The 144,179-nt window shown below is 38.3% G+C and overlaps 6 protein-coding genes across 6 annotated transcripts; 3 read left to right on the top strand and 3 right to left on the bottom strand.

Annotated features, from left to right (window-relative positions):
- Positions 1-11,382: 11,382 nt before the first annotated feature.
- On the bottom strand, positions 11,383-13,597 carry mis12 (MIS12 kinetochore complex component). Its single transcript, XM_084413179.1, has 2 exons — positions 13,487-13,597; positions 11,383-12,658 (listed from the first exon to the last, which is right to left on the bottom strand). The coding sequence occupies exons 1-2, from the start codon at positions 13,500-13,502 to the stop codon at positions 12,027-12,029; spliced, it is 648 nt and encodes a 215-aa protein (XP_084269305.1). The 5' UTR covers positions 13,503-13,597; the 3' UTR covers positions 11,383-12,026.
- A 12,820-nt stretch (positions 13,598-26,417) lies between these two features.
- On the top strand, positions 26,418-31,733 carry derl2 (derlin 2). The gene is made up of 7 exons (XM_084413756.1): positions 26,418-26,569; positions 26,993-27,058; positions 27,854-27,927; positions 28,026-28,119; positions 29,566-29,761; positions 29,934-30,024; positions 31,276-31,733. The coding sequence occupies exons 1-7, from the start codon at positions 26,477-26,479 to the stop codon at positions 31,379-31,381; spliced, it is 720 nt and encodes a 239-aa protein (XP_084269882.1). The 5' UTR covers positions 26,418-26,476; the 3' UTR covers positions 31,382-31,733.
- A 94-nt stretch (positions 31,734-31,827) lies between these two features.
- On the bottom strand, positions 31,828-39,417 carry scimp (SLP adaptor and CSK interacting membrane protein). Its single transcript, XM_084413757.1, has 5 exons — positions 39,124-39,417; positions 37,768-37,879; positions 35,881-35,941; positions 35,711-35,793; positions 31,828-32,371 (listed from the first exon to the last, which is right to left on the bottom strand). The coding sequence occupies exons 2-5, from the start codon at positions 37,877-37,879 to the stop codon at positions 32,163-32,165; spliced, it is 465 nt and encodes a 154-aa protein (XP_084269883.1). The 5' UTR covers positions 39,124-39,417; the 3' UTR covers positions 31,828-32,162.
- An 11,943-nt stretch (positions 39,418-51,360) lies between these two features.
- rabep1 (rabaptin, RAB GTPase binding effector protein 1) lies at positions 51,361-81,198 on the top strand. The gene is made up of 18 exons (XM_084413753.1): positions 51,361-51,528; positions 52,695-52,823; positions 56,243-56,446; positions 59,753-59,913; positions 60,042-60,161; positions 60,599-60,734; positions 63,630-63,808; positions 64,351-64,461; positions 65,971-66,429; positions 68,536-68,640; positions 68,747-68,863; positions 69,450-69,548; positions 70,063-70,203; positions 72,226-72,415; positions 77,271-77,326; positions 78,233-78,331; positions 78,613-78,729; positions 80,449-81,198. The coding sequence occupies exons 1-18, from the start codon at positions 51,483-51,485 to the stop codon at positions 80,548-80,550; spliced, it is 2,571 nt and encodes an 856-aa protein (XP_084269879.1). The 5' UTR covers positions 51,361-51,482; the 3' UTR covers positions 80,551-81,198.
- A 2,891-nt stretch (positions 81,199-84,089) lies between these two features.
- Positions 84,090-99,884, bottom strand: nup88 (nucleoporin 88). Its single transcript, XM_084413754.1, has 17 exons — positions 99,606-99,884; positions 99,359-99,528; positions 99,150-99,275; positions 98,625-98,711; positions 97,387-97,560; positions 95,512-95,698; positions 95,272-95,422; positions 94,211-94,309; positions 94,032-94,122; positions 93,743-93,847; positions 92,759-92,911; positions 91,672-91,797; positions 90,933-90,998; positions 90,632-90,712; positions 90,345-90,471; positions 90,068-90,186; positions 84,090-84,362 (listed from the first exon to the last, which is right to left on the bottom strand). Exons 1-17 carry the CDS (start codon positions 99,840-99,842, stop codon positions 84,299-84,301), a joined length of 2,163 nt encoding a protein of 720 aa, XP_084269880.1. The 5' UTR covers positions 99,843-99,884; the 3' UTR covers positions 84,090-84,298.
- Positions 99,885-101,037: 1,153 nt separating this feature from the next.
- vps37d (VPS37D subunit of ESCRT-I) lies at positions 101,038-142,407 on the top strand. Its single transcript, XM_084413755.1, has 4 exons — positions 101,038-101,365; positions 118,038-118,209; positions 132,359-132,441; positions 140,987-142,407. The coding sequence occupies exons 1-4, from the start codon at positions 101,198-101,200 to the stop codon at positions 141,467-141,469; spliced, it is 906 nt and encodes a 301-aa protein (XP_084269881.1). The 5' UTR covers positions 101,038-101,197; the 3' UTR covers positions 141,470-142,407.
- Positions 142,408-144,179: the final 1,772 nt, after the last annotated feature.

Genomic DNA, 144,179 nt, shown 5'->3' with positions numbered 1-144,179 from the left:
TATGGATGAAGCCCAGATTTTGACAAATGTTCAGACAGACATTTGTGAAAGCCCCCGTCGTCTGCCTCGTCCTGCTTTGTACACTCATAGCTGGAGCGGTGCCAGCGGAGTTGTCATTAAGGGTCCTTTGTTAACTCTGAGGGGGGATAATTGTGCAGCAGGATATTGCTCTACACCCCCTCAATGAGGGACAGAATACAGAAAGAGCCCCACACCTCCTCTGCTCATTACAGCCCGGGCCGGCCCGTCTATTGTGCTGATGGGTTGAGGTGTTCGTATTCTCATCCACACCCACCTTCCTCAAAAGAAGGGTTTTTTTATACAAATTGATAAAGTTACAACAGATTTCTATTTCAAATAAATGCTGCTCTTTTGAACTTTCTATTCACCAAAGAATCTTGAAAAAATGTATTGTGGTTTGCACAAAAGAAATATTAAGCAGCTGTTTTCAACACTGATAATATTAAGAAATGTTTCTGAAGACTGGAGTAACTACACTGAAAATTCAGCTTAGGAATAAATTGCATTTCTCAAAACTTTTTTCTGTATTTTTGATCAAATAAATGCAGTCTTGGTGACAAAATTCAATATCCTGTTATTAAAATCAGTGGACCAACTTTATTTTGAGTGTCTTTAACTACTATGTAAAATTAATTAAATTAATAATTTGATACAATACTTGCATGTACTTACAGCTGTAATTGATTTCTGTAATTACATCTATAATTATACTATTGACCCAACTCCTACACCTTAACCCACCCTTAAACCTACCCAGCCTAGGTACATACAGGGGTTGGACAATGAAACTTAAACACTGTCCAATATAGTGGCCAGGTTTCACGCTATGGTATCAGTGTAATGTCGGCATACCACCACGAAAGAAGAACCACATCCAACAGGAGTAACTGTCCGGGTACTAACCAGAATTGTATCCAAAAAAACATAAAACCAGAGCTGCCCAGCCGCACATTAACTCTCCTGTTTCCATCATTACTGATTCAACTATACTTATCCTATAATGAGGGCACCAGCACACCTGCATCTAATGCTATAGGGACCAAGGGCTTTTCGGCAGATCTTATGCCAAAACAATGGGGAGATAAAAATTTAATTTAATCATCATGTCTGTTCACTCAGACAAAATATTTTTGTATATCTTCCATTTTAATCCGCTTATATTGCTGGATAAGATATCAGTTCATCCAGTGTTTGTGCAAACAGCTAAAGATCAAGGCGTCTCTGCACGTATTTCGTAACTGGTGCCAGTGTGTTATATTTAGTGGCAAAGAAACATGGAGGACGGTAGATAGAAAAGCGAATCTGAGTTTCAGGCTTCTCAGAGCTTGGTAAGGCGTGGAGAAGGTGACCTCTCCCTGACTGCGCCGGGCTGTCGTCCTAAAGAAGAACAAACAGTCTGTCACCAGCTGTCCCCCAGAATATGCCAAGACTCCTCTCCCACCCACAATGCACTCCTGTTGCTAGTGGCCAGAAGGCCAAGGGATGGGCACACTGTGAAAATGCTCCTCACCCAGATTTTTTGGGGATTAATAAAGCTGCTTGGGAGACCTAAAATATTTCTCAGCTTTATCTACCAGCACTGCGTGTGGTAAGGTGCTGATGCAAGAGAAAACACTGCAATGGAAGAAGGATTTCCACTCAATAAAAAGAGAGAGGAGATTTTACCTTGACAGAATGATTTGTGAATACGTGAGAATGCTTGCCAAATATCTGTTGCTGTAAAGCGCTTAGAAAAAAATGGTACAGCTGTCACTGGGACGGTACCGTTTAAAAAGGTTCTAATATGTGCCATTTAGGTACTTATTTGTACACTTTTGGTACCATTTCATGTACTAATATGCACTCTTTAGGTAAAAAGGTGTACCTTTTGAAAGGGTAGCACCCCGGGGACAGCTTTTGTACCTTTTTTCCTGAGAGTGAACCAAACTGTTTAACATGAGATTGTTTTTGGGTGAACCATCACTTCACTGTAAGAAACAATGTGCAAAAAATGTACCTTTAGGGCTATAACCTCTTGTCACTAGGGCAATACCCTTAAATAGACAAATTTGAGTACCTTGGAGTAGTAATATGTACTCTTAAGGTGCTACTATGACATTTTACGGGTAAATAAGGTACAAAGTTGTCCTTTTAAGGCATACTGCCCCAGTGAAAGCTGTTATAGCCCTACAATTTTTGCAAAAAAAATTCTGAGAGTGTTTAAGACTCCATTAATCCGAATACGAGTTTCTCATCCACACTGAAACATCTGAAAACGCCAAATTCACCTTACTGTGCAAGCGTAAACCCTCACAAAAGCTCACTGAGATGATACAGATGAAAAAATAAATAATAAAGTTATTGTGCAATTCTTCTGGGAGAATCATTTTATTTAGCAAAATATCCACTCAGTCACCATATGTTTGGTCCAGAACGCAACTGCTCTCATATATTGCCGCAGGACAGCAAATTCGAGTACGTTTTCTGTCACCTTTGCACGACTGGGATGAGTGTGCAACATAACATATTTTAGCAACTGTGTGAAAGTAAATAGCACATAACAGACACAATACCAGTATAAGCATGAATGTCTATGGGTTCAATATGTGTCACATGACTAAACTTACGTCATCATTTCTAAATACCTCTGGTTTGACAGAAAATGGCATTTTCAAATTTATCCACTTTGGAGAGCGTTTTCAAAAAGCTTCGTTTTCATTAATAAATAAAAAAATGTCTCAGTGTGGATGGAAGGGCAAAACGGAGAGAAAAAGATGCGTTTTCAAACGAAAACGCCTTAGTGTGGACAAGGCCTTAAGGCAGGGGTGTCCAGTCCTGTTCCTGGACATCTACCTACCTGCAGAGTTCAGATCCAACCCTGATCCAACACACCTGTTGGTAATTATCAAGTGTCTTAATTAGCTGGTTCAATTGTGCTTGATCAGGGTGGGAGTTAAACTCTGCAGGGAGGTAGATCTCTAGGAACAGGATTGGGCACCCAAGGTTTAAAGGGTATTGACAACTCAGAAATCGCATACTCTCTTGAGTAGGTACTTATCTTGAATAATTACTTCAAGAGCGCTAAAAAAAGTATGTTCTATATATTATGAATGTGTGTAGCATGAATTTAATCTGGACGTACTACATTCGGCATGTTGTCATTATCATGTGACCTACCAGCGTCAGTTGCGTCGCTTCACTGTCATTCATAAATCCACTCCCGTGGCCTCATGGATAGTAAAGTGTTCATCGTATGCATTGAACACTTCAGAATCTCGCTGGAAAAAGTAGGTCATCCAGGTACTTTTTTCCTACACTTTTATGAGTACTGTGAATTAGGACATTCTTCTTTTGTCACATACTGTTTTTGCCTACTATATGGTAGGGAAGAATGCAATTTCGGATGCAGCCTATCTCTCAATAGGATTTGTTTAAAGGGATTTTTTCCCCTTTGAAATCTGATGGACTGTTCAAATGGCAAATAGGTTCACAATGCATGAGACTTTAGCAACGGATGTTTTGCCATTGATTCTGTTTGTCATGAGGGCAGTATCCAAATCGAATCATATTTGGGCGAACAACAGCATAAAAACTCATGTCATAGGTGAGGGATGTGGACCTGGGAAAAGAACTGTGACTGATGGGAACTTAGGATAACAAGACACTGTGCTACAAATGAAACAAACACTTGAAATCAGATCTGATCGTTCAGATGCATTAACAAAAATCTGATTTTAATAGGATTTTAAACCACCCATGAAAGTGGTTTGGACTGGGCTTGTGAAAATCATGTTTTGTTCCAGTTCAACAATAAATGTATTTGAGTCAGATAGGCAAAAAATCCAAATCATGCCAAATCCTCTGTAAAAAAATAAATAAATAAAAATGCTTGATATATTTCCACTATTCCAGATTTGTACAGTTATTGAAAAAATATATATGAGTGGTGCTTACCAATGAAAAATTAGCTGCCACAACGGCAGGGTATTGCAATGCTGTTGCTAAGATGTTCGGAGTAGATTTTAGCAGTTTTTAGGGTGTGCTAGCTAGTTGTTAGCCCAAGTCAAAAGAACCTTTTATCTATTGCTGCATCCTAATTTGCATACTATCCGTCCTAAATTAGAAATTAGTGTGTTCCAAAACATATATGTTGAAAGGAGTATTCCAAAGATACCCGGGTGGTCTACTTTTTCCGCTTAGAATCCGAAGTGCAGATCCGTGCACACTCAACGGCTAATATTGCCCACAACCCATTTAGCATTGGACGAGGATTTGATTAGAACTACAAACGAATAAAGTGTTAAAAAATGACAAACATGGTGGATGTGCAAGTACGACAGTTAAGTAGAGAGGTTTATGCTGCATTCCAGATGAGGTTAAACGTGGGAATATCCCAAATTAAATGTCCAACTTCAGACTTCAGTGAGTTCCAGACAATCAGACTTCACATTCAATTGTTGACCACATGACGTCGCCATGACAAAATAAGAGCATATTGTGTTTTTGTGTCAATTAGGACGAAAACTGAATAAAAACAACATAAAATCATATTATACGTTATACGTTTTTATGGCACCACTATCAACGTCTGAATGAATCTGCAGCAATCAGGTGGTACAGCAGTCACGCGGTACAATATAGGAGCTCTCAGACAATTAATTACGAGCTTTACGAGGACGTGAATGCTTTTTACAAATTGAAATCACGTAATTGCGGTAATTCAACATGGCCTGAACGCACCATTATTTCCAAGAACAAAGTGAGAAAAATCCAAATTCCGAGCTGTCTGGAACACAGCATTAGATAAAGGGGTTTGAGTGATTAGTAATCAGTATATAACCTGATGATATATTTATTCAGTGTTATCCATATTGCATTTATTCTGTAACAGTTTGTCAGGCAAGGAGGTAGGGCCTACAGTAGCAGCACATGGTCATGGTCCAGGTCCCTCCTCTCATCTGAAGTGGAGCTGAACAGGAGTGTCAATCTTGAACGCCAGTTGAAGTTCCCTCAAAGAATCACCACAACCTCGCAACATCCAGACATCGTGCTCTGGTCCATTTCTGCTGGCCATCCTGGCAGAGCTGACCGTGTCATGGGCAGAAGGAATGGAGGCTGCCTACGAGTGTAAAAGGGAAAGTTATGCAGATCTGTTAGCTGGGTGGAGGGCACTAACATTCCGGTAGAAGTTGGGTGCAGGGGCTTCGCTGGAACGTCTCTTGAAATCCGAGGTTTGAGTCAGAGGCTCTAAACTGAAAAAGACCCTCAAAGACCTGCAGAGGAGGCAAAACAGGGGAGCTTTTGGCTCTTGCCAAGACAAGAAATGCCTTGAAGGTGTACCCACCTGTGCTTCCAACCTGCTACACACTCTAAAGTATAGAGTTCTTCACAAAAACAGTACATACTTTGAGGGCATAGTATAAGAAGGTGAATTGGGACGCAGCATATTCTTTTTTTGTTCTCTTGTTCTCTTCGGTTCACTTAGTTTTGTCGTGGCCTCAATATAAACTCGTGGGAACGTGATATTAAGTCGTGGGAACGTCATAATATCTCGTGGGCACGACATCCGTATGTTGAGGGAACGACATCCGTTTCTCGTGGCCACAACTTAATATGTTGAGGGTACGACATCCGTTTCTCGTGGCTACGCGTTTTATAAAACGTGGGAACCGAATCTTCACACGCGACACGGGCTCCTTCTTTTACCCCGGTCATAATTTACTTTGTTATTTGTTCATTTAAGTTTCTCATAATTAGTTTTTTTTAATTGCCTTAACCGAACTTTTAGTGACCCGAGTATTTCATTCAAGCCAGCAAATTTCCGACGAAAAAGCCCTTTCAACTTAAGAATGCGCTTCAGGTGTCTTTCACTTATAACGTAAACATGTCTTAATGCCAGAGAACGTACTATATCTTTATATGACATTCCTAATTTAAATTAAAATGTTATTTCATCAGTCATCTCCATCTCCGACCGCTGTATACAGTATTGACAGTATTACATGGTTATTAGCCTATACATGGTTACAGTACTGACCGGTGTGGTACCTTCAACATAACTCGTGGCCACGAGAAATAGATGTCGTTCTCTCAAAATATGAAGTCGTGGCCACGAGAAAAATATATCGTTCCCTCAACATATGATCTACGATTTATTATCACGTTCCCACTACTTAATATGACGTTCCCACGAATTAATATCTCGTGGCAACAACATATTGTCACGTTCCCACAAGTTTATATGTTGTGGCCACGACAAAACTAAGAGAACCGAACATGTCCCCTGTCGGTCACCGTACAATTCATTGCAGTTTCGGCTGAAATGAACACTAGTGGCAGTAAAACACCAAACTATTAATCCTTTTCACACAAATTATGGGGCATATATTATTGGTATTTAAATCTTTTTTCGCACAGTTCCTTGCACAATATGTTTTCACCTCAAAACATTTTTACCAAAATGCATTCGTAAACTAATATATGTTGACGTTTTCATCACATAATTATTTCCATATGGCTTTTCTGACGTGGTAAACCTGCTCGGTGGCTCACCTGGCACAGATTGCACTTGCGATGTGAAGTGATTCAAGTGATAGGCCTATAAGAAATCCCGTTCAACATAAGGGACCATCAAAGACTTGTAGAGCTAAGGTGGCATAGTTGCTTCAGGAAATGTTTTTTTGTCTTTGTTAACACTATTGGGTTTTAGCTGAAAGAATTTGTATTTTTTGGGTAAACTATCCCTACAAGTATGAGCAAAAGTCATGATTGCCTTAGCAAACACCGCCAACCTAAAGCTTGGTTCATCATTCTGAACCTGGTTTATGAACATTTAAAAAAACACACCTTCAGTAAGCAACCTTGATGTTTGGCCAGAGAGAGGGACTATTTTTAGCTCAGATATGATACTTTACCTTCTTTGAGGAAATCGATAGTGTCATAAGGTTTCGTTTCACGTAACTTTGAGGCCCTGCCTCAGATGATTCAAACATCCCCAAAGCAAAGAAAAACCTTGCACCGATGGTGTGATGTAATGCAATAGGGACAGAAGTGGGCTGTGCTCTGTTTGTATCAAAGATTTGAACAAAAACACTTGAGGTGAATGCAAAAAGAGCACTTCTACATCAATAACATCATGTAGTCGCGTTTTATATCTTTGTTTAGCTGCATAGGAAGCCCTTTACTGAATGAATTAAATGATATAAAATAAATAAATACATCTTTGTGCAGATGATTGCATCAGTACGTATAGATTTATTTAATAGCCTTTTTTTAAAGAAAACCCTGAGCTGGCTTTAAAATGGATCATCTGTATGCAGAATTGATTCATCCTGACTGTGCAAGGAGTAGATTAGCTGTTGCAAGCAGGGCTTTCATCGATTGCCCGCTTGAGTCACTTGGCCGTATTGACGTCTCTCACAGTCTAATTTTACCTAAAAAAAAAATAATGGGGAATAATTTTAAGATAGATTATATCTCACACATCCTTGCACAAATGATCTGGTAGTTCTATGCATAAACCAGGAGGGAAGAATTGGTGTTCACCAAGTTGAGTGAAATGAAATAGTCTTTTTTTCGCTTTCCCCATTTGTACCACAAGAGGATAAAAAGAAGAGCTTTGAACTTCATACGCTCAAGCATGTTTGCCTCTGGTGGAGAGTCTTTCAGAGAGTAATGGGGGATTCTCAAGGCAGTAGTGCATATTTTATTTATTGTTCACTGCAATGCTTTCTGATGTTGTTAGGAGTTAAGTTTAAAAAATGAAATGACCTCTAAAGTTAGATTATTATTACTTTTTTCAGAGGCTAACTTTTATTTTATGCTAATCGCTGAATGTTAAATTATAGAACACAGAAGATAGGCACATTATGTAAATTAAAGTTATTGGTTTCAGATGGCAACAGTTAAATGAACGTCATTTGGTAACATTAAGCGCATGTGTTGACCATAGACTGTAAAAAAATGGTGTTGACCTGCAGACATATTAAAGGGAAGTTTTGATGCATGTACTAGATAAATGTAGCAATGCTGTTACTTTATATTTTTCAGTAGCATGACAGTAGTTCAGCTGTTTTTAAAGCAGTGTAGCCTATCTTAACCCTTACATTGTGTTCGGGTTATTTTGTCCTGGAGAGGATTTTATTTTTCCTGAAAACATTAGTTAAAGGTAGGGTAGACAGTTTCCGGAGAGGCAATAGCGAGCTAGCTTTGAAAGCATAAAATCCCATCCTCCCTTCAGAGCGTCTCCAAAGCCACGCCTTCTTCAAAACACATGAACGTGAAGTGAGTGAGTACACCCCTCACATTTTAGCAAATCTACTCACGGGACAATATATAGATATAGGATATGGATATAGATTAGAGTAGTCAATGTGCTGCTTGTATAGCAGTATATATTTACTGTCCTCTGAAAATAACTCATCATACAGCCATTATTGTCAAAATAGCTGGCAACAAAAGTGAGTACACCTTAAGTGATAATAGCAGTAACCTACGTCATTTAACCATGCAAAGCCACATGTCCTATTCATCATTTTCATGTTTTTGTCTGCTTGACAGGACCATACAAATTATTGTATCTTGTATGAGAGCAGTTAAAATTTGTGCCTTGAGTACAATTCTCTCACTGACCACTGGATGTTCAACATGGCACCTCATGGCAAAGAACTCTCTAAGGATTTGAGAATTTGAATTGTTGCTCTCCACAAAGATGGCCTAGGCTATAAGAAGATTGGTAACACCCTGAAACTGAGTTACAGTACAGGCCAGGGTCATACAGAGGTTTTCCAAGACGGGTTCCACTCGTAACAGGCCTCGCAAGGGTCAATCAAAGAAGTTGAGACCTCATGCTGTGCGTCAGGTGCAGAAGCTGGCTTCAAAAAACAGACGCATGAGTCCTGCCAGCATTGCTTTAGAGGTGCAGAAGCGGAAGGTCAGCTTGTCAGTGCTCAGACCATACACCGCACACTGCAACATGTCGGTTTGCATGGCCGTCATCCCAGAAGTAAGCCTCTTCTGAAGCTCTTCCCCAAACACACTGCCAAGATGACAACTGTCTTGCTGAGGAAGCTGAAGGTGATGGAGTGGCCAAGTATTTCTCCAGACCTGAACCCTATTGAACACCCGTGGGGAGTCCTCAAGCGGAAGGTGGAGAAGCGCCATGTGTCTAACATCTAGCAGCTCCGTGATGTCATTATGGAGGAGTGGAAGAGGATCCCAGCAACAACCTGTGCAGCTCTGGTGAACTCCATGGCCAGGAGAATTAAGGCAATGCAAGATAACAATGGTGCTCACACAAAATGTTGACACTTTGGACACGGTTTTGACATGGTCACTTAGGGTGTCCTCACCTTTGTTGCCAGCTATTTTGACAATAATGGCTGTATGTTGAGTTATTTTCAGAGGACAGTAAATATACTGCTATACAAGCAGCAGAATGACTACTCTAAAATATATCCAAGTTTCATTTCTATGGTATTGTCCCTTGACAAGATATACTAAAATGTTTGCTGAAATGTGAGGGGTGTACTCACTTTTGTGAGATAATATATATATATATATATATATAGCTGGATAGAAACGGCAAAATTAGTCGGATACATTTTTTTATCCAATAAGAAAACATGCACATAAACAATGATGACAACGCATTTACCGAATACATTTCTTGATTTGGAAAAAAATCTGAATTTCACTTATGCGCAAAATATCGCATCAAAAAATCTTGATTTTCTTGAAATTCTTTGGATGGAAGCATACAGCTAGTGACAGGTTGTCCCACACTAGCACTGAACACGTCATCAGAGAAGAGATGTCGCTGCAAGAGGGAGGGGAAATTTTGATGAAAGATTATGAATCAGTTCATTCTAAATGGTTCTCTTCCATATATGGAGGCCTAGCATTGGTGGGTCAGATTCATTCAAGTATGTAGCTCACATTGGTAAGAATAATTCCAAATGCTCTCTGTCAGTCTTACATGTAGCACTGAAACGTCTGATTCATTCATAATAAATCGGCTCTGATAATATATATATACACACACACAAATACAAAATGTGGTAGCTTGTAGCCTAGCTACGTTTTCAAAACTTTAGAACTTAAGCATGTTGAAATACTTTAAAATATGCTTGTAGCCTTGAAACCAACATTAGCTTCTCTAATAATACTGGTCAAGGTGAACATAAATACAATCTTTCAGTGTTCCGTGACATTAGATACCATTCGTTGGTTTCGTTGCGTGCGAATGTAGTCAATGTGTCTCTTAATCAGGAGATCTCTGCTGTAACCTTATTAAATTTAGCTGGGTTCCACTCTGCTGTTCTCTCATAACTCATCACCTCAGTATCTTCAGGCTCAAGCAGGGCTTTCTGACTCCAGCTTTTCAGCGCGTGGTTGTGTGGAGATAAGGGGTCTTTATTGGTAGACCCTGCTAATCTGACTTGGCAGGGGGGATTGAGGGCAGGCTGTCCGGATTGTGACGCCTCCATCAAGCATGACTTTTCTGCGGATGGCCCCAGCTGGTCTGGATACGTCTTTAATGAGTGATGAAAGAGGCAGACGTAGTCGGGCAGGTTGTGGGGGTCTCCCTCCTCTAATCCACTGTGTCTGTCTCTCAGCCCTTGTTTAGGTGCATGCCCTCCAGCAAATCCAGATATGATTCATTTTTTACATGAGAATAGCATTGTCATTGGGTTTTCATCTTGCATTGGGTGTAATGATGTTGAAGTGGTTTACATCATATGGTGAACAGTCCCAACAAATCTTAATCTTAAGCATCTTTATCTTGATTTAACCATTCTTAAAACATGAAAAATGGCCTTACCTGAGAAGATATTAAGAGATGTGTACTTAAATGTGTCATCCACTGATTTGTTTCACTTTCTAAATGTAGTAGAAAAAAAGAGGAAAACAAAACCAAATGTACTTGGATTTAATACACATTCTGAGAAAACAACTATGAAGCAGGGTTGTTCTAGTTAAACTAAAACCTTTAAAAAAATGGTTACTTGAAATAAAATAAACGCTAACTGAAATAAAATATTCAAAAGATCCTTAAATGTTATAACTTGATACACTAAAATAACAACAAAAAAACAAAAATGATATATATAATGTAGATGTATGTATAGTATTTCAATAATACTAAAAATAACATTGGTATGAAGAGAATTATACTGACACTAAAATATTAAATTCTGACATTTTGGCACAACATGAGGATATGTAAATAACGCAATTGTAATTTTTGAGATAACTATTTCTTCGAGAGAATATATTTAAAAGTTTTCTTGCTTTAAGGATGTTTAAATATATATACATACACACACATACATACACACATAGCCTACTGTATATATTCCATTACAATAAACATAAACAAATGGTGTTTCAGTATCCTTTTTTTATTTGTGTAAAAAAATGCATCACAATACAAACACAATAATCATTTTATTGTTATTTACAGTCATGGCCAAAACAAGTATATTAGCCTATTACATTTATTTCTAATGTCTGCTGTCCAAATTTACACTCGCAACTCAATCCAAGTACCGTATTTAAGATTGAGACTGTGAACAAACTTTAGGTCATCCTGTGGCGCCGATGAGGTCCTGTACAAGCCAATATGAACTTAAAATCTCTCTCCTCTGAACATCAAGGGAAAGACCTTAAATATATCCTCAAAGAAGAGCATAACATGCAACTTGCTGTAAAGTGTAAAGCCAGCCAGGCTGCTGGACACATCAGTTTGGGCCTGTGGGACATTTGGGTTAATCTAATGCAGATCTAACTGTACTGAACATCAAAGGCACTGAATCGTAAATGAGAAAACCCAGCGACTTTGAGGAAGGAGAGATGGACTGCATTTCAAAAGTCTGAGGAAAATCACCTGATTACAAATGCATTGCTTTGAAGCTGGACTGATCATGGCACATGTATGTTAATGTTGTTGTCCCGAATAGATTGTGCGCCGCCTCCCCCTGGTGGATGGATCATGTTACTCTTGTTCAAACGTTACATATAAAGCATCAAACCTCATCCAGTCCTTTATTTTGCTTTCTAACGTTTCCTACGACGTCCTGCAGTTGGCCCACAGTCTCCATCATGTGTCGGATGCTGTCTTGGACACTTCCCATTCCCTCTCGCCTCCACGAGAGACGCAGTTCCTCGATCCATCTCAGCACTTCATCTATCCGTTTCTGCGTTTCTTTCTGCTCCTCGAGCTCAGCGAGAAGCGCTTGCTTGGCGCACACCTCGGCTTCATAATCCTGCAGCAGTTTCGCGACGGAGTCCTGCAGTTTAGTGAGCTCTTCTTTGCCTTCTGGGTGCTTCTGGTGCAGCTGGTCATCGGGCAGAAGGACGTTTCGAGGAACGGAGAGGACGCGGTCCATCAGCATCCCCTTCATGCGCTGAAACATGACTTCGAAGCGCTCCTGTAAAAACTGTCGCAGTTTTTGGGTGCTCTCTCGAGCTGTCAGTCGGAGCTCTGCCGGCGGGTCATGGCCTGGACACAATCTTTTCACAAACACAGACTCAACTGCGACCAACATGTGATTAAGAGAGTCTCGAAAGGCATCACGAACTCGTAGTGTGCAGGTCTCCGGGGTGAAGCCGAAGAACTGTGCTTCATACAGCTGGAGGGATTCTGATCCCACTGAAACTACAGTGATAAGAGAGACCAGTTACTGAAGAAGGCCACAAATATATACATTTATGTATATATATATATAGTACCGGTCAAAAGTTTAGAAGCATTAATGTTTTGAATGTTTTTGAAAGAAGTCTCTTATGCTCATCAAGGCTGCACAACTGTGATTGTGAAATATTATTACAATTTAATATAATGGTTCTCTATTTTAATATACTTTATAATTTATTTCTGTGATGCAAAGCTGAATTTTCATCAGCATCCATTAGTCCAGTCTTAGTGTCACATGATCCTTCAGAAATCATTCTAATATGCTGATTCAATACTCTGGAAATAGTTGTGCTGCTCAATATTTGTTATAACCTATGATACTTTTTTCAGGATTCTTTGATGAATAATTCCTTTAAATAAACCTTTTGTAACAAATAATATACACTACCGTTCAAAAGTTTGGCGTCTGTCATTTTTTTGTTATGTCAATAGTAATGTTTCCAAACTTTTGACCGGTACTGTACACACACACAGACACACAGACACACATACATACATACATACATACATACATACATACATACATACATACATACATACATACATACATACATACAGACATACAGACACACATACATATACAGACGTTACATATACTTGAAAGATTGCTTGTTAGCATTGTCGTAGTCTCAAAGGGCTAACTTAAATTACTGCTGTTTCTCAAAATATTAAAGAACTAGCCGTATGAAACTATGACAATAACATGTATCTACATGTAAAATGTACTAAATATTTTCTAACATCCTAGAGTTAGAGATAAAATAACATAAATAAGCTTTTCCGTTTTACCTCCGCTCTCTGCCATCTCTACAGCCCGCGCTCAGTTCAACCTTCTTCATGCGGCAGCGTCACTCAGTGAAAGTGCAGTATCGCCCCCTGCTGATTGGGAGCACGATGGTTGTGAACATGGACACGTAGAAGATTTTTCGAATTAACTGTGCATAGTTAATCGACTTCGATAAACAACCAAAGCAGGTGAATCACATTCACAACATTACAAACTTTGATTTTAAGCAAAAAGTATTTGAAAATCGGACAAAAAGATAAATATACAAGACTGTGTAGTTAATGGCTTTAATGAGGGAAAGAACCGCAATCCAATCAATCATTGTGAATTATATAATGAATTAAAAACGAAGGATAAATAAACACCTGTTGATTTGAAGATAGGCTATTTATTTGTAGAAACAGTATAGGCTATATTTTAGGTTTACTGCAAAATATGCATATACAAATTGATGCATCCAGTCAGACGAAGACAAAAGACATTTATCTAAATATTTATAATAAATAATAATAAAAACAATAAATATTTAGATAAATGTGTAGCCTAATAATAATTAGCTTTTATTATAACAAAGTAACAATAAGAAAGTCTTTAACTAAATATCTAAAATAATGTTGCAAGGAGAGTAAAGGAAGAGAGAAATGAGCTATAAGAGCAGAGCAATTAATGAGCTTTGCCGTTGCCAATATTTATATATCCTATCAGGAACAGTATGTTAATCATGCCAAAAAATATATATTTTCTAAGAATCAGCTCTGGCCTATATTATCTGTAAGCAAAACTAAACATTGCAAGCAGAACAAGCCAAATAAGCCTTTTCAACATGTCTTGACTTTATGCTATACTCTCTTTACCTTACTTAAAACCACAAACTCGTGTGAATTTTGATATTAGACCAGATAACAGACTTTTAGAGAAGTGACACCATGTACTTTACTGAGTGGAAGTGAACCAAATATCTGGTTTGAATTGGCCTATATGAAAATGAGTAGGCTACATGATATCAAAAGATATAATAGACAAAAAAAAAAAAAAAAAAAACATTCATAAATGAATTAATTAAAAATATATATGTTTGAAAAGATTAATTATAGAAATAACCATTAAAAAATCATTATAATAATAAGCATGACACTTTATTTTTCTTATACCTTTTTCAGCAGCAGAGATGTCTTAACAGCGATGGTTCTTTGTCAATATTTTGAAGTATCAAAACAGTAGAAAACAGTCTACCGTTTGGTACAACTGACATGAATTTTGCTGTGTGTATATGATATTTCCCAAATAAAATAAGAAATTTAATTATATTGTCCATCTCCAATATCAGTATCACATTTCACAAACAAGAGCATTGTATCAGTTATTGTAACAAACTTGTAAAAAAACCTCAAAAAGAAATAATGAAACTTGGGACCAACATAAATTTGTATAGGCCTAAGTGCACAATATCTGACAATAAATGTAAGATATTTCCTGACTCATCTGTACAGAAATAACATGGCCGAAAACCTTTCTTTAAATTCACTAATAAAGTAATTACAGGATAATATAAAGTGAGTTTCTTTGACTTTATTTGAAACTATATAGTCTATATTAATATCTGATACTAAAATACTTTTTTCTTTTATTAAGAGCTTTCTAATATATAAGTTTGTCACGGTTCATGAATTCACTGTTTTCTTCGTGTCTCGTGTATTTGTTGTTCTGTGTGTGTGGGTGTGTGTGAGTGGGCGTTACCGCTTGTTCCAGCTGATCAGCGAGCCAGCTGATCTCATTCCCCGCACCAGCTGCTGCCAATTCACTCACCTATAAAGACTCATCGCACTCTCCTCTCTTTGTCAGATTGTTGTTTGGTGTGCCCATCGTGTGCCCATCGTGTGCCCATCGTGTGCCCATCGTGTGCCCATCGTGTGCCCATCGTGTGCCCATCGTGTGCCCATCGTGTGCCCATCGTGTGCCCATCGTGTGCCCATCGTGTGCCCATCGTGTGCCCATCGTGTGCCCATCGTGTGCCCATCGTGTGCCAATCGTGTGCCCTGTTCCTGGTTCGAGTTCCTGTTCGGTGTCTTCGTGGATTTCGTCTCGTCTGGATGTTCACCTGCACTGGATTCACCGTCACCACTCTTCACCAGCACGCTGACCATTTTGTCCCTGCGCCACCAGCCCACCCGAGATTTGAACTGTGTTTGTGTCTTTTGACCAACCAAATAAAGAGTTCAAGTCAAGTCAAGTATATTTGTATAGCGCTTTTCACAATACAGAATGTATCAAAGCAGCTTCACAGTATTAAATTAAAATAATACAACAAGGTTTGTTTCTAGTGGAATTTATTGATTGATAAAATTAAATATCCCCAAAATATCCCCAACTGAGCAAGCCAAAGGCAACAGTGGCAAGGAACCAAAAAACTCCATCAAGTGACCCAAAGGTGACCGAAAAACTGCATCAGGTGACCTAATGGAGAAAAAAAACCTTGGGAGAACCCAGGCTCAGTCGGGGGCCAGTTCTCCTCTGGCATTTATGAAATAGAGACAGGATTTAACTGTAAGATTAAAAATATTATATGAATGCCTGGCTGAAAAGATGCGTCTTTGATCTAGTTTTAAACTGGGAGAGCGAGTCTGAGCAACGAACAGTATCAGGAATGCTATTCCAGAGTTTTGGAGCTAAATGTGAAAATGCTCTCCCTCCTTTGGTGGATCTGGATATCCTAGGTATGACCAAAAGGATTGTTCTGCCTGGTCGATAACGCGGCGCAGCATGACATATTACAGCAGTACGTAATATGCAAGTTACCATGTAATGGTCAGTAACATCATCACTTTGTGGAATGATATCTATATCGGTTGGATCGGTTCCATATGATATAATTAAATCGAGTGTGTGATTAAGACGATGAGTGGGACCAGTGACGTTTTGCTTGACCCCAAAGGAATTTAATAAATCTGTAAACGCAGCCCCTAACCTAACGCATCATTTTAATTATCTACGTGTATGTTAAAATCTCCAACAATTAATGCTTTATCGACGTTGACCAATAGATCTGAGAGAAAATCTGCAAAATCTTTTAGGAAATCAGCGTAAGGCCCTGGCGGTCTATATGCGGTAGCCAAGGCTAGAGATAATAGGGATTTTTTTCTTACATCTGAGAGCATAACATTTAGTACAAGTACTTCAAACGAATTAAACTTGTCACCTGTTTTCTGGGTAACATTAAGAATATCTCTATAGATTGTTGCAACACCGCCGCCACGACCAATCAGACGGGGCTCATGCTTATAACAGTATCCTGGTGGAGTAGACTCATAAAGACCGAAATAATCATTTGGTTTAAGCCAGGTTTCAGTAAGACAAAGTACATCGATGCTATTATCTGTGACCATTTCATTTACAATAACTGCCTCAGGTGTGAGTGATCTAATGTTTAGAAGCTTTAGAAATTGTTTTTGTTCACTAATAGCGAGATTTTCTGTTTTAATAACAATTTGATTTTTCCTAGATCCTGCAGTAGATTTATTATTTGATCTCACTAAACGAGGAATAGACACAGTTTCTATGCAATGTTCTACACTAGTATTTATATCAATTAAGTTGGTGCAGCAGAGACTGTAATTTGGACTTTTGGTTACTAGTCAAACGGTATTTAACATCTTGGAGATGTTATCAGACAGAAGATCCGCTCCGATTCTACTTGGGTGTAAGCCATCAGCGCGGAAGAGCCTAGGACGCTCCCAAAACAGGTTCCAATTATTTACAAAGAGCAGTTTCTGCTCATTGCACCATGACATTAACCATTCAATTAGCGCAAATAATCTTTTCATGCCCTTGTCGGTACGTGGGAAGCGGTCCAGACACAATGATCGACGTTGTTTCAGGCGATGTGCTGCGTACCGTCTCGATCAGGCTCCTGAAGTCTTTCTTCAGAACCTCCGTCTGCCGCAGCCTGATATCGTTTACTCCCGCGTGCAACACGACGGCTCTGACATGCTCGTCACCATTCAAGATCTCGGGTACCCGCGCAGCGATATCGAAAACACGAGCACCAGGAAAGCAGTGAGTGCGCACCTTACTTTTACCTAACGTAGCGTGGACGTGTCCACCAATGATCGCCAATGATCACAGCATCGCGTTCCGTTTCGCGAAGAGGGGAGAAGCGGTTCTGGGTGGAGATCTCGAAAACCGGGAAGGGCGGAGAGATTCTTGCTCTGGTCCTGGCCCGCGTCTTCTGCTGCGGAACCACCGAGGCTTCGTGGTGGCGTGTCGGAGCCGGAGTGAACGAAACAATGGCTGATCGTGACCTGGGCGCTCGGGACCAATGCTGAGAAACGCACGAAGTAGACGAGGTCGGGGTCAGCGGATTACTAATGTTAGTCACTGATTTGTGTGCATCGGCGCGTGATGTTTCAAGAGCTAAACGCCGGTCTCTCATTGACGCATCGGCGCGTGATGTTTCAAGAGCTAAACGCTGATCTCTCAGCTCGGCTTGTTTCTCTAAAAGATCACGGATCTGCTTCTCTACAGCTTCCAGCTCAGACTGCACCGCGTGCAGCTCGAATGTGTCCTCACCTGCACCAAAAGGTAGACAACATACATAAGTTAGCAACGACGCTACCAGTGATGCTATCAAATATTAATACAAATTTATGACGGAAGTCTTGGATATAATCCGTCTTTTAGTGGTACGGGTGTATTGTAGACGCACGATAGGTGAGAAAATGTTAATTTGTAAGTGAGTGTAAAAAAGACGCGCTCAGCCGTGACCCACAGGTGAAAACCGGTGTTGGGTCACAAATCGACTTGAGACGCGTCTGCTCAACAGTCCGCATTGTAACTACTATGAGGTTTGAGCAGCAGTGCTTCTCAGTGAGGAAAAGTAGAAAATGTTCGTTGTAAGTGAGTTTAAAGAGAAAAATCACGGATTATGAATCAAATCGATGGAGCGCCAAACACAACAACGCGTTCAGACGTGACGCATGTGCAACAAATGCAAATGGGCAGATGACAAATAAGGGTGAAACAGCATTTTTGAAAACAAAGTTCTAAATTGCTTGAGAATTGTATGAATTTGTAAAGTTCAAATACTGTTGTTTTTGAAATTGTTAGAGGTTAGCAGATTTTTTTTTTCATTATGTAATTTATTAAGCTTTTCTCACAGCTCCAGGCAAAATATGTCCTGCGGTGTGACATGACATTACTATAAAATTCAAATATTGAAATATTATTAATTTCAAATACAAATCAGGTATGTTTCAAGTTTAACAAGCATTCTTAAAGCATGATCATTAAAATTCTGCATAGATTTTTTTTCACAGCTGTTTTTTGATTATATTCTTTGCTTGTGCCATCTTTTACCACTCTCTCCAGTGGAAATATTGTGTAAAATGAGAAAAAATATTTGAAAATGTTTATTATTTTTTATATAGTTATATTATGAAATGTTTTCAAATGCATATAATCATTTAAGCTAGTTAACATAGTAAAAGTCGTTTAATTGTGTTTGAAGTGATGTCACACCACAGGACATCCCGTCACACCACAGGACGAAATGAAACACTGTATGAACATTTATGGTGAAATGTATTGAATATTTTTGTAACAAACAAATTAATTTGCATCTCTATTTGAACATTAATGAAAATGCAACATATCAGTACAATCTTATTACTTAGTGTATGAATTTGAACTAAAAACATAGTGAACAAGACATACTGAATAATTAACATTTTGGAGGCGTCAAATCAGACCCAGTCATAAAGACCATTCATTCCTATTTTAAACTTAAAAGACTAAACAAATATCTTGTTTTTCAGGAGAAAGTCATTAAAATCATGCTAAAATAATTAAAAGCGTGTTAAAATCATCAATTCAGCTCTTTGAACAAAGATTCCAGTGAACAAGAGAAATTTGACTTCATCCTGTGCTAACCCTTCCCTGTACCTCCTTGTCCTTTCTTTGCTCATGCCTAAAACTGACTTTAAAAACAATGATCAGTGACTGTTAACATACACATACAACAAACAAATAAAGACAGATATATATTTAAGTTTAATATATGTATAATATAGGTATATTATGTATAATGAAGACAGATATATATTTATGTTTAATATTATATATAATATACCTATATTATACATATATTTGCAGTATTTGTTTACTATATATATAGAGAGACAGAGATATATTTATATTTATGTTTAATATTGCAAAGATAACAGTCTAGAATCTAGCTAGACATCTGACTTAATTATGTCACACTACAGGACAGGCTGTCACACCACAGGACTTTTTCACTTTTGCAGCCATTTTGAGTAATTGCTATACAAGATTGACCTTGGGCATTACAGGAACTGAATAAGTCCATTGTTTTAAACCTGAATATGATTCTTTTTTAAAGATATTTTTATTTGTTCTCGAACTAGATCAGTCTAGATCAGTCACACCACAGGACTATCAAAAATGGACACGTTCATGGTCTGACAGAAATGATGAAATATATCAAATTAATAAGAGATTAACACTCATCTTTTAACCTCCTTAGCACATCCAAACATCTGGGGGACTTCCTGGTAGGGGTCTTGACTAAAGGACCCCTATGGCTGTCCATGTAACTGCCAGTACAAAAATCTAATATCCTATGTCACACTGCAGGACAGCATTTGTGTTACAAAACTAAATGTACTGTAAATATTATTTTAGTACTTTTAGCATTTTGAAAACTTAAGTTAATTAAGTAAATACATACAAAATAATGCCAAGGCATTTATTAGCTGCTCCAAACATATCTGCTTTATTTTACTGATATTTACATTTGATGAGTCATCAATGTTACAGTCACACCGCAGGACATTTTGCTATTCACCTTGAAATATGAACAACACCAAATAAATTTTACGTCCCAAAATCATAATATTAAAATAAAATTATGTTCTATGCCCCACTGGCATGTGTTGTTTTAGTTGAAAAATGCAGTTCAGTAAACATTTACACTTAGTTACAGTAAAAACACGCGTCACGTCATCTGCCCAAATGCACATGTGCAAGTTTACTTGCATCCTTGCTTCCACTTTGTGTATTATGTGTATTGTGTATTAATTTGTGTATTATGACAGAACGATCTGACCAAGCGATGGAAGCAGCAAGCGGACCCTCTTCTCCTCTGGAGGAATTCATCAAGTCCAGCATTTCACGGATGGATACCCAGGAGAGGAACATGAATGAGTCGGGTCGGGCTATTCAAGCTCTTGTGGCGCAAGTGTCCGAGCTCACCCAGCAATTACAACATCTGCGAGTTCCCACTGCGCCACCCACACCGCCCGCTCCCCCCGTACCACCAGAGAGCGTCTCCCAGTCAGAGCCCCGCCTACCTGTTCCCGAGCCATACAACGGTGAGCCAAACTATTGCAGAGCATTCCTAACACGTTGTTCGATGCATTTTTCTCTGCAGCCCAGGACCTTTGCCAGTGAACGAAGCAAGGTGGCGTTTGTGCTCACGCTACTGAATGGGAGGGCAGCGCTATGGGGGAAGGCGGTGTGGGAGAACCAAGATCCATGCTGTGCCTCGTTCCAGACACTCTCCGCCAAAATGAAGAAAGTATTTGACCCCGCGGTCGCGGGAAGAGAAGCGGCACGGATTCTCGCGGACCTCAAGCAAGGCGAAAGATCTGTATCTGATTACTCTATCGAGTTCCGGACTTTGGCGGCAGAGTGTCAGTGGAACGAGGAGGCGCAGTGGGATATGTTCCTGCATGGGCTGGCTGACCGCGTCCATAGAGAGATTTATGCTCTGGACTTACCCACTACACTCAATGAGTTGATCGAACTGGCGCTTCGTGTGGATTCCCGACTCTCCCGAGTCGAACGTCGGATGTTACCAGCTTGTGTTTCTGGAGCGGCTGAGACTTTGCGAGGCAGCGGCGGGGACGCGGTCAGCCCCGTCTACGATCACGAGCCCATGCAGGTCGGGCGAGCTCGGCTTTCCTGGGAGGAGAAGGAAAGGCGGAGATCCCAGGGCCTTTGCCTTTACTGTGGCGCAGCAGGACATTTTGTTTATAACTGCCCGGTAAAAGGGAAAGCCCGGCTGTAAATCTGAGGCTACTGTCGGGTGGGATCTCCGCTGAGAAGACCTCATCAACATCTACGGTCCTCCCGGTAAGACTAAGATGGTCAGCCCACACTCACGACTGTCGAGCACTACTGGACTCCGGGGCAGAAGGTAACTTCATGGACTACACATTTGCACTCAAGATTCAGGCTCCCCTTCTACCCCTCACCCGTACCATCGCAGTTCACGCTCTCAACGGCCAAGCTCTTCCCACCATTTCATTCACCACTGGACCACATCACACTCATCGTATCTGGCAACCACACTGAAACCATTTCCTTCTACATTCTGGACTCCCCCCTCACACCCATTGTTTTAGGACACCCCTGGCTCATTGAACACAATCCCAAGATAGACTGGCAGCAGAGATCAGTGTTGGAGTGGAGCAGTAAATGTCGTGAGTCCTGTCTTGTGTCTGCTTGTCCGTCTGTTTCTGTTTCTGCGTTTCAGGAGGAAGCAGTGGATTTGTCAAACGTGCCGACGGAGTATCAAGACCTGAAGGAGGTGTTCAGTAAGTCTCGTGCTGCTTCTCTCCCTCCGCATCGTCCCTATGACTGTGCTATAGAGTTACTGCCAGGTACGTCTCCGCCTAAGGGCAAGTTATATTCACTTTCTGTTCCAGAAAGAGAGGCTATGGAGAAATATATTTCTGATTCTCTAGCAGCGTGGTTCATCCGTCCCTCCTCTTCTCCAGCGGGGGCGGGGTTCTTTTTTGTGGGGAAGAAGGACGGATCCCTGCGACCTTGTATTGACTACCGGGGGCTGAACAGCATCACGGTAAAGAATACTTATCCTTTGCCGCTGATGTCTTCAGCCTTCGAGAGGTTGCAGGGAGCGTCGATCTTCACTAAATTGGACTTACGTAATGCTTATCATTTGGTCCGCATCAGGAAGGGGGATGAATGGAAGACTGCTTTTAACACCCCCAGGGGGCACTTTGAATACTTGGTCATGCCCTTCGGCTTGTCCAACTCCCCAAGGCTGCGTTTGCCAAACTGAAAGGCCACTTTGTTTCAGCCCCCATCTTAGTTACCCCTGATCCATCATGTCAGTTCGTGGTGCTAATTATCTCCACACTCACATTGGAGGGCGAATCGAAGGTCAAGACGGCCTTACAAGGGGTAACGCCTCCGGTCGGTTGTCCACCGAACCGTTTATTTGTGCCAGAGGGATTATGGTCCGACATAATTCAGTGGGGGCATTGTGGGGGCTTGTCATCCAGGAGTCAGTCGCACTACATCTTTAGTCAAGCAACGATTTTGGTGGCCACGTATGGCTAGCGTTAACAGTCGTTAACCACGTCTTTCGGTTACATGGCCTCCCGACGGACGTGGTTTCCGACAGAGGACCCCAATTCGTGTCCAAATTTTGGGAAGAGTTTTGTAGATTACTGGGTACGACTGTTAGTCTGTCCTCAGGGTTTCATCCCCAGAGCAATGGCCAAACTGAGAGAGCCAACCAGGATTTTGAGAGAACGTTGCGATGTCTGGTCTCCAAGAATCCTTCCTCATGGAGCCAACAACTGTCAATGGTGGAGTACGCCCACAATTCGTTACCAGTATCATCTACGGGCCTATCTCCGTTTGAGTGTAGTCTAGGTTACCAGCCACCAATTTTTCCTAGTCTGGAATCCGAAGTCGCGGTCTCCTCTGCTCACGCTTTCGTCCAGAGGTGTCATCGCACTTGGACTAGAGCCCACGAGACTCTACTCCAAGTGGGAGCGCGCACCAAGGCCAAGGCCGATCGCCACTGGTCTAGACCTCCCGTATACGTCGTCGGTTCCAAAGTGTGGCTTTCTACAAAGAACATTCCTCTCCGCTCCGTTTCTAATAAGCTTGCTCCCAAATTCATTGGCCCGTTCACTGTCACCAAGATCATTAGTCCAGTGGCAGTCCGCCTCAATCTTCCTCCAGTGTACAGGAGAATTCATCCTGTTTTTCATGTATCCAAAATCAAACCCGTGTTTTATTCCCGCATTAATCCGCCAGCCCCGGTTCCCCCACCGCCGCGACTCGTAGAAAGGGAACCCACTTATTCGGTTGATCGTATTCTGGACTCAAGGCGGAGGGAACGCGGAGTCCAGTACTTGGTGGACTGGGAAGGTTACGGTCCGGAGGAGATAAGTTGGGTGCCTGCTAGAGACATCCTGGATCACTCCCTTATTGATGATTACAATCGACAGGTAAGGGAGTCTGGGCACGCCAGGAGGCGTTCCTAGGAGGGGGGGTACTGTCACAGTTCATGAATTCACTGTCTTCTTCATGTCTTGTGTATTTGTTGTTCTGTGTGTGTGGGTGTGTGTGAGTGGGCGTTAGCGCTCGTTCCAGCTGATCAGCACGCCAGCTGATCTCATTCCCCGCACCAGCTGCTGCCAATTCACTCACCTATAAAGACTCATCGCACTCTCCTCTCTTTGTCAGATCGTTGTTTGGTGATCTCAGTGTGTGTCCATCATGTGCCCGTCTACAGTCCTGTTCCTGGTTCGAGTTCCTGTTTGGTGTCTTCGTGGTTTTCGTCTCGTCTGGATTCACCGTCACCACTCTTCACCAGCACGCTGACCATCTTGTCCCTGCACCACCAGCCCACCTGAGATTTGAACTGTGTTTGTGTCTTTTGACCAACCAAATAAAGAGTTTACTTGCATCCTTGCTTCCGCTTTGTGTATTATGACAAAGTTATTATATATGTTACATATATATATGCCACCAAAAGTGCCACCAATTACAGGTTTATACATATTTTTATTTCACAACGAACGGATTTTAAATATTCTTTTTGAGATTCGCTACATTTATCATTCGTCTCTAAACAACCAGCTGGATGTCAACCAATCTGGCTTCAAGAAAGGGCATTCAACTGAGACTGCATTACTGTCGGTCACAGAAGCCCTACGGATTGCAAAAGCTGCTTCCAAATCTTCACTCCTCATTCTCCTGGATCTGTCTGCTGCCTTCGACACTGTGAACCATCAGATCCTTATGTCCAGCCTCTCATCACTGGGCATCACAGGAACTTCACTCGACTGGTTTGAATCCTATCTCACAGGTAGGTCCTTCAAAGTCGCATGGAGAGGCGAGGTATCCAGAGCACATCAACTGACCACAGGGGTTCCCCAGGGTTCAGTTCTTGGTCCCCTCCTCTTCTCCATCTACACTACATCACTGGGACACATCATACAGGCACACAGTTTTTTCTACCACTCCTATGCTGATGACACACAACTCTTCCTCTCATTTCAACCAGATGATCCCACAGTAGCTGCACGGGTCTCGAGCTGTCTGGCAGACATCTCCACATGGATGAAGGAACATAACCTGCAGCTCAACCTGGCAAAGACTGAGCTGCTCGTCCTCCCTGCCAATCCATCTCTACAGCACGACTTCACCATCCAGCTAGAGTCATCATCAATCCCCCCATCAAGGTCGGTCAGAAATCTGGGAGTAACGTTTGATGACCAGCTGACCTTCACAGATCACATTTCAAAGACAGCTCGATCATGCAGGTTTGCGCTGCACAACATCAGGAAGATCAGTGGGGTGGGGTGGGGTGGGGTGGGGTGGCGCAATGGATAAGACACATGCCTTTGGTGTGAGAGACCCGGGTTCGAAACCACTGTGAGACACCAATGTGTCCCTGAGCAAGACACTTAACCCCTAGTTGCTCCAGAGGCGTGCGACCTCTGACATATATAGCAATTGTAAGTCGCTTTGGATAAAAGCGTCAGCTAAATGAATAAATGTAAATGTAAATGTAAATGTAAATCAGGCCTTTCCTAACTGAGTACGCAACACAACTCCTCGTCCAGGCCCTGGTCATTTCTAGGCTTGACTACTGCAATGCTCTTCTGGCCGGACTTCCAGCATGTGCAACCAAACCTCTTCAGATGATCCAGAATGCTGCAGCTCGTCTTGTCTTCAACAAGCCCAAGAGGGCCCACGTCACTCCTCTGTTAATCTCTCTGCACTGGCTACCTCTCGCTGCTCGCATCAAGTTCAAGGCATTGACGCTTGCTTACAGATCTATCACAGGCTCAGCTCCCTCCTACTTTCACTCACTCCTACGAGCCTACATCCCTACCAGACGCCTACGATCAATCAACGAGCGACGTCTCGTGGCCACAAAATCACTTTCCAGAACATTCTCATCCACAGTTCCATGCTTGTGGAACACTCTCCCCACCCTCATCCGGAATGCAGAATCCCTGACAACATTCAAAAAACAGCTGAAAACCCATCTCTTCCGTGAGCACCTAACTTCATAAAAAAAATAAAAAAAAACCTTTCCCTTTAAAACCTCACTTATAATGCTTATGCTACTCTGAATAATGCTTGAACTTCGTATTTTGAGCACTTCTTGCGTTGTTGTTGTTTTTTGCCTCTTCATGATGACTCGCTTAATTTCGTCCTGATTTGTAAGTCGCTTTGGATAAAAGCGTCTGCTAAATGACTAAATGTAAATGTAAATGTTATCCCAATAATTTCATCAAATTCACTGTAGTTATATAGATCCTGTGATTGATTTAATGTCTGTAACAAACTTAAAACCTTTGTTAAACAAGTCGATCCTAAAAATACAGTCTTGTTTATGAATAATATTTGTAGAGTTTCCATATAACGCATGAATAGGGAGTCCAAAGATGAAACTGTCAACATATGCTACAGTATTTGCATACGTATATTGACAATCTTCACCAACAAATCAAAAAGTGCCATTCTTCAAATGACCGGGATAACGCAATGATCGACACTTTAGACGACCAATCAGAGCAGTGAATTCACAAAGCGCTGACCAATTGGAAACATCACAAACTAAAGTCGCCTCCCTCATTTGCTTGCCCAGGTGATGACGTGGCAAGAAGGTGCCGGAAGCCGCGTTGTCCCTCCAAAAAATGGCATACCAGACAATCCGACAGGAATATTTACAGATTCCTGTGGTTACTAGAGCTTATACCACCGCCTGCGTACTCACTACAGCAGCCGTGGTAAGTAAATTGGATGAATATTAGGGTCTTAAGCGCTATTGTCATCCGTGGCCTCGTCCCTGTACAGTTGAAACAAACCTGGTATCCTGTGGCAGACTGGCTGTGGTGTTATTAGGACACGTTTACGTAAAACCCGCCTGTAAAATGTGTATTTATGTTTAGTCCTGTTAAGTGTAATGGTGGGTCTAGGTTTACATATCACTTAGTTTGACTTCCAGTTGCGCTTTCTGCATTTTCATGTCTTAATTCCTGTGTTTAACTTACATTCATTTAGCTGACTTACCTCAAACGAGCTGCTAAAAGTAACTTTACTTTTGATTTCGGTTGTTATTTGAGGGCAGTATTAATGTAACATTGAGCACTGTTTGTTTACCTACAACATGTCATTCGCATCTGACTGTGATGTTTACTTTGTGTCCACAGCAATTAGAACTCATCACACCTTTCCAGCTTTACTTCAACCCAGATTTAATATTGAGGAATTATCAGGCAAGTGTCATCTGTGTTTCTTTCAAGAGTTTTGTGCCTCGTTTTAGTTGTGCCCATGAAAAGCCTGACGTATACAATAATAGTCCGAAAAAATGGAAGTTTATTGAACCTTTAGAATAAATAAAAAAAGTTTCCATGTCTCTTTTTTTGATACATCAGGCTTTTATGGCCCATATAGTATGATATACTATTCAGAGGCCCACACTGAACAAAAATATGTAATTTCTCTAGTTGTAATGTAAATAAATCATTGAGATCTTTTTAACAGACTCCTTACATAAGCTGCATATTAATATGATACATTTTCAGTAGCCTATGTCATGTCTCTATGTCTTAGTGGCATGATATTTAAGGTATCAAAGGTCTGTAGATTGTATTGTGGATATGAGGATGGCAAAACATAATGCAATACAATGATGATTGAGAGATGGATAATTGCAAATTCCCCCAAAAGCCTGTTGCATCAAATTTGATACTCATATTTTTAACATGTGATTTTTCTACAAAATTAAACAGTCCAGTAAAAGTTCATCTTGATAGTTACTCTTATAAAAATCATTAAAGATTTCACATGCATCACGTTAATATTGCAGCATGTGATAACATTTCCATACGTTTTTTTTGGGAAATGGTGATATTTTTGTTGATAATGTTGATTATTATCAACTTATGTTGATAATTTAGAGGCCTTGGAAATTCATGTATCAAATATGCTATAGTTGGGTTAATAATTATAGGGTTAATATTGCAGCATGTGATTCTAATTTATTTGTGTGTGTGTGTGTGTGTCCATAGGTATGGCGGCTAATAACCAACTTTTTGTTTTTTGGTCCGGTTGGGTTCAACTTCTTATTCAACATGATATTTTTGTATCCTTATTAAAACATAATATATTGATAGTAAATCAGTAGATTGTGAAGGTGGCAGTGTGTGTAGAGTCTGAAGTTCCTTAACCTGAGTCTCACAGGTACCGGTACTGTCGGATGCTGGAGGAGGGATCCTTCAGAGGGAGAACCGCTGACTTTGTCTTTATGTTCCTCTTCGGTGGCCTTCTCATGACTGTATCCTTCACGTTTTCTCAAAAGAGAAACATTTATCTGTATTGAACAGCAATTGATGTCGAAAATGGCAGACTAAAATGTAGATGTAGGCAAGTTTATGTATTTAATTAGCACATTTTATTCACAATGATCATTCGAAATGCTCTACACAGGCGTGCATAATTTTACGTGGTAAGCTCTTGTTTGATAAGAACTTACCAGAAAAAGCTTAAGAATTTTTATTGTACATACATTTAAAATATTTGGAATAATTTTATTTATACAATTTGTAGCAAATGTAATTTGTGGTAAAGTAACTCACCATTGCCGTCAAGGCCTGTTCACACTAAGGACAAATATAAATATGAAGAATAGCAGAGTCCAAAACCCCCCCAAAAAAAAAAATTGGAATCACTTTCAGAGCAAATTTTTTTTCAGCGGATGAACGATAACTTTGACAGCCAATCAGAACACGTCCTGCTTTAAACAGCTCGCTTTAAAAACTACTGCGTGCACTTAGAATAAACAGAACAATATCAGCCGCTGGTGTGGAAGCTATTATAGTTATAGTTATCGTTATCATCATCTTCATAGTTATCGGTCTTGGTGTGAACAGGCCTTAAGAATAGCCTTAGCTGCTGCCATGCCATTCAAATCGAAGACTATTGGAGTGCATTTTACAATACATTTTTACAAGAATTTTGACTTGAAAATACTATTTCAAGTCAAGTCACTTTTATTTATATAGCGCTTTTTACAATACAGTTTGTTTTTAAAGCAGCTTTACAAAGATAAATACTGCAACAAAGTTTGTTTCCAGAAGAAAATACTGTCACAGTCCAACTTAAGTTCAGTCTTTCTACTTCAATGTGTTACTTTCCCATTTCTTTGTAATAAATTGTACAATTTACTAGCATGAATATTTTTGTTCTATACCAAATCCTTTAAGTGTACATAGGCACATTTAAAATCATTTAAGATCGTAAGATAAAATGGACTAAAAAAAATTTGAAAAAGATTGGATTTCATTGGATTACAATAAAAAAGGAAAGGAGAAAGTGTACATAAAAGGACATGAATTGAAATAAAATAAGTGGGAAAAAAATGGTAGTAGTTGAGCATACATATTGCATTGAAGGCAATGTTCCAATCTAGGTGTTTTTTATTAACATATAATAGCCTAATATGCTTTGATTATGTAAAAAGGTTGCAAGTCTGCTGAATGCAAAAAGCAAAACGAGTTTTCTCTTATTCTAACCTTGACACTTAAACAAATATAGAAACGACCATGAAAGATGATCCTGTTTGACCTCATTTTGCCTTTTATTAAATCATGTGAAGAAACAACAGCTAAAACTTGTCGAATATACATACAATATTCCCTTATTTCAAGACTTCTGAACATAAACATTGCCTTTGTGTTACATTTTGCTCAAATACATAGTGATTTTCTTAATAGTTGTGCAGATATTTGGCACGTTTGTGAATCTTGTGTTCTTAGGTCAGGCTTTTACCATCATGTTGGTGTATATCTGGAGCAGGAGGAACCCAAACGTGCGCATGAATTTCTTTGGCCTTTTGAATTTCCAGGCGCCCTTCCTCCCATGGGTGCTCATGGGATTCTCTCTGCTGCTGGGAAACTCCATCATTGTGGACCTTTTAGGTAGAAACTTCTAGTGATTTGTTGACTTTTCTTGTGCTGACACTCTTTGACAACAAAGAGGTCAAATTTTATTCATGATCAGTTCGGATTTGAATATGATGTAATGTTTTTTTTTTGTTTTTTTTTATACATCACTAAGTTTAATTTGTATGTTCTGTCCTTTTAATATAAGGCATTGCAGTGGGACACGTGTACTACTTTCTAGAGGATGTGTTTCCCAACCAACCAGGTGGCGGCAGATGGCTGAGGACACCGTCTATCCTGTGAGTAATAATGTCTTCACAATGTCTTTCTATATATCCTGTCAAAAGTTTTGGAACATTTGAAAGAAGTGTCTCATACTCACCAAGGCTGCATTTATTTAATCAGTATTTCACAATATTACTGTTTTTCTAAGTTCTAGGAACTGTCCACTTCTAAACAGTTCTAAGAACTACTCTCCCAAACTCGGTTTTGCTGTTTGCGTTCGCACTGGCCAAGTGGCCATAGGAACTGACAGGAGGGGTAAGGGAGTGACGCAAGCACGGTGACTTTTATTTTGACGGCGCGACGGACCTTTATTTTGGCGGCGCTGAGAACGCCAGAGCAAACAATGCTCACATTCTCTGTGTTTATTAGTTATCGATCTGTCTAACAGTACTGTTTTAATATGTTATTAGATAGAACTGTAATAGAAAGTAGACAGTATATGAAAAAAAGGTTATTAGCCTATGATAATCTGGGTCTAGCCCAGACCCTACTCTGAAGTAGGACCTAAATTAGTTCCTCCAAATGGAGTTCCTAGAACTAAAATCCTAGTTCCTGCGGTGCGAACACGCCGACATCCGGGTACTTTAGCCAATAGTTCTAGGAACTGTGAAAAGGTTCCTCTGGTCGGAAAGCGGAATGTTGAGAACAGTTTTGCGGCTTAACATTATTGTGGAAATGGTGATGCTTTTTTTCAGGATTCTTTGACAGTTCAATGAACAGCTCTTATTTGCATTTATTAAATGTATTAATGCATTTATTAAATATAAATTTTTTGTAACATTATAAAATGTCTTCTTTGTGACTTGTGATAAATTTAATGATGAATAAATGTATTAATTTCTCTCTCTCTCTTTTTAATCTTACCTTAAATGTTTGAATGGTATCATTGTTCCCACAAAAATGTTGATAAATATCATTGATAATAAGAAGAAGAAAAAGAAATGTTTCTTGAGCAGAAAATCATCATTTTAGAATGATTTCTGAAGGATCACGTGACACTGAAGACTGGTCGTAATGATGCTGAAAATTCAGCTTTAGCACCACAGAAATGTAAATGTATTAAAATAGAAAAACGTTATTTTAAAGTGTCATTTCAAAATATTACATTTTATTGTATCTTTTATATCAAATAAATGCTGCTTTGGTGAGCATAAGAGACTCTTTTCAAAAACATAATATTGTGCTGATCAATGTGCCATTTTTATCCTTTCTCCAGTTAATATTTTACTTTGAAGTAAAACCCCCTTTTTTTTCAACCTTTCCAGTAAGATGCTCTTTGATACACCAGAGGAAGATGCCAACTACAACCCTCTCCCTGAGGAGCGTCCAGGAGGCTTTGCCTGGGGTGAGGGTCAGCGACTAGGAGGCTAGTCTCAGCACCCGTGTGCCTGCCGATTAATGGACATCTCTGAGAGCAAGAGAAAGAAAATATCTTTTCTACTTGTTTCTCGTGTACAAAAGAACATGAACTCTACTCACCGAGCCAAAGGGAGACTTGCAGTTTGTGTGCACAGATATCATCTGCCTCGAAATGTCTGCAAGGCCCATAATGCTACTCTGACTGTGGGCATGGGTTAAAAAAAAAAAAAGAACTGACTTTTGCCCTGCACAACAGCTATCACAAATCGAGCAGCTGTGAAAGAGAAATATCTATTGATCGTCACCATTTTACTTGTTTTCTTTTCTTTCTTTTTTTAAGAATAAATGTATGTAAAAAGTTTGAGTACTGCTTGATTGTGTGTTGTTGTTGTTGTTTTACAAAAAGCATTTAGTCCAAGTTCACAGATTTACAGAAAAAAAAAAAAAAATGCATACTGTAGAATCAGACAAGAAACTTGTCAGTGCAAATATAATTTATAGGCATTAAGATAGTTCTCATTATTTTAAGAAGTTTCATCAACGTCTTTGCACGACCACTTCCAAACAATATGGTACTTCAACAGAAAATGCAGTTTTTGGAAGACGTATTGCATTTCTAATGGGAAGTGAAAGATCACTTTACATAAATGAAAGTAAACGCTGGTTACATGCTATTAGTACTTGCTTCTGTTTAAATAATGTCGAATAGGACTTGGTAGGAAATATGGTAGCTGGTTTCTAGGCCTTCTCATGTGTCTCCGCTGTAGGTAGAGCCACTGTTGATTTGCGTCTTTTACCCTATGTCATCATAATCTTCACTGTCGAGGTTAGTAAGGCTTTCAACGTCATCATAATCCTCGCTGACTTGGTCTTGGTCTTGGCTTTTTCTCTCGACTGTGGTGTACTGTGGCGTGAAGATGGGTTGTTGGGGTGCAGGAGAGGTTGATTCCTCAACCACAACATAGTCCGGCACGGGCTCCACATCCTCATAACTCTGATCCACTGGAAATTTTAACATATCAAACTGGTTACATTTCTTTTGCAGAGGGTTTTTGCTTACTGTAATATGCTGAGAGAAAGAAGTATGAAGAGCAATACTTTTTTTAAAAAGTTAAAGTAGTAGTTGTTAAAGTAGGAAAAAATATGATGTATTGAAGAGTTTATTTATTTTTTGTCATGAAAAGCAAAAAAGGTTTGCACTCTAAAATAGTTTACTGTAAACAGAGGTCAAGTTAACAAATGTTTCGGCTCTTTGCCGTCATCAGCCGAAAAGTTTGTTAACTTTATCTCCTGTTTACGATAAAAGGTTTTTAGAGTGCAGCTTTTTTGCATTTTTGGATTGATATATAAGTCTCAGCACCTAATTATCTGGGTGAGTGTGTTGATTCTTTTTGTCATGACCATGAACTGGCCACAATATACAATTGTTAGTCAGAGGAGGGTGGTATTGAAGGAAGGCCATTCTCATTCTAGAAAGCATTTGATTGGACAAACAATTGGATACATAACAAGTGAAACATACACTGAACTAAATTATAAACTCAACTCTTGTTTCTGCCCCCATTTTTCATGAGCTGAATTCTATGTACACAAAAGGCCTATTTCTCTCAAATATTGTTCACAAATCTAAAATCTGTGTTAGTGAGCACTTTTCCTTTGCCGAAATAATCCATCCACCTAACTGTGTGGCATATCAAGTTGCTGATTAGACAGTATGATTATTGCACAGGTGTGCCTTAGGCTGGCCACAATAAAAGGCCACTCTAAAATGTGCAGTTTTATCACACAGCACAATGCCACAGATGTTGCACGTTTTGAGGGAGCGTGCAATTGGCATGCTGACTGCAGGAATGTCCACCAGAGCTGTTGCCCGTGAATTGAATGTTCATTTCTCTACCATAAGCCGTCTACATAGGCGTTTCTGAGAATTTGGCAGTACATCCAACCGGCCTCACAACCGCAGACCCCGTGTAACCACACCAGCCCAGGACCCGCTTCCTTCTTCCCATAACAACGAACTGTGTTACAACGACCAAGTGGGTCCAGTGCCACCACTCGACATTGCTGATGCGGGCCATCAAGCAGGTTGAGGACCATGTGGCATTGTATCCAAGGGTCCAGTGCCACCACCTGATGTTGCTGACACAGGCCATCAAACAGGATGAGGACCATGTAGCTGCGTATTATTCTTTGCCAAAATAATAAGACAGCAGAGATTGCAGTCGACCTGAAACCTAAGACCAAAAAAGATGTGAGGATGAGAGTTACATTTTAGGACTAGATGGTAATATTCCTTGCTTTTATTGCAGCTTCCTGAGATGAGTGGGGAACAGATGTGGAGGTGAAAGGGATAGAGGGAGGGAAATACATGACTTCATTGGGTTCATCAGGTGGGCAATTATAAATGCCCATGACACCTCCAGAGGGCTGATCAGCGACATCTGCCATTCCAGTTGGGAAGCTTCCAGAGCTAAAAGCTCTGCTTTTACTCCACTCTGTGCCTCTGTTGTCACAGGGCCCAACCGATGTCCATCCTCTTAATCCAGAGCCATTGACTCGCTTGTTCAGCGGCACTGGAGTGGGCCTTAACAGCTTGCTGACGTGCTTGTCCTTAAGAATTTTGATGACAGATCTACCAACAAAGTCTCGACAGGGCAAACCTTTGCTTTCCAGCCACGTTGTTCAACATCGACTGCTATTTCATCATACTTAAGGGTCTTGCGTTCGTAAGCCTCCTCCACAGCATCCTCCCAGGGCACAGTAAGCTCTATGATATACACAGTGCGAAGTGTGGAGGACCAAAGCACAAGGTCTGGTTTGAGATTGGTAACTACAACTTTGGGTGGGAAACAAAATCTCTGATTTAGGTCAACTAAAACCTTCCAATCACAAGCTCCACCCAACTGGTCAGTATCTAGGGTCTTCACTTTGACCTCCCTTGCCCTTTCCCCCATAAACCCCTTTACTGGAGCACAAAATCATAACGGGAGAGGTAAGGCATTGTTGGAGGTCTGTCTGGAGTCCAATGACGCTGCAACCTGGTGTGCCTCCACGTACAGTATAGCGCCTTTGCATATACGTGCCTCTTGCTTTGCTTGGGAGATAGCCTTTTCATATCATGTTGCTTGCTCTTACTGACACACCTCCTCAACCACAAGTTTTCGACGCTGAGAAAGAGTTGCCTTGTGCCAGGATGGTCTACTATCTCCAAGGCCGAAGCCTCCTCTCCCTTTCTGCACATGGCCAACGATGGCTCAGTGGTTAAGGGTTGACTTAGCCTACTGTACAGCTGTGGATGGAGTTCACTTCATCACAGTTTTGAGGGAAGTAACTCTTTGGGCTGTGCATGGATCACAGGAGACAGTTCCTAAGGTTGTCTGGTTATTATAGGTTTATGCTTAATTATTCAGACATCACCTGACTGATCTCATTAAAAAGGAAGACCCAGATCCGGTCCAGTGGACGGAGCCATGCCAGCAGGCATTCGCCCAGGCTGCTCTGTGTGACGGGCTGCTATTTCACTCTCCTGACTTTAATCTCCATTTTATGTTGCAGACAGACACACTGGACGTGGTGCTGGGAGCCATATTCTCGCAGGTGGTCGAGGGAGAGGAGCGCCTGGTGCAGTACCTCACCCGTCAGCTCTCAAAGAGTGAAGCAAGATAGAGCACCATCTAGAAAGTATGCTTAGCGATCTGGTAGGTCAGGGGTGTCCAAACCTGCTCCTGAAGGGCCACTGTCCTGCAACTTGCCTCAACACACTGTGCAGTGTGAAAGATCTAATCTGTTAACATGGGTACGAAAAAAACGCACTGCAAACCTAGTATGTGTGAAACAGGCAAAATGTGAAGTCATCATCCGACTGATTGCATTCTACAGGAACAGTTCATCTGGAAACAAAGCCATCGTGACACCAATCCCCCTCATGGAAGAAGGAAGTCGTTGTGTTTACAACTGTGACAATGAATGCTTATCAGGATCAACAATTGTTTATTTTTTTTAAATTGCTGCAGTAAATTTGCATTTGCAAATAGTTGCATTTACATATTAATCAGAGGGCCTCTGGGTGGTCCTATAGCCAATGAAATCTATTATGAAATCCAGACCTTCTGCCGTCAATCTGAAGGTCTGGCTACATGAGACTACCAAATCGCGGATCACCTGTGTGGATCTGAAAAGCTGCTTTTTCTGTTCATTTTTAAATAAAAAAAAGTTTTTGAAAGTCATCTCACCCACCTCTGACTTCTCATTCTCTTGAGTTCAGACATGTTACAAAAGCTGTGTGTCATTGCAGGGCTATAGAGTGAAGTAAATTAAGACATCAATAAAAACAAAACTGACCAGATTCCATGGACATGAACTGATCTCTGGGAGGTAAGGGTGGTTTCTCATTCTCAAGGTTTATGTGATAAACTTGTTTGTCCCTGTAATGGAAAAGTCATTTATTTTAGTGTGAACACATTTTTGAGTAATAATAAAGATCTGGACTTAAATGACCTTGACAGACTTACTGTTGTTTCAAATTTGTGCCATCGTAATGATTTGGCTTTGCTTGTGTACTGTACCAAGTAGCTAGAAAAAGAGCAAACAAAATTGAAGTAATGACATGAAAATTGTTAAATAAAATTAATCAAACAGTGGTACATAACAGTCAAATTGTTATAATAAGGAAGTGGTCGCACGACCTATTTTTCAGTAACTATGAGGTTAAGTCATGTGAAATGGTTGTTTCCTGTAGCTGTATGTCGGTTTCAAACATCTACTTCAAAACCACTTTTAAATTAGAATAATTTCCTTAACTAATATTGCATTATTAAATTAACTAACGTTTTCCTTTTCAATAATATTATATAATGGAGTAAAAAGTGTAAAAACTAAAGCTATGGAGTTCTTATGTCTTTTTGTCTATATATATATATATATATATAGTTATATATATATATATAGTTATAGTATATGTATATTAAAATTTACTTAAAGGGATAGTTCACCCAAAAATGAAAATTCTGTCATCGTTTACTCACCCTCAAGTTGTTCCAAACCTGTATGAGTTTCTTTGTTCTGCTGAACACAAAGGAAGATATTTGGAAGAATGTTTGTAATCAAACAGATCTCAGTCCCCATTGACTTCCATAGTAGGAAAAAAATATACTATGGTAGTCAATGGGGACCGAGATCTGTTTGGTTACAAACATTCTTCCAAATATCTTCCTTTGTGTTCAGCAGAACAAAGAAACTTATAGAACAGAATTTTCATTTTTGGGTGAACTATCCCTTTAATTTTTCTTTTGCATGCAGATAAAATTTCACATATGGAATTAAGTAAAATCTACTTAACTTGGCCAGTTAAAGTTTGCGTAGTAATTTTTACTTAGTTACTACTTACTAGTAGGCCTACATTTTTCTCAAACAATATAACACTGAATTAAGCCATGCTATTAAATGTTCATTTTTACTTAGAAAATCTAAGTAAATAATACGTTAGATAATGTGTAGACAACACATACAGAACACAGAGATCTCAATACTTGGTACACAATACACAAAACTGGTAACATTCGATGAATAATATTTCAGTATGAATGTGTCATTTTGAGTAGAAAATGAACTTCAGATGTCACAGAACAGCAAGTTACTAAACCTAACAACAAAAGCAATTATGAAACAGTGTAAATACAGCAACAATGAAAAATGCAACCTTATTAATTACACCAGTATCTTAAATTGAGTACAAAAAAATATTTTATATTGTTTTTTTTAATTCTTGCCTTAACAAACTTATTCAGGTAGAAATTGAAACATTATATTCATCAAAGAATCCTAATATATTATGATTTCCTCAAAATATTAAGCAGCACAATAATTTTCAACATTGATAATAATAAGAAATATTTCTTGAGCACCAAATCAGCATATTGGATTTGTTTCTGAAGGATCATGTGACACTGAAGACAAGAGTAATGGCTGCTAAAAATCAGCTTTACAATCACATGAATAATTTACATTTTAAAGTGCATTAAAATAGAAAACAATTATTTTAAATTGTTGTAATATTTCACAATAATTCAGTTTTACTGTTTTATATTATCTGTTCTTCATTCACTCTCAGAAAAAAAGTTACATTGGGACGGTACCCTTTCAAAAGGTACCTTTGTACCTAAAGAGTGCATTATAGTACCTCAAAGGTATTGGTCCCAAATGTGCATTAATATCTAAATGTTACATATTGGAAACTTTTTAAAGGGTACCGTCCCAGTGACAGCTTTTGTACCTTTTTTTCTGAGAGTGTGCTGCACAGTTTTCACATTTGTGGCTAACCATTCTCATTAAATGCTCTACATATTTACATTGTTGTGTGGCTGAACAGAACCTCTGTAGAGTTGTCATATGTGATTTACCTCTTTTATTGATGCAAACATTGATGAAAATGAAAATTATTACTATCACCAAAGACACCAGAAAGATGGCCAGCATTAATATGGTCCAGAAGTGTTGACGAAAGAACTCCATCTGTGAAATGAAACAAAGAAAAATGTTCAGATTCAAATATATCACTAACAGATAAAGGGCATTTAGTTTCATATTAACATCAATAACATAGTTTAAACTCCAGCTACTTCTGCTTTTCAGCAGAGTTCAGGCACATGCTTGAAGTTTCTTGTTTTCCAGTCAGCTGTGTTTCCTGGGTAGAGAGTGTTTTAATATGCTTCTAATTGCTTTTACAATCTATTTTTAATGGCAGAAGACTAATCAAAATGTGGGAATGAATACAGTAATTGTCATTTGTAATATTTCAGATTTATCTCGATCTATGACATGAATATAACATTTTCCTCTAGCTCTATCATGCTCACAGCACTCATCCTGCAAAGGCACAAGTTTTACATATGATTAACCGACTTCCTGCGTCATTCTTTTCTTAGCACTGGCTTAGTGAGTTTCGCTTCACAGACCTCCTCTTAATTTTGAGATTAATTTACTGTAATAGTTGTGTCTCTTCACAAACACAAACTAACAGATAGACAGGTATACATACATTTAATTATATTCATTTGGTGAAGTACAGATTCACACAAGGGATCTTTAAGGTTTACATCAAACTAAGCCAAAATGTTATATCTGTGAGGAAATAGAATGTAACACATATTTCATTTCATTTTTCGTTTATTTGGTTTATCACTAACAAATATACAATAACAAATATACAACTCATCATATACATATTGACTTAATAGATCTCACAATGAACTCATGGCCTTAACCACAAACTTAACAATGGGCATAATATATTTCTGTATTCTAAATCACACTGATGATGCTATTAACTTGTATTTTACACTTTATTTGAATTTATGTTTTCATAATAAAACCGCAATAATGTACACGGGTTACACTTTATTTTGATGGTCCACTTTAGACATTCTATAACCATAAGTAACTTTGCAACTACATGACAACTAACTTTCATTAGATTAATAGTAGACTGTTAGGTTAGGGTTAGGTGTTAGGGTTCGGGTTGGTAGAATAAGTTGACATATAGTTGCAAAGTTACTTATAGTCAGTAGAATGTCTGTTGGTGGACCATCACAATAAAGTATTAGCAGATATTAAATAGACAGTCAACAACTCTAAGTTACTTATAATTAGTAGAATGTCTACTAATTAGAATAGTACAGTGTGTTACATGCACAGCTATTCTATAATGTCTATTCACATTTTGTGAAGATTACAATAATAAGATAAAACATAATTACCTTTGTCTGTAGTATAGATCACATCAGTCTTGCACATATTCTTTAAAGTGGGGATTACAGATGTGTCGCAGACATCTGGAAATTTTAAATAGGTTAAGTTCTTCAGAACTTCTAGCCTCTCTGACCAGTGCCCACCCACCAACCCTTCTTCCACAGAAGCAGTAAGTCTGCTGTGTGACTCAGAAGTGTGTTAGTCAGTTGTACATCGACTATGGTTTGGGGAGTTGAACTTGAGAGAGAGACTGAGCTATGGTGTAAAACAGGAATAGTACTTCTGCTATTCTTCAGAGAACTGAATCCAGTCATATAATTCGCTGTCATCTTAAAAGGTGGGTTTCTATATGTCGATTAGAATGATGTAGCTAGTAGGTGTGGCCTCTGTATCCAGGAATTTATTTATTTTTATTTATTGTGGAATAGACCTCTAGTTTACTTGCGAAACGTTTACTCGTATTGCGTCTGCTAGAAGATATGGGGAAACTCCTTTTTTCTCAGATTATTGAAGCCTTTTATAAAATAACGCAGTGCTACTGCACTGAGGGAAACCTGCAGCACATCGCCGCGATAAAGTTAAGGCAGCTAAACAACCAAGGGAAATATATGTCTATATATTGTAACATTTGATCTGTAGGCTACATCAGCATCGGGGGAATAACAGTATAATCTCGTTCACGGTAGAGAAAGATGCATGTAGGCTACACAGGGACCGTGAAGACACTGAATTAAACATAAAACAGCCCTCATAATAATCACAAATACACTTACATTTCTATAAATCAGTTTTTATGAATGAATGGCTTGCTCTGTTGCTTTGGTCTTCGTCAACAACACGCGTTTGCTGCACCACCTGCTGGTGAAGTCGACTACAGCAGATGGAGATTATGCTCGGTAATCCACTGCTTTTCCTGCAATTCCTGGATGTCGATGTTGATTTTAGTGTCGAATTTGAACCACTGAATTTACTTTCGAATTTGAACCACTGAATTTGTGGAAGCGAATTTGTAAAACAAAATAAAATGGACCGAAAATTGTCTGTTGAATATTATTTTTAAACAGTTTGACTATTTTGGAAGCGAAATATGAAAGGTGAATATGGATTATTGAATTTCTATTAATGAAAATGTGTTTGAAATGTTTTTAATTAAAATATTCACTGTTTTTCAACCATGTTGAATTTCAGCCCATAAAAATGCAAGCCCTAAAAATATAATGCATTAAAATGCAAGCATGGTTAATGCAATGCATATTTTTTTCAAGTAGTGCAATTCAACAGGCTTTTTTGTTTCAAAAACATTTGGCATTATTTTACTTCCATACACAGCCATAACTGTGCAGTGATCTGTGTGCACTTATTGGCTGAGCAGTGGGAACTGCACAAGCCTATGGCAAAGCCTTCTCGCAGTTGACCAGCCCAGCAGCGGAACAAGCTGAATCTTCGCCTCTGCAATCAAGCAAATACAGCAGCAGACAGCCTGACACTCCAGCGCACTCGCGGGCAAGCTGACTTGGCGCTGCTCGCAGCTCATTCAGCATTCCCCTGTGGCCATCTCACGACAATTAAAAGAGCAAATTTCTGCAAAATTCCGACGTTGATACAAATGTCGAGCCGCAATTGTGGCCCCTCGAGCTCTCCCGTTTCTCGCCTCCCAGGAACCTCGGAGCAAGAAACAGCAGGGCCAGAGGACTGAGCGATTGGATATGAGTGAGCTCATTCCGGCGCAAATCCCACGTGCCTCACTCTCTCCTCAAAGAGAGATTTCTCCCATGCTCCTCACCCGCACAGACTAGCACCCCTTGTGTGATGCGAGCGGCCTCGTCTCGTTTGGATGTTCTGAAGAGGACCTTGATGATGACACCATGTCTTTGGCTGCTTCTGATGCTTCTGGAGGGCCTCTTGTGGCTGAATCTGACTGAGATCAAGGGCGCAGACAGAACTGCCTTCCTCGACTCACCAGTCTCCACCACCGGTGTTGATGGCTTCGCCGAGCACTTCATGGCGACACAGAAGTCTTCGCAGGCAATGCGCCACTTCCTGCCCAAGCACTCCAGCTTTGCAGCATCTCCAAAAAGCAGTGCCGACTCAGCAGCCAGTCAATCCAGTGCCTGTGACGGCTCAGCCACAGCTAGCTCCTGAGCATTGACAGTGCCCTCGCGGCGGCCTCACCAGCCTAAACTCTTCCCTCCTAAGCGCCAGGAAGAGGGGAGGGTTATCTCAAGCTGCGGCTGGACCACCCACCAAAAAGCCTTGAGTGCTCCTCCCAACACCCTGTTCAGTTCTGGTTGTTGGAGTAAATGTCACAATTGCAGACAATGGGCCCATTCAAATTCACGGGGCCATTCAAGTTCACGCACCCATGCAATTGAACGCTGTTATAGTGGACAAAATACAAAACAAAAATACTCAACAAAAACTGTGGGCCCTCCATGTGTGGCCCCTCAACGGGAACTTACGGACCTCCTAGCAAGAGTCCTGAATACTATCGCTGAGGTTATGAGAATCCTTGTCCATGAGACGCCTTTACACCCTTAAATGGTCTGTTTTTTCCGACTGGTTTCTATTTCATTTGAAGTACCGCTAGTACTTTCCTTCCTACAGGAGCTAATGGAGCATAACTTTGGTCAACTTCGGTTGTTTTTAAATTGTGCTTTATTAATAAACATTATATTGTATATATTGTATTGAGTCTGACTGCTTATATAGGCAGATGCCCCGCACCCTTTTGGCGGACTCTCTCTGCGCTCGGCTTGGCGGCAGGTGCCCCGACTGGTTCGCGCATGCCACTCAGCCAATAAGCGCGCGCAGATCCCTGCACTGTTATGGCTATACATCACCACTGCGTTATTTTATAAAAAGGCTTCAATAATCGGAGAAAAATTTGTTTCCCCATAGCATCTAGCAGACGCAATACTCGTAACCGGGAACCGAGGTTAAATTAGTAACCGAGACGTTTTCGTATATACTGCGATTTTGAGGTGCCAAAAATAATTAGATGGAGCCTATTGCGGCATTCACTGCCGTATAAGGCCTTAAAATTAATTGTGATCAATCTGTATTGTTTCCCATTAAAGATTGCTCCTCTACAGAAATAGAGGACATCCCAATTAAATAAATTAACATATCTAGATGAAGTAATTTGTAAAAAAAAAGTAAAATAAAAAAAAGTTACATTTTGAACCAATTATTGAGAAAACAAAAACAAAATTTAATTTGTGGTTAATGAGGGTTATATATTAATATTTGGGAGGGTATTATTATCAAGGGCAGAAGGTTTATCTTGATCTGTATTTACATATTTATCATTAGATGTGCCTCCTAAGGTGATTAAGGGTTTAGATATTTGATGACTTTACATGAAGAAAAAAAGCCATATTATTTAAAAAAGGAGGTAATATGTAACACCAAAGAGCAAGGGGTAGTTGAGGTTTTAGATTATAGTACACTTAATGACACCTTCAAAAGTAAATGGTTGGTAGAGTTTTTGAAGAATAAAGTCTTTGAAACTTATTTCCTAATTATTTATTTAATACTCTTGGAGGCATTGGAGGCAACTTTTGGTTGAAATGCAGTTTTTCTGTTGATAAAATTCCTGTTAAATTGGCGAAGTTTTCACAGACAAGCCCTGCTAGCATGGAAATTGGTATAAGCACAATTTTTCACCGCACAATTATTTCTTATGGAATAACAAAGACATACTATATAAAAACAAATCACTATTCTATCATACTTGGTTCAATGAAGGGATTATATTAGTAAGACAATTGGTTAATTCCAATGGATATTTGTTATCATATACTGAGTTTCTACAAAACTGTAATTACCAGTTAAACCAAGAGAGTTTGCTAATGTTCTTGACGCGATTCCAAAGAGTGTGATGTTCTTAAAGAACTCTTATTCAGTGGAGATCAATATGGACTATCTTTGTGGGAACATTTTCATTGATATTGATAATGTTAATGTTTTAAAACAAAAATGTACCGATAAGGATATAAGAAATGCTCTTTGTCTTGCAGCAAGATTATTTTGGTCTTCTTTATTTGGTAATATCTCTTGGGGCAAAGCATGGAAATTGGCAAATAAAGTTTTGTGTCAATAACAAAATTAAGGAAGTGTCTTACAAAATATTTCATCGTGCTAAACATGTTTTGGAAAGATTTTAGCTTATTTCATCTACCTGTGAATTTTGTGCACCAGAAAAAAAGAAACTATTTTGCATCTGTTTTTTCACTGTTGAAACCTTTATTAGTAACAAAACTGAAGTGTATGTGTCAAAGAGACAAACTCCGTGATTCCCTTCTTTGACCATCAGAGGGCTTTATTTCTGTATTGCCTACCTGTTGTGACCCAGTCTGTTCCCTATTCATGATTCTCTGCCGCCTGCCTTTTGGACTATCTGCTTTGTTACTTATCTGTGATTGTTCTCCGCCTGCCCTGATCTCCTGCCTGCTTTTCGACCACGACTGTGTCTGTCCTACGTTGCTGTGTTTGCTGGTATCTGACCATTGCCTGTTTGACCACGATTTTAACAAAAGCTTGCTGATGGATTCCAATTCGAGTGACACTTCGTTACAGAAGACTTCGCCAAACTACGATCCAGCGGCTTTAACCCACCTGTCTGCAACCATGTCTGCCCAGGTTAGTCAGCTTGCGGCACACCAATACCAGCTCAATCGCCTCAAATCTCTCACGGAGGAATTGGTGAAAGCACTTCAAAATCTCCACGTCTCTCCACCAGAGATGACAGCAACACCAACTAACGGGGCCACTGCACCCGCGTCAGTGACACCATCTCAAGTGAGTCCTCGGGCCCTATCTTGCACCCAGCACAATTGACTTTGTACACCGACGCATGTATCATTCCTATTTTGCACCCGCGCAAAGCGGACTTTTCCCTCCACAGATGCACGTCGGTTAACTAAGAAATACACTTGCGCTCCCCGAGGCGGTTCAGCGCAAAGAGGAGGCGTGTTCCGGCGCAAACGTTCCCTCATGCTATTTTACAGGTTTAGAAAACAATTGCGCCACTGACCGAAAAAAAACAGTTTAAAGTCAGTGGCGCGTTGCGCATGTTATTCATATGCTATTTTAAGGGCGCATGCTTGGCCTTAATCAATGTAGCGTGTGCACAACGCGCATACACTTTGATTCTCTCATCTACACACAGACGCAGCAGTTATTTTTGCAAATCATACATTATTACGATAGATAGATAGATAGATAGATAGATAGATAGATAGATAGATAGATAGATAGATAGATAGACATTTTATTATAAAAGCATACATCTAGCTTACACATTTACCCAAATTATCATACGCCTGTTTAACTGAAGTTAATTTGGGTGTGTTTCTCCATCCCCAACGTCCCTGACGAGAACGTCGGTCTCCTCGGCCTTGAACCGCTCCTGCCGTGCGCCTGGCAAATCCGCCGTTATAATAGGAATCCGCTTTAGAACAAGCGCGCCTGCTCTTAAAGGGAATGTGAGATGTCGCTCTGATTGGTTTATTTGACGTTACGCCCAAACCACACCTATGAATAATGAAGCTACTTCAGACCAACCCATTTTAGATAGGGCCCATAATCTAGCATTTCCCAAGAAGTTCGACGGAGACCAAGCGAAATGTAAAGGCTTTATACTTCAGTGCTCAATGTTTGTTGATCAACAACCGACGCTGTATTCTACTGAGGCTGGTAAAATAGCATTAGTTTGTTCATTACTTACTGGCAGGGTGTTGGAGTGGATTACGGCGGTGTGGAGAGAGGGAGGCACAACTTTCCCGACTTTTGAGGTATTCTTGCAACAATTTTTTGATCATCCCAAAGAGAGCAAGAGTGCAGGCGATCGTTTACTGGAGCTTTCTCAGGGGAGAAGGACTGCAGCTGAATATGCTCTCAACTTTCGTACCCTCGCTGCTCAGACGTCATGGATGAATGATACACTGAAAGTACTATTTAGAAGGGGATTAAATCATGAACTGCAATCAGAATTGGCCTGCCGTGATGAGGGGAGAGACTTAAATCAGTTTATAGAACTCACCATTCAAATTGATAACCTCATCAGATTGCGAAGACCAAACACTCGCAACGCACTCCGAGTCCCTGAAACTGATGTCGCAGACGAAGTTGAACCCATGCAAGTTAACATACCATCTATCAGCTGAAGAAAGAGATCGTCGCTTTGCTCAACGCCTATGTTTGTACTGTGGTCAACCTGGTCACTTAAGAAACTCCTGTCCTTCACGACCACACATGGAGTCCCAGAAATCTGTGAGTTTCTCTTTTGATGCTCTGAATCCAGAAATGTGTGTCACTGTACCTATCACAATCACTGCCAATGGCCAGAAGATCTTCACCAGGGCTTTGTTGGATTCTGGAGCCACAGGAAACTTTATGTCTAGAGACTTTGCGCATTAAATCAACATTGCTCTGATCCATTTTTCCTCTCCTCTTACAGCGGAGGCGATAGATGGACGACCACTGGGCTCTGGAGAAGTTTTATTCATCACTCAAGAGCTCTTGATGCAGACTGGAATAGTTCACTCGGAGAAGATTCAATTCTACATCCTTCCCACACCTCATACACCTGTCATCCTTGTTTTACCCTTGCTTCGCAGACATAATCCTCATGTCTCCTGGAGCGAGGGTCAGATCTCCCAGTGGAATAAGTCTTGTTACCCTGTCTCGCCCACGTCTCACCTCTGCCGTTCCAGTCCATTAATGTTTCAGAAGAGAAATCCCTTGATTTTAACCTCCCAGAGGTATACTCCGATTTATCAGAGGCCTTCAGTAAAACTAAAGGTTCCAGACTGCCTCCACATCGTGCATATGACTGTGCCATTGACCTTATTCCTGGTTCAACACCCATATTTTTCCCCTCTCTCAGTCCGAATCCATGAAGTACTACATTGAGGAGGAATTAGCAAAAGGCTTTATACGACCTTCTACGTCCCTCGCTTCTGCAGGAATCTTCTTCGTTCACAAGAAAGACGGAGGCCTTCGACCATGCATTGATTATCGTGCTTTGAATGAATTGACTGTTAAGTTCCGATATCCCCTACCTCTGGTTCCTGCAGCACTGGAACAACTTCGTACTGCCAGATACTACACCAAGCTGGCCCTACGCAGTGCGTGCAATCTGATTCGGATACGAAAGGGGGATGAATGGAAGACTACTTTTTCTACAAGTACTGGGCACTATGAATACTTAGTTATGCCATTTGGCCTGGTCAACATTCCTTCCGTCTTCCAGTCTTTCATCAACAACGTGTTCAGGGACATGCTCCACAAGACTGTAATTGTATACATTAATGATATCTTGATCTATTCAGACACTCTAGAAGAACACATCCAACACGTCAGAGCTGTACTCAGACGACTCATTCAGCATAAACTATATGCCAAGGCTGAGACTGCATTCTTGGGTTACATAATCAGTCCGGAAGGAGTCGCCATGGATGAGAGCAAGGTCAGGGCAGTTCTTGATTGGCCACAGCCTGCAACTTTGAAAGAACTCCAACGCTTTTTGGGGTTCGCCAACTTCTATCGGCGTTTTATTAGAAACTTTAGCTCTGTTGCCGACCCCCTAATGTCTATGATAAAGAGAGGAGCCAACCGTCTCAACTGGTCAGATGCAGCCACCCAGTCTTTCGAACAACTCAAACAACGTTTTGTCTCTGCTCCCATTCTGCATCACCCCAATCTCGAACTCCCCTTCATTGTTGAAGTGGATGCTTCAAACTCTGGCCTGTGGGCTATCTTGTCTCAAAGACAAGATACCCTTGTGCATTCTACTCCAGAAAACTGAACGCAGCAGAACGGAACTATGATGTTAGGGAATGGGAGCTTTTGGCCATAAAGGCAGCTTTTGAGGAGTGGCGTCACTGGTTAGAGGGTTCTACTCATCCATTTACAGTCCTAACCAATCATAAGAATCTGGAATACTTACGAACTGCCAAAAGACTCAACCCCAGGCAAGCTTGCTGGTCTCTGTTCTTCACCCGCTTCAATTTTGTGGTCACGTATCGTCCTGGGTCCAAGAACACAAAGGCGGATGCTCTCTCCAGACAGTATGAGCTCAATCAATTTCCCCAACATCCTGAAACAATTCTGCCTCCTGACCTCGCTGTTGCTACCGTCCAGTGGGATATTATGACTGAAATTGAACAGGCCAACGCTCGGGTCCAAATTCCAGCTGAATGTCCACCTCATAAAGTCTTCGTACCTGAAACCCTCAGAATTTGAGTCCTAGAACAGGTACATTCTCTGCCCAGCTCTGGTCACACTGGTATTACTGCCACTATCCATCTCCTTCAAAAACGATTCTGGTGGCCATCCCTGTGCAAAGATACCACCATGTTTGTCCACCAATGTCAAACCTGCAATACACAGAAACCATCAAGACAACTTCCGGCCGGCCTGCTGCAACCTCTTCCCCTTCCACAACGCCCCTGGTCCCACATTGCCATCGACTTTGTTACAGATCTACCAGTCTCTAATGGTCACACCACAATTCTCACTGTCATAGACAGATTCTCCAAGGCCTACCGCCTCATACCTCTACCCAAGCTACCTACTTCCCGGCAGACAGCTGAACATCTATGTCACTTGGTGTTCCGATTCTATGGATTACCAGATATTGTTTCCGATTGAGGCCCTCAATTTACGTTGAGACTCTGTCGCATTCTTTAAGTCACTTGAAATCAATGTCAGTCTTACGTCTGGAGACCATCCTCAATCTAACGGTCAAGCTGAAAGACTAAACCAATAGCTCATCCGTTTCCTTCGATCATACTGTAATCAGCATCAGGATGATTCGAGTCGCTTCCTAATATGGGCTGAGTATGCCCAGAATTCCATCCAAAAGGCATCTACAGGATTGACCCCCTTTCAATGCATTTTGGGATTTCAACCGCCTCAATTCCTTTGGTCTGGAGAACCCACTAATGTCCCGACAGTGAATGACTGGTTACGTAGAAGTGAGGAGACATGGAATCAGGCTTACATTCACCTCCAACACGCCATTCGCCGAAAAATTGTACAGGCTGATCATCATCGTCGTCCCGATCCTGAGTACCGTTCTGGTCAATGGGTGTGGCTGTCCACAAGAGACTTATGTCTTCGGCTTCCTTGCAAGAAACTCAGTCCCAGGTACGTGGGTCCATTCCAAATTACCAGTCAAATCACACCTGTTTCATTCCTCCCTGCCTAATCATTATCGTATTTTCCCCACCTTCCATTTATCTCTGCTCAAGCCCGCTGTTGGTCCAAATGAGGAGGGGGAGGAGGTGTCCGGTGGTCAGGGTCCCCTTCCCATCATGGTGGAGGGCGAGGAGGCTTACTAGGTCAGAGAACTGCTGGACTCCAGACGCCGGGGAAGAATTCTCCAGTATCTGATCGATTGGGAGGGTTATGGTCCAGAGGACCGTTCTTGGGTCAACGCTACTCGAGCCCAATCTCGTGGAGGAATTCCACCGAACCCATCCGGAGAGGCCGGCCCCTCGACCACGTGGGAGACCCCGCCGTCGCTTGCCTCCTCGCGCCAGGAGTTGCTCGCAGGGAGGGGGCTCTGTCGCTGGGAGGGGGCTCTGTCACAGAGACGAACTCCGTGATTCCCTCCTTTGACCATCAGAGGGCTCCCTCACCCGAATATTGACTTTTCACTCACACTACATTTCCCATCAGCCCCGTACCTGGCACTGATTACGTTGCTCAGCTGTAGCTCATTCTTGGACCTATATAAACTGTCTCTCCACCACTCTTCCTTGCGAAGTCTTGTATTACCACGGTTTGCATTTCTGAGCGTTAATTTCTGTATTCTGTTCCTACCTGTTGTGACCCAGTCTGTTTCCTATTCATGATTCTCTGCTGCCTGCTATCTGACTATCATGACTATCTGCTTTGTTACTTATCTGTAATCGTTCTCCGCCTGCCCTGATCTCCTGCCTGCTTTTCGACCACGACTGTGTCTGTCCTACGTTGCTGTGTTTGCTAGTATCTGACCATTGCCTGTTTGACCACGATTTTAATAAAAGCTTGCTGATGGATTCCAATTTGAGTGACGCCTCGTCACAGTATGGTAAATGTGTGTTTTTGATGTGCTTTTTTATACTCAGAATGACAATTTGGAATGTAAAGAAGAACATGTTATACTGTTATTTTATTAGGAAAATACCATATGCCTAAAAAGTGGGCTCAATGCAAACCAAATTTTTCACATTTTAAAAATGACTTCAAATTATATGTTGAAACAAATTATATCTTTTGAAACAAACAAACAAAAAAAGTGCTGAAAACATGATTTTGATTGTATGTAATCTTCATTTTGTATGGCAGCTAATGGCAGTTATTGTGAATATGTGATATATCTTGTTCTTTAGGTCTGTGAGACTGTGTATTGTATAGTTTATAGTGTTTTTTAGGAGAGGGATAGAGAGAGAGAGAGAAAGGAAGGAAGCATATTAAATGCTTGATTCAGAACTATGCAGAATAACGGAAGTAGGCTATGATGTTTTGTATTACACCCTAGAGGTTTTAAGTGGTTTATGGGTGTGGTATTTATTTATTTATGTATTTATTTGTGTGTGTGTGTGTGTGTACAAAAAAAGGGCCACTAGACCTTTAGTGAATAGTTCATGAGATTATTATTATTGTGCTGTCAAATCGATTGATCGCGATTAATCACATCTAACAAAAGTTTGTGTTTATATAATGTGTGTGTGTGTGTGTATATATATATGTGTGTGTGTGTGTATTTATACTTATACAAGTATTATCTATATAATGTGTGTGTGTGTGTGTATATACAGTACCAGTCAAAAGTTTGGAAACACTACTATTTTTAATGCTTTTGAAAGAAGTCTCTTATGCTCATCAAGCCTGCAGTTAAAAAAAAAAAAAAAAAAAAAAAAACAGTAATATTATGAAATATTATTACAATTTAAAATAATGGTTCTCTTTTTTAATATACTTTAAAATGTAATTTATTTTTGTGATGCAAAGCTGAATTTTCATCAGCAAGTACTCCAGTCTTTGGTGTCTTATGATCCTTCAGAAATCATTCTAATATGCTGATTTATGATCAATGTTGGAAACAGTTGTGCTGCTTAATATTTTTTTATAACCTGAGATACTTTTTTCAGGATTATTTGATGAATAAAAAGTTAAAAAGAACTGTATTTATTTAGAATAGAAATATTTTTTAACAATATACACTACCGTTCAAAAGTTTGGGAACAATAATTTTTTTTTTTTAAAGAAATTTGTACTTTAATTCAACAAGAATGTGTTAAATTGATAAAAGGTGATGGTAACGATTTATATTATTAGAAATGTTTTTATTTTGAATAAATGCTGTTTTTATGAATAAATGCTGTTAACGTTTTACTCATCAATGAATCCTGAAAAAAGTATTCCAAAAAAATATATTAAACAGCACAACTGTTTCCATCATTGATAATAACTGAGTATCACATTATCATATTAGAATGATTTCTGAAGGATCATAAGACACCAAAGACTGGAGTAGCCTACTTGCTGATGAAAATTCAGCTTTGCATCACAAAAATAAATTACATTTTAAAGTATATTAAAAAAGAGAACCATTATTTTAAATTGTAATAATATTTCATAATATTACTGTTTTTTTTTTTTTTTTTTTTTTTTTTTTTTTTTTTTAACTGCAGGCTTGATGAGGATAAGAGACTTATTGCAAAAGCATTAAAAATAGTAGTGTTTCCAAACTTTTGACTGGTACTGTATATATGTGTGTGTGTGTGTATTTATACTTATACAAGTATTATCTATCTATCTATCTATCTATCTATCTATCTATCTATCTATCTATCTATCTATCTATCTATCTATCTATCTATCTATCTATCTATCTATCGTGGTATACTGGCAATTCCAGCTGTACATTCAGTATTTTTTCAGTTTGTTTGGTTGGTTGTTTTTATTGGGGCTGTGCTGTGTAAAATTTCCTGAATGATTTGTGAGTTGTTTATTAATTAATAAAAAAATGTAAGTGCATTTTTGTGTTTAAATTGCGTGTTGCATCTAAATATTCAATGACCTATTTATTAATGTATTTATTACAAATGCTATGAATATATAAATATATATGTATCAATGATAAATTAGACACATATACAGTACAAATAGTATAATTAAAATTGGCTTATAAAATAAATGAATCGCAATAACGCAGATGTAATGTCAAGACAGCTCCGCCCATTTGGTGTGCGCATGCGCAGTGCGTGTTATTTCTACAATGACGTTGCTCTGTCTCTATTAGCCTGTTCTGCTGGGCGCTTCTCACTTTCCGTTCAGAGAGCTGCTTTTTTTAACTCAGCCCCGGGAAGCCATGGCCGAGCAGGCCTCGGGATCCACCCGGCCGCCTCAACATGACGGTAAGCGCCTTTCTCCACAAAGAGAGGTTTATTGTGCTGATTTAGCTGTGCTCGTTGTAGGCCTGCGGCCTGTTCGTCCACGGATTAGCCAGCAACAGTCAACCGGCTGACAGATAGCCTAACGTTACACCTCTATTTGCATATTTATTAAAACGTTCTCAAATTTTGCTTTAATGCTTGATATGTGTCGATGCTTCTGACAGAACTCTTCTTGCACAAAACATTTGCTATGCTGATCTTTCGGTACACAGAAAAGTGTTTATAATGGTCAACATGATGATGTTGCATCCAGTGATAAGCAGATGACAGCTGGACTGACAGTGCTTTTAGACTATCAGGACAGAATGTGTTGTTTTTATTTTTAATATATTTAAAGTGATTTCATATCATGTCTACAGGTTCTTGTTTGTGATGTTGCTGCTGATGACATTGTTTGTGTGCATTTACTTTCATATAGTGTTTTGATGCACATATTGATTTTAATCATGGATTGATGTATTTGCCACACAAGCATTAAAAAAAGTATTAAATGTTTTTTTAGAACATGCCATTATTGGGACATACTTCAAAGTATATGAAGTAGAATATGTTGCATAAGTCTACTTTAGCACTTTAGCCAAAATATTACACAAAAGTTTGTGATTAGATGGACTTATTTGTGCTCCATAACGTGCAGTTTCTTTTTCCAAAATATGATGATTAGGTATAGCTCAAGTGAGATTTTATGGAAGCTAATTATTATGCAAATCTATGCATGCACTTGCTGCTTTGATCCAGTTGAGTTACATTTTTTTTTTTTGGTGTAACCAAATAACAATCATCTGTCATCCCTAAAGGCTTGATGTTGCTTTGGGGTGTAGTCGTCTTTTACAAATCCAACAAAAACTTTTGCTGCAAATATGTTTTTGTAAAATCTTGTATTTAGGCCTAATAAGAGTAAAACCCAATGATAGAGATGTGTAAACTGTCAGGACAGACTTGCGGTTGACTGACCTATGTGGCTGTACTGGCTTGGACTTGGCACTAGAGTCTGTGCTTGTTTACCTGGATAATATACTGCTTGTCTACAATGCATTAGGTGTACGTAGCCAAAGTGCCATTCAGAGGTTGGGGGTGTAGATGTTTGTGAATGTGTGGCACCGATGGACGATGTGTTGTTTTGGCAGGAGTTCTGGAGCAGCGCGCGGCCGAGCAAGAGCAGGATCGAACCGACTTCCTGAAGCTCAAACAACAGCTGGAGATGGAGTTCAACCAGAAGCGGGCCAAGTTTAAGGAACTTTATCTGTCTAAAGAAGGTAATATATTGTTTACAATAACTGCTGATGAACCAGTAATTGAGTTTTTTAAACTAACTTCATTTTATATATATATATATATATATATATATACAGTACTGTGCAAAAGTCTTAGGCATGTTAATATCCCCCCCAAAAAATTGTTTTAAGTCAGTTATTTATATATTTTGCTGTAGTGTGTCAGTAGGAAATATCACTTTACATTTCCAAACATTGTTTTTGCCATTAATTGTAATAATCCAGTGAGATCTGTGTATGCACAAGGAGTCTTTATCTCACCATTATCGAGTCCCGTCTGTGATTACATGAAGAAACAGAAAAAACTGAGACAGACTAAATCCAGAAGAACTGCGGGAACGTCTCCAAGATGCTTGAAGAAACCTTCCTGCAAAGCTACAGTACTGTGAACAGTACTGGCACTTGTGTTAAAATGCTGTAAAGTGAGAATGCTTTCAAAAATAAAATCACAAATTGAATTTATTTATGATTTAACTTCTATTAACTAATTCAAATCAATATATGGTGTAACGACCCGTTGCGTTTAAAACGGCTTTTGTCCAGGTACACGCATAGTTTTTCAGGTAGCTTTGCAGGAAGGTTTCTTTAAGCATCTTGGAGACGTTCCCGCAGTTCTTCTGGATTTAGTCTGTCTCAGTTTTTTCTGTTTCTTCATGTAATCACATACGGACTCAATGATGGTAAGATCAGATCATACCGGCTGTTGTCAGACTCCTTGTGCATAAATGTATATAATATTTATTTATTTATTTTTGTGTTATGTATTTATTGTTTTATTTATTTTTATTGTTTTGGTTGTTTATTTTTGTTTTATTTTTATTAGGCCTAAATATATTTTTTATTTTACTTTTATTTGTTTTATTTTTAGTATTTTTTTTATTTTATTTTTTTTTTTATTTTTCATTTTGTTTTTGGCTGTATGAAGTTTACATGGGGTGTCCTTGCAGAGTAACCAGGGGTGTAGTTCATCACATTAGCTATGAACATGTTCCACTATCATTTGTAATTCCACAGCCACTGTAATTCCAAGAAATTTGAACACTATTTCTAGGAAATAATTTTTGCCTTATGTGTGGGTTTTTAAAGGTGCAGTAAGCGATTTCTTAGGTATCGTTTACACTGCAGGTCTTGATGCCCAATTCTGATTTGTTGCCTTTATCCAATTTGTTTGACCGTCAGTTTACACGTTCTTTCAATTGTGACCCATATACGAATGATGTGTTTACACTTGACATACTATCTGGAACATCGCGCATGCTTAAAGGGGGTTCTTGCGCAGATGGACGAACGTGAAATATGCTTGGTGCTAGCTTTGCAATATATGTGAAGTTCGCCAAACATCACCATGATTTTGAGGCGGAGGAAAAGAGCCATCATTGCAGCCTGCGCATATGCTTCAGTTATTGTGTGCGAGAGAGATCTCAGGACTGCTGGAAACATACAACGCCATCTCATGAAAGTGCGTATCTATACCACTAATTTTATTTATTGTGCCATTTATCTGCCAAAAATAGTTTTTGCGTGCATGATACGCACTGTAAACCCCTTGGGTAGGATTAGGGGTTTGGAGTGCGTGCGTATTACACACCATGAAGTGAATATCATATGCACGCGAAAGCTATTTTTGGCAGACTTTAACGAGGAGAAATGGGTCCGAAATTTTAGGATGAGCAAGCCAACCTTTGATATGTTGTGTCAACGTGTGTCCACATTCCTCTCCTACGACAACACGTTTCGTCGGGCCAGCCGTCCCTTTGCAGACGCACGTCGGGGTTTCTCTCGTCATTAAACCATGGAGACGTATCCTAATGCCTCAGAAAATTCGATCTCCCTTTTTGCATGACAGTCGTATTGGCACATATCTGATTTATTTCCATATATGAACGAGGCCTGAAACCGATTTCGAAATATCCGAATGCATGTGTTTTTTTCCTGTTTACACGGTCATAGAACACATCGGATCTGTGTCACATATGAGCAAAAATTAGGTCGGCACCGATGGCCTCGTGGTCAGTGTGCCGACATGTAGCGCCGTTGCGCTCAGGCGGCCCGAGTTTGAGTCCCGGCTCGTGGACCTTTCCCGATCCCATCCCCTGTCTCTCTCCCACCTCGCTTCCTGTCAACTCTCTACTGTCCTGTCCCAATAAAAGGCAAAAATCACCCCCCAAAAAAACAATATAAAAAATCGGAATTAGGTCACATTTCACTGACAGTGTAAATGAGGCCTTATGGCGTGTTCACACCAAACGCGAAGTGTATGTTCGCATCGTATTACCCGCGGGATGTTTTTCTTGTTTTTCGCGTCATTCGCGAATAAAAACATCCCGCGAAAAGGAGTGTGTCGTCATCATCAACAACAACAACACAATTTCTTTCTGCCATAATTTTTCCGTCATGTCTGAAATAAATGATATTGCTGCTCTGTACTTGTTGAAGTCCCAAATACGGAGGAAAGCCAAACGCCGACGTGTCTGGGTTCACAGCACCATCCAGCTCTTCGTTGATTGGCTTGCGCACCTAAGCGTCATGCGAATTTTCCGCTCGAGTTGAAATTTTTCAACTTGCGCGGAAGACGTGATTGAGGCGATTATCGAGCGTTCGCGGCAAACGCGTCGCCCAATTCGCGTCTTTGCATTGACTTTGTATGTAATCTACTCGCGCAAATAATTAAATTCGCGTTAGGTGTGAACACGCCATTAGAATCATTGTTGAACACTGTTGATATTTGAAATCAACCCAAACAAACACACCCCTCCCTTCATTGCTCCACCCCCAAAATGCATGAACATGCAGTGCAAGAGTAGATGTTTCTTTATCATAGCAGAAGCGAATAAAAATAAAGCTTTGCGAAAAATAAAGCGCAGATGATGAGCGAACGACAAGGAACACTTTCAACAATGTTTCTCAGAAATAGCTTACTGCACCTTTTTAAAGGAAAAAAAAACATGTAGGTTTTACACTCGCTGACTTTTTCTCAAACCAGTTCTTACCTTTTCTATAGACATTACACATTGCGCCTGGATGCACACAGACTGAACAACTAGCAAAAACAGTTCAGCTGTCATAGATCAGTGTTTCATTTCATAGATCATTTCATTGTTAATCTGTTCTGGGGCAGGACGAAAGTACTAAACCAGATAAGTTTCAAACATTTCAAACAATGTTACCAGGGATCTGAACACAAGGCTCCTTTTACACCTGGTATAAATGTGTCAGGTCAGGTGATCAAATCACAAGAGGAACAGCAATAAATATAGGTCCAAACAGGGTCCAGTTAAGTTAGATAAAGATCATATATTTAGGACACAGTGCAGGAGTGAAACAAATGCAGGAGGCCTTACAGAACTGAACCTGTCCGTTCCTCTACATGAACCATTGTGCTTGTCCTGTAAATCTCTCAGAGGAGCTGAAGAAGCAGACTGCTATACTGGAGAAGGCCCAGGCAGAGGTGAGCCAGATGCAGGACCAGCTGGCCGAGGCTAGAGCAGAGATGGAGACCATTAAAGCGGTGGCCACCGTCTCTGAGAGCACGAAGCAGGAAGCCATCGACCAGGTCAAGCAGCAGTGGCAGGAGGAGGTGGCCTCACTGCAGGCTATTATGAAAGGTAATAGGATTCTGATTATTTTTATGCTAAAGTGTCTGATGACCGATACTCAGAACCAAGTTTTATTTATTGTGCTATTTCTGCTATTTGAAACGATAACTGTATCATTCATCACTATCCTGAAGTTGACTAAACTGCTTTATGAAACTAATATGGCTTTGAGGAATAATAAAAAGTGAAATAAGCAAGCACAATGCAAAATGTTAAATAGCACAATTGTATGCCTCTCGATTAAACACTTAATAGATGGAACCATTTATTGGTGTTTTTCTGTCTTAGTTTTACCAATGTGTTTTTTTTTTATTAAATGCTTTTATTCAGCAGACACATTATATTGATCAAGAGACAATAGACATATAATGTTACAATAGATTTATTTATGAAACATATGCTGCTCTTTTAAAGGTCCCATTGCATGAAAATGTCACTTTATGAGGTTTTTTAAACCTTAATATGAGTTTCCCTAGCATGCCTATGGTCCCCCAGTGGCTAGACGTTTTGATGGGTGTAAACCAAGCCCTGGGCATTTTTGAGAAAATGAAAGCTCAGACGGGCGAATCTAGAATTCTTCCCCTTATGTCGTCATAAGGGTAAAGGTCACCTCCCCTTTCTCTTCTTTGCCCGCAAAGAGAATTTGGCCCGCCCATGAGAAAATGAGCTGCGCGAGCGCGATATTGGTTTTTCCTCGAGAGACATCATGGCTTGCAAACGAGCGAAGCATGGCAGTTGCTCAGTGTTTGCATGCACAAATGAACACAAAGTATTTTTTTAGTTCCTTCATCCGAGCCTCTGAAGAACCAGTGGGTTATGTGAATTTCTGATGTGTAATTGTTCAAGTTCAGACAGATAATCTTTCTCTCAAAGTCGTTCAATACTGTTTATGCATCAGTAAATCAAGCCAGTGCCTAAACGATCAACTTCACGTCGTTTCTCTTAGTAGGATGAAAATAATCTTACTTAAACTGTGATTAATATATATACAGAAAGCGATCAAAGAACAATCCCTTTCCATTCGCCCAAGCTGTCAATCACACAGCGCGAGTTTATTCGAGAGAGTTCCACATGTAATGATAGCTATTTCATATGTAAGCATGTCAGCCAATCACAGCAGTGGGAGTTTACACTGAAGTCTCACAGCAGACACGCCCCTTCAAACAGAGCGTTCAAATCAGAGGCTAAAATCAGGCTAAATTATAACAACTTTTGATCTAAAAAAACATACTAACATTATAAGGGCACCCCAGGAAACATTCTAAAATAATAAAATAATCTATGCAATGGGACCTTTAAACAGTTATTTTTGCATTATTTGTATACTATTGTATTTTTTATTATTATTTTGAATTGGGTTTTATTTTTATATTTTCAGTTTTTATCTTAATTTTAATTTATTTAGTAATTTTATCATGTGAATTTTTTTTTTTTTTTTTTTTTTTATTCATTTAGCTGACGCTTTTATCCAAAGCGACTTACAATTGCTATATATGTCAGAGGTCGCACGCCTCTGGAGCAACTAGGGGTTAAGTGTCTTGCTCAGGGACACATTGGTGTCTCACAGTGGATTCGAACCCGGGTCTCTCACACCAAAGGCATGTGTCTTATCCATTGCGCCACACCACCAATTTATTATTTTTAATAAAATTATTTTTAATATTACTGTTTTGGTTTAATTTATTTTCCTTTTCTTTTGGTTTTATTTTAGTTTTAGTTGTTTAGTTCCAGTTAGTAATTTTAGTGTTTATTTCAATTAGTTGCCAAGACATTTATATTTCGTTTTTCATTTTATTTTATTTTGTTTTTCATTTTTGTTTTTGGTGTTTCATCTAATATTTATATTTTATTCCAGCTTTACTTCAGTTAAATTAAATAGTTTTAGTTGAAGATAATAACCCTGCTTTTAAACATTCTAATCAAAGAACCTTGAAAATAATGCACCACAGGTTCCACACAGAAAAAAGCAGCACAGTAATAAGGATTGTTTCTCGAGCAGCAAATCAGCATATGAGAATGATTTCTAAAGAATCATGTGACTGAAGACTGGAGTAATGATTCTGAAAATTCAGCTTTGTTCACAATATCACATTTTTTACTGTGTTTTTGTTCAAATAAATGCAGCCTTGGTTTAGACTTCTTTCAAAAAACATTTTAAAAAATCTTACTGACCCAAACTTTTGTCCAGCAGTGTGTGTATTTGTTAAAGGTATGTTTTTTTTTTAGTTATGTGCTTGTATAACCTGCTATTTAAGAACTGCAAAACATACCTTTCTATCTCCAGTAAAATGTTTAATGCGATTAAGCACTTCACTCATGTTGGTTGGTAGCTGACAGTATTGTCATATTAGCCAATATACTTAAAGGGGTCATGATGATATAAGTTCTTTTTTGTTTTATTTATTGGGTGTAATGGATCATGCTTTAATGCTCACACATGACACATGAAGTGTGTCTCTGAAATGTAACTCCCCTTGCCATAATAGGCTTCTAAAGCAAACATAACCACACAGTTAATAATGTTGTCGGTTTTACCGCATCAGTTCGAGCCTATGTCAGATTCTAAAAATAAGGATGATCAGGCATGACTAAAGAATGACATAGTGCAGAACAATTCACAGTGGAATTTTTTATTTTTTTTACTCTCTTACCTTTCAGATATGATGTTAATGGGTTAATTTGTCATCTTCTCTGTAACAAATTGTGGTGCCAAAAAATAAGTGTAAAGCTGGCGTTGTACTCTCCCAGGTTCAGCTGTTTTCAGTGAAATGTGCTTTACACAAGTTAACTTTTGTGTTGAACTGCTCAGGAACAGCGTTATAAATAAATCTTAACCACTGATTCCTATTTTCTTCCATTTTTGGATGGTCAAAGAAAGCGGTTTTGCTTTTGCAATTACACAGCGTCTCCGCAATTCACTGAAGCCTAATCCTCTTTCTTTGCGTTTGCCTTTGGATGGGCATAGCGGGAGTAATATCTGGACTTCGATCAAGGCATTTTAGGCAGGTCTGGATGAGTGTTCTCTGATTGAATAAATCCCTTTGTGGGAGACTGAGCTTTGTAACTTCGCAGATCGTGTACATGCACAAACAGATCCATTACACACTAAAGGAAAATATTAAAAAACCTTCAATAAATGAACATTCAAGAGACGCATGATTTGTAGAGAGAGAAGTGCAGACAGAAAGCTGCAGTACCTCTGTGGGTTCAGATTCTTGTTAAATCGTAAACGTCATAAGTAAACTATATTTGGACAAGGAAGGATTAGGAACATGGTTTTGATGCATACATCCTTATCTTGGCGTGCGTGTTCAGATGCAGAGCGGGAATTTAAGTTGCAGTTCCAGCAGAAGATGGAGCAGGACCGTGCTCAGTGGACACAGTACCGAGATGGGATGGAGCGAGAGGTGGCTGATCTACGCCGCCGTCTTACTGAGGGACAGGAAGAGGAGAATTTAGAGAACGAGATGAAGAAGGTTTGCATCTACTTTCTGATTTTAATTCCCTGTTGTTGTTTTTTTTTTTTTTTAGTCTCGGGAATCGTGACTCAAAGCCAGTGTTTGCATTATGTTGGTCTGTTAATCAAGGCTTTGTATCAATCTAGGCTCAGGAGGATGCAGAGAAGTTACGTTCAGTGGTGATGCCAATGGAGAGTGAGATCGCAGCTCTGAAGGCCAAACTGTCAAGCTCAGAAGATCGAGTTAAGGAACTTGAGGCTGCCAAGGTTAGACGTGCATAGAAAAGTGGAACTGAGAGCCAGACTGTTTTGTTCACATTTATTATTAGATGTGACACATTACTTTAATGTGGTTATGCCATGACCTCATGAATAGGCAAATTCACACCTGGCCAAATAAGTCAAGGTTGCATCTCTATTACAGCCTTTAGTTATGATTATGACTATGTGATGTTGTTTTGGCCTCAGGAATGATTAATAAATCAGTTGAGTCTTGTAAAAGTTGGCGGAAGTCAATGAGCCAGTGTCCGTAAAGTCGAAAGGTTGTAGATCTGAAGTCTGCCAGTTTATTTCCAAACATAAAATGTTTATTTTAAGCCAGTTTTTTTACTCTGAAATGTAAAGATTATGCTTCTGTTAATGGGTGCTTTTACTTTTCATCATGAAAAATACAGTTTGAAACATGTGCTTGGTTATTTTCCCAGGTGAAGGAGCTCAATCACGTCCTGGAGGCTGAGAAATCATGCCGTACAGACTTAGAGATGTATGTTGCTGTCCTCAACACCCAGAAATCAGTCCTTCAAGAGGATGCAGAGAAACTTCGGAAAGAACTCCATGAAGGTATGCGAATGAAATAATTTTACACTTTCTTCTTATTTTGCTTGATTGGTTGGCCATTTCATGTAGGTTGCATCGTGCTTTGTACAGTCTCTGTTTATATTTTGATTTAGGTGCCATTGTAACCCCAAAGTGCACCGGCAAATATTTAGGGGCCCAATCGATTGATTGATTTACTGGTAGCACTTTATTTCACAGTCCTGTTTCGCATGAACATACTATGTCCTTATTGTAGTAATGACACTAGGTTCTAACCCTGAATCTACCCCTAAAACTTAACTTAACCCATGTAGTTACCTTACACTACTCTGTGTCATTAAAAGTGCACCTACTGTAAAATAAAGTGCAACCGATTTACTTACTTGTACACAGGTATAAATTATACTTGAGATATAACAGTGGTTCTCAACTGGTTTAGCCATGGCGCCCACATTTTCCCATGGTCATTTAAGCCGTGACCCAAATTTTTAGGAATTTGAACCAAGCTAATTTATTTCTCAAAAGTGGTTGACGCACACACAAGCACTTCACATACACACACAAATTGTCAGAATATCACTAACACTTATGAATAAACAGGATAAGGTAAGGCTATTAAATAGCAGTCCTTAACTAGTTTAAATAAAGTTATTAAGTTGGTATAAGCCACCACAGTCATCAAAAATATTGAAAATAAGATACATTTTGGGTTAAATTTACAGGAACTACAGTTACCATGGTAAATACACAATATGAATGGACTGTTAATAAAACATGGACACTTATCCTGATGAATAGAATGAAGATCATACTAGTGTTGTCACAATACCAAAATTATGACTTCAATATGATACCAGACAGAAATACCTTGATACCGATAATGAATCGATACCACGGGAAAAAACGAAAACAGTAAAAGTAATTGAAAAATATGGCAGAACTTACAATTCATTGTTTTATAAAAAAACAAACAAAAAAAAACTTAAAACTCACTTGACCAGCATGATGTTCCTGTCCTGCTTTTTGACCATCCCCTCCCCTTTATTAAATAAAATAATAATAATTACATGCCAGTGTGTGCGTCCTTAAAGAGATGTTTGCAACATTGACATTATTATCAATCATGCTAACATTCACTAACCTTTCACAATTCTGAACAGGTTGGGATGACCAAAATTTTATTTCAAGATATGAGTCATGTAATATTTTTTTAATGTCATTTTATAATTACAATATTGATAATTAATTAGATTTTATCTTTGTTATTAAAAATAAGCAAAAAAGAAAGTTACAAACAATATGTTTGAATGCTAGACCTACTGTAGTCTTCACTCTATAAATTAACTATAGACTGATTCTTAATAAATATATTAACATTAATTCAGTCAAGCATTGGGTTATTGTCTATTTTCTTTTTCCAATTTGTTGGATTAACATTAATCAGACAGAATATTATGCTGCTGGTCCGGCCCTTTAAGACCTGCACGCAGCCAATACATTGGAACCCATAGGATTTCTTTTTACAAACGGTTTACGTTCAATAAAGACATACCCGTCTGTGTTTACGTGAATATTCACCAGGACGTGAATTTTTTTTCATGCATGTCTTTCAAAATAAAAGTTTTGCATCAGAAAAACATTTAGAATTAAGTAATTTTTTCGTTGCACACTCCGCGACCCACTTTTAGGTCATGACCCAGCGGTTGAGAAACTGATATATGTTATAGGACAAACTTATTAAAAATTATTATTATTCTCTTCTTGTTTTATTCCTCTTATTGTTTATTATTATTATTATTATTTTCTATTATTTTAGTTAACCTGAAAGGTGACTAAACACTATATTTCAAAAATTGAGTAAGATTTATTTTTTTACATAAATTTAAAAAAAGAAATTAACTATTTTATTCAGCAAGCACACATTAACCTAATAAATTGATCAGTAGTGACAGTAAAGTCATGTATAATGCTACAAAAGATTTCTATTTCAAATAAATGCTGTTCTTTTGAACTTCCTTTTCATCAGATATTCATGGGGGAAAATGTTATAATGGTGTCCACAAAAATATTATGCATCACAACAGTTTTCAACATTGATAATAATAAGAAATGTTTCTTAAGCAACAAATCAGCATATTAGAATGATTTCTGAAGAATGTGACTGGTGGCAAAGCTGACTTTTCAGAAGTCTTCAGTCAAAGGAATAATTTACTTTTTTTTTTTTTTTTTACAATAGAAAGCAGTTATTATAAATTGTAATGATATTTCACGCAATTACTGTTTTTGTCATAACATCAATTCTTACTGTCCCCAAATTTGTAATTGGTACTATCTATACAGTCATAACAGTTAATAGCTTTGATTTAGTTATTAGCAAGCACTATCTTGTATGCGCCTCCTAATATGACGTACAGTGTTTTATATAGCCTAATACACTAAGAGGTGCATGCAGAAGTTGCATTGTTCAAAAGCAATGAACATGAACATTGACAATGAACAATTGTCATTGTTCAAGTTGTTCCAAAACAATGCAAATTCATTCGTCTTTAAAATTCAGTAAAATAAAATGCATCATTCATGGTGTTATTTGCTCTGAAAACAGGGATCAGGAGAGCGAATGCATCCTGTGTGAAAGCTCTTCTACATGCCAGTAAACGTTTGCACACTTTCTTTGTTGACTTATATGGTATTCATCTTCTGTTTATCACAGTGTGAAATGTAATTCATACACTGTAAGGATAGATGCATGAGTTTGTGCAGATGGTGTTTTATTTTGATCAGATGTCACTCGCACAGGCGTGTAACAGGCACAGCAGTAATTTTCACTCACAAATGCAAGTCAAATCTGACAGGTCAGAGGGCTTTATGTATTTAGTAGCAAGTCAGTTGATTTCAGCTGATTGAATTGGTTTCTCTCAGTGGTTCACCTGCTGGAGTTGGAGCGGCAGCAGCACAATCAGCTGAAACACACTTGGCAGCGCGCCAACGATCAGTTCCTGGAGTCACAGCGGCTTCTGATGCAAGACATGCAGCGCATTGAGAGCGTGCTGTCCTCCGAGCAGCTGCGGCAGGTGGAGGAGATCAAGAAGAGGGACCAGGTACCTTTTTTTTTTTGTGAACTGGAAGCATTAATTAAATCAGTTATTAAAAACGCAGACTCAAAGCAATTCTCAAGTGAAGTATAGAAGCATGCATGAGGAATTTTTCTGGACTCACTAAAACCAAAAATGCTACATGAAGCAACATATTTGATGTTTAACTTAGGTCAGTGGGATTGTAGATATTTCTTTTTTTTTTTTTAAAGGATAAATGAAGATTGTCACCTTTTACTCATTTAGATCTCTTTTTTTTTTAACAGTATTTTTTTGAAAGTGTCTTTTTTGTTTTTCACCCCGTACATTGAAAATCATTGGTGGCCTTGGTGTTTTTGGACCCCAGCATTCTTTAAAATATCTTCTTTTGTGTTATGTCACTGCTTACACATTTAAAACCAAATTACGCTTGAGTAAATTATGACGTTTACTTGGGTGAACCATCCGAAATGTAAAGTGAGGGGATTTATCTTGGTGCTATATTGTGTTGCATCTGGATAGTTCAGTGTTATTCTGACATTTATGCCAACATTTATACATTTTACCAGGAGGAGGATGAAAAAGAGCGATTGAGTCAGGCTAAAGAAGCAAGTGAGGATGATGGGATGGAGCACACAGACGCAGTGGAGGACTCTCTGCTCGGACTCTCTATAGAAGAGGTATCCATGTCACTTCTGTAAACCTCACTAAAGCTAGAACTAAAAGTGCCTTTAATTAATTTAAAGGTAACACTGTAGTTATGTAAGGGACAACTTTACCGCTCTGATTACAGTTATAGCTAAAATACTGTTTATATATATATATATATATATATATATATATATATATATATATATATATGGTATGATTTCATGACTGGATCTCAAGCTTACTGAAGACTAGTAAACGGGGATCAAAGAAACAAATGACAAGCATATAGGAAAACAAACTATAATAGAGCAAATTAAATAGACCTACCTGAAAAACTTAAAGCACTAGAAATAAGAAATACTATTATATAATATAATAACTATAATTATATAAAGTAATTAAATATATAGAAAACACTGCATAGTCTTCATTGTGCAAATATACATGTATTCTTATTGAAGTTACCAAAGTGATTCAGTCAAGAGCAGTGAGAGATTTTCTCATTTGTTAACATTAATGACATGGACAACAGCAGGGATATTAGGCTTCTGTCACTTTAAGAACCAATGCACGGATCCAATATATTCATTCACGTGTTTTCTTTCTCAACTGTTTATGTTCACTTAAGACATGAACAACAGTGCTTAAGAGGATACTTGAAAACAGGCATTTTGACACATAAGTATGTGTATTTAACCTTTCAAGCCCAATTAGGCGGCAAAAATAACTCAGTTTGTTACTCATGCGCTCTCGCAGTGGCTTTATGTGCGCGCGTCTCTCAGACAGCGCCAGTATATAATGAAATAAGTTCTCTTTCGCTGCTTATTGTGCATCAACGGTTGAAAAAACTTGTTTTTAAACAGCAATGTTTAAAAACGCATGCAAATGATAAGCTTTCGCGACCGCGCAGCACAGCAATGTCATGTGAACGTAACCGCGATAGTGTCTTCTCAACATGTCAACAACACAAACTAAACTTCCAGGCTTTAGCTACAACTGCAGTGTTTGAGGATTAAAGTAGAGGAACAAACTTAAGTAGGTTTGTGCAGGAAGTAAGACTGGACTCGTTTTAGGCAGTTAATTTCTGAACCGGTTCTTTCTTTGGGAGACAACAACCGCATTTATTGTGCACTTTGATCTTAGACCTTTTACATTCACAAACAGCCATATATAACATTACATGAAAGGTAATATCCGAAAAATTTCACTAAAATGAAGATTGAATTGAGAAAATGATATTGTCGACAGCCCTAGTGTCCTATTATTTACCTATTATAGCTTATTCACGTTGTGTGCACGAAATAGACTCTGACACAGGCAAACCGTGCCATCGGAGAAGCATGAATTAAATGTCACTGTTTCTGTTAATGATTTCGGCCCTCCAAAACTTTTTCGGTTTCAAATTCGTTCTCAGTAACCAAAATTTTAGTGCATCACTACTATGAACTGTAACAAGTTCTTTATCCTAACTTGTTAAAGCATCTTTCAGCACAGTTGAGTCAGGATATCTTGTTTTCTCTTTCTCTTTTTCATCTCAGTCCCACCTCAGCCACAGTATCCACAGCTCTTTGCACTCTCTGGACGCAGACACCCCGGGCCGCCCGGATGGCTCTGACCCTTATAAAGACGGGCTTCGGAGGGTTCAGTCCACAGACAGTCTGGGTTCTTCAGGAGGGACCTTACAGCCTCACGGGCTGGGCGGATACAACAACAAGGCCAAATCCGCCAGCCAGCTGGACGAGTCAGACTTTGGTCCTCTAGTGGGGGCAGACTGTGTGGGCTTTGACAGCATGGACACCTCCTCCATATCATCCCTCCAGCCGGGACACTTTCTCCTCACCAAGGACCAGGAGAAGGCCATTAAGGCCATGACCCCAGAGCAGGAGGAGACCGCATCACTCCTGTCCAGCATCTCTCATATGGCCGATACGGCTTACCTGCCTCCGACTGGCTACCGAATGGTCAGCGAGAGCGAGTGGAATCTGCTGCAGCAAGAGGTCAGATAGTAAATGCTTTGAATTGCTGTTTTTGTTTATTTCTTCATATTCGATGACTGAGTTGTCTAGTTTGAACTCTGTGTTTTGTTTTCTGTACAGTAGCCTTGTTAGTGAAAATATGTTGTGATCTCAAAGAAGACTTAAGGTTGTTTGGAATAGCAAACAAAAACCATCTATATTGCTTGTAATATTTTTGAATTACACAGTATTTATACTGTGTGCAGTATATCAGTTCTTTTGAAATTATGTAGGACCTACTTTTATATGGCCATCAGAAACCTACACTCTTTTGAACCAGTTATTTTTAGTGAATCGGAAACAAAGCGCCCACAAATGACTCTTTTTGGCTGGTCCTTTTTGGTGAATCCGAAACAAAGCACAACCAGTATGTGGGTAGTTTAATTCACCAACAAATGACTGTTTTGAGCTGGTTATTTTTAGTGAATCATAAGTCCAACCCAACCAGTGTAGCTCTGCCCTGTCCAAAATACCCACACTTGCGGTCTTTGCACTTGACCACTTGTCTACTTGCATGACATATTTCCTGTAATTGGCCCAAGTGTTCAAGTAGGCGTGAAGATGTGTGTAGAAATTTTGATGACCCGATGGGACACACTTAGTGTTTACAGAGCTTTATTTTTATTTTCAATACTTTAAAGGAGAACTCGGTAACTCTAGCGAACTCTAGTCACTTCTTCGCTGATTTTCCCTTTTGTTGTCGCATGTTTTCCCCACGAGCTCCCCCTACAGCTGTGGTGGGCGTATATTTCACAACACAGTCGTAAAAAACTCACTTGCGGCGGCCTCCTCCCCCTCTCTACCGCTGCTCATGTGCGTTTGTTTTGATCAGAGCAAGCCAACTGTATCGTGTGGAGCTATGTCTGCCGAGGTGGGTAATCTGGTAATACATCATACATGCGTGTGTGTTTATGTCGAATTGCCGTAAAGCAATTTGTGTTTCGCGCTCGTTCTCGTTCTAGTTCTCGCTTCTCACGAGACTTCCAATTTCTATCTTGCCGGGACGGTAGTGCCCAAGTTGCAAGGTTGGTTTTCCGCCTGGGAACGCTGGGGGGAGCGGGGAAAGTCACCAATATCACCAGAACAGGTTGTTTAACCATCCAAATGATTTCTAGACAGTTTTATTAAGTTAAAAAAGTTACCAAGTTCTCCTTTTAATAAACTTCTAAATGTCTGTTCAGTAGTCACTATGTAACTTTTAAAATTGTGGTGCTTCTAATTAGGGTTGCAAAATTTCCAGAAATTTTGGAAACTTTTCAGGATTATTTGGAAACTTTCGGAAACTTTTCAGGATTATTTGGAAATTTTCAGTTTTTGATATTCACTTTTAGAAAGTTTCTGGAAATTTACCAGAAATATTCAGCCCCTTTGCAACCCTACTTCTAATTAAGCGATTAAAAAGCAGTTGCAAATGTTGTACAAATTGCACATAATTTAGTAGTAAATCATAAAGTGTTGCACATTTTATTGGTGCAAGGATGAGTAGGGTATATGTAATATCTAATTAATTTAACTTGCAGTGGAATGTTATCCTCAACATCTCGCGATTTCGGGGCACATGAGTCGCCGAACATAATGCATGATGGGATATGCTTAGCCTCAATAGTGTGGGTTTAGTGCGTATTAAGGGCACTGCACTTTGACATTTTTAAGACGCGGGGCAGTCTTGCGCACACACTTCCTGTCACGTGCACACGCTCTCAAGTGGAAAAGACTGCAAGTGTGGGTCTTTGGACAGGGCATTAATTTCATAAACATGAATTTTTTGAGCTGGTTATTTTTGGTGAATCAGAAACAAAGCACAATCAGTAGTATAGTTCAATTCAAATGACAAATGACTCTTGAGCTGGTTCTTGTACGTTGTTAAATTTCACAAGCTCAGAAGTTGTTTGAATCAGTGTGACGAAGATTTGTGAACTTTAGGTGATAAAGTGTGAGAGGATAAGCCGACACTGCTTGCTGAATTAAACATGCAGTGTAACAAGTTCACGTGACAATGTAGCATGCGATTTGTTTTTAATGGATCAGCAAATATGCCAACCTTTCATAACACATTTTATGTTTGTTTTTGGTGTGGTTTCACCTCAGTTGAAGAACGCTGGAAGGAAGTTGGGGCGTCGATGTGATATGTGCTCTAATTATGAGAAACAGCTGCAGGTCATACAGGGACAAGAGGCTGAGACAAGAGAACAGGTTTGACTTTGTGTGCCATTTAAAATGACGTACAAGACCCCTACTGTAATCATTCAAAAGGATTATCTGTAGTAAATATTACACAGTAAACTTCCTCTGCCCTCAGGTTAAAAAGCTTCAGGTCATGTTGCGGCAGGCGAACGATCAGCTGGAACGGACGATGAATGAGAGGCAGGAGTTAGAGGACTCTATCAAACAGGCCAATGAGGAAACTACTGCCAAGGTAAAGCTGATCTCTGTGATGGATTTAGTGAAGCACAAACCCATTGACAGGGCATGTACTAATTGGACCATCATATACAGTGAGGAAGCTGCTGTAATGTTACATCTTTAATATGGTTCCTCACATCAAAAAGATCAAAATAACAGCATTTATTCATTAAAGAATCCTGAAAAAAGTGTGTCGCGATTGACGACAACAAATATTAAGCAATACAAATGTTTCAAACATGAAGATTTAGTAAGAAATATTTGTTGAGCAGCAAATCAGCATATTCGAATGATTTCTGAAGGATCATGTGACCCTGAAGACTGGAGTAATGATGCTGAAAATTCAGCTTTGCCATCACAGGAATAAATTACATTTAAAAAACTTTTATTTAAAAATGTATTTGTGTTCAAATGAATGCAGCCTTGGTGAGCATAAGATTATATTTTTTTAACACTAGTGTACTAAGGCAATATTGCTTTGCTGACTACTGTTTTAAACAAAGCCAGTGTTTAAATGGGAAGAATGCACAGACTGCTCTAAATGTTACTGTTCTTCCAAGTCAAACGACTTCAGTAATTTTCATTTGTCTGGCTCACAGATCTTAGAGTTGAAGCAGAAGGTTCAGGAGTCTGAGTCTCTCGTAAACGCTCTCCAACAGGCCTTCAGCCAGGCCAAGAGGAACACCCAGGAACAGATGGTATGACCAAATACACTCACTTACACACTACACAAAAACATTCACTCGCTTTGCTTGAGGACTTTAGAGAGCATATGTTTAGTTTTTTCCATAGGAACCCATCTAATGTAGAACCTCTCGGTATAGATCTAGACCTATTTTCAATGTCTTCATGTACTAATGCTCTAAAGTGTCTTTTGGCATTCACTATCGACTGCAATATGTTCATGGTCTCTGCGCTTGCTTGAGGCACATCTGGTTGAAATCTGAAGTTGCACTATTAAAGTGATAAACTTTATTCTGGTGTGACATGATCCCCGAATAAATCGCCCTGGAAAGGGATCTGTCGGTTATTTATTACCTGAGGAATGCGTGGTGAATCTCTCAGGGTCACATTGATATTTTCATTGGCAGTTTTCTTTGAAAATCCTCTTTTATAATGGATCGTTTTCCACTTTAAATGGATATATGCTTTAGAAAACATTTGTGGCTTGCAGTGGGTTTTGTAGGTTAAGTGGTGTGTGTGTGTATCCAGGCTGTGCTGCTACAGTCCAGGGAGCAGGTGACTGAAGAGCTGAACAGACTGCAGAAAGATAATGAGAGTCTTCAGGGTAAACACAGACTTCACATGACGCTGCAGCAGCAAGAGGACTTTCACATGCCGACCACAGTACAGGTACTACAGCACGTGTGAGAGTTGCCAACGTTAAGGATTTAAGGTTGGGCCAGTGGTTAAAATTTGTACCTGCCCTGCCTATATTTTCACTAGCCCCACCACACAAAATAAATCAATTCATTAAAATAGTTATTGTTTTCATTGCGTTTGACCCATGCAAACTTAATAAATAAGGTTATGACACCACATTTCAGATGCTAGTGAAATTTCACTGATTTCAATTTTGATACCACAGCAAAAACTAGCCTATATTAAATTAAGTTATTATTAAGGACTATTAAGATTATTAAGTAAACAGTCATTAAAAAAATAAGAACAAATAATCAAATTATAAGCAATAACACAAATAAATACAATAGAACAAATTTTCAAATGAAATAAACTATTTTTCAGGTTGGTCTAACAGGTTTTCAAGTAATCAAACGTAAAATAACACTGAATATTCTTCACTGACTGTATAAATTAAATATAGAACAATCCTTAAAAGTTACAAAAATTATTTAAAATGTAAAATTATTTATCTTTAACTTTTGTTGTTTGATTAACATTAATGACACAGACTGCAGCAGTATATTAGACTGCTGTCACTTTAAGACAGACTGCACGAATCCAATATACTGTTAAACACTAGTTTTATTTCTCAACTGTTTACTTTCACTTAAGGCATAACCGACTATGTTTACTAGGATACGCGCCAAGTTGGGCATTTTGGCAGTTTTGTGTGAATATGTCCGTTCAAGTGCAAGAAGACATAGACAACACACGAATGCTGAATTGAGTTCTATTTTTGAGACGTAGCTTTCAGGGCACACGCTTCAGATGTGCGCACAAATCCTCTTACAGTGCACGAGTACCGAACTGAGTTCTTTCTTGTCAAGGCTTAAAAACACATGTAAATGATTCACTTTCATGACTGCTGCACTGGCCCGATACACATCTTCATTTTTGTGCAGAGGTGTCAAAAGTATTCACATTCATTACTCAGGTAGAAGAATAGATACTAGGGTTTAAAAAGACTTCTGTAGAAGTTGAAGTATCAACTCAAGCTTTTTACTCAAGAAAAAGTATAAAAGTACTTGTTTCAAACCTACTTAAAGTATAAAAGTAAAAGTAATGTAAGGAAAAAAATGCAATTAACTAAACTCTCTCTCTCTCTCTCTCTCTCTCTCTCTCTCTCTCTCTCTCTCTCTCTCTCTCTCTCTCTCTCTCTCTCTCTCTCTCTCTCTCTCTCTCTCTCTCAATATTTGATGCGATTTGCCCCGATTTCTCCCTCGCTTACCGCATCTAGGTTTCCTTTGGAGGAGTTTTGGCGCTTCGCACAACCAAATGTGACTACAGCCTCTCACAAGTTAGAAAGAAAACACAACGCCAATCAGTTTAGCGATGTGTATTCAGGAGGCGGGACTCAGATCTAAACCGTTTGTGTAATTGGCCAATTTCTTTTTTTAACGACGACAAGCCGGAATGAAAACAAGCCGAAATTAAATAGGAGTAACGAGGCTATTTTTAAAATGTAAGGAGTGGAAAGTACAGATAATTGCGTGAAAATGTAAGGAGTAGAAGTAAAAAGTCGTCTGAAAAATAATTACTCCAGTAAAGTATAGATACCCCAAATTTCTACTCAAGTAAGGTAACGAAGTATTTGTACTTTGTTACTTGACACCTCTGTTTTTGTGACGTGCTCAAGCAGTAAGCGCGCTCTTCACACAAACACAGATATGCAGCACACAATGTGTGAATTCGCCACTTCCTGTGGATTTTTTTTTTATGTGGATGCGACTAACGACTAATAAAATTTTGGTCGACCAAGCCTCTTCTAGTTGACTTTTAGCGGGCAGCCCTAATAATATCTTAAATGAAAAATAGAGAAAAGAATAATACAACCTTAAATGATGGGAAAATCTTAGAAAGTTGTGTAAAAATGTTGTTTTGTCAGTGCCAACTATTTTTTAAATAAGACTCAAATGCTTATCCAGTAAACAACATTATAGAGTCTTTTTTTAATGTAATTTTTCCACACAGGAACTTCAGAAGCTGGTGTTGCAGTACAGGGAGGACATTGTTTCTGCAAGCACAGCGACGGAGCATTTGGAGGAGAAGCTGAAGGCTGAAATTCTGTTCCTGAAGGAGCAGATTCAGGCAGAGCAGTGCCTGAAAGAAAACCTAGAGGACACACTACAGCTGGAGATAGAGGGCTGTAAAGAAGAGATCGGTGAGTGGAGTTGAGTTGTGTAGTCATAGAAATCTTACGTCTGGGTGCTATAATTGTGTATATGAGCAAAAGTATTGGGAAATCAAGTGTTTCAATTGGACCAAAAATGGGTCGTTCTGAAGAGCTCAATGGATTCAGATCTTAGTGCCTCAGCATACCAAAGCCGCTTTCCGACCAGAGGAACCTTTTCACAGTTCCTAGAGCTATTGACTAAAGTACCCGGATGTGCCTGCGGTGCGAACACGCCGACTAGGAACGATTTTAGTTCTAGGAACTCCATTTGTAGGAACTAATTTAGGTCCTACTTCAGAGTAGGGTCTAAACCAGTACTATCGGAACTACCCGTGACGTTAGTGTACGCTGATTGACCGAACGCACGCGGAACACCAGCACCCGCCATTTTTAAAACAGCTAGAATGTAAACACACAGAATATAGCCTATATATTTACTCCAGAAACTATCTATACAAACATGGAAAACAGTGATAGATGGGTCTCTAAACCTTTATGCTGAAGAGAAAATCCAACGCAACTTTGAGGGGACCAAGCCAAACATGATTATGTTTATCTGCCCAGCTAGCAACACTGGACATCAACCACACGGCATAACGTTAGGCTAATAACCTTTTTTCATATACTGTCTACTTTCTATAACAGTTCTATCTAATAAGATATTAAACAGTACTGTTAGACAGATCGCTAACTAATAAACACAGAGAATGCGAGCATTGTTTGCTCTGGCGTTCTCAGCGCCGCCAAAATAAAGGTCTGTCGCGCCGTCAAAATAAAAGTCACCGTGCCTGCGTCACTCCCTTACCCCTCCTACCAGTTCCTATGGCCACTTGGCCAGTGCGAATGCAAACAGCAAAACTGAGTTTGGGGGAGAGTAGTTCTTAGAACTGTTTAAAAGTGGACAGTTCCTAGAACTAAGTTCCTGTAACTACTTGGTCGGAAAGCGGCTCAAGACAATGCTATGCTTCCAACTTTGTGGAAATAGTTTGGGGAAGGAGCTTTTCTATTTCTACATGATTGTTCCCCAGTGCACAAAACAAGGTCCATAAAGACATGGATGGGTGAGTTTGGTGTGGAGGAAGTTGACTGTGTGTGTGTGTGTGTGTGTGTGTGTGTGTGTGTGTGTGTGTGTGTGCGCGCGTGTATAGTTGTGTACTTTACAATACATAAGTACATTATGAAATGTACAACTACCGTGATATCAAATAACTTAGAACAACAAAATTGTTCATTGCGCCCACCCTTAACTTGAATGATTAACCAGCACTGAAGGCTTACACTGGCTTACATTGAGACTTTGAAATGTGAGGCTCTTAGCGGTTTGGAAAAATCGTACTAAATCCAAATTCTCTTTTTAAAGGAAATGACTCCTTCATCCTTTTGTTTAGCTTCCAATAACTGATTAAAATCATTGAAGAGTTGTGAAACTCCATTTATCTACTTATTTACCTCTCATGTTTTGCATTTCAATACTGTCTTTTTCTCCTCCACTTCTCCCTGCATTGGTGACTTGTGTTCAGACATCCTGGAAGGTATGAATCTTTGCCTGACAACTGTGTGTTTGTCTAGGTCCTGTCTGTCTATAGTGGAACCACCGATGCCATCCTAACACACACCCCTAAACCCATCAGCACTGTGTGTGTGTGTGCTCAGTCACATCCTTATCACTTCATACTAGTTAATTTAGCTGTGTAGTGTACTGTACTAACACAGATATAACTTCATGTGACCTTGGGGTAGTCTCTGCATTTGGAAGAGAAATTAAACTTGAATGTGGTCGTGCTCCTACAAATGTGCGTAACTTGATAGAAATGCATCGCCTAACACTTCTATGTGTGTTTGAAATGTTATCTGCATACTCATGTCAATTTCTCTGCTGTGGAAGCTACTCTGAAACTCTTGTCAAGTTGCTTAGGATATAAAGCAGTTTATTTATGGTCAAGTCAGACAAGTAAGTAATCGAGTCAGGTTAAGGGTGAAGTCGACATGAAGCATGCAGTATCGGCAACATACAGTACCATTCAAAAGTTTGAGATTGGTAGGATTTTTTTTTTTTAAATGAATAAATACAGTAGAAACAGTAATATTGTGAAATATTATTACAATTTAAAATAACCGTTTTATATTTTTATGTATTTTAAACTGTCACTTATTCCTGTGATGGCAAAGTGAATCTTCAGTGTCACTTGATCTTTCAGAAATCACTCTAATGTGCTGATTTGCTGCGCAAGAAACATTTCTTAATACTATTAATGTTGAAAACAGTTGCTTAATATTTTGTGGACACTGATATTTTTTTCAGGATTCATTGGAAGTTCAAAAGAACAGCATTTATTTTTTTCAAATAAATGCTGTTCTTTTGAACTTCCAATGAATGACTTTTATTTTTTTTAATTTTTTTTTACTAACCCCAAACTTTTGAATTTTCCATAATGTGACACATTTCCAAGTGAAACAGGTTATGGTGGGATGTAAATTTATCCATCAGAACAAGATCATTTGGTGATGTACTGTAACCCCCCCCCCCTTGGATATTTAAATTAGGGTTATAATTTACACTAAATACAACTTGAAAAAAACACTCTAATTTATATACAGTAGGCATGTGACCATATACAATTTTCATGTAATAATAATAATTGATGAAGGTTTTATCACGGTATTGAATTAAAGGCAGGGTAGGCAGGATTTTTCTAAAAAACTTTTTCCCAAATTTGTTTAAACTGTCTTTATATACCAATACATAATTAAAATGTAAGTACTCTGAAAAAGAGAGTATAAAAATCGAGTGTCTGTAGTCCTCTCAGGGCTGCAATAAACACAGCTACTTATTTCCATTCGGAACGAATGAAATGATTGGCTGGGCGACTGTCACTCTCCCTCGCTACCATGGCTACCACCCCTGCTGCTACAGGAGCTGCCCACATGCGCGCACCCGTTTGACTCGAGGAGGGGAAGAGGCACGGCAGCTAGGAAGATTCACAATTATGGCAGAGAAAGAGCAGTCAAAATTCCCAGTACCTGCATATACAGTCAGCGAAGGCAAAAAAGGCAAAAAAAGGAACTAGTAAGGAAGAAAGGTAGGCTACTTGTCACCGGAGTGTAACGTTAGTCCTCATCAGAGCCAACAGTGCTTTCATCGTGGAGGCTCTTACATGCAAAACACCGTATATGTTATGAATCTTACACGAAATTCAGCTTCATCACAGTGTAACTGATGGTAATGGGAAAACGTGTATCAATGCAACCTGTTTTTAGCTTTGCCTTATGTTACTAGCTCGTTACCGAATCAAACTCAATATATTTTAAACTTTACCAGTATTGATATGCTAGCTTGATAGTGAGTACTAACAGCCATGTTAGTTGTTTATATTCATAATGATAAAGTTAGGTATTTTATTACATGTGATTCTGACATGATGTCACTACATGCACTGCGCTCCTCTCAGCTCGGCGCTGGCAAACACGTCCTCCAGCTGAGCGGTCGGCATCGCGCGTTCATGTGTTTTGGGGGCGTGGCTTTGGAAGGAGCCCAGAAGGGAGGGGGTGGAAGCGAATGGAATAAGTAGCTGTGTTTATTGCAGCCCTGAGAGGACTACAGACACTCGATTTTTATACTATCTTTTTCAGAGTACTTAAATTTTAATTATGTATTGGTATATAAAGACAGTTTAAACAAATTTGGGAAAGTTTTTTAGAAAAATCCTGCCTACCCTGCCTTTAAGTTACTAGTAACTAATAAATTAACTAATGTTAACGTCAGAATATTTTCAAACAATATCTAGGCTAGGATATGTTTTAGTCCAGATTAAAATGTAAAAATGTTTAAGTTCGAAAATAAATAGCCTTTAAGTATTCAAGTAAAAATTAAGTAATGAACACCATTGCAAATACAAACATCTGAATGAGTGTTTGAAACATTACTGTTCAGAAACAGAAAGTAGCACAGCTGCTTTGTTTACGGGGGTTACCGGGGTAACGGCTGCGTTTCTGCTGTTCCATCGGCGCCATCTACTGTCAGAGAGTGAATGTGCATTTTCATTCAGCACATCTCCTTCACTCGTCCCACCATGCTTCTCATCCGTGTTGTTGTTTACATTGACGCAGCAAGCAGCAAAACAATCGAAATAATTCATAATAAGAAATTGTACACAGTGTTTTACAGTGCCCACAAGAACAATATTGTGCATGTTCATTATCGTGATATATCGCATTACCGTATATCGGCACATGTCTACTATACAGTATTTAAGTAAAAGACATGGTAATGAATGACAGTATTTTACTAAATATTTGTCTAGAAGAAAATGCAGTGCAGCAACTTCCTATGCAAAGATGTAGTGATTTCTTTAAAAAAAATTTCATTACAAGTTAAATTCAACAGAACTTAAGAGAGTGAGGACATTTGTTACCTCAACTAGCTCAGCTGTGTTGTAGTGCTTTGTTACTTGTTAAAGTACTTGGAAATGCTACATTGTGTTGAAACAGTATCAGCTGTTTTTGCTACTGAAAAATGTTGTATTGGCACTGTTCATTGACAAGCTTATACTGCTCGTGACAGTGCAGAATACAGTACGCCATGCTTGAGATGTAGTATATGTAATAGTTTAAGAGTCATGCTTAATTCATTGTCAGGTCACAGTTATTCAGTTTTCATTCTGGCTCAGGCAGCGCTAACACACGGATCTTTGAGCAAATACTTCCTCTTGTTACTGAGGAGAACGCTCGCCTTGTCATAGGAGAACTGGCCATGCTTTGACTACATGTGTCTGACTAATACAAAACACAGCAACGGCATGTGACACTGTTTCTTTTCTGTTATTGTCTTTCTTCCATCCTATAGCATCTTTTTCCAGCTTGAAAACGGAACTGGAACGAGTAAAGAGTGAGAAGGAACAGGTAGGGCAGAAGTTCAAGGCATACTAATGATTTTTAGTCTTCGGGCTTAAATGTCACAAAACCGGTTACGAACATGACATGTCTGAGATATAATTGATCCCAAAATCAAAAGGGAAAATTTAAGTAACAATAAATAGTTTTGATAAATGAAATAATTGATATTATTTAAACTCTGTGGTATTTATGCATAATATTAGCATTTTTCTAACAATATTATAATATGAGCTTTTTCATGTAGTTTTTATTTTTATTTTTTATACATTTTTATTAAACCAAAAAGTAATAAGAATGGGATTTTGTTGTTGTTTTTCTTTATTTGCATAATATTAAACAGAATTGGGAGCCAGTTTTATTTTAGTTTTATTAATATTTTGACTTGGCTTTAGTTTTTTTTTTGTTTGTTTTTTGGCGCATTATATTAACCAGAATTGGGGGCCAATTTTATTTTTAGTATTATTAATATTTTTAATTGGCTTTCATTTTTTATATATATATAATTATTATTATTTTATTTATTTTTTTAGATACATTTTTAGTAATTTTGTGTGCTTTTTGTCATTTTATTAGTTAAAAAAACAATTCATTTTTATTTTTAGTTAGTTTTAATTTTTTATTTATTTCCAGTTTTATTTATTTTGGTAACACTTTACAGTAAGGTCTAATTTCTTACCATGAACTAACAATTAGCAATAGATTTGTTACAGTATTTATTAATCTTTGTTAATGTTAGTTAAAAATAAAGTTGTTCTTTGTTTGTTCATTTTGGTTCACAGTGCACCAACTAACAAATACAACTTTTAAACATGACCTAAACAAGTTTTAGTAATTAACTTTTGGACTGAAGCAGATCGAGTGTTTGTTGTGTTGCTTCTGTACTTGTTGACTGACTGTTGATCTTTACAACAGCTGGAGAGCAGCTTGGCAGAGAAGAGACAGATGCTGGAGAACGTCCAGGGCCTGAAGAACGGTCTGGAGGAACAGTTGAAAGATGCCCTCGGCAGCAAGGTGTGAAATCTTATATGACCACTGCGCTCTGCCAGAGTTTTGAGTTATGTTTCTCATAAAAACTCATTGCAAAGTTCATAGTCTACTCAGCGCTTCCTGTGCATGTGATGAATCAGCCCATCAGATTAGCAGGATTCTCAGGAAGTCCATGCAAACAACAGTATTTGCATCAAACAAAGTAACAACAGGATGTGCATCAAACGAAAGATTTGAATGTTTGTATTAATTAATATAAGCATGAATTATAAAGTAAACTGAAAGTCAAAATGTGTGTGTTGTAGAGTGCTTTGGAGACTCAGGCGTTTGAAGAGAAAGACAAGGCACAGAGACTTCAGACGGAGCTGGACGTCAGCGAGCAGGTCCAGAGAGATTTCGTCAAGCTGTCCCAGACCCTTCAGGTGAACACACTTCACTAGTAGAACACGGAGTGCTAGAAGCACAACACTGTTTCTACACAGCAGGTTAAGACACTGGTTAAGTAACATATTTTCTGCTCCTAGCGAGTTAATCACATGACTTGAGGCAAAAAATGGATGCATATCTTTCAGTAAATGTTTCCTTTCCTTCGTACGTTGTCTTAATAAATAATACAAAATAAAAACACCTCAGGTGTGTGTTTTAAAGAGGCCATATTATGCTCTTTTACGAAGTCTTGATTTTGTTTTTAGGGTCTACTAGAATAGGTTTTCATGCTCAAAAAACACCTTTGCACATTTTACATTGTTGCCGCACCTCTCTTCCCAGTTTGTCAGTAACGCTCTGGGCTGCGTTTCCCAAAAGCATTGTGAGACCATTGCCACCAATGTTCACTACGATCTACTTAGGCTTACAGTGCTTTTGCGAAACGCAGCCCTGTTTAGTTCCCGTCTCCATGAAGCCCCTCCTTCCGAAAAGCACAATGTGCTCTGATTGGTCTGCTGGACCGCTTTGAGCGTGTTTTGGGAATGTCACATACCATAACTCTGAGTTTCAACACTACTAGCGCAACTTCTGGAAGAAAACTCAAGACTACAATCGAGGTGTTTCAGGGAAACGGTGCGCACTGATATAGAGAATAACTCTGTACGTTTTCAAACCTTTTTCATGGCCAAATTGCAAAATTACACACTAAAGAAAGTTGAAAATGTAAAGTACAATAGTAAAGTATAAGTTGATATATAAGTTTAAAAAAAAGTCCTCTTTAGTGCAATTTTTGTCCATCATTTCCAGAATTTATTATGCAATATCCCAAAATGAGTATAAAACATTTTGTAGGATTCGGAATGGCAATATGATTTAGATTTCAAAGAGGAATTGATAAATACATTTTTAATAAATTGATAAATAGTTTTTATCTATTTATTTGTCCAATTCAAAAGTGGTTTATTAATGTATTATTTTGTTAGTTTTAGCTGGAATTTGAAACGGTTTTAATGTGTGTTAATTTGGAAATTTGAAACGTGATTAATGTAATTACACTACTGCTAAAAATTTGAAGTCAGTAAAATATTTGTAGAGTTTACTATTTTTATTCAGCAAGGAAGCATTCACTTGAACAAAAGTGACAAAGACATTTATAATGTTACAATTTTTTTTATTTCTAATTAATGCTGTTCTTTTTAACTTTCTATTTATCAAAGAATCCTAAAAACATTTTATCATGGTTTCCAAAAAAAAAAAAAATCAAGCAGCATAAGTGTTTTCAACATTGATAATAAGAAATGTTTCTTGAGCATCAAATCATCATATTAGAATGATTTCTGAAAGATCATGTGACACTGAAGACTGCAGTAATGATGCTGAAAATTCAACTTTGCATCACAGGGATAAATTACATTTTAAAATATATTAAAATAGAAAAGAGTTATTTGAAGCTGTAATAATATTTGAGTGTCACTGATTTTACTGTATTTCTGATAAAACAAATGCAGCCTCGATGAGCAGACGAGACCTTATCCAGCTAATAAAAACTTAACCGACCCAAACATTTTGACCTGTAGTGTACATTTTTATTTTTAAATTGGGAAAAAATGTATTAATAAAAGTGGATGGAAAGGCAGTTTGTGTAATTGAAAGCGCTGTAGTTACGCCACACACACACACGCAGCTGCAAATACAATGCTTTTGTTCCCCTGCAGGTGCAACTGGAGCGCATTCGGCAAGCGGACTCATTAGAGCGGATCCGTGCCATTCTCAACGACACCAACTTTACAGACATCAGCCAGCTTCCCGAGACATGATGTCACTTCCTCCTCGCGACCCCATCGTGCACATATAAACACGCTCCACCTGTACCTCAGATCTTCGGCCCGAAGAGCTTGCAGGTCTTGGAGAAACACTACTGATACCGACCTACTACTGCTATCTGTCCAGCTTGTACATGCGTTCTCAAGAGCACAGCAAGGTGTCTCGTAATGCCACGAGGAGCTCAGTTCAGGAAATGAGAACTAATGTGACCGTCCCGTTCCCAGACCCCTACCAAAGTTCCCGTCTTTCTCCCGACACCGCTCTACTCCTGAACTAGCACGCAGTGACCTATGAAGGAAACAGACGCTCCCGAAGTGTTTTGTACATACTTGTATACAGATTATGTGTATATTGCGTTAGTTAAGTTAATACACGAGACTTTGATTCCCGCCTCCTACGTTTTCTCCTCATCCACCAATCATTTCACCGGCTCTGTCGTATCGTTTATCCTAGGACATTCTCCATATTCCCTAAATCTTTTCTTCTACTTCCTAACAATTTGACAACCATTTCTTAACGCCACTGCGACTTTTTGTTGGAACGGACTGATGCTTTTGCTTATTTTTCTGTTTTCTTTCTTTCTGAAGGATATTGCAGTAAATTTACAGTTTACATTTGGTCTGGTTTTTGATATTTGCGTCAAGTACAAGGCAACAGCTCTGTTTTAGAAGGTGGTGGTTACCCATCATTCTGCTGTCTGTGTATTAATGAAAGCACACTATGCTAATGATTTACTGTCACGGGCTAAGTGGCGTCTTAAACACCGAATCCTGTGTTTTGTGTACCACATTACGCGGTACGATAATATGTGTGTGTGTCTTGCGTTTCATATAGAACCAAAGTTGATCATGTTGACCTTAAATATTCAAAGCAGCATATTCGGATGGTTTAAATCAAAATCAAAAGAACATGGAAAGGGCTAATGGTTTTAAGTCATTTTCTGGCTGCTGCTTTTTTTTTTAAATGGATATGAGACAATATAACTCAACTACAGGAAACAAGTGTGTATGATTTATGTCCAGTTAAATGGCAAAAAATTATTATTATTATTTACAAGACCAAAAGTGCCATGTGATTTTGGCATGTTTTTTTTTTGTTAATAATAATACAAATAATTAAATGGTAATAAATTGTATTTTAGTTCAGATTAGAGAGTTAGTTCACCCAAAAATGAATATTCTGTCATTAATTACTCTCCCTCATGTCGTTCCAAGTCTGTTATTCATTCATCTTCAGAACAAATGAAGATCTTTTTAATGAAATCTGACAAAGCACTCTCGCCGCTTCATAAAATTGAGGTTAAACCACTGGATTATTTTAAAGATGTCTTTACTACCTTTCTGGGGCTTGAAAGTGGTAGTTGTGTAGCTGTCAATGGAGTGACCGAAAGCTCTCAGATTTCATCAAAAATATCTTGTGTTCTGAAGATGAATGAAGGTCTTACGGGTTCGGAACGACATGAGGGAGAGTAATTAAAGACAGAATTTAGATTTTTTGGGTGAACTAACCCTTTAACAATGTCTGTTAATAATCATTGGTTGAAAACAAAAATTGGCTGACAATTGGACTGTCAATGTTGAACATTATGTCTGCTAATTTTGTCATTAAAAGAGAGACAGTTGTCAGAGATATTTGACAATGGAAAAACTAATTCAGTCCAAGTATTCCAGGTATTAAAATATGCATCTTTTTTTAATCAACGAACGCAATGAATTAAGTTTCCTGAGCAAAGCCGACCGCTTTAACAACTCCATCTGACGAGTACACAGAACTTTACCAACGCTACTATAGTATGACCAGTGCTGCTGTTGTGATCTGTACATGGACTGATGATGATGATGATGATGATGAAGCTCTTCTGTGTGAATATGTGCATTATATTAAGACCATGTGTGTTGTGGTGGTGTTCATTTTATTACCTGTCAGTTTCACTTCATAACGCTCACACGTCCCGTGCCGTCTTCACATTGCAAACACACGTAAAGAAGTTGCTACTTCAATTGTTTCTTGTGTTACTAGAACAACAGAAGCATAGTTTTGACATCACAATATTTAAGGAACTACATTTTTCTTTAGAAGACACTGTTGGAACTCTAATAACAAATTTGGGGCTAGGAAACTACCATTTTTATTGAAAAGTTTTTTTTTTTGTCCAGTCAGTATAATTTATAGTTCATGAGTCATTTCTAATGGGTCTGTGAAGAGTGATAGTTAAGATTCATTCACCATAACAACAGTTATGTTTTTTTTTTTTTTTTTTTTTGCATGCTGTGTTGCAAATGCAGAAGCCCTGGCAAATTTATATACTGTACTGTGTACATATCCCTGTATATATCTATATAATAAAACAAATTGAAACAAGTTTTGTATGGATTTTTAGTCAGTAGCCGATCCAATTCGCAAGGTTAGTGAAGATCACATAAATCATAAGCTCATGTAAACAACATGTAAGGTTTTCAAGACTTTGCATTACATTTCAGGCACGTAAGAATTAAGACTTCATACTTTGGTAAATCATTATTAAGACAAAATTATAATTAAGACTAATTATGAGGAAATTTTTACAGTCATAAGATAAAAAGTAGAAAATTGACAAAAAGTAATAAAAAAAAAAAAGACAAGTCAAAGTTGTGGAACAAAATGTCAATTATTTCAAGTCGGAATTGACAATGTTAACGGTCTATAATGACAAAGCATAATCGACTATTATAATCTCTACTTTTTGTCTCGCAATTGACTTAATATCTCAAGTTTGACATAATCATGACTGCTAATTACTATTTGTCAATTGGCTCTCCAAATTCCGACTTGCCTCATAATTGACATATGGCCGGTTTCGCAAACAAGGCTTAAATCTAGTCCTAGACTAAGATGCATGTTTGTGCTGTCTGAACAAAGCAACTTGCACGGCTATATCTTAAAACATTTCAGTGCCATTATTTTTTTTTCTCAAGATGCACATAAAAATGTTTTTGAGGCACATTTATAAAAGCTACTTAAATGTCCTAATTAAACTAAGGCCTAATCCTGGCTTAATCTAAACCCTGTCTGTGGAACCAGGTCATGGTATCCCAATTTTGACTTCTTGTCATAATAACCGCCATAATTCATAACTCATGTTTATCTTATTTTTACGGAGGACATGAGCTTCCATAGGTTTGCCTCATCGACTTCCACTGTAAATGAAATTCTTGTAAATTCCAAATATTTTCTTGTTACCAACTAAAGGACCAGTCAAAATTAATTTTGGTTGTAAACCGCAGATACTGTTGATAAAGCTCAACATGCATTGAACCCGGGACATTCTTTCCAGTAAATAAACAAGCTCCTTGTTCTTGACATGATCTTGTCCCTCGTCACATTCCGCCTTGTGATTAGCGGAGGGAAGGAAAAGAGGGGAAAGTCTTCATATCCAGCATGACCTCTTCAGATAAGCCATTGTCTCAGTTCAGGAAATAACGCCGATGTCCAATGCTGCTGTCTCACAGCTGATAAACTCTCACAGCAACACGTGCACAGGAAAGAGAGTCGCTTCAATGTACAAAACTCTTTATTGTCGAGATGTGTACATGTACATACCACTTATAAAAATAGACAACCTAGTTTATACAAAAATGTCTGGTCGAATGCAATTCTTTAAGGAGCTCAGGCAGAGTCTATGGAGATGCCTTTTGGTTCTACCGTAATTTCATTGCATGCTATATGATGATAATATATTGGCCTTCTGTTGATTGCTGATGATCAGAAACTGAAATGGTTTTTGATGTCCTTGATCTGCTTCATCATTCCAGCGATGTGCTCTCCCCTACAGGATAGAAGAAAGAAATTCAGGATCACTGCACTAACAGTCAAAAGCCAGTGGCCTAAGGGTGTAATCTCACATTCACTATATGGACAAAGTTTTTGGACACCTGATCATTACACCAGCAGGGACTGTAATGACATCTCATTATAAGAGCACTTTCCACAAGAGCTTGGAGTGTTTCTGTGGGAATTTTTGCCCATTGGTCCAGTAGAGCATTTGTGAGGTCAGGCTGAATGAGGTGTTAAATGAGAAGTCCTGGATCGCAATCTCCATTCCAGTTCACCACAAAGGTGTTTGATGGGGTTGAGGTCAGGACTCTCACACATCCATGTCTTTATGGACCTTGCTTTGTGCACTGGGGAACAGTCATGCAGGAATAGAAAAGGTCCTTCCCCAAACTGTTCCCACAAAGTTGGAAGCATAGCATTGTCCAAAATTAAGATTTCCCTTCACTGGAAGTAAGGAGCCTAGCCCAACCCCTGAAAAACAGCCCCATACCGTTATCCCTCCTCCATCAAACTTCATTTGACACAATGCAGTCAGACACAGGGGACATTCTCCAGGCATCCACCAAACCCAAAGCAGGATTCGTCACTCCAGAGAACACATTTCCACTACCACTCACCAGTGGTGAGGTGCTTTACATCTTTACTTGGTGATGCGAGGCTTGTATGCAGCTGATCGGCAATGGAAACCCATTCCGTGAAGCTCCCGCCGCACAGGTATTGTGCTGATATTAATGCCAGTGGAAGTTTGGAACTGTTCCTAAACGCTCCCATTTTCCAATAACACCCCTTACAGTTGACCATGGGATATCTAACAGGGAAGAAGTTTCACAAACTGACTTATTGCAAAGCTGGCATCCTATCACAGTGCCACTCTTGAATTCACATGAGCTCTTTTGTAAATGTAAATGTAGACTGCATGGCTAGATACTTCATTTTTATTCACCTTATTCCGGAAGTAGCACTGGGTGGCGCCATGCGCGTAATCTCACTTCCTGGTTTAGCTACTTAGCGCTTTGTTTGCCCTGGTCCAATCTGTTATTATCTGTCTTGATATATGTAGATAGACTATAATATTATAGCCAAATGCGTTGGCCTATGGTTATTAACAACTGCTGCAACGTACTAAAGTATATTTCACTTGAAGCTTTTGAAACAATGCCACAATCAAATTATTTAATAGCTGTGTCTTTCTAATAGCTATTACTTAGTTATGAAGATGTGCACAAACACTACTACATGTAAAGTTTGAAACATTATTACTCCACAGTTTGTTCGCTTAATCACCAGATACATTTGCAGTGTATAGCCAACAGATGAGAAAACAAGTAATAAAAACTCTGTGAGTGTTTTAGCGCAATTTTCTCACGTCATGGGATCACAACACTAAGAGATGGTAAATGAAAGACAAAATATAAAAATACCCCAAATCGCACGAAAATAACACCCAAAACACACATAATTAAATCGTGCATTTATTAGAACTAGTTTCGGTGAAGAAATGTCACTTTTCCATTTTCAGTGGAAAATTAATAGGAATTGTATTCTATATTGGCGAAATATTTTAGTAACATATGATAATTACTCATGATAATTATATATTTCTCCAAATATACAACAATAGTTTTATAGGTGAAAAGGCAATATTTTTCTTATTTCTCTTCATATAAAGTTTTAATTAATTTTTGTAGCATAAAGGAAAGATTTTTGATCAATTCTTTTTTTCTAATATTATTTTAAATTTTAGAAGCTATCGATTGCAATTTGTTTCAACTCGATAGCTATTATGGTTGCAGAGAAATTTGCAAAAAACGGATTTTTTTCTGGAATTTCCAGGACATAACATAATGCCGAAAACCCGAAGTCTCTAGGTGGTCTGGTTGAGGAGTAGATAGAAGTGCAAGATTGGTGCGCACAGACAGAACAGAAATCATGAGTTAACAATCGCAATTTTGTCCGGTGGAAAATTGCGCTAAAATAGCCACGAACTGGTGTTAGAAAGAAAGTAGAGCCTCAACTAGATGAACAAGAGGGTAACGTTAGCTTAGCTAACTGCTAGCTGCAATTTCTTATGGTTTGATCTCTAACACAAGTAATGGCTGTAAAATAAATCCAGCGACTGAATTCTAGAGGACCATAGCTTTCAAACAAGGTATAGCATGTGTATGTGTCCTGTAGTGAGACCATTACAACATTAGATGTTTGTGGCTATTATGTAGGCTAAACCCTACACATCGGCCGGGCTGCGATCAGACAGGCAGACGGGTCATATAAACACCTAAAAGTCGTTTAAAAATTACCCCGAGAAACAGTGCATTGCTGTGCTGTTGATACACACGTACATAGCACATTTGGCACAAATTAGCTTATCTTATGTGACATTTTATCAGTGAGACTTCTCTGCAGTTCTCATCGAAATTGAATGAGGGTCCGCTAAACCGGAAGTTGGTTTACAACGGAAGTACTGGACAGAAGTAAAAGTGGGCGGGGCGGAATAAGGTGAATACACCTGTGACAATGGGTCCGATTGAAACACCTGAATTCAATAATCAAGAGGTGTGTCCCGATACTTTTGTCCATACAGTGCATGTATAATACATAACCTATATACATAATATATGTATATCACTTGATTTTACACAAAATAAAGAAAAAAAAAAAATGTAGGAAATGTAACATTTTCTTGTATAACAGTTTTCTAGCATAACAGTAACAGATTTGTTTGTTTTTTCATAATAGGTTAAAGGTTGAGTTTTTTGCACATTATGGTAATGGGGGCATTTTATTGTGTAACAGCTATGAGGAAGTGGGGTAAGTCAACAGGCAACAGGGATGTGTTTTTTGTGCAAGCATTTTTTTACACAATCATAACTGATAGGTTTTTGCACAACAGCTGTGAGGATTAGTTGTTTTGTGTAACAGGAAGTGGGGTGAGTCAACAGGCAACAGTAACAGGGATGTGTTTTTTTATGCAAGCATTTTTTTACACAATCGCAATGGATGAGTTTTTGCGTAAAAGCTATGAGGATTTTGTGTAACAGTAACAGGCTTTTTTTTTTACACAGTTGTAACGGATGAGTTTTTTGCATCACAATAATAGAGTTACTGTAATGGAGATACTTTTTTGCGTGGTACACTAATAGATGGGTTTTCTGCGCAATGTGGTAACAGGGATACGTTTTTCTGCATTATAGTAACAGGAATTATAGAAATTAAATTGAACATTTCCAGGAAGAGTTTGTTAGTATGAGCATCAGTGGATTAACAATGGGACAACATTCATTTCTTTAAGCCCAGCAGTAAATAAGTACGAAGTGCATATGAATTGAAAGGTGGGGGGTGGGCTGTAACGTAACAGGGGTGAGGAGACCTGGTCAAAACTCATTTCCATTAAAGGACAATTCCGGTGAAAAATGAACCTAGGGGTAATTAACACATGGTTACCGAGTCGATCGTTCTCTGGGATGCGTTTTCATGATAATCGAATGTAAAGAGTTTTATCTCTAAAAACAGATTAGCTTATAACGCTAGTATATGGGGCCACGAATAAGTAAAAGTAAAGTGCTAGTTAAAGTCCCTGTAAAGGCAATTCAAAAAAAAAATTTTCTAAGCACATTGTAAATGTTAGAAACGTATTGCTAAAACATATTACAAAGACTGTGAACTGTGAATTACTGAATTGTGGAGTTAGACCGTTAAACAGTTTTTCACCATTGCTGTGTTCCGGATTTTTTGGGCGGGGCTAAAACGGGGGCTCGATGACGCACTGGAGCCCCTGAGCTCCTGGACACGCCCCTACTTGATGACGCACTAGAGCCACTGAGGCTGGCCCCTCCCCTAACAATAGAAATAGAGCACATTCACATCAGTTTGCCGCTCAATCGCGTGTTACTGTCAGTACTATTAGTTACTACAGCCTACAGTTTGCTAGCTAGCTATGCCTTCTCACGGAAATGCGTATTACCTGGATGCGATCACGTACAAAACAGATCGGTGTCCTTATTTAAATTTACGAAAAACGATCACATCAAGAAGAGGTGGATTAATTTTGTGAAGAGCCACCTTGATGGAGAGCTGAGGATCACCGGCAAAACACGCCCCTATAGTGATCATTTTACACGGGATAGTTTTATAAACTTTTGTCGGAGACAACTGGGATTCACTGATAATCCGCTGTTACTGGTGAATGCCGAACCGACTATCTCCCGCCTCGGCCTTCATCCTCCCGTCGCGCCGACAACTGATGCCATCATCGGCAGTGCGAGCCCACCAATGAGTGTAAGTTGCCTTGTGTGCTTATGTTATAATTATAGTAGGTAGTCCACAGTAACATGTATGGCTTTGTAAAACCAATTAAGCTGCTAGGAGCATCCATTCCGGCTGTAGCGGTGACAGTTGAGTGTGGCGACGGCAGCTTTCCCGCGAGTGGGCGTGGTTTCAGCGCAGCCAGCGGACACGCCCCCAGCGTTTGAGAGCAGATACTGCTCATTTTTGCAAGATTTTGATAGCTTATTTTATGTACTTTCCGGCTTTTTTTTATCATTCAAATTTGGCTGGGTGGCTAATAACAAATTTTTCTGTGGTGTGACAAACTCAGAACACATACTTAATTTTGACTTTACAGGGACTTTAATACCACTAACAAGGCTCAAAATAGCCTCACACTAACACGGTAGCATAATGAGGGTCCCTACATGCAAACCGAAGCATTGAGAACTTTGTAAGTGTACAGACAGTTTAATAAGAAGATACTTTATAAAGACAGTACATTACGCGTATACAGGCAGGAGCCATCTTGGAAAACAGTCTCGACTAATCGAGTCACGAACGCCGTGCTAAGTGAGCTGGTCGATAGGAATTACGTTTTTTTAATTGTTTTTTATCATTTTTTTTCTGTTGCATTCAGTGCTTTCTTCCAGAAACAACGGACCATATGAGATTCCAAGTCACAGTTCAGCTCACTTAGCATGGCGTTCGTGACTCGATTAGTCGAGACTGTTTTCCAAGATGGCTCCTGCCTGTATACGCGTAATGTACTGTCTTTATAAAGTATCTTCTTATTAAACTGTCTGTACACTTACAAAGTCCTCAATGCTTCGGTTTGCATGTAGGGACCCTCATTATGCTACCGTGTTAGTGTTATTAACTAGCGATTTACTTTTACTTATTCGTGGCCCCATATACTAGCGTTATAAGCTAATCTGTTTTTAGAGATAAAACTCTTTACATTCGATTATCATGAAAACGCATCCCAGAGAACGATCGACTCGGTAACCATGTGTTAATTAACCCTAGGTTCATTTTTCACCGGAATTGTCCTTTAAGTAAGAAATCTTGAGGTTTACGGCGAGAACTTTTTGAACTCTGACCCTTTTTTCACACTCCACTCTGTTTGTTGGCAGTAAATTGTGTACTCAGACAGGTTTTTTGCACAACAGTAACAGGAATGAATTTTTTTTCATGACTGAAAAGGTTTTTCCAACGTCACAGTAGGCTACAGACAATTCTATTTTTGGTCACAATGCTAAACAAAGTAAACTTAATGCTTCTAAAACAAATTGTTTTCTTTATGCTAAATATAATTTCTATTTTTATTTTACTATGACCCAATAACACCACTGAATAAGAGATGTGTCATGGGCCAACAATAGACCTCGGCAAATGCCGCAGATCTAAATAGTGCACCCTCTCTGTACGTACTGTTCTTTCAGCACTCCCTGGACACACTTCCTCTGGTGGGCGTTGAGCGCGAGGCTGGAGCGAGCTGGAGATGCTCCTGTATTCATCTGCTTCTTCTGATATTCCTTCTTCATGTTCACCTGATAACACATTACAGCACACAGTGACACTGGGGAAACGGCGTACATCTGCTCCGCTCATGGCAACAGAGAAATGCAGCCAAAATGAACTCAGTTTTAACTAGGATACACCGTGAAGCAGCGTAAATAGAGTCAGGAAAAACAGAGACAGAACGGACCTGTTTAATGCCGTTGTCAAGGTGACGGAGCTGATCGTGGATGGTGTGCAGTTCCTTCCTCATGTCCTTCTCACTGTCTGACAGCACAGGAAGTTGACTGCGGAGACTTCCCAAAACCTGTTTAACTCTACACACACACACACACGAACAAGTGGTTTTAGCAGCTTAGTTTCAATAATGCTTTTTTTTGAACTGAGGAGGAAGTTTCGAGTTCAGAAATGTGAAACATTCCTATTATCAAAAAAAAAAAAAAAATTCTATTCAGCTAAATTCACAGGGAAGTGAACCTGTTCATGATGGCTTCTTGACGGTACTTGGCATCTTCATATTTATCAGCCAGTCGCTCTGCAGCCTCCCTCAGGGTTTTCCTACAACACACCAACACGTTTTACAACTTTAGCACAGTGCGTCTGGTGGATCGCAGGAAACCACAGCTTTAACGACTCATTTATTACGGCCGTTTACCACACTCAGTAATAACATGAGGTTGTAGTGCTCATTCATTTAGTTCTGAGCGACTCAACTGAGATAAATGTGTTTCTGTACGTGTGGTGGTGATTGGTGTTAAACGGGCAGTGCTGTGGTCACCTCTCCTCTCTACAAAGAGCAAGATCCTCCAGCTGCTTATTCTTCTGTCCAGTCAGGAGCTTTACTCTACAAGGGAGGGAATCAGAAAATTAACTGTTAATACAACAGCTGTATTTAACTACACGGATTACGATCATACACTACTAAAGACGAAATTGATTAAACTGTTTATGTGGAACAAAATTATATTGACTTTTATACACTACTGAGTATATTCTACTTCAGAATTAAACTAGAGCATTTTGGAAACACTACAGTGCTTAGAGTGACGTTTGAAAGTTTGGGGTCGGTACGATTTGTTTATATGTTTTTGAAGTTTTATGTTCACCAAGGCTGCATTTATTTGATCAAAAATACAGTAAAAACAGTCATTTTGTGAAATATTCTTAGTTTAAAATAACTGTTTCCATTTTAATACATCTTAAATGTAACTTATCTCAGTAATGGAATGCTAAATTATTTTTAGCACATTTTTTGTGTCACATAATCCTTCAGAAATTATTCTAATATGTTGATCTGGTCCTTGAGAAATAATTATTTTTATATAAATATTTTGTAACAATGAAAAAGTCTTTAATGTCACTTTTGATCAATTTAATGTATCCCTGTTGAATAAAAATCTTTTTTATATATATTAATGCTGTTTGAATTCATAATATTTTTTAATTAGGTCAATACATGTTAAATCAGACTACATACTGGCTCTCAAACTTGCTTGTTGAAAATGTTTATCTTGTACCTTCTCTGCATTTCTTCATGAGCCAGGCCCAGTTTGAGGATATACTCCTCTCTGAACACCTGTGTGGCTCGACTCAACAGCTGCAGACATTCTGGAGGAGGAGGAGACGAGTCCTTATCCCCCGCTCTGAAACACACACAAACATGTTAAGGCGGTTAAGCTGGTTTTTGGGTAATGTTAGGTGGTTTATTGCTGGTTCAAGGTAGTCTACCAGCCATACTGGGCAAGACCAGGATGATCTACTAAGTCAAAACCAGTTCTTCCAGCTGATAGTCCAGATAATCAATCATTTAGAACCATGTAAAAAATCTTAAGGTGGTTTGAGATTAATCCTCTATGGTACGCATTATGTTCTAACCATGAAATATTTTTTTAAATACGTTTTTATTACACAAAATAGCTTCAAACATACAAATCAAAAAAGATTCCTGAAAAACAGACCTACTTCAATGTAGGTCAAAAATTTTGTTTTTCTATAAAATTATGATTTTCTTTTCCATTTAATTGCACATTTCTTTAAGAAATTGATAATTTATATAATTGGAACTCATGCAAACCAAAAATAAGTCGATCCCTATAATTTAATCCCTATTATTCCCCATCATTTGGCTAACTCATCTGCTAACTTTCCGTAAAATATTGCTGTATTCATTTTCTGAAAAGGAGAAATCAATTTGTTATTTATACATAAATAAATCTATACTACAATAAACACATAAATAAATAACTGCAATCATATTGTTGATGCTACTATCTATAAAAAAATCCCAATGAGTAAATACATTACTGCAATTCCACTGTGGTACAGCGCTGCCATACGGCCATATGGAAACATAATATATATTTTTTAATTTACAGTAAAACTATGTTAGACAAAGTTGATTTGTGAATAAAAATATCTAATTTACTTATCAAAGATGCTGCAAAAAAATCCCCCTTGAGAAGAGATGTTTAGAAATGAGGTTAATAGGTTTTTTCTGAATAAGGAAATTAGTAGAAATTAATTGTTGCCATATTGGCAACGCCGTACCATAAAGAGTTAAGTTGTCTATAAAAATGTAAGTTAATTGAAGTGGTCACATTTTACCTCAGCATTAATGGATTAGTGGAGCTGCGGGCCAAGATGTTGCGAATATGCTGTTCAAAAGAGTCTTCAGCCAATCCACGCAGAGGAGAGCTGTCTGACCCCGCCCCCGGATGAGAGCAGAGCAACGGAGGGGACGGGGGACGAATAGAGCTTCTACATGGAGATTTAAAAAGAAACTGTTACTAACAATAACAACAAAAAATATCTTACTTCCAATTAAAATCTAACACAGCGCTTCCCAAACTTTTTTGACAGCTAAACCGTTTAGTTGTAAAATATTTACTTAAATTAATATTTGACTAATTAAACAACAAATTTGCAAATTAACGGTCCCTGATGTCAAATAACAATTATTATTATTAGTACGTTTTAACTCTAATTATAAAAAAATATTATTATATTATCCTTTTGAAAACAGGGTTGTTTAGTTATTATTATTAACTAAAACCTAAACCAAACAAAACATTTTCATTACTTGAAATAAAACCAAATAGACTAAAACAAACTTATTTTGTTTCAACTTGTTGCCAATGAAAGACTTTATATTTTCATTTACTTTAATTTGACAGACTAAAATAACGAAAATATAAAATAAAATATAATAAAAACTATATAGACATTTATAAATTTTTTTTAAAAAGTCAAAACATAGCAAAATGACTATAAATTTAAAAAAATCTAAAAACTAATTCAAAATATTAATAAAAACTATAATAGCATCTCAGTGATACTAAAATAACACCAGTTGTAAAGTACAATTGTACTGTAAAAAAAGAAACTCTGAAAACATGCAGCACAACTAACTATACATTACAGATATTAAATTAAATTAAGCTGTATTCACGATTATCATGTAGCCCCATTTATTTATTTTAATTTGACACAATAGAATTAATTATTAGCGTTTCATCAACTCAAGAACACAGGTTTGGGAAAACCTGATCTAACAAATATGGAAAGAGTCAGAGAGTGCTCGTCACTTACAGAAGAGGGAGCAGAAGACACTCGTAGGTACTCGTGATGCAGATCATGGTGGCTCCAAGGGACAGGTCTGACACGATCCAAAACCCACGAACAGGAGCCGGCAAACTGAGAGAAAGAGACATGTGACGAGCGGAGAATTTAAACAAGCACCAGTAATCTACAGCGCTTACTCAGCGTCTCTTAAGCTTTGCTCAAACGTTTGCAAATCGGGCTTTTGTTTCACAAGAGATCTGGGTTTTTAGCTTTAAATGCTGCTTCTGATACCACAGCACTGAAATGTTAATTCAACCTGTTGGTGAGAGGTCTGGTACACAGGATGTGCTCCACTATGCAGCGTTGTTCTGCCGCCAGCTCCTGCAGACTGTCTTTATCCTCCTCATCTGCACAACATACAATATATAGAGTTCCTCAAACACTCCACTTCAGTGCTGTGAATGGAAATCATTCAATGCAAGTAAATGTGCTCACCAGACTCCAGAAACTTGTGTAGCTTCTTGAACCAGGTGAGTCCTACACTGTGCACACCGGCCTCATGGGTGCAGTGATACCTGTGCTGACACAGAGGATCTGAAACAGAGGGTTTTGACAGAAATTAACACTTTTATTCAGCGAGGATGCACTAAATGAATCAAAGATGACAGTAAAGACGTTTATTATGTTACAAAAGATAAATGCTGTTCTTTTGAATTTTCTATTCATCAAAGAAACCTGACATTTTTTTAACACAGTTTCCACAAAAGTATTAAGCAGGAAAACCATCTTTAACATAGATAATAACAAAAAATATTTCTTGAGCACCAAATCAGCATATTACAATGATTTCTGAAGGATCATGTGACACTGAAGACACTGAAGTAATGGCTGCTGAAAGTATCATTATTTGTTGTATGTAATTTATTATGAATGTAATACAGAGATTATGTATTTATTTATGTTAATATCTGCGCAATTAATGTGTATTATATATATATATATATTAATATATATAATTTTTTATATATATATATATATATATATATATATATATATTTTTTTTTTTTTTTTTATATATATATATATATATTTTTATTACACATTGTAAAGCTAAACTTAAAGTTAAGGTGTTGTTACATAATTCCTTATATATATATATATATATATATATATATATATATATATATATATTTATTTATATTTATATATATATTATACATTACATTATAACATATATATATATATATTTTTTTTTTACACATTGTAAAGCTAAACTTAAAGTTAAGGTGTTGTTACATGATTCCTTTTAATTTGAATGGGAAAACAACATTAAAAATAGTAGCTATGCCAAACGTTCCAGAATGGAATTTTCTGAACTATTTTCAGTGGATTTTTAAATTGACAAAAAGGTTTGTGGTGTCAAAATGCAATTTTATGACATAGTAGTACATGGTGAAAAGCTATTTTATTCTCAGTACCAGAAAATTACATATCTTTACGGCGTAATATAAGTATTCAGATTGTGATGTAGCCTATATGTATGGTGACCTCCTTACCTCGATGTAATCTGATTGGACAGGTGAAGTCTGACTCTGTAATCTCCTCCTCTTCCCCAGCAGGCAGTTTGAGCGTCAGTTCCAGCTCCACACACTCGAAAACATAAAGTGAAGGCACAGTCTCTGAGCCTCTGGACCATCTCTCTACAGCCTGAATGCACAAACACAGGGTGCTCAGCATCTCTCACACTGTAAAAGTTGCATTTGATGATTTGTAAGATGGACTGAATTCTGTCTTACTCGGCCATACTCTTCTTCCTCTGCCTCCAGCACCACACAGTGGTATAGCATTCCTGATTCAGTGGCAATAACCAGGATGTTGGGCACACAAGGCAGGCAGAGCACAGCGCACGCATCATAGCCATAGTTATCTTCTGCCGCGGGATACATGGGTAATGGGCCCATCGGCTTCCCTAAATTACTGATACTAGGAGAAAGACTGAAGATTAATGGAGCAAATCTCTCTGACAGGCTAGGCTACACATCAAGACATTTTTCAGTGTGACAAGAAACAAAAACAAAAAATAATGTTTATAACCACAAAACATACATGCAGAATCTTTCAAAAAACAAAAAAATTTAAAAGGTGTATATAAATATATATACCACTATTTACAGTAAGGTCCTATTAGTTAACGTTAGTTATTGCATTTACTAAAATGAAAACAAAATTATACAGCATACAGTTGTAACAATATTTATTAAAAAAAAAAAGTTAATTAAAATAAAACTGTTCATTGTTAGTCCACGTTAGCAAGTCCGTTAAATAATATTAACAGATACAAATTTTGATTTCAATAATGTATAATAATGTAGTAAATGTTGGAATTAACATTAGAGATACACACACATTTTCAAAAAGTCAGTACTAATAATTACTATCATGATGTATATTCAAAATACATACTGCTTTTACTTTATTTATTTTTCCACATCATGGTCATCCAAAATATAGATAAATTTTAGTATTATAGGATTGCGTTTAGTATTATATACACTATACTTTTATTTTTATATTTTATATTATATCTTATATTTTTATATTTCTATTCAGCTTTAATTTATATTTCAGTTTTAGCTTTAGCAATTTTAGTTCTTCAACCTATACTTATTTTATTTCAGTTAGTTGCCAAGAGAACATTTCAAATTTAAATTTTAAGTTTTTTAAGTTAAAGTTTTATCTAATATTTATATTTTTCAATTTATATTATATTTTAATATATATTTTATTTCAGCTTTATTTAAATTAATAAATAATTTTTTATCATTTTAGTTAACAATAACAACACTGGAAAAATGCAGAATACCGGTAGTCTTATAAATGCACTCAAATTTCTTTAAGCCTTTATATGACCTCCTCCTGATTTTGAACTATGTTCTGATAACAAATTATTTTCATGGACATATTCTTGGTTTCATAATATTCACCCATACATATCATTATACTGTCTCCTAGTTGTATGGATCTACATATAACTTAAATTGTTACTATTTTTGCCGGGTTCCTACATATAAATGGTTCATACAGCATTATTTTCAGCATCATATTTGGTATACTGTAAGGTCATCTGTAAATATTTGTATTGTCTGTTTGTTTTTCATTGGTTTTCTCGAAGTGATTACATGCGCTTGCATGCGCTTACATGATAAGAAACCCAAAACGTTCTATAACCTGCATATATTCACCTCTGACACATCAGTTTGACACTGTAAATGTGGTTTGATGTTGCATGATCACCAAACATTTTTTAGTGAAGTTCAAAAGAGATTATCGTATGGTAAAGACAAACGGTTTTACATTAATGAAAATGTGCGCCTTGAATTCATTCAGTCGAGTTTGACAATCATCACTAAACTTTTGCCATGAAAAAACTCTTTCATGAAAAAATGTGTGGCAATAGTGGAGACAGTATGAAAAGACATATTTTTCCATACTCTATTTTCTTTTTTCCATACTTATCCAGACCTGGAAATTACTCAAATCAAATTCCATATTTTTCCAAACTACGTAGGAACCCTGTATTTGCCAATGAGTATTTTTTACTTTATAGTTTATAGTTATAAACATTATAGTTTAAGGGCATCATGGCACAGTTATAGACATGTGATTGTTACCTGTGTGTGAGAGAGATATGAGACAAAAATGTCTCTCCATTCCCGTACAGTATGTACAGTGGATACACCAGCAGCTCTGCCTTCATACGCAAACTGCTCAGACGAGGAGAATCCGCCAGCGGTCCGAAGTCAAACGCCACAGCCGTCTCTCCCAGAGACGCTGCATAGGAACGTCTGCACGAAAACAACACTTCAGTTATTTGGTCTTTATCAGTACATTTATATCTTAACACCTCATTTAAACCAGTGTTATTACTATATCATTTTTCATATTATAAATTTTATATTATTTGAATTTATATTATAGTTTTGGTCGCACTTTATTTTTAGGTGTCCGTGTTACAGTGTAATTATACATGTAAGTACTGACTGAGTAATAATAAACAACTACATTTCCTTACAATAGGGTTAGGACTAGGAGTTGGTTTAGAGTTAGTTGGCATGTAATTATGCATAATTTATAGTTATTATTACTACAGTAACTACATGTAACATAACAAGGACACTGTAAAATAAAGTGTTACCATATTTTTTGTTAATATTTTTAATTAGATTTTATATTTGCTGTTTTCATTTTACTTTTAGTTAGGTTTAGTAATTTTGTTACGCATTTAGTCTTTTTAGGTTTTTTCAAAATATGTCAGTAACACTTTACAATAATAAGCTTTAATTTGTTAATTAACTACATTAGTTTACATGAAATGAAGAAAAAATACTTCTATAGAATTTATTCATTTCGCCATTTACTAAATATTATTAAAATCAAGTTTTATCAGTTCATTTTAAATGGATCTGAGCTAACATGAACTAACAATGACCTGTTGTATTAACTAATGTTAAAAAATACGGTAACAAATGTTTTGCTCGCTGTTGGTTAATGCATTGACAAACATTAAATTATGAAACATTATTATTAGTGTTACCAATATGTCTATATAGTTTTTAAGTTTTAGTTTTAATTTATTTATTTTTTAATGATTTTAGTACTTCAACTAAACGAAAATGAGAAATGCCGCCTTGGCAACTAGCTGACAGTTAAGTCAGACAATAAGTTGTTTTTACCATTTTATTTTATTTCAGTTAATGTTTATTTGATGTCAAATGACTTTAGTTTCAGCTAACAATAATTGCCCTGATCCATTCCAAGTAAAATACTCATAGCTTCTGGCAAAACCTCCTGATAAAAATTTATAATATAGCAGCGAAATTAACGTTTGGTAGAAAACAATCAATCTTACCCTCTTGTATGAACATTGCTGTCCTCATCCAACTGAGACACTGATAACACTTTGGCAGGGGACTGCGGTTCCTTAAGATTATAAAATCTGGGAGGAAAAACATTCTTTAAACAACCCGAGTACAATAATAACAGTAATTCTGTTGTTCAGAGAGACATCTTTAAAGGGATAGATCAGCCAAAAATGATAATGTCGTCATTACTTGCTCACCCTCAAGTTGTTCCAAACCTGTATGAGTTTCTATCTTCAGTTGAACACAAAGGAATATATTTTGAAGAATGTTGGTAACCAGACAGTTGACGGCATCCATTGACTTCCATTGTAGAAAAAAAACCCCATGGAAGTCAATGGGTTCCATCACCTGTTTAGTTACTGACATTCTTCAAAATATCTTCTTTTGTGTTCAACGTAAGAAAGAAACTCGTACAGGATTGGAACAACTTGAGGGTGAGTAAATGATGACAAACTTTAATTTTTGGATGAACTATCCCTTTAACACCGGTGTCAGTCATTTATTTAAGATACCTGATGGTGTTATCTGAGGTCAGTAAGACTAGATGAGGCTCCTCAGTTTCACTGGGATACCAGGCAGCTTGTCGTAGTGTCACAGAAGCAGAACTGGTGAAGAAGCGTTCAGCCACTGGAATCGTCCTGTGAAGAAGAAAACATATAAAACCAAAGCAGGACCCGATGGAGGAATGAATGCAGCTCTCCTAAAGCCGAAGTTCACTCACTTGCAGTTGATCTGGAGGCGTCCACCCTCAAACTCGGACCTCTTTCCCCAGCGCTGCGGCAGTTCCAGTATAGTCGCTCCACGCTGACCGATGAGAGCCACATGATACTGCGTCGGGCTGACGAGAACCTGACACACCTCAAACAGCGGCGGGTTGATGCACAGCAGAGTCTGCGGAGAGTTCGGTCACTATTACACACTGCCCGTGAAATAACCACACCAGACAGACACTATTTAAAGACGCTCACCTGGTATTTGGAAGTGTCTGTGTCGCCGTCAGCGTTCAGCTGTCGCAGGTTTGTGGTGTAAAACACACTCTCAACAGTATCCCATGTAAACAGGTCGCCGTTCAGACAAAACGTTAGGTTCTTGGCTATTCTTTTGCTAGTCCCCTGAGGCTCTAAATGAAGGCTCTCTTGTAATTTATTGAAGATATCGTGGCTCTTGAGCGCTTCCCTCCATCGATCTCCCGCGAACGACGCCATGTTTTTCTGTCTTGTCGTAGAATAAAGACGTCATTGAAATCCACCAATAGCATCACGCTACAGGACTAGACCTTTTCTGTTGAATCGCGGGGTTTGTAGTTTATTAAGGAGTGCCTACACTGAAAAGAGAAGAATATATTAATTTGGACATACAGTTAAAAAGCTGATAAATAACACAGTTTAAACATTATAAATAACATTTTACATTAATTGATTTAGAAAATAATATTTTAGAATAAAAATATATTCTACATACTCTGTTTAGTTTGCGATAATGACCAAAATGGGATATTTTATTGTATATTTTTGTGAATATGACCATCCCAGAGAAAACAAAACAACCATGAAAGATTATGAGGGCACATGAATTTAAGAATAAGAATAATGTGCATGGATAAATCATTAATAATAAACACTGCAATATTAAATAAAAATAATTGTCAATTTTGATTTCATGGTGACTAAACTGATTTCAATAAGTTGTCAAAGCAAAATAGATATAAATAATAATAGGCCTATATTTTTTTTGTTTTATTAATTCATCATTATTTCATCATTTATTTATTTCAAGTAACGAAAACGATGTTTTTTAGTTTTAGTTAACCATCTTTGTTGTCAGATTTTATGTAGAAAAAGAAAGGGAAATATTTTATAGGGAAACAAATATTTTGCAGTAATTTCACTATTATCAAAACAAAAAGACTTTCCACATTAACTAAAATGCATGTTTGAGAAAGGGACTAAATATCTTTCTGAAAATCTAAATTTTATAATCATTACATGTTTTTTACTCCACTTTGAATGTGTCCATGACAGGGTGGACATATTTTGTGGTTTGCTCGTACTTGCAGTTAATTTATAAAAAGTGACCAACATGCATTTCTAACAGCCTAATGTCTCCTTAATACAACACATATGAGGTTAAATGGAAAATCTCAGCTTTTTATTTGGGAAATTGTGAAGTCTCAAAGGCACTTCATGATGATTTTTTGACCTGAATAGTTAGAAATCGATACGTTTATAACGAGTAAAATAAATGAACATCCCTTTGCTTAAGAGAAAAAGAACTTGGATCAGTTATAGTCGTTTATTTTTTTGTATGAAGAATCGTATTATGCTATCTCTGCAGAATGTAGCTGATGTTGTACAGTCTGTATGGCGTTGTAACTGCTGCGGCGCAGCGCCTCCTCGCGGTGGAATGCGGAACTGGATGAATCTGTAAACGTGTGCTATACTCTCAGCGCATTGTCTTCGCTAACAGTCCGTGGTGCTCCTTCATGCCGACGAGAGCTTCTCCAGCACCACTCCCGTGTTCGCGTACATTTGGCGCCGAGCGTGAGCAAAATGGAAGTTAAATGGCTGGCAAACGGAGTTGTTTAGTGCGCCTCACGGGGACAAGAATGTCCCAGACAAGGGACGTGAACTCTTACCCAGATGGGTACAGGGTCCTCAGTAGCAGTGAACTACGGGAGCTCCTTCAAGATGAAGAAAAAATTAATCAGGTCGTGCGACTCAGTGAAAAGGTATTTCTTCGTTTCACACACTCATTTTAGAGCTTTAACAGACTGTTTCTTTGCACGTTTGTCATTTTTCTCTCTGAACAATTGATGTACATTTTACCAAAACTGTGCGGCAGATTATTCCATTCATCTCCAGTCGAGTGATTTGTGTAGCATGTTATATGCATTACACGCCATCGTAATCACATACATTCATCCTGTACTGTATACAGCACTGCAGACCATTGCACTGCAGCCGAGCTACAAAGACTCATATACTTGATCAAATAAATCTTTTGTAGCCTACAGACAATTTTTTTTTTCTTTGTAAATGGTCAATGTTAAAGTTTTTACATTAAAAGTAAATAACGAATTTAAGTAATATGCTGCTCAACATATTTCATTTTCCGTTGTAGTTTTGCAACTAAACTGTTGACAAAATGCGTATTTTTTACACACTTGGAATAAAAGCCAGTTTTTCATACGCAGATCTAAAGATTTTGATGAGTCAATCGCATCATTAATGTATTAAATATTTTACGCATTATGTACAGTGACTGCTCAACTGTATATTTCACTGTTGTGTACATCAACATAACAGAAACGCTACACAAAGTTGCAGATTATTAAATTAGTGTTGTTGCAGTGTTCATGTTGTTGCAATTTTCTTTTCCCAATGAACACGTTTTTTTTTTCTTAATAGATGTTATGGAATATTTTACTTAGTTGAAGCTTCAGGCTAATCTGAAAGCTTCTTTCTAAAATCTCAAATTAATATTTCATGTCCATTTATTTATATATTAATGTATAGATTGTGTACACCCCCCCCCCCCCCCACCCCCCCCCCCCCCCCCCTCCTCATCTTTCATATATGACAGTCACAATAATGACCAACTGATAGTACAATATCTCTTACATATTGCATTTTAAGCATGGCATATATCTTGCATTGTAAATGTAATGCAATCAGTGTTCGATAGACATTATAAACACATCTGAAATGCATTTTTTTTTTTTTTTTTGTATGGTTGTATATATTTTCTGGCTCGCCTTGTTTAGGCTATAGCCGATTTCTCTCTTAGATTATCATGTATTGAGACATAGCAAGGTTATTTGAGAGCTCTTAAGGTGCATAATTCATTTTCAGCTTAGAAAATCGTTTCTCATTTAGGACTGATCTGGTGTCACTGTAGACTGGGATATATGACATCTGAGACTTAGATTGCTGTAGTCTGATACCAGATCGCTGCATGCCTGCAGGAAGCCTGAGCATGTTGTTTGAAATTTAAGGACAAATATGTTTTTACTAGGTCATAAATACAATCTTAGTCTTCATAAAATATGATACACATCAATTAAGGGGTTTGGCTCCTGATTTCATGCTAAACCTGTATTACTTTATTTTAAATGTGAAACGCAACAGGAGATGTCCTGGCTATGAATGTGGACTGAGGTTGTCAAGCTGAAAAAAATGATAAAAATGACCATGGTACAATGCAAGTCTACAGAGGAGAAACAGACCAAAATTTAAGTTAGTATTCTTAAATCTCATGCTTGCACGTTTAAACTTCGCGTCACGATTTTTTACAAGACAAGTGAGAGCCAATGAAACAGTCACTGTTTTCAAATACTGTATATGAAATTTAAAGAAAACGTTTTTTTAACAGAAAGCTAAATGGCTTTAGATGACTTGGAATATGGCATGACATTTATGGTTATGGTTATTTTCCTGTACTTTTTGGTCATTTATGGAGCTTTAGATCCTCCATTCGCTTTCATTGTGTGTAAAAGAGCAGGCGGCACATTCTGCTAAATTTCTCTTTTCATGTTTCACAAAAGAAAGAAAATATCATACAGGTCTGGAACAACACGAATAATGACGTAATTAGTGTTAGTATTTATTAATATTTTGAATTAGCTTTTTATATTTTCAGTTTTCATTTTAATTTTATTTAAGTTTATGTATTTTTTGTTTTTAAATGTTTTTTATTTTTATTCTTAAAAAAAAAAAATATATATATATATTATGTAGCTTTAATTGTTTTTTTATTTAAGTTTCAATTAGTGATTTAATATTTCAAATTCAACTTATTCCAGTTAGTTACTAAAATATAAGATTTTTTTTAATTTAGGTTTTTTTTCCGTCTAATATACTACGTGTGTGTGTGTGTGTGTGTGTATATATATATATATAGGCCCTATGTAATTTCAGCATTATTTCAATTACCAAAAATAGTTTAGTGTTAGTTAACAATAACAACCCAGGACGGAAATCTTTTTTTTTTTTTTTTGACTATCATTTGAACTGATCAGTCTTGCCACATTAGAGAAGATACTGAACATGTGTTTGTAACATCAGCACCATGTGGTAAAGATAAGAATTATACCAACACAAACAACTGCAAATATACATGCAGACTCCAGTGCTCTACATCTTATGGATTGATGGCCTTTATTGATATCCGCGCACTAGAGATATGCTATAGGGTCGTCGAGGTCAAACACCAAACGACTTGTGATCGGTGAGGTCCATCACTATTCCCATCACAAACAGGTCAATTCATTAACACACCGAGGTCTCCAAGGGCAACCGCAATGAAGGGGTCACAATGGTCTAGTGCTCTAGATACAGTCATTGCTCTTGTATGCATGAGTGTCACTCTCTAACAAGAGATTGTGGTGGTTTTACTAAATGGAAAAGGCTCTGTAATACCAGGCTGTGCTCTTTCCTATGAATAGCAATGAGACGGCCTTTATGGTTAACTTTATGTGCTCATTAGACTCCTTGAATTCATCAGCAACAGCAGCTCTTTGGTCATTCATGGTTTATTGACCAAGCTGAACTATATTGGACTAAACAGATGGTCTTAATGTATTGTGCTTACGCTGCATGCTCAATGTGTACAGCCATCATTAATCATATAGATTCTTACCTTTGCTGTTTTGTATTGCTTTCATGTTGAAAACATCTCAAGCTTGAATGTTAAATCTCATTGGCTCAACCAATACTGTGAGTTTAAGGCAAGGTCATCATCTGTTTGTCGACCAGTAGCAGACAGGACAAATGTAAAATCTGCTTGTGATTTAATAATAGATTAGAAAAATAATATATTTTTTAATAGTAATATATATTTTTTGCATTGCTTAAATATTTTAACACTTTTAATACAAATTTTATAAAAACAAATCACACAAGTTAAGTTGCTACATACACTACCATTCATAAGTTTGGGGTCGGTACAGTTGTTTTAAAGAAATTAATACTTTTATTCAGCAAGGATGCATTAAATTGATCAAAAGTAGGGTTGCAAAATTCTGGGAATTTTCAAAGATGGAAACTTTACATGGGAATTAATGGGAATTTAAGGGAATTAACAGGAATTGATGGGAATAAACGGGAATAAACTGGGAATTTTCAAAGTTGAGGGTTGGCTCTTCATAGGGAACTTAAATATAGTTGAGGAAAGTATATTTGAGCATAATCTTGACTAAAACAAACAGATGCCATTCAAATACACTTGAATATCCATGCCATTCCTCAATCACATTCACACAGCACACTGCTTACTGCATGGCTATTGAGACCACACCCCCTACTGGCACTGTGCATGCCTCCATCACATGTACAGAAGCCCAAAGCACAAGACTATTGAAGGCACACATTTGAGCCTGTGGACTAAACAAAGTGAAGTAAGTTTTGATGATATTATGGGGAAATATATTTATTAAATGTTTAAATTGCAAATATCACATACAAATGTATTCATCTAGTAGATAGCAAGCTGCTAAGTTAGATGCTAAATAAGCTAGCATAACTTTATTTACCACATAAGTAGGGCTGGGTGATATGACGATATATATTGTTACCGTGGAAGAAAATGTCAACCGTAATAGATTTTTTTATTCCGTGTATACCGCGACATGTAAATAAGTAGGCGTGGTTAACTCACGTGCAGCGTGCGTGAGACTGAGACACTGATATTTGTCAAAGAAACATGAAGAATGACCAAGAGGATCCACAAAAGGAATTACGTTTTCAAAATTAACGTGATATTTTCGGGGGGGGGAAGGTGCAGAAGTCAACTAGAGCAGTGCAGCACACTGAAAGTTTAGAGAGACGCACATGCTCGCAACGGGGCTTACTTGACAACAAGTTCATATATCAATATTCTAACGAATAGAAATAACCTTAAATAATGTATCTATCCGTCTCGTATGTGTACAGTTACTTTCAGAGTGGACGCGCAAGCGGTTGCCGTGGTAATGAATATTTCCAAAATTCCCCAGCTTAACTTCCCATGGAAATTTACCGGAAATTTTCCGCCCCTTTGCAACCCTAATCAAAAGTGACAGTAAAGAGATTTATAGAGCTACAGTTCTGCATTCCAAATAAATGCTGTTCTTTTGAACTAGAGAATACTCATAGAATACTGAAAATTATCACGGTTTCCACAAACATATTAGCCGCACTGCTAATCATTAATAATAATAATAAATGCTTCTTGAGCACCAAATCAGCATATTAGAATGATTTCTGAAGGATCACGTGACACTGAAGACTGGATTAATGATTTGCCACCAGAAATAAATTACATTTTAAAATAAATAACTGAAAATAAATACATGTTACAATATTAATGTTTTAATGTATTTTAGACCAACTTGGTGAGCAACTTTATTTGTGAATGAATTGTTCGTTTGATTCTGATCTTTTCACTGTTAGTTTGGTTCTCGAGTTCATGATACTTTTTATGAGGCTTTTGTGTCCTTAAAGTCGAAAAAGTTACAGCCCCCAATCGCCCCATTCCTCAAAAGTTTTCTTTTTGTGTTTACTGGAAGAAAGACAGTCATACGGGTTTATAATTACACAAGTAAATAATGACAGAAGCTTCATTTTTTTAAATGTCTAATGAACTATTCCTGTAAGGTATTTTTCAGTTTGTAGCTGCAGGCATTTGATTTGTCATATTTGTTTTATGACCATTGTATCACCCAGCCCACATGGTCTCCAGAGGTCTTGCATCTGCACAGTGTATAAACAGAAACACAGGCAGCTGCAAGCGGAAATGGATAGTCTGTGTCAATTCCTGTTTAGGGAAAACGCTCTCTGGATGTCTGGGAATATTACTTTTGCATTTAACAGCAAGAGAGTGAGGAAATGGGCAAACTAAGATCAGAGATGCTGGAGAAATTCTGGCCTTCTTTTGGAGAGGGGGGGCCGAACACCCTGCTGTGCCCTCCGTCTTCAGAATGTGCATTATCCGACCACAAGTGTGAAAGACGCACATTAGCAGGGGCTGGACTTGGACAGTTATTGGCTCTGGGTGACTTATGACGCATGCTGCAGACTCAGCAGTATGGAATACTAACCAGAGAAGGAAAGAGCTCCTAGTCACTAAAAGATAGATCATAGGTCTTTGAAATGTGAAAGAGCATGTGTCTTAGCTGTCTGAGCCACATCCTTGCTAAGATACCGTAAGCCACATCCTTTGCTGGAGTTGCAAATGCTCAGATTAATATGATATAATCTAGGTGACAAACTGCATTAAGTTCAAAAGAGATGCTCTGGCGGATTTATTAGCTCTGTGTCAAAACCTAGTGAGCTGCCTACCTAGTGCAAAACCAAGTTATTTCAGAATAAACTAGGTGCACATCACCTTAACTTAAATGAAAATTAGAAATGTTGTTTTTGGCAACTAACTGAAATAAGTGCAAGTTAAAGTACTACAATTGCTAAGACTAAAATTGTAATAAAATAAATGTAAGCCAAATAGCTGTATTTAAAGCTGCAGTCGGCAAGATTTGTTTGATCATATTCACTGAAACCGACACTAAAACATAAATCAGACGGTTTTAGAAAAAAAAACGCACTTCTACCTCCACCTAGAGCCTGTTATTTGTTTTGCAAAAATCCACCGCTCTCTGTTCTTCTGGTCCAATCAGCGCAGGGCTGTGTGAGATCTGACTGTCAATCACAGTTTGTGCACACGCCACAGATCCCCCCTCGCGCACATTACAATATCACATTCGCAGGTGTGTTGGATTGTACGAAGCGTGATGGCGGAGAGAAAATCTACTAACAAGCTTCCAATTCCTCTATGGGTATGGCTATCTATGGGTAGATTAGCCAGGGCAGCCTACCTCCTAGTACTCCATGGTGTTGATCGATGCTGAAGAGACGGACGCGTTCACAGAAAATCTGGTGCACACACACTGACGAACACGACCTCGATGGGAGGGTGCTCGGTGGTAGTGGGAGTTTGAATGTAAACATTCAAAATTTTGGCTAAGTCCCCTCAATCTGCCAGACTTGCCGACTGCAGCTTTAATAAAAGCGCATTCAAAATATTTATAAATACTATAATAGTATATAAATAATACTGAAATAACACTGTTCTATCTATTATTTATATTAATGGGCCCCTCCCCCAATGCCACCTGCAACTGACAATCCTGGGCTGCATCCGAAATCGCATACTTCCCTACTATATAGACGAATGTACTCTTAAAAGGGTAGTAAAAAAATTACCAGATGACCTACTTCTTCCAGCGAGATTCTGAAGTGTGCATACGATTTACTATCCCGTTAAGCCACAGGAGAGGATTTGTAAATGACAGTAGCTGCGTTTCCATTACCCTTCAAATTGCACAAATTGAAATTGCGTGTTGAAAACACGTCAATTTCACAAAAACTCCCATATATCGCAAAAAAAATTGTACTCCTGCATGAGGTGGTTTTTCAGGCAATTCGAAAAAGGAATATTTCGCAAAACTTTCATGGAAACAGTTGTGTGAAGCTAGTGAAGCTACGCAACTGACGCTGGTAGGTCACATGATAATGACATCATGGTGAATGTAGTAAATCCAGATTACCTTCATACTATACACAATCATAATATATAGAACATACTTTTTCAGTTGTCGTGAAGTATTTACTTATTCATAATAATTACCTACTCAAGAGAGTATGCGATTTCGAACGCAGCCATGGTTCTTGTCTGCGATCTAAGTATAGCCTTTTTGCTGTAAAAAGGACAAACCCTTTAGCCTGACAAGCCAGACCCACATCAAGATGTTGGGTCTGGGAACACACCATCGGCAGGGCTCAATCCGAGGGGCGGGATAAACAGTTGTCTTTCAAATTCGCTCTGCACGCAATAGGATAGCGCTACAACCAACCAGAGCGTTTTCCCACCAGCGGAGCTAGTTGATCGATTAAACTTTTGCCGTATCCGATCGGCAAAACTCAGAACACATCTTCCTTTTTTAAGAATGACTTCAGTGCCGTTCTTTGTTCTTTTCTTAAAGAAAAGCTTAATTCCAAGTCTTCCAGAGTCGCGACCAAAGCCGATTCGAAAGACCCATCTTCTTTGTTTTCAAGTAGCAGGGAATTCATGCGGAACCGTCGCAACTCTGCCGTCATTATGCTAAGCCCGCCCACCGAATCTATACACAATGTGATTGGCCTGACTAGAGTTTGGTTTTTCAAGCTCGCAGGCCAGCGGAGAGTTGCTAGACGACCCTGGCTGCAAATTGCATTTTCTGCCGCTAGGGTGCGTCTAGATTTCTAAGCTACAAACTCTTCGATATGTCTTGAGATATTTCCTATTGAAATAAGAAGTTTGACAACACTAGAAATAAAACTGCACTCATCAAGCAATTTCAAGGGTACCTTAAAGTGTGACCAAAAAAATAAGAGTTAGAAGCTGCTATTGTCCTATTTTGTTTTATAATTTTTTTAGCAAATCACAAGAAAACAGACATGTCACCTAAACATTAACAGTTATGCATATTTAGCACAGCATGCTTTGGGATATGTTTTTCTTATTTAGAATACAAGATAAATATTCATACTTTTGCCTCCATGTGTAGTTAAAAAAGATGGCATGAATACTGAGTCCCGCTGAGCAGTCATAATTGTTAAGCAGAGCATCAGAGTGAGTGTAATTTCTGGGTGTTAAATGCAAACAGATTAGGTTTGCAGGAGAGATAAGAAATTCTGCCAAAGCCTCGCTTTGGATCATGAATGCACTGTAGGAAAATCTGTGACAACCCATATCCAATTCATTACCCAAATCCTTTATCGTCTTGTCAAGAACCCCAAAATGGCTCTGCAAGAATTTAAACGATCCTTCACTGATCATATATCCTCATTTAGTGGTCGACAACATCTGTATCATCTTTAAATAGATTCCGAAACTTTAAGTGACTCTTTGGAAAGATAGTGTTCTCTTTGTTTGCTGTGAAACCATGGAAATGCTTGTCTGGTTGGAGTGGGCTGGAGTAATGTGAAACAGTTAATGAGAGCTGAGAGCTTGTAGTCTTCCTCTGCTTGGTCCTGTCATGAAACAAGTAACATCTATCATGTTTTAGTTTGTGGTGTAAATTGCACCACATGATTTTCCCAAGTAGTACAGGTTCCTGGATCTACATCCATTATCAAACAATCATAGCTTTAACTCTATTCCTAATCTTAAACACAAGCAACTCCTAAATCCAAAGACAAATGGTAGGAAACTCTACACTAGGCAGACATGAATACTTGGCCACCACATTGCATTCGAGTGGTCCCGTTGTACATACTTACTGTGCATTCTTGCATAGCGGTAGCAGAGTTCAGTATTCGAAGGGCCAATATAGTTGTAGTAGTTTATCTGAAAAAGAACTGACCATAGAAAAGACACACACTAATGGCGCCTCAGAATGCTAAGAATACAATTCATACATACGTGGTGTTGACACATTTTGGAATGCAAATTTGCATAGCTAGATGATTCACAGGCCTGTTTCAGGCCTAACCGAGGAGGTCTATAACACCTGGTTTGAGGCATCCATTAGAATTCCCATTCCTCTCAATGGCAGTTGTATAGCTAATTATTCATGACAATGATGAAACTTCACTAGTGAGTCTAAGGGCCCTATTTTAACGAGCGCATGGTCTAAAGCGCAGGGCACAAGTGCACTTAGGGTGTGTCCGAATCCACTTTTGCTAGTTTAACGACAGGAAAAATGGTCGGCTCGCCCAGGGCATGGTCTAAAAGGGTTGTCTCTATTCTCTAAATGAGTAATGGGTGTGTTTTGGGCGTAACGTGCAAAAAAACAATCAGAGTGTAATTTCCCCTTCCCTTCCCGAGGTTAAAGTGCGCGAGCAGACCATCTACGGGACAAGCCGGATTCCACCATATCTTTATGTACACAATATTAATCTTTTACATTGTAATCCTTTTATTTTTATTTGGCATGTCTATGTGCTGCTGCGCGTCCCTGTGTGACAGAGTGAGTGCGTTGTGGACCCGCCTATAGGCGCACATTACTAACGCGCTCTTTAAATAACAAACAAAATACTGTGCCATTGACTTTAGACCAGGTTTTTGTTGGTCAATGGTGCAGTCTGTTTCTGTTGCCTCAAAATAGCAACCCACCAACAATGCGCCTGAACGCACCTCGTTTTCAGACCAGCACACCCATGGGTGCACAAATGGGCGCAAATGCATTTGCTATTTAAACAACTTGGCTCATGACGTGAAAATGATAACTGCGTCGGGCTGAAACTTGCAAAAAACAGTTACGTCTTGCTTGGCACTGCACCGGAAGTTTGGTAGGGCCCTAAGGTTCTTTTCACACCAGGCTTGTATGCAGCATTTGTTTCAGATCCTGTTTTTCTCCTTTATTTGGGTTAATTTAGGCATATATGAACACTGCAATTGCACACTCTGAGTCGGACAGAAACAATTGGCCAATTGTAATGAACGGAAATGGTATCATTTGAATTGTAGCGATTCCGATTCTGTTTATAGATTCCGATTGTTATCATTTCCCAGTTTTGATTCCAAGTTACAAAAGTTATTCAGTCAAGATCAGTGAATGATTTTAGTTCTTTAAATAACATTAATGTCAGACGGCAGCAAGTTTATTAGGCTGCTGTCACTTTAATACCTAATGCACAAATCCAATGTAGTCATAGACAAGCGATTTCTTTCTCAACTGTTTACATTCACTTAAGACAAAACCGACTGTGTTTATGAGGATATTTTGAGACCATTTTGTGTGTACTGGTCTGTTCAAGTGCAAGAAAATACGAAAGAGAACTCAATTATTTTTGAGAATATTTTGAGACAGTTGTGTGTGTATTGGTCCGTTCAAGCTCAAGAAAATGCAAGAGACAACTTAATTCATTATTTGCACTCTATATGAGCGGAGACTTGATTTGGATTGTGTGTGCAGCAAAGAAAACAGTGCATAATGGTCAAATTGAGCTCTCATTCCTGTCTTTTTGTGCTTGAATAGTTTACAATCACATTAAAATATGCACACAGGAATCGATAAGCAAAATCTATATTTTAAGTTTCCAATTCCTGACCTGAAGTATCTGATTCTGGAATTGGAATTGATTTTCGATTCCCAACCCTACTCTGGAGTGCTTTGGTTGTGGTGAGAAAGCAATGCCCAATGGACGAACAAATGGAAAATGTGTCTGATTCTTTTGGACAGGACATTGCAGCAAACCAAAGAGTGCCTGTTTACCTTAAATTGTCGTGTAATTGCAATTCTCTAAAAAAGTTGCAGGAATACTGTTCCGATGAAGCCTTGATTCCCATTCTCTTGTCAATCAATCTTGATGGTTGACACTATTAGCAGAATCCTGGAACATAAAGAGGTGCACTCTGGCCACTGAGAGAACAGTTTTATTCACATGTGACTTGCATAAAAATTGAACAATGTTGAACAAAAGCAAAACGAATCAAGAATAAAATGCAACATTGTAACCATTTAAATCCCTGTTTCGGAACCAAGCAAACGATCTACAGGTCTGAAAATGCCCTTAGTGACTATCCAAGTGCATTTAATGCTTTTAAGTAAGAATTGGCACTGTTAAATATCTAATATAATTGAATATATTTACTTAAAATAAAAAAATTATTTTGTCAAAATACACTATACATTTTTAATTGGCAATCCATCGAGAAAATTTGTGTACTAGCAAGGCCTAATGGTGCGAAAACCAACACTTGACACAAAAACTTGACACTTTGGACCAAACTCTAAATCTTAGGCCTAAACTTTGCACTCACCCCTAAAAAATGGAAGGATGTCAAACTAGGACAGCATAGACATCTCATGTGTTTGCATTTTACTATTCACGGCTCAGTTCGTCATGCAGAACTGATGCGTGTAATTTGCAATCACTTAGCATTATGTGATCAAAAAACTGCTTGGCATTTTCCATCTTCAATTTGATGAGGGATTAGTTCTGAATATTTACATTGCTTATACTGTATATAATAATCCTTTAATTAGAAAATGATTATCTGCTCGTTCTGTGCTCTACCATTCTGGAGAAGTTGTCTCTAAAGAGAAACATTAAACCATCACCCACTCTCTTGAGGTGTTGATGGAACGTCCCCGTGTAAATAGCAATTATGTCGATAGTTGAACCAAGCAATTGACCTTAAAAATTTGAAGTTAAAATTATCGAACAAAAAGAACCTCACATAACCTTAACCATGTTCTGATCACGTATGCTCTTTTGAGTTATTCTAAGCAGCTCAAGTATTCCAGTTTCATCGTCTTCAGAAGATAGATGTGCCACCAGTGGGAATATCACCACCATGTTTGAGGGTCTCACACAGCATTAAGTAGGAAGGCAAAATTCTCGTATTCGTTGAGCGAATGAATCATTAATCCTCTTATATGCTTGACTAAGCACACTCAGTCTTCATAATGTTCCCCAAGTTTTGAAATGCATAAAACCGGCAGTTAATATTCATTGCAGCTACAGGAGAAGAAAAATGAAGTTCTGTTATGACCCAAACCCTCACTTACAGTGAAAGTAGGGGTCTGTGGTTTTGACTGATGTCTGGGCCTTTGCGAATGCTTTCCATGAGGACATTGGTTTGGACTTGTCTCTCCTTTTCCCTCTATGGTTAGAGAGTGGTCTTGGGCCATGTCATGCAGGACGGTCAGAGCGAATAATGGTGCTTTTTTTTAAAGGACATGTGGACAGAGTTGTCCAGCAGCCATTCCAAACGGATTATTTCATCATGGAACCTTGTTTTATTGTAATTATGCAAGACGTGGTAGACTAAGGCGGTTGCTTAATCGAGCATTGTCTCCACTGGCGCTCCAGGCTGTCGCCTTTTCAATGGCAAATCACTGAAAGAATGCTTAGTCGCTTTCATCTGGAAATCGTCAACTTGCTTTTACAGAAATATTGTTGAATGTCAATATTTAGTGGCGTTCAGAAAGAATTAAATTGTGGTGAGTGAGGTCTTTACCTTCGAGAGGTTTTCTCGGAGGTAAATCAATACCTCGATCAGTTTTGGAATTGATTTCAGTTAAAATATCATTTTTTCTTGTATGAAAAAAAAAACTTATCTCTCAGCTACTGCTATAACCTTCTAACTTGGTGGCCCAAACTATGCATTTCTATTGAATTTATTTAACAGATATAATAATGGACACAACCAAAAATGAAGAGTTTAAAGTAAGCTTTCAATTGCCTTTTGAGTAAAACAGTTATATCAAAATGTATCACTGTAAGTAATTCCATATTAATTCCAAGTATTCCATAACCGCTTTGACAGATTCAATAAGTTAATTTAATGAAGGATCCACCAGTCTGATTAAAACGGTCAATCTCCTAAGTTTGTGAGTGTTTTTGAATAATTGAATGACTCATTTGTTTTTTAATCGAACTGCACTGGTTGTGCAGTGTGTTTTTTACTCACTAAATTAACCGGTTCAAAAGAGTACATGAATTGGACTACTTTGACTATCTATGCTATATGTTTTTAATTACTAAAGAACCAATTCATAAGAATCATTTGTTCATCAATCGGACCACATTGGGTATACTGTATGATTTTATTCACTAAAAAGAACCAGTTCATTTAAGAGTCAATTGTTCATGAATTGGACCACAATGGTAATGCTGTATGTTTTTATTATTAATTTTATTTTTATATGATTTAATTCTTAAATTTCTATTCTTAGATTCTTTGGGGGCAGTCATGGCCTAAAGGTTATAGAGTCAGACTGGTAACCCAAAGTTCGTTGGTTCGATTCTCAGTACCGGCAGGAAATAAACCCCCATTCGCTCCCCGGGCGCCACAGAAAAAATAGCTGCCCCCTCCGGGTGTGTGTGTGTGTGTCTACGCTTTGCAGTGTGTGTGTGTGTGTTCACTTCTCACTACTCCAAATGTGTGTGCACTAACTTAGATAGGTTAGAATGCAGAGGACAAATTCTGAGTATGGGTTACCATACTTGGCCTTCACATGTCACTCTTACTTTTTTACATTTCACTTTAAAAAAAGAACCAGTTCTAAGAGTTATTTGATTAATTGATATGGAAATTGTTCAAATGAAGATTATGATTAATTGGAGTTTTTTTACTCAGCCAAAATGTTCAATGTCTTTGTTCACACACGGATATGGGCCCTTGCCCAAGCCGTTCCCAGATCTCGCTGTTCTCATGAAACATAAGGAGCTTTTCTCTACAAATCAAACATATTAGCTAAAGTCTTCAGTCCCATTAGTAAAAAGCTGGAGGCTATTATTTTCTCTTTCTTAGATTTCCTTCAATCTTTCTTGAACACGTTCATGGTTTCTGTGCCTGGCATATTAAGCTAACCTCATATGACCCCTGAGGATTTGATGTATTGAGTTGCATTTTTCACACTCACTCTGTACGGCTCATAATTCCTGAATAAAATTGTGAGTTCTCTGTGTTCTTGCATTCCTGACTTCTGTGGTTTGACCTTGATGGCCATCTTGAATGAGGAGCTGCATTCTTAACGGCCTTATACAGGATTACATTGAAATTAAGGTTCATCTGCTCCAAATGAGTAAAAAACACCACAATTGTGGAACGTGCTTCTTCAGTAGCTATGTAAAAATAAAAATCTTTATTATTCACAGTTATTTTTGCGGCTGAACTTAGTGCATACGCATTTGTTGGAGTTTCCCTTTCAGATGCAAAATTAATGGGAGGAGAGTATTTAAATGAATCACACAAGGTGATTTACTAAGGTTGGTGTTAATCAATTTACTGGTATTTGCACCATTAAGGAACGGCCAAAAAAAGCATGTCTTAAACCAGACGCTAATTTGCGCTGCTCTTGGTAGATTGCATTGGTCTTTATGGAAATGTTCCGGCTGCATCTGCGGTCTTTCATTTGCGTGTTGTCAGTAGATGACTTGCTGAACTTTCCACTCCCATCTGTGCTTTTTTGGAATTGCGCTCTCACGCTAATTTGCCCTGTTTAGTCAATCTGACCCTGACTAAGCACAATGTGATAAATACCAAAAGAAAGAAAAGCTTTCTCCTCCAGCTATAAGCTCTTGTAAATGATGAAACCATGACAAGCAACAGGACATGTTGTCCTAGGGAACATTATAGTAACATGCCAAAACTTGTTGTGTGTTAAAAACATGTTAAATTATACTAGCAACACATGCTAACAATGCCTACAAAACACTTGTTAAGAAATACTAACTATTAAGGTATTCACATTAGATTTAGAGATTAAATTTCACAAAAAAGTACATTGTTTCTTCAGTGTAGCGGTGTATAAAGCACAGCTCACATAGAACTCACTTTCAAACCAAGCAGCTTTCTGTTGGTCAGTGTGGTGAATTCATGTGACTAACCGGAAAATTAGCTCTCACTTAAAACTTCTAATTGCACGTGTTCCGATTGGAATGACAGCCTTTAAATTTCGTTTGTTAAATTTCGCTGAGCAATGAAAAATGTGACCACACCATAGACTGTAAAAAAATATGGACGTAGTGTCCGTGACGTCACCCGTAGGTTTCTGAAGACCGTTTTTGAAGCCTAAAGTGGGCGTGGCCGACCGTCGCCATCTTGGTAACGCATCACTCCCGGATTTATTTATTTTTACAGTCAGGCAATGAGCTGAGGTAACGTGACGGCTAACAGACAGCAGACAAACGGCTAATGATGACTAATGACCACAGCAGCGGGAATCCACCTATCACTCAAAAGTGGACAACCTTAATTATGCAGAAATTTTAAGGCTTAATATAATTTAAACTGATGAGTTATAAAAAAATTCACCCCCCTCACAGTTGTCATGAAGGGCAAAATTACCTGTATAGACCAAAGCCACATAGAGAACCAGGCTGTAAACACGTTTTTTTCTGCTGTAAAATTTGGCATTTTAACATGGGGGAGATACAGATTCGACTCACTTTTGACACCAGCCTCAAGCGGCCAGTCAACGAATTGCAGTTTAACTCACTTCCGTGTTGGTTTCAAGAGAGAGACGGGGAGGTTGCCGCTTGGACCACACCTAAAGATGCAGTATGTAATATTGACAGTTAACAGTTGAAATGGGTACTGCAGTCCAAATTCAAAATACTGGAGACAGTTGTTTCCCCCGCCCCCTCCTCCTCAGACTCGACTCTCGCATGGGTTGCCAGATTGAGGACACGCAACAGGAGCGAGCGCAATTGACAATGGAAGGCAAGAAGACTTACACACTTGTAAGTTGATGAGTTGATTTATCCGCGTTTTAAGATGTTCTAATATGCTAAGATTTATAGATGGAGGCTTAGGTCTGGTAGAATCTGCATTCTCTGACCCAGTTCGTTTGCTGGCTTCCATGGCTGCAAATAAGCTGTTTTCCTCCAACCCCAGATGTCGAAATACTATTGGGTAAATTAGCAGTGGGCGGGATCACACAGACCAAAACAAAAACAGATATTCCAACATGGAACGCACATTTCGAAGTAAAATAACTGTCTGTAGCATTCAGCATCATTTTTCAGATGAACAAATATGTGAACTTGGCATGTTTCCTAAATTTCTGCAAACATAATATGGTATTTTTATGCTTTAGTAGTCAAAAATTACATACAGCACCTTTAAGAAACATGGTAGCGATGCCTAAAAACATGTGGTCTGATGTGCTTTCTTAGGGATCTTTGTAATATTAGTGCTCAGTCTCTCAGATCTGATTGGTCTGAAAAGGTTTATTAGGAATTGAACTGGTTTGATAAGGTTTCTTGGGGTCTAATGAGGTCAAATGGGGTCTGAAGTGGACTAATATGGCCTGTCTAAGAGGTCTTCATCTGACCTTCTTTCTGCTTTTCTCTTACAATAAAACAATCAAACCTCAATACTTTTAAAACTATTTCATACTTTTAGGCCATGCTTTGTCAAGTCATCAAACTTTACTAAACTTTACCTTTTCTAGTTTCTAGTAATATTTTAACCACTTAATGTTGACTTTATAATATCACATTTGCTATTTGTGCACACAAAATATAAATGTACAGTACATATGTAGCTGCCTTTATAATTTTGGAAGCAGGTCCCTTATCACATTTGGGGGTCCTTGGCATCAAAAAGCTGAAAGCAACTGGCTTGCTTGATCCGCCACCTGATACAGTGGGTACAGCAGTTAAGCTGGAAAGCTAGTACTTGGTGACCTTCTGTGATTTAAGCTCTTGTCAGTGTGAACTCCCTTCAAGATCGAATACACAAGAAATAGACTTTGATGTACAGTAGTAGACATGTTTAATGGTTTGTCCCTGTGATACTCATAACTGAATAACACATCTTGGTCTTTCTTTAGGTTGTAGAATCGATTTATTCGTGTTTTTAGATGGTATTTGTAAAGATGCAGTATTTGTTGTTCCAGTGAGTGACGAATAACTAAGATTTGTGTTCAGTTCCAGGAACTCGAGCTGGACAGGGAAACCTTGTTAGTAACCAATCGGAGTCTTGCAGAAGACAGCCTTTCAAATCGCCCTCATCTTCAAAACGGCAAGCTGCGATTGGCTGCAAAGTACGAGGAGCTGGCAAAGCTGACCACTGCCTGCAGGGAAAAGCAAAGCCGACTTGGTGAGTAAAAGTTTAGGGTTTTAACTTGTGTGAAAGTGATGCTGTGAAATTACACCAAGCGTTCCTCATTTTCCTCATGGTTCAATACACATTGGATGTGTCGCTTCTCATGAGTGGGTGATAAATCCGTATCGATATTTATCAGAATTCTTTTTTTTTTTTTGAAATATTGATAAACCAAAATAAAAGTTTTGGTTCGGAAATGTACTACTCTTGTATAAAACAATAGTATGTTGTATATAAATTGTAAACTCTACACATTAAAACATGGATGAAAATATCTTGGTTGTATGATATTATTTAATAATAATGATAATAAATATCATCATACATTGATTTATTATCAATAATAATTAAAATAATATAATACCAATATATTTTTAATCTATGTTTTAATTTATACAGTATGCAAAAAATATTTTTGTTGTAAATTGTTTTATTTTAATTTGAACATATATTTTTAATGTTAAGTTTGATTCAATTGTTATATTTTTATGAATTCATTTTTATTAGACACCTTTTTCTAATGATATATTTATATTAAATCCATATTTAATATATGGGGGGGGGGGGGGGGGGCAAGTTTTGTTTACATTCATTCTTAAGATATAACAAACATGCTAAATCCTCTTCCTTCCACATTAATGTTATGAAATGAATATTACGATATATCTAATTATATGAGAATATTGCGATGATAATATATTGCCCTGCCCTAGCCATGTTATATAATAGTACCGATCTTCTAATATGATGAGCGTGGAGTGATTACAGAACTGCTCCAGTCACATACTCTGGCCCATCCTGCTTTTTTTATGCTGTCTATCTGGTTAGGCTTTGTTTAAAATGTGAGCTCAACCCAAATGTGTCCGGACAGAACGCATTTCAGGGAAAAAGTATTCTGTGCTCCTCCCCAGATTAAAGCAATGTTACATACATTCATTTAAGCTTGTTGCTAATCTGATGACTGATACCTGATGATACACCAGCTGTTGACTAAGTAGTTTAAGAATAGCATCGGGACACTGCTGTCGTGTGCTTCTGGTGGTTATATATTTTAATATCACCAGGCAACATTGTTCCATAATAACACACCCTGACATCCGGAGCTCCTCACTTATTCAAGGCGAGAATGGTTGACAATGGTTGACCTATGCCTGGATCCGTCCAGCTGCAATATCCCCAGCGCTGGAGCGGCGTTACCTTCCATCGCACCTTCACCAGGGTGGAGTGTAGCGGTCAGGTCCCATAGGGGTGGTCTGGGGCCACAAGTTCCCCACCTGGCTTTCCCACCTCTTTTCAACACCAGCCAGGAATAACTGCCCTCATCTGGACCAGACGTACTTAAGGTGCTCAGGTTTCACTTCCCAAACAGTTCCTCGTGGGTTCACTGGGACTTGTTTTCCTTTTTCTCTCAGCGTGGCCAGAATAAGAGAAATATTATTGTGTTCTTCTTTGGTCTTCCTCTCTTGGCTGAACGCTCAGCATGATAGTTTCTCACGCCCCATCTTTTTTATTGGCCCGCTGACATCGCATGTCGATTATCAGCTTGTACAACAGAGCGCTTGTGGGTTAGAAATCATCGTTTATTATTGTTTTCTTTATTATTTTAGGCTTCAGAGTTCATAACGATACTCGGTCAGGATTTGAGTGTTGACTCTTTCCGATGGTTAAATAGTCACGGTGTTCTGAATGTTTATTAAACTAAGGAGAATTCATTTGAAAAGAATAACTTAGACTTTAGTTTAACTTCAGTTTGGAAAAACAAACAAAAACATGTTTATAGTAAGGCACTTACAATAGAAGACTGTTGGGCAATTTAAACTCAGTAATGTCGGTATGCAAAGACCAGAATTAATCAGCAAAAATGTGTGTGATTGGAGTTCTGAGAAGTTGCCTATCTCTGCCTTTTGAGGTTTGACTACTTTTCTGGGTGGATGAACTTTTGGTTACTGTAATTCCTGTGGGAAAAAATTTGTTCTAGGTAAACAGTGCTTCATGGATAGTTATGTAACATACCTTCCAGTTTTACTTTAGCAGATATCATGCAAAAGTGAAAGTTTGCTGGGTTTACAGGGCCATGACTTAAAAATAGATCATTCTTTTGTGGTGTGCCAGTGAAAATTATTGCAGGGAAAGCAACTGGTTATCAGGGGGAAAAAAATGATTGTTGTGAAACTGTGCTTCATCATCATTTGGTGAATAAATGAAATTGTGCGTGGAACGTGATTTAAAACAGGCAGCTTGCAGCTGGAAAATAGCTTTGAGCTTTGTGAATAAGATCTATAATATAAAACTATTTTAAATAGGCTACAATTGAGCCATGTTTTTGCTCTAAAAGAATAACAATGAATTAAACTGAATGAGTATAAAACTTGTTGGAGCTCAATTTAAGTGTATTTAGCGTCTTGGAATGTGGGTGGTTAGTGAAATTCGACACAAAGTGGCGCAAATATTTAGTTAATTTGCTTCTCTGTGTGTTTAGGCCAAGTCAAACAACAAGTATCTGTTGTGATGTTTGCAAGGGAAACTGCTTAAATGAAGTAGCCCAGCTGGGACCTCAAAGGAAGACGTTGGAACTCTGGAAGTCTTGCTCTGGAAATGTTGCTCCGCCGCCACTCTTGGCCTGTTTGGTGTTTTCACCCTCGCAACCTGCTGTGTGCATAAATGATTTAGGCATGTGGTGGCTTTACAGACTACGAGATTAGGCTTTTCCTTCTTTGTGCATTAATTCATGTACGGTGAGGTTGTATATTTCCGCTGTAGCCCACAACATCAACCCACCCACTGTACTTTTGGGCCTGCATTCCAGCCCTTTGACCAAAGAAGCCGATATGAATTATTTGTTTGACTTTTTTTGGACCCTCCTCACCATTGTGCAGCCTAACTAGTGATGCAAATCCATATGAAAGGGCTTTTGTTTGAGACCCCACCTCCAGCGCCTTTCAAAGAAAAGGCAGAGATTCATATGATAGTCAGAACGTCTCAACCTGCCGAACCCACCCCTTCACCCGAGAGCCCGGGCAGCGTCTGGGAACCGAAGTCTTGAGAGAGATTGATGAAAAAAGTTGCCGGAGTGAAATGCCAGCAGGAAATTGAACTGTCGTGAGCGGGCAGAAAAGAGGAGGAGACGGTGGGGTTCCTTCGGTGTCCGACAGAGCAACAAAAGATCAGCGGAGATATCTGCTAGTCCGCTTACACGCTCTGACAGAGCTTGTACAGGAAATTCCCATCTCCATGGCCACATGGGCAACGGTCCACTCGAGAAACGCTGTTTCACAGGACCTTTTTTTCTTCGCCCTTGCAGCTGCCGGCCAGTGACGGAAGGAGGGTGGAATGTTCACCTTCCTGTCACCATGAAGTGCACATGTACCAGTGCCTCCAGCTGCAGCCGGATGGGTGGGAGAGACTGTTCCCCCCAACAGCAAACATCTGATTCTCATTTCGTTAGAGCCAAAAGCAAGAATGAAAAAACCTTGGATTGCTCCATCAGCTGAGGCCGAAGTTGTGGCTCAGAGGGTTGCGAGTTATTGCGTAATGCGCTGTGGCAGCGACAGACGTTAGGAGCAGAATTTGGCTCTGGAAGGTGCACTACTAGTTTCTTGATATGAATTCAGTGTAGCTTGATGATACAAGTCCCGGCGCTACCGTGTTGGGCAGTTTTGTTCCCACTCAGATTTTCCCATTTGTTTCTAATGCTTTCGGCATTTTTGCTTCTAATCCTTCTGTTCCCCCTCACATGTGGTCAATGGCACATTCTTGACCTGTACATTTTCTGGAGGGTGACACGGCGCTGGTATACGACACACTATCCATCCTGCTTCAAAAGCAAAGAGCACCATGAGTGCCCTTTTGTTGTTAACCTAGCGTAACGACACTGCTTACCCGAGGCCCGAACTGATGACCTTTTACAAACACTACAACCCCGTCATTGACCTCTCAACACATACGCACAGAACTCTCACCAAACTGGTTGTCAACCGCTCCACCCTTTACAAAAGAAAAACCCTCCAGAGGGGGGTTAGCCGTAATTGCGAGTGAGAAAAGGGCATATTTGTCTCAAAGTGCCTGTAAATCACAGGGCCAAGAGGCATGTTGGGGGAGCCGAAGAGGCTGGGGAACGTTGTAAGAGCGCATAGTTCTTACTGATGGAGGAGTTGGTAATTAACAGGATGTGAAGTCGCTCTGGCCGTCTCTCAGTGTTTGAATGCAGGGGGCAGTTATCAAAGCTGGATTAGGTCCATTGAGCTACCACACACATGAGGCCTTAATCACTCAGTGGGGAAAGGGGCCTCTTTTGAAATCAATCTCCTGAGAATCCAACCCAAACTGGGAACTCCATGCCAAAAGCCCTTAGAAAAAATAAACTTGATACATTATGTTGACATTTCTGTTTGACTCTTTCACATTGGCTTAAGCTCAGTGACATTGAATAGGAGGAAAACTAAATGCACTGGCTGAATATTAGGGAAATACCTAAATATTTTCTTAACAAATCTGACTAATAAGCATAAACTGTAATATGGTAGATTGTTTGCTCCCCTTTAAAAAAAAAAGGTGCAATGGTAATACCTTGATATACTAGGTATTAGACAGTATTTCTTAATGGTCCATTTTTGTAATACTGTATCTAATACCTGTTGCATCAGTTTTAGCATGGTGATATAGTAAAAGCTATGATTTGAAAGACATGTTTACTATATGGATGACCTATACAGGACAGCTATTCAAATGTGTTATAATGTCTGTCTTGTTTAGCAGAAGGACGGTAATTAATGAACGTGTGTAATATAATAATGCATTAATATACTGTGCGTCATGCCTTTAGCGGTGTCGTGTCACACTTCCGTTCAAAAGTTTCTGGTCAGTAAAACTTTTTTAATGCTTCTGAAGGAAGTCTCTTATGCTCACCAACTCTTTTCTATTTTAATGTATTTTAAAAATATAATTTATTCCTTTGATGGCATATTTTTGTTAAAACTGTGATACAGGATTCTTTGATGAATAACAGTTCAAAAGAGCAGCAATTACATTTAGAGTTAGAGACTTTTATATAAAGTGACTTACAAATGAATACAGATTATATTTATTTGAAATTGAGTTTTTGTAACAATGATCAAAAGTGACAGCAAACAATTTAATGTGTCCTTGCTGAATAAAAGTATTCATTTTTTAAAAGAAAATCTTACTGAACCCAAACTTTTGACCAGTAGTGTATATAATGATAGATATAAAATGTTAAATATATTTTAGATGTTCCAAATCTCGACTACAATGAACCATGATACATGTTCAAAAAACATAATGCAGTAGTACTTCTTTGTTAGTGTCTATTTTTGTCGAGTCATTAGTGGTCATACAAGATTGCTGAAAGACATTTAGTGATGTTGAGTCTGTTTTGAGTGCGTTGCCATTTTTTTTTTCTTTTTTTTTGGAAGAAAACATGTGTTGACCTATCTGTCAAGCATTTAATTAGCCAGAAAGGTCTCCTCAGGCACCTGTATCCCTGTGTTTGGGCTTGCGTGGCGTCCTCACATTGTCTGTTTTGACCCGAGGAAAACCTGAACAAAAGGCCTCCACAAGTACATTCTTCAGAAGGGCGCTGGTGTACTTTCCCCTCTGATTCTACATCAGAAGTGACACTTGAACAGAATTTTGCTGTGCAGAAGCAGTTTGATCAAGGAGAAGTGTGAAAATTTACAATTTACTCCACCTCATGTTGTTCCAAACCACTATGACTTTCTCCTGAATCGGTGAATAATGACTTGGAATATAGTGCATGAGTCATATGGACTGCTTTTATGATTCATTTTGATGCCTGTCATGCAGAGTTTTTTTTTTTGTGTGTTTTACAACAAACTGATTGATACAGATTTGGTTGAACTAGCCTTTTAGAGGATGTGATGTGCAGGTTTTCGCGTGCAAACCCAACGGGGCACATACGCCGTCTGAAGTTCTTCCTTTCATTCTGATGACAGGAAAGCAGCCGGTGGTATTTATCTGTAAAGACCACAAAAGAACACCCACCGTTCTGTTATTTTGACAGGAAGTGAGGGAGTGTGTGCGCACACGCTTGCAGAGAAGAGAGCGTTTCAACTTTCCCTGTGTATATGCTCACACATTTATCAAGCCTATTAGAATTAGTTGTGCCAAGAATCCCATTAAACGAAGCCAATGTGAACTAAACTGTGTGGAATAAATTTCAGATAATCAATTATTCCAAACAGTTGTCACTCTTGTACTTGTATACCGTTCATCATTGTGGCAGTACACAGCATTATTCATAGAGAGAAAAGGTGAGTTATAGAAAGTGAAAATATTCTTGAATGAATGAATGATGTGATGACACAGCAGCATTAGCTTGCGCCACCAACAAAAAGTGTTGCGTTTCAAGGTTGCTTTACACTGTCAGAAGTCCTTGTGTAAATAGCACTTTCCTTCCGTGCATAGTAATGAGTCCAATCCATTGACATGTGACTTGGGTTGACAGGGTGTGTAGCGCTGAAAAATGTACTGGTCCACTGAGTCTTGCATGCTAAGTCCTTTTCACTGCTCAAGACTTGGAGAATCTGTTTTCTCATTTTTCATTTATCCTCAATTAATCATTCACGAGCTCGAGCTAATATCTCGTGCTTAGAGGCATGCTCATGCATATTTTACTGACACAATAATTAGGATACTCACCTAGCTAGATCAAAATAATTAGGTTTCAATTCACTTCAAAAGGCTTTATTGGCATGGCAAAAAATATTATTTATTGGAACAAAAAAAGTAGGTTATTAACTGATTGTGAGCAAGTAAAATCAGGTAAATTTACATCCACTGGAAGCGGCAATAAAAGTTTTTTTAGGCTATTGATATAGAGTGTTGTTATTGTTAACTAAAATTATTAAAAACTGAAATAAAAATGTATTAAAGTTAAATAGAAAAAGCACATAAAATGACTAAAAGTTAAACTAAAATTAAAATGAACTGAAAATACAACAATAAAAGCTAGTTCTAAATATTATAATAGTATAAATGACAAAAGCACATATCAAATGAACTGAAAATATAATAATAAAAGCTAATTCAAAATATGAATTGATAATATAATAGTACACTGTTAAATTCTTTAGTATGAAATTACAGTATATTCCAGGTTATTAATTACATTACTTTCACAGTAATTCCACAGTAGGTTTTGTGCATATGTACTATGAAGGTACCCAGCATGCAGTGCGGCATGAATATATCATGCTGTTTTCGTTTGTCACACTTCTGACTTGGCTAGATCAGAAATTTGAATATGGATATACAAGAATAAAAAAATACATCATTGCTCCAGCACTTAAGGACTCCTTTTTGAAAAAGCATGCTTAATTGTATTGAATTTGTACTTCAAATAAGTAATTACATTGTAATAATGTCAAATTAAAGGTTTTACTTCAAAGTAGTTTTAAAGGAGTACACTTATTTTGATGTGTTGACTAACACAGCAAAGCATGTGCTTGATTATAAGACATAGAGGTAATTATGAAATTACATACTACTTAAGTGTACTTAAGTGGAAGTTCAGCTCATTGCATTTCATATACATTTAAACTACAGTATTTACATTTAATTGAAATTAACATCCAATTAAGTGTTTTCATCTAAGCACATTCTTAGGAATTACGTTATTTCTGTTGTAAGTACTCTTTTTAAAAGTATGCTAAAGTGTACTTCTTTTTCGCAAGGTTTGTCCTGTGAAAAAAAAATAAAAAAATTCCCCTTCCGGAGACATTCAATATGAATGCATTTCTTTTAAAAATGCTAACAGAATTCTAAAGTCAGACCTCAAATGACCTTTTGTTTGGAACAAAACAATTGTGTTCAGTCAATGAAATCAATTAGCATTATGTATTCATGGAGAGGGGGGGGGGGCAGAACCTGTCTCTGGTCTATTGATCTCTGAAGGTCAGCTCAGATGAATGATGATTTTCTTTCTCTGATTGGCCATTCCATTCATGGAATGGCCATTCATGCTTCTAATTGGTTGAAATCTGAACAATTTTTATTTTTTTATTTTTTTGCCTTTGTTTCTGTTTTGGATCCACGTGACCACTTCAAGCAGAGGATCGGATCTGACATGTCACAATAATAGTGTTGGGTCCTTAGCTTCATATCCATCAGTAGCCATTGTGACTGTGAGATCACAGAAGCCCCAGGTCATTTCTCTGGCTCCAGTAGTCTTCTTGCCGTGGAACGGACGCCCCGCAGCACATCTACATGGTTTCTCCCCAGTATGTAGGTCACCCACAGCTGCTCCCCAAGTGTTTGTTTGGCTGTCTGTCGCCTTCCATTACCGTTTCATTGCGTGGGTCTCCGGGGTCATGCACGTGGTGTGCCACTCCCCCCTCGCTCACGCTGACATGCCTCTGCAGTCACAGGGTCACAACATACAGATACACACTAATGCATGTGACATAGTGGGCCTTTGATTACTCGTGTTCTGAGAGCAGGACATATAAAAGGCTTTTTTGTGAGTTATTGGCAAGGCATGTGCCTGATTGATCTGTGAAGCTCATCATATATGAGTCAGTGGGAGAATCTCAAATGGATTATATATAGAATGGAATGGCAATGGTATAATAATGATATGCTTCAATAGAAGAATGGTATTACCACTATTTGGACGTGGTATTATGGTGTTGTCATGTTGTTGGTCACTACACAGAAAAATTGTTATATGTAATAATTGTGTAATTTCTAAACCGTTGGCATGGTAATACCATTCTTCTATTGAAGCATACCATTATTAATTAAGCAATTCATACTTTTTCAAATTAAATGATATATACTGTAATGTTTCACTTTATAAATGGTACAGTTAATAACTTTTTACTGTAGTACTTTTACATTTTTTCCTAATTAAAATTAGCTTTTTTTTTTAACAATGTTGGAGATTATGATAATCATATAGTACCATTATAATTACCATCTGATACCTTCATTGTACCATGGTGCCTCCACAGTAATTTTCTCAAGAGCATTTACGTCCTGTAATAGAGGACGTTTGTTGAGCAGCCCTGGCTTATTGGAGCGCAAATGGTGTCATTGCCTTGACCTGTTCAGCTTTTCACATCCCCTGTGGACTCAACACATCTGCACATTAGCATAATTGCCGGTTGCCATAGCAACCCCAGCACAACACTTAGAGGTCCCGAGCCCCTCACTCTCATCAGTGGACATGAGCTAACAGAAAGTGATTGCGTCCACCCTCACCCTCAGGGCACTGCAATAACACTGTAAAGAGACCTGAGTGCAGCTTCAGTCCTGCACTTTACACAAAGACTAAAGCAGTGGAGCTTCTTCACAGCTGAACACACTCACGATAGGTTTTCACACACTGTTGTGGCGTTCTTTTGTCGTGCTGGCACAGTTACCAGCCCCTGAGAGATCTGTTTGTGCAGTGGGACACTGTCAGCTGAAGTTTTTTTTTTTTTTTTATGTACATTAATGTTCCATTTATTACAACGTGCACCAAAAGAACCACAAAAGTACACTTTTTAAAGAGGACCTATTATGCTTTTTTACATTCGTTTACAATGTTGCTGTTTTAGCATGAAGAGGTCTGAAAAGTTACAAAGCACAAAGTCACTCCAAAAGGTGTTATTCTCTATATCAGTGTGCACTGTTTCGGAACTCCCCCTTGTAGTCTTGAGTTTTCTTCCGGGAATGTGCATGTCAGGCCTGTTTAAGTTGCGTTAGTGTGTTAAACTCGTGGTTATGGTAAGGGAAGTGACATTTCCGAAACACGCTCAAAGCGGTTGACCAATCACAACACACTGGTCCAGCCAACCAATCAGAGCACACTGAGCTTTTCGGAAGGATGGCTTCATAGAGACAGGACTTAACCAGAGCGTTACTGACAGACTGAAAAGAGAGGTGCTGCAACAATGTAAAGTATGTGATTTTTTTTTTTTTTTTGATTTTTTAACCGTGAAGCATGAAAACCTATTGTAATAGACCCTAAAAACTAAATCAAGACACGGTAAAAGGGTATAATATGGCCTCTTTAAAATAAAGGGGATTTTAACAGCAATGCCATAGAAGAACCATTTTAAAAGCCGCTTTCCGACCAAGTAGTTACAGGAACTTAGTTATAGGAACTGTCCACTTCTAAACAGTTCTAAGAACTACTCTCCCCCAAACTCGGTTTTGCTGTTTGCGTTCGCACTGGCCAAGTGGCCATGGGAACTGACAGGAGGGGTAAGGGAGTGACGCAAGCACGGTGACTTTTATTTTGACGGCGCGACGGACCTTTATTTTGGCGGCGCTGAGAACGCCAGAGCAAACAATGGGCGCATTCTCTGTGTTTATTAGTTAGCGATCTGTCTAACAGTACTGTTTAATATGTTATTAGATAGAACTGTTATAGAAAGTAGACAGTATATGAAAAAAAGGTTATTAGCCTATGCCGTGTGGTTGATGTCCAGTGTTGCTAGCTGGGCAGATAAACATATGTTTGGCTTGGCCCCCTCAAAGTTGCGTTGGATTTTCTCTTCAGCATAAAGGTTTAGAGACCCATCTATCACTGTTTTCATGTTTGTATAGTTAGTTTCTGGAGTAAATATATAGGCTATAATCTGTGTGTTTACATTATAGCTGTTTTAAAAATGGCGGGTGCTGGTGTTCCGCGTGCGTTCGGTCAATCAGCGTACACTAACGTCACGGGTAGTTCCTATAGTGCTGGTTTAGACCATTTAGACCCTACTCTGAAGTAGGACCTAAATTAGTTCCTCCAAATGGAGTTCCTAGAACTAAAATCGTTCCTAGTTCCTGCGGTGCGAACACGCCGACATCCGGGTACTTTAGCCAGTAGTTCTAGGAACTGTGAAAAGGTTCCTCCGGTCGGAAAGCGGCTTTTAATTCCCCAAAGAACCTTTCAGTGAACATTTTTACTACTATAAAGAACCTTTTGTGGAATGAATAGTTTCCATGGATGTTAAAGGTTCTTAATGGAATCATAGATGCCAATAAAAAACCTTAATTTTTAAGAGTGTAATCATACCATGTTTCAGATTTTTATTTAGTCATATGATAGCTTTATGTGAAGAACAGAGAAAATTAAGCTATTCTCTGGAAATCCTCGTATGCATAGCTCATAAATCTCATGCTCACGCTTGCACGTTCAAATGTGTAACAGCTCTTGACAGACTGACAGCTTAGTGGGTGACCTGTTAACTCTGTGGATTGTGCACACTGCGGTTATGTCATCTGTCACCGTAAATTATCAAGCTCTTTAAACTGGGTGGATTCTGATTGGCTGTCAATGTTTTTATCATTTATCAGTTTGAAAAAAAAAATTCTGAAAGTGATTCCAATGAGATTGTTATCGTAATATGATCTATGCTATGTTATTATAATAACATTGTAATGATTTATGTGTAGTGTAAAGTTACTCAAAACTATGGTATATAGTCTTTTTCCCTTTCATTGGCATTGGACTGTTATGCTTTGCACAATTCTATTCTTAATTCCTTTTGAGTTTAGATTTTGGTTCAGATAGAAATATTGTATGTTGACCAGTTTTAGTGTTACAATTTTTTTTTATCTTTTGACAAAAACAAAAATTTCATGGCAACCCATGACATTCTACTCTTCTAATCCTATAACACACTAATAAATGAACATATGAACAGCAGATATATTAAACATTTGAACAAAATATGAAATATAAAAATATAAAAAATAAGAGCAATGACATTCAAGGTAAAAATAAGAATAAATTTAGCAGCATTATCTCAGTTATCATAAGAAACATAAGAGCTTTATCTTGATTCTGAACTTTGAATAAAAATATGAACAGCGATTATATTAAACAATGTTTAATATTGGTACCATATGATAAGCCTCATTGGTGATATATTTGACATGTGGGGAGAGAGTTGTGGAAGGCCTATACTTCATGTTAAACATAAATATATAGCAGCAAAAACAACGTCGGCAGTGTTGACGGCAAAATAGGCTACAGAATAATTCGTTCTGTATTGAGAGGTGCAATATTTGAAAATCGATAATATTTTTTTCAATTACATTTATATTGTATTTATATGTCAAAACTTTCAAACATCAAAATGTCATTTATTAATATGTATTCGTGTCAAAATGACATAGAAACATCTTTTCCTATTCTATTTTGCCTGGGAACGCTTGAAAAATAGGCGTCGGTTCTATTTCTAGCATGCACGCGTTTTCCGCGCGTCTCGAGCTGCGCCCAGACGCGTGTGTCACGCACGCAGGCAGTTAACATGGGAGCCGAAATAAAAACGGACACGACACGCAGCCAGTGTGTCGCCGGCCTTACAAATCTGGAACACGGTCATTCTTAGAAGTATCGATACTAATAAATTAAAGGAGTCATAACCTGCAATTTTCACTTTTCCACGAGAATCAATGTATGTTATGTTCGACTAACGATTATACACTGGCCGGGAAGCCGATATTTAAAAGTGAAGCGTTTGTTTACCTCAGGGTAAATAAACCAGCGCGCGTGCACGCGCACTCAAATACGAGATTTTGATTTCAGCTCCCTCTTGACGTCATGAGGTAGTAGGATATACCATATATGGACACCGCAGCAGGAAGCCCACACTTCCCCTCGCCCCCTCATATTCAGTTCAGTCGAGAAAGATGGAGAAACCGAGTGCACACCGGACTTGCTCTGTGGTTGATTGCCATAAAAAACATAACACCAAAATCGGACGAAACTATCAGGGACCAATGGATGATATTCATTTTTAATGACGCTGTCCCAACAACCCCTTTCAACTGCCGTGCAGAGCCATATAGAGCGTCCACGACAGCCAAAACATCGCATTGATCTCGCGAGACAATAATGCCTTCAGAAATAAGGGTAAAAGTAGGTCTGTGTTTATTTTTTTTCCACTTTTCTTTTTTAGAAGGGCCTGAAAGACTATAATACAGCAGTAGGTATCCAATGTAATACTAGGTTATGACTCCTTTAAGGAATCGTGACGTTTTTAATTTCCGATTTACTTTTGAAGTATCGGTGCACCGTGCAACAGAGCAAGGTAGGCAACGTACTTCCATATGTCACTCCTCGCGTCATCTTTTTCTACGAGTCGTGAACCACTTGTACATGTGTTTTGTCACATGACACTGACAGCGGCAGGTTCTTTGCTGTGTGCGTCAGGAAAAAAACACAGACGTCCATAGGAAGGCGTTTTTTTTTTTTTAAAGTATCGATACTGATAAATTTAGGTATCGTGACGTTTTTAATTTCCGAGTATCGCGGTACTTTTGAAGTATCGGTACACCGTGCAACACTAGTTCTTATGCTTTCAAAGCTAGCTTGCTATTGCTAGCCTCTCTGAAATTGTCTACCCTACCTTTAAATGTAAATGAATAACTGGTATTTTTTAGGGGGGGGGGTTCAGTTTTATGAGGAGGTGTTTACTTTTCCTTCGCACTGCAATGAAAACTGGCCAACTAATGAGATGAATGCCTTTGGTCACATGCTCAGAGCTGGCGCTCACGTATACAGCATTATGGACAGTGAATAGCCGAGGAAGAATCCGGAACCGGCTCTCTTGTCTCTGTACTCTTGGTGTTAGAAACGTTTATTTGCGTACTGCTGCCATTTTGTGCTGCTGTATTTCTGTTTCTCTGTAAGCGCCACCTACTGTCAAAGCATGAAGCCTGAATTCTTTTTTTATCCCATGCAAGAATTTTTTGTAAAATTTCCATGTGGGCCTTTAGTTCATTAGTGAATATCATTACTGCAAAATAAAATACACAATGCAAAACTTTTTTCCCCCTGCAGATATCGATAACGGCTCATTTTGGTAAATGAGATGATAACTCGGTAGTGAGTGATTGAGTCGTTTTGTGAATCTGTTCAACCAATGGACTGAAAACAGCTGGCTCAAAAGAATCATTCACTTACTCTATGTAACAGGAGGTTGTCTATTTATGATCTACATTATTTTGTGTTGTCTTTCACATTTGTTGTCGTGGGGCAGTAGATTTAGCAGTGGGGCAACTGGGGTGCCACAGAGTCACAATGATATCTATAGAAATAACTTTCACTCCTCACAGTTCTGAGCCAGTGTCATGTTGAGAATTGAAACTGACTGAGATTAAATGTTTGTGGTTTTTCCAGAGGTCCTCACGGAGAAGCACAGCCCTCAGACTGCCCACAGTCTGCTCCAGGAGGAGGTTGCACGTGCCGAAGAACAGTCTGAGGTGATTTGAAAGTCCTTTGCATCCTTTATATCCACAGAAACTCTTTCTGTGTCTTTTATGTTCAGTCCCTCCCCGCTCCGTATCAAAAGACTGGTTACATTTTGACATGTTATTTTTTACCATTGAATGCACTGTTGAATGAACATGCCCTGTGAACTGAACCAGAACAAAGCAGAATGAAAGCCTGACAAAAGTGCAGAAAGTCCTTACTCTACATGACACAATCCTTGTTTACACAGAACCGCTCTGAATATAAAGGTGACGTGAAGGTGAAAATCCACTCTAAAAATCCACTAACCTCTAAACTACTTACAAAGATGGATCTGTGATCTAATCAATGATTTAAAGCATTGACAGCCCATAAAGCCCATGTTATAAATAAGAGATGAGGCTAACACATCAGAGCTGATGTCATGTCTCCAGCACTGTGGTTTGTCCCAGAAGTGGAAAACCAGCACTCCCAACATTTCATTAAGAACATTTCTCCTCACTTGGTGTTCAATTGTTTTTCCTGCTACTGTAGATATACAGTAGGTGTATAACTAAACCTATATGGAATTAGCAGGTGCAGGTGTTCTTGCTTATTGGCCCAAGTCATACTATACTCAATAAGTCTCAATAATATTCCCTTCTTCAATATAAGTCTATGAGACTTTTTTTTTTTGCCCACCAGGCAAAATAATGCATTTCTGATTGCTTAAAGTAATAGTACTCAAGAAGTTGCTTTATTTGCGCTGTCATTCGCATCTGTAGCACAGGTGCAGGACAAGTTTGAAGTAATAGACTGTACAAATTGTTCAATATGAATACAACAGTTGTTGTAAAATTAGCCCTCATGGTCTCAGAAGCATGAAAATGGTTTCATCTGTTTGTATGGATATAATTACATTTTTCATTTTGCCTTGTAATGTCTGTGTATCCCTGTTTTTCATCCATGTGCTCATGTTCCTTGTTAACATTCATTACTAGTATTGGGAAATCAGGCTTGTTTGCACGTATCGATTCCTTTGAACAGTTTCGGGTTAAAAAAAAGGATTCAGGTATTTGTTGCAAATTACTACTGTTCAAAAGTTCAGGGTTTGTACGAATTGTTTGTTTTTGAAAAAAGTCAATTTATTTGATTAAAAATACAGTAAAACTGTATTATTGTGAAATATAAAATGTACAACTTAAATGAATTGTTTTCTATTTTAATATGTTTTAAAATGTAATCTATTCATGTGATGGCAATGCTGACTTGTCAGTCTTCAGCGTCACATGATCCTTCAAAAATCATTTTAATATGCATATTTGTTGCTCAAGAAACATTTCAACGTTGAACATTTTTGAGGAAACCATGATGGATTTTTTCAGGATTCTTTGATGGATAGAAATCTTTCGTAACAATGTAAAAATGATAAATTTAGAGCAAAAAGCAAGGCAAAAAAATAATTTCTTTGTATTTTAATAAAATGCTATTTATTAAAACTGTTTCACATACAGATCAATGAGTCAGTGAGTTGTTGACTCAAAACTACGTGTTTACAAACCATTTGAATGGATTCATGGAAAAGATTTGACTCAGAAGAACGATTTGTCCACAAATTGAACATCGCTAATCATTACGTGATATGTTAGCATCACAGACTATTCAACAAAGGGCTTAAAACAGCTCAGCACAACATGTGCCATTGGAAAAATACTTCTTTTATATGTGTTCTCTTGTTGTTGTCTCAGCCTCCCTCAGCTGTGTCTGATTGATCCACGTTGGGTTATCCGTCTTCAAGCTGTAAACAAGCACTGTGTCTTCCACCTCACACAGGCCCGATCGATAGCTTTGTGACTTTGTCATTATGCCCCTGCCGTCTGATTGATGATCTCACTCCGTCGTAAGTAAGTTGTACGGAGAGCCAGACTTCAGCAGGACCCGTGCCAGACAAAACATCAGAACGACACGTGTGTTTAAAGCCGTGGATTCCCGCAGGACTTGCATATTCTATTAGTCTGGAAAAGGACTGACAGCAACCGTTCATAGACTGCTGTTATATGAAACTATAAAATTTTAATGATGCCTTGATTGAGGAATTATTAAGAGCTAATAAACAGCAGGAGACCACATGAAACACTGTCGGAGGGCTCTGCTTAATCCATGAAGACAAACAGTCGTTTAAAAAAAAATTGGGGGGAATTTATAACTTTTGGATACTTGTAACTTTGTGTTCATGCAATAGTAATTTTACTTTTGATTACACTGGGAAACCCCACTGAGGTAAGGCATCATTACTGTTGCTCATGCTTAAGCGATTTCAACAAACCCCTGACCCTAAGTAATAACTTGTAATGTAGTGTTTGCCATGTTTGTTTGTTTAAAAAGGTTTGCTATGAGATTTTTGCCTGCCAAACATTTAAACGAGTGAAAAAAATCCCATAGACTTGCATTGAAATGGGGATTTGGGCCAAAAAACAGTTGTTGTTTTTCATCCCAAAGGTACTCTATTGCAGGGGTATTCAAATACAATTTGAGAACATCCAGTTACACAAAATTCCTTAGTGGGAAAGGTCCGGATAGATATTGGCATTTATCAGTGCTGTAGTACAGCACAGTAACAACCGTACTTGTCCGAACTATGATTTGTGATCAGTTGTTTTCAGGACTATTATTAAATATATTAAATGAGACCATTCAGACACATTTTAAGGACATGATTGTACAGGCTGTACTTGTAGGCTATTACTATTTGTCTTGCTGCATCAAGAAAAAATAGGAAATTACAGTAAAACTAAAAGTATTTAACAAATAGGTACACTTACAAAAATAAAATAAACTGCACATGTGATAACATATCTGAGCAAAAGTGGTTGCATATTAATCTGTATGCAAAAAAGTCACTGTTGTACATGCATTGGGCATTTCACTAAGTTGAATAAATAATAATAATATCTAAGTGCACATTTATTAGAGAGCAAAGGAGAGTCCAATAGAGGAAAAAATCTGACTGCACAGACTTTGTTACATGCATGCACCAGTTGTACACTAAAAAAAAAGGTTCGTTGAATTTAATCAATTTTTTTATTGTATGTGGTTGCACACAATTGATTTTACCTACATTTAAAGGGGTCATATAATGGTACATGCACTTTTACAAGTTGATTGTACTGAAGTGTGTGTTGGCAGTGCCTGTTCATAACCATCATATAATGATAAAAATCCATCCAGTGTTTTTTTTTTTTAATCTTCTTATATGTTTTCCCCCGTCTCAAATCGAGCCGTCTGACCGTGTGACGTCACACGGTCGGACGCCCCTCCCACGATTGTTAATTGACAGCAGCGTTTCAACACAGACCCGCCCTGAGCGAGCTGTCATCACAGTCCGCCATTGTTGATACGCTGGAGCAGAATGGCGTCTAAGCGGTTGTGGTGTTCTGTTCTTCTGTTAATATTAATATTAATAACGAACACAGCAGTCATTTTGATGTTCCTAAATCCGAATCGCTGAAGTTTTGGGAGTTTTGTTTTCGAAGGGAATATTCCCCATGATCAACGTCAATGCTTTCATGTTTGCGCGAATCATTTCTCACCAGACTGCTTTATAAACGAGGGTCAGTATAAAGCTGGTTTTGCTAAGAAACATTCCTGCCGTGACCTCATGTCAGTGCTTCAGCCCTGACAGTTGTACCTAACACTGCATAGATAACGTTACGCATCACTGACAAGCCTACATTTACCGAAAAAAAGTTTTTCATGACCATTAGCTGTAACATCAATCTGTCAATGAACTAACGTATACATCAGTAAACACATAGCGTTTTTTATCTCACTACTTTACCCTGCCAGTACACACAAAGATAGATCAAAGTGACATTACGTTAACCAACCATTCAGAAACGTCCTGTTCGAGCCTTAATTGTCTAACTTTTTCGGGGCCGTCATCTTGTTCTGGGTCCGACTCCGGTTCAAATTGATATGGTTGCACAGATGTTTCCTCAGAGACTCCCGCTGCCATTCTTTCTCCAAAATATACCCTCAACTGTTGTCAAGGCAACAATCCACGTGTGTTGTTGTGGCAAAATGCCCACAGAACAGAGGGGCGGGGTGAGCAAAGCTCATTATCATTTAAAGACGCATGCACTTAAATGGCGTGCTGAAAACAGAGCTGTTTTTGACCAGGTAAAATGAGTGTTTTCTAACAATACTAAAGAGAATTTTTAATTAAAGTATATTACAAACTTTTCATTTAGACCCTAAAGAATCATTAACTTGTACAAAAATGGCATTATAGAATCGGGCATTTATATAGCGCTTTCATATGTACTACTGTACACCCAAAGCGCTTTACAATCATGTCAGGGGATCTCTCCTCAACCACCACCAGTGTGCAGCATCCACTTGGATGATGCGACGGCAGCCACAGTACAACGGCGCCAGTGCGCTCACCACACACCGGATATAGGTGGAGAGAGGAGAGAGAGTGATAGAGCCAATTCAATGTAAGGGGATTATTAGGAGGCCATGATTGGTAAGGGCCAATGGTGTGTGGCCATGACACCGGGGTTACACCCCTACTCTTTACGAGAAATGCCATGGGATTTTTAATGACCACAGAGTCAGGACCTCGGTTTAACGTCTCATCCGAAGGACGCTGATGGTCATTATATGACCCCTTTAAACAAATGTAGGTAAAATCATTTCAAAATCAAAATCATTTGTTTAAATGTAGGTAAAATCAATTGTGTGCAACCACTTACGATAAAAAAATTGATTCAATTCAACAAATCATTTTTTTCAGTGTACCTCGCATCAATGACTGATGGGAAAAATTACACTTTTTTTTTCTCCTGCCAATACTTTGAACTGTAGGGAAAAAAATTGTGTGAGTGCAATTCTAAGACAGTGGTGCAGCTGTTCATTGCTAAGCTTGGTGTGGTACTTGGTGTTAATAATGTTCATTGTGGAGAATGCTGACTCACAGCAGTATGTGAAACCAAACATGGTCAGGATGTGTAGTATCACTTTATTTGGAAATCACCTGCCAACACCATCTACCCCCAGAAAGTGGCAGGGTCACAATTACCAACCTGCTCTTTCAAAGCCACATTTTCTTGCAGTTCAGTCAACTTCATTTGTAGTGATGCAACATTTGCCCATCTGAAGATCTGTTTTGCTTCCTCTGGAAACTCATTTGTGACCAAGAAGGGGTTCTGTATGATCAGCAGCATTTTCCTTCAAGAACAAAATCATCAAATTGAGACTTGAAGTTGTCCATCAGCTTCTGTATGAAGCTAGCATGGCAGGTCATATCTTTCTCTCCCTGGGTTTGCTCCAAAAGTTTGGGGAAGTGGACAAGTTCACCTTGGAGATCCAATTTCTTCTGGAAATCCCGGTCAGCTGTTATCAAATCATATACTGTGTTGTTCTATCCCTGCAGCTCAATGTCGAGCTCATTAAGATGTGATGCAATGTTTGCCAAAAATGCAGCTCTTTGCATCTTCTCCACATCTTCCAAAAACTCTTTTCACTCTTTTGCTGTGATAGGAAAGCTTTGATCTCCTCCCGAATAGCCCAAAGGCGCTCTAAGACCTTGCCTTTGCTGAGCCATCTGACATTGCTGTGCAGTAGTAAGTCATCATAGCCATCATAGACACCATCCATCTGTGATGGCGGAGACCACGACTTCAGATCCATCCCTCTTTTTTGTCAGCATCCCTTTGATGGCCTCATGGATGTCTTCTCCTCCTGTGTGTGTCAAGAGTTGTTAAACCCAACAGAATTCCTTCTTTGTTTCATCTTAGAATCTCACAAATACCAGAAGCTGGGCATTATCAATGCTTTCTGTTGATTTATCCACAGCTCAAGAAATGCACTGTGTATTCTGAATGGCCTCATCAAGTCAGCACATCTTTAGCTAATATGTTCTTAACGTTGACATTTTTGACGAGCGCTATGGACTCGGAGTATATAAGGCACATTGGTTTTGAACTTGTTGCGGGGAGAATGAATGCATTATTTTCTGTCCATTTTCGCTATCAACTTTTCTTTTCTTTGAACAAGCCGTACTCATAGAGAGCGAGACATTGCACTGGTGTCGATCCTTTTTGAAAGCTGACTAAAATAATTTTATTGACTTTTTTATAAAATAATTTTATTGATATTGTTTAATGCTGTTCAGTATGTATTGGTCTTTTGCTGGGTCCGGACATGGACTGTGGTCCACCATTTGAATTTGACTGCTCTATTGGATTGAGATCTGGTCACTGTGAAGGCCATTTAAGTATTGTGAACTCATTGTCATGTTCAAGAAAACAGTCTGAGATGATTTAAGCTTTCTGACATGACGAGAGATGGTTGTGCGTGACAATCCCAGTAGATCAGCAGTTTCTGAAATGCTCAGAAAACCTTGAGCCTGTCTGGCACAAACAACCATGCCATGTTCAAAGTCACTTAAATCACCGGGGGGTGTGTGTGTGTGTGTGTGTGTGTGTGATAATTTTCTAAACTAAACGTTTTTCATGTAGGTTTTTGTACTTTATTTTGCTTAATTTCAAATAGCGAAAATTATTTTTAATAGTTTTAGTTTTAGTAAACAGTAACAACACTTCCCAGAACACCCATAGCAACCTGATGTTAACATGCTAAAAACAGTCAGAACATCTGAGTAAACGTATCGCAACGCCTTGGCAACCACTAAGTTTTACTTCTGAAAATGTACAAATCACATTTATATTTTCTGAAAGGACAAGAGGAACTTAAAAGACGTATATTTGTATGCATGCAATAGCTTTTGGATCCTTTTACTTTATGGAATGGTAGCTTTACCTGCAATTATAAAATGCCAATGTGACGTAGATGGGGTAGGACATCATATTGCGGAACCTCATTTATTTGTTTATTTATTTGAGTCACACATTGCATGTTATTGTCCTACACTGATGTGTAGTTTGCCAAGGGCAGTGTCTTAAAAGACTTTATTGTTCTGTCTGCGAGTACATTTGGGGGTGGGTTTGTGCAGACGAGGCTTATTAATTATTCAGTCCCCCATACTGAGACAGACAGAGTGCAGACACCTGCCCCTTCCAGCAGAGGCTTCAGTAGACACACGAGCTCATGTTAAAATTATCCTGCCATTTATTTGTGCAGACATGTTTGTGCGTTAAACTCTACAATGCAAAAAAAACAATGTCTAAATTCATTGATTTTTCCCTGCTGTAAAAAACAAAACAAAAAAACATCTTAAACAAGCCTAAAGTAGTCTTTATGGTTTTAGAGAGGTTTTAGGAACTTTTATGCTGGTCAGAATGGGAGATCAACTAAAGTAGAACAGATTTCCCAAACAGAGGTTCACGAAAACATGTAAATAAATAAATAGGCCGAATTTAAAACTGAAATGTGCAATTCTTGCTATTCAGTGCAATTATCAATTCAAAGGCTGCAAAAATAAAAGCTTGAAAATGTTAAAAGCTTTAGGTTTTGAACCTTTGAAAGTGAAGAATTCAAGAAATAAAGGTCTAAATATTAGTATTGCCACTTTTAGTGTGAAATAAAATTATTATTATTATTATGATCTAATATTCATTTTTTAATTATAATTTAATTACAACACTACTATATTTCGGTCTTTTATTTATTCGGTATATTATTATTATTATTATTATTATTAGTTTTATTATTATATGCAATTTGATTGGGTTCCTAAAACACAGAGAGGTTGGTCGTGCAGTGTTATATATGAATACATTATAATAAAAACAAATCAGAATAAAACCTTTACTAAAAAAGATGACAAAATATGAAAGCATTTGATCTGTTTATTTGCCCTGTGATCATTAATTAACATACGAATGTGCTGTTAAATTATTAAAATATGTGACCCTGGACAAAAACAGTCACATGGGTACATTGGGTACATGCTTTCCATTGATGTATGGTTTATTAGGATAGGACAAATCTGGAATCTGAGGGTGCAAAAAAATCGAAACATTGAGAAAATCGCCTTTAAAGTTGTCCATTTGCATTTATGCTGCATTCACTCACAAAAATAAATGTTTGATATATTTACAGTAGGAAATTTACAAAATATATTCATAGAACATGATCTTTACTTAATATCCTCATGATTTTTGGCATAAAAGAAAAATCAATCATTTTTGACCCATACAAATATACCCGTGCGAGTTGTGACTGGTTTTGTTATCCAGGGTCACATATTTACTTAAAATCTCAGGGGGTACATCAAATAAATACTTAATATTTAAGGGTTTCCCCAGAGCTAGACCATCTTAAACCTGCTAAGACCAGCCATCTTTAAGCAATTTTTTTTCCCAGCTGGGTTTATTTAACTCAAAATTATTTCTTGAAATGGTAGAATCAATCAGACTGCTTGAGATTTTGCCACTAAAAGTAATTTTAAGGTTCATATTAGGTGTAAAAATAACTTGTTTTATGCAACTGGGCTTTGACATTTGCCTTGGAACATGATGAGTCAAAAAGACAACTGCGTCACACTTGTTATGAATCCGGCTTGACTTCCCGCCCTCTAATACCTGTTTATTTGTCATTTGACCTTCACAGGAGTTGCTGGAGAGGTTCATGGAGGGCCACGTTCCCCTGGAGGAATTCCTTGATTCTTTTCAAAGCCACAGGAAGACGTACCATATCCGCCGCGCTCAAGCCGAGAAGCTCCAGGAGTTCAACAGACCCGACAGGAAAGCGAAGAAACGGGAGGAGGAGCAGAAGAGGGAAGAGGAGCACAAGGATTCCCGTCCCAACGGCATCAGCGCTCACCACGGCCCTCCTCGTGTCTTCCAGCTCAGATACGGTCTGACCCCGGCCATCCTGCTGCCTCTTTCCTCTTCCTCGGCTTCAGTCCTACCTCCTCTGGACTCACGCTCATGCCACCCGCGGGTCTCAGGGCCTGGCGCTCCTCACTCCTGCCCCGGGCAGCCCGTTGGCCTGAGAGTAATAGGACAGTTACCCGGCTGGCCGGTGAGGCCGGTCCGATTGCAGCAGCTGTACAGGCCCAGTCCCCATCAGTCCGAGCCTCCGTGTCGATAACGCTCAGCATCGCGAGTTTGACGTGAAAGCAAAAGTCCACAAATTACGCAATGACCACGTGAAGCCTTCATCGAGTCGATGTATAATACTGATGCTGCCATGAAATCAAACTAGGGCTGCACAATCAGTCGCAATGAAACCGCACGCGATTTGGCGGAGGCTGCGATTATTTAATGAACACCAGAGGGCGCTGCCAAACATGCCTCGCCGTAAAAGTACGATAACGCACGTCATTCCAGGAAATCCCTATCGGGCATCATCGCTGTAGCTGAATAAACAGAAGATTGAAACACTTTGATTAAACATGACTAATAAACACACGACTGCCTTATTCTGTGTAAGACGCCGCATCATCTCACAGAAGGATGCTCAACTGTCGTTACGAAGTGAGTTTGGAGTAAAAGCATGTTATTAAATGTCGTCTTTTGTCGGACAAGAGGTTCATAAATGCTTCTCATGTTTGAAGCGTGTTGCTTTTTCAAATGCACGTTATAAGTGACTCAAACTCACAGCGTTTACAGAGCCGTACATCAACGACAAGCTGAGCTTAAAAAATAATCGCAGCCTTTGCGATTTCATAATCGCGATAAGCCAAATCGGTTTAAGTGCTATTACGTGGAAATTGCGATTAATCGTTCAGCCCTAAATCAAACATTCATGTACCCAAAAAGGGAGGATAGCAGAAAGCCATAAAGTATTTGTTAATGTTGCTTGTCGTTGTGGCTTGTTCGTTTAACTTGGTTGTGTTTTGTATCTGTGTGGGTTTAGTCGGGACGTGGCAGGAGTTTAGCTGCTGTTTGAATGAGGGAAGTGCCGTTTCATGAGACACTACTTTTTGACTGGAAGGTCTTTCGGACCGCTGAGGGACTTGTGAAATGGCACCTTTTTGTAATGTTAATGGATGTTAAATAAAGTCTAATCATGATGTTTATTTTAAACCAATACGTGGTCGGTTTGTACTTTATTTTCTGTTTCCTTGGTGTTGGTCTTAAATTTACTATACTATAAAAATCTGTTTTTGCATTCCACTGCGCTACTTTACACAAAGAATCTTTCTTGAAACAACACATTTGCCTGAGATTCAAAAATTACATAGTTATGAGTATGAGTATACATTTTTTATTTTATTTTTTAAATAAAAACAATCTGTCCAGAACATCACAAATCTGGTCAGGTTTCACCTCAACATCACATGAATGAAATTATTAATTAAGAAAAGAACCATAATATATATACTGTATATATATATATATATATATGGGTTGTGACATTATTTTAATGAAAATTAAGAACGATTTCCCCTAACTCTCATTACAATTATATATATATTTTTGTACTCTAATGTACTGTTATGTATGCAAGAAGTACAATTCTTTGAAAAAATGAATTATTAATTGAGAATATTGTGAATTTCGGGCTCATTACAGTAATGAGAACCATGTAAACTGTACATAAAACTATATGCAAAAATATTAGTTTTCTTGATGGAAAATAAAGTGCAGTATTTTTTTTGGGGGGGGGGGGGGGGGGGGAGTGAAATGTGACCCAGACATCACATAATCTTTCGTGAGATTATTCGTTATTATTTTTCTGTCATCAGACAAGTTTTGTTTTATTAGGGATTTTTCTTCCAAGTAATACAAAAGGAAAAAGATGTACAAGTGTAAGTTAGATGAACTGATTATGTATGTTTGTCTGTGTAAGACTCGTTTTACAATGAGAACGGTTCAGATGGTTTATTTATTATTTACACAGCTGCAGCTGAAGTCTTTGAAAGCCCAACAATTTGTTGTTTCAGGTTTTTCAGCCATTGCAGTGGAGTCTGTAGTCAGAATGTATGGACACGCTGTTGTCTTTTGACTAAGTTCTCATAGATTTGCTCCAGGGTTATGCCTTTATTTTTAAGTAGGGTTACAAATAAACGTGGCTTATAGCACAAAATCCATTTTAGTAATGTGCTCAGCGCCAATGAAAAGCATATCTAAGAGTAAGGGATTTATTTATGGAAATCCTGTTATGGAATACCCCATGTGGACATCAAACACTGTTTATTTGTTAGGCTTTTATATCCAGGACGGGAAGTTCTGCATTCATTTTCAGTGCTTGTGTTGTATTTTAAACAGCTATGGGAACATATGTTACGTTATGAATCATTACGAGGGTGAGAAGGTATGCGCCTGCACTATTTATCACTTTGTAGGGATCAGTGAGAGGTGCAGAGCACAAATTACACGTGTTTTTCTCTTAGAATTTACTAACCTTCATCTGTTTCTGACATGAGTGGAATTCAGTAAAACTAATTCTGCAAGTGCCAAGACCTAACCTGCACTGTGTTTGCACTTGTCTAGATCCATTAATACATATACGTTAAATATGCATTTCATCTCTTTAATGATGAGCATGATTATTTCTGAAATAAAATTCATTTCGACATTTTTTCAAAAGTCAAAATGTCAGGGTAATACCACTGTCTAGAAATGTACAGTAGTAGAGAGAAAAAAAGCCATCAGGAGAAAAGAAAACCTTATGGTGGTTCAGCATAATCAATTCATTTATAAATAAAAAAATTACAGAAATAACAGTTCAGTAATGACAACACTCAAAGTATTTTTAGAATGATAATTAATATGGCAATGTTAATGTATTTGGTTTTGGCGGACTAGATCTGGTGCTGCTGTTGCTGCTGAGCAAGTATGGACTTGCCTTTAGA

Source organism: Rutilus rutilus (genome assembly GCF_951802725.1).
Source record: "Rutilus rutilus genome assembly, chromosome: 7".
Lineage (NCBI taxonomy): Eukaryota > Metazoa > Chordata > Actinopteri > Cypriniformes > Leuciscidae > Rutilus > Rutilus rutilus.
Note: the sequence above shows the minus strand (reverse complement) of the source record. Positions and strands in the feature narration are given on the sequence as shown.

What these genes read in the sequence shown, in the direction of transcription:
- rabep1 (XM_084413753.1), top strand. Translation starts at nt 51,483, where the DNA reads ATGGCCGAGCAGGCCTCGGGATCCACCCGGCCGCCTCAACATGACG. An exon ending in TCGGAAAGAACTCCATGAAG is followed by an intron (nt 60,735 to 63,629) that starts GTATGCGAATGA and finishes GGTTTCTCTCAG; the next exon opens with TGGTTCACCTGCTGGAGTTG. An exon ending in AGGCTGAGACAAGAGAACAG is followed by an intron (nt 68,641 to 68,746) that starts GTTTGACTTTGT and finishes CTCTGCCCTCAG; the next exon opens with GTTAAAAAGCTTCAGGTCAT.
- derl2 (XM_084413756.1), top strand. Translation starts at nt 26,477, where the DNA reads ATGGCATACCAGACAATCCGACAGGAATATTTACAGATTCCTGTGGTT. An exon ending in TACTCACTACAGCAGCCGTG is followed by an intron (nt 26,570 to 26,992) that starts GTAAGTAAATTG and finishes TTGTGTCCACAG; the next exon opens with CAATTAGAACTCATCACACC. An exon ending in TTATTCAACATGATATTTTT is followed by an intron (nt 27,928 to 28,025) that starts GTATCCTTATTA and finishes TGAGTCTCACAG; the next exon opens with GTACCGGTACTGTCGGATGC.
- nup88 (XM_084413754.1), bottom strand. Translation starts at nt 99,842, where the DNA reads ATGGCGTCGTTCGCGGGAGATCGATGGAGGGAAGCGCTCAAGAGCCAC. An exon ending in AGCAATGTTCATACAAGAGG is followed by an intron (nt 97,561 to 98,624) that starts GTAAGATTGATT and finishes GTTTTCGTGCAG; the next exon opens with ACGTTCCTATGCAGCGTCTC. An exon ending in GCTCTTTGTAGAGAGGAGAG is followed by an intron (nt 90,713 to 90,932) that starts GTGACCACAGCA and finishes GGTGTGTTGTAG; the next exon opens with GAAAACCCTGAGGGAGGCTG.
- scimp (XM_084413757.1), bottom strand. Translation starts at nt 37,879, where the DNA reads ATGGAGTTCTTTCGTCAACACTTCTGGACCATATTAATGCTGGCCATC. An exon ending in TGTTTGCATCAATAAAAGAG is followed by an intron (nt 35,942 to 37,767) that starts GTAAATCACATA and finishes CTCTTTTTCTAG; the next exon opens with CTACTTGGTACAGTACACAA. An exon ending in GGCACAAATTTGAAACAACA is followed by an intron (nt 35,794 to 35,880) that starts GTAAGTCTGTCA and finishes TTTCCATTACAG; the next exon opens with GGACAAACAAGTTTATCACA.
- vps37d (XM_084413755.1), top strand. Translation starts at nt 101,198, where the DNA reads ATGGCTGGCAAACGGAGTTGTTTAGTGCGCCTCACGGGGACAAGAATG. An exon ending in TCGTGCGACTCAGTGAAAAG is followed by an intron (nt 101,366 to 118,037) that starts GTATTTCTTCGT and finishes ATTTGTGTTCAG; the next exon opens with TTCCAGGAACTCGAGCTGGA. An exon ending in GGAAAAGCAAAGCCGACTTG is followed by an intron (nt 118,210 to 132,358) that starts GTGAGTAAAAGT and finishes TGGTTTTTCCAG; the next exon opens with AGGTCCTCACGGAGAAGCAC.